Source organism: Scyliorhinus torazame, chromosome 28 (genome assembly GCF_047496885.1).
Source record: "Scyliorhinus torazame isolate Kashiwa2021f chromosome 28, sScyTor2.1, whole genome shotgun sequence".
Classification (NCBI taxonomy): Eukaryota; Metazoa; Chordata; class Chondrichthyes; order Carcharhiniformes; family Scyliorhinidae; genus Scyliorhinus; species Scyliorhinus torazame.
The window spans coordinates 27,568,696-27,690,591 of NC_092734.1; the positions used below are offsets into that span (position 1 = coordinate 27,568,696).

The 121,896-nt window shown below is 44.0% G+C and overlaps 1 protein-coding gene across 5 annotated transcripts; it reads right to left on the reverse strand.

Annotated features, from left to right (window-relative positions):
* Window positions 1–2,723: 2,723 nt before the first annotated feature.
* Window positions 2,724–121,282, reverse strand: mapk8a (mitogen-activated protein kinase 8a). Of its 5 annotated transcripts, none has more exons than XM_072491738.1 (12): window positions 121,161–121,282; window positions 47,230–47,407; window positions 36,079–36,208; window positions 31,444–31,502; window positions 30,461–30,599; window positions 25,408–25,573; window positions 22,584–22,655; window positions 20,899–21,081; window positions 18,590–18,714; window positions 14,505–14,568; window positions 11,026–11,103; window positions 2,724–6,266 (listed from the first exon to the last, which is right to left on the reverse strand). In XM_072491738.1, the coding sequence occupies exons 2-12, from the start codon at window positions 47,349–47,351 to the stop codon at window positions 6,121–6,123; spliced, it is 1,284 nt and encodes a 427-aa protein (XP_072347839.1). In that variant the 5' UTR covers window positions 47,352–47,407; window positions 121,161–121,282; the 3' UTR covers window positions 2,724–6,120. The 5 variants fall into 5 exon arrangements, with proteins under 5 accessions (XP_072347839.1, XP_072347843.1, XP_072347841.1 ...); XM_072491742.1 differs by having other exon boundaries at window positions 2,724–6,271; XM_072491740.1 differs by lacking the exon at window positions 22,584–22,655 and adding an exon at window positions 23,377–23,448.
* Window positions 121,283–121,896: the final 614 nt, after the last annotated feature.

A 121,896-nucleotide genomic window follows, 5' to 3' on the forward strand; every position in this document is an offset into this window, starting at 1 on the left:
GCATTCAAAAAAAAAAAGAAACAGAAAAATACAACTGTCCGGAAACCAATTAAAATTGCTTCGGAAGGAAAAGTGCAACTAAAGAAATCAGTATTTTTTTTTTTTTTTAATTTCGATTTGTATCTTTTCGTAAGCGAGACATTTAAAGAACGTCAAAGATACTGACAATCTGGCTATTGCACGATTAGATTTCCGCACAGTACTTTTAACAGCCAAATGTTATTCTACTTGTTGCTGTGCACTAAAATGCGAACGGAATGTCTGTTCGTAAGGAATGTGGTGGTCGGCGAGCTGGAACTCTGGGTTAGCGAGTCCTGAAGCTGCAAGGCGTGAACCGAAGGTGAGCAGCTTGCAGCATTTAATGTCCACCTCATCAGAAAGCCCCAAGGTTATAGGTTATTTGAATGCATTTACCAAACAGCAGCTCTTTATCATGCCAATTCCAGATTTTGCATTTAATTTAAAACGAGCTGTGGATGTCTCCCTACAAAAAGTCACTTCAAGTAATATTTCGGACCAAACTGATCATAGAAAGATAGAAAATAGGAGGCCATTCGGCCCTTCGAGCCTGCTCTGCCATTCAATACGATCACGGCTGATCATTCAACTCAATAGCCTAATCCCGCTTTCCCCCCATATCCTTTGATCCCCTTCGCTCCAAGTGCAATATTTATCGGTTTCTTGAAACCATACAATGTTTTGGACTCAATTACTTCCCGTGGTAACAAATTCCACAGGTCGATCATTTCTCATCGCTGTCCGAAATGGTTTATTCTGTATCCTCAGACTGTGACCCCTGGTTCTGGATACATCAGGAACATCCTTCCTGCATCTACCCAGTCTAGCCCTGTTAGAATTTTATAGGTTTCTATGAAATCCCCCCTCATTCTTCTGAACTCCAGCAAATAAAATCATAACCGATTCAATCTCTCCACATACATCAGTCCCGCCATCCCTGGAATCAGTCTGGTAAACCTTCGCTGCACTCCCTCGAGAGCAAGAACATCCTTCCTCAGATAAGGAGATCAAAACTGCACACAATAGTCCAGGTGTGGCCTCACCAAGGCCCTGTATAATTTCAGCAAACCGTCCCTGCTCCTGCACTCGAATCCCCTATTTTTTTTTTTTGTTATAGAGTACCCAATTCATTTTTTCCAATTAAGGGCAATTTAGTGTGGCCAATCCACCTACCCTGCACATCTTTGGGTTGGGGGGGCGAAACCCAAACACGGGGAGAATGTGCGAACTCCACACGGACAGTGACCCAGAGCCTTGATCGAACCTGGGACCTTGATGCGTGAGGCAGTAATGCTAACCACTGCGCCACCGTGCTGCTCTACTTGAACCTCTATGAAGGCAAACAAACCATTTGCCTTCTTTACCGCCTGCTGCACCTCCATGTTTACCTTCAGTGACTGGTGTACGAGGACATTGCACGTTCCACCCTCTTAATTTATGGCCTTTCAGATAATAATCGGTCTCCTCTTTTTTCCTACCAACGTTGAATGAGGTACGGCTAATGTGTAGCTACACCGGTAACACGATTCAGTAGACAACTTGGTGCGATAACCACTAATTGGGAACCTGAAGCTTTAGATGATTTACATCAAGGTGGTTTAAACAAATCCCACAACCCAAACAACTCTCAAATAAAATCCAACTGAAGTTGTCGATAGCAATTAACTGTTGAGCTATAGCAGGCCCTCTACGACAGAGCTGGCAACAGATCACCTTTCGAGTCCTGACACCTAGTGGAATCTGTAGCATGTCAATGAGGCCATCGTCAGATGTTGAAATGCTTATTCCACATGTAAATTAATTCTGCGGGCATCCGTGTCATTAATGTAGGAAAAGAATAGATGGGGTTAAAGCTGCTGTTAAAGGGCAGCTCGGTAGCACAAGTGATTAGCACTGTGGCTTCACAGCGCCAGGGTCCCAGGTTCGATTCCGACTTGGGTCACTGTCTGTGCGGAGTCTGCACGCTCTCCCCGTGTGTGCGTGGGTTTCCTCCCACAGTCCAAAGACGTGCAGGTTAGGTGGATTGGCCATGATAAATTGCCATTAGTGAGCAAAAAAGATTAGGAGGGGTTATTGGGATGGGGCTTAAGTGGGTCGGTGCAGGCTCGATGGGCCGAATGGCCTCCTTCTGCACGTTCTCCGCAGTTGATGGTTCGTCACGGTTAACACGAGCAGGTTGACAAGCAGCAATGGCGCATTAAAAGTGTTCTTCCCAGCATCCGCAGGCAAATTTATGTACTCGTGTGGTGAACTGACAATTCAACCCTGGGCTGTAACCAACACAAGCTCAAAGGTTGGAGGTTAATAAACCTTCATGAAATTTACCCTTTTGCCTGTTCGGTAAATTGTTATTTTTCAGCCATCCATTAATCTGCTCCATCAAGAGGCTACTGCTACTCTAATCTCATCAATGTCTTTATGGAAGAAAGCAAACATTAAAAAGTAACCCTGTGCCATGATTTATTTAATTTAAATGTGGCATTTTGTTGCAACATACATTCCCTTTTTTAAAATCAGGATTTCACCCACGAAGCAGTTAAATAGAAGGGCACGTTAACTGCATCTAGACAGCTCAGTCTGACTGGGTGCGGCCAACTTTAGCATAATTGGAATGGCATCATCACCTATTTGAAAAGAAATGGAATCACTTCATTTTCCCAAATTGACCACATCTTCCCCCTTTCTCCCCCCCCCCCCCCCCCCCATGACACTTCCAACATTTATTTTTCCATATTGGAAGATTGTGGGAGCATTGACAAAGCATGAGATACAAAGTCACAAAATGCAGCTTCACGTAAAATGTCTGAACATTCTCAGAGAGTCACTGCGGACATTAAGAAAAAATGGCTTACTGAAGGAACTAGCCCAGAAGAGAGGTTAATCTGCAAAGTTTGTGAAAGTTTTGTGAAAACGTTACAGATTCCGGAAGCTATTTCCAACCCCCCCCCCCAAACCCCCCTTACAAATTTGGCACCAACAACATAATTATCTGTGGGAAGCGGAGAAGGCATTGCGAAAACACAGACAGTTCGTAAAGTTAGTGGATCTTTCTGGGGAAGGAAACAAATAGAGCGCAAGCACTGTGAGATGGAGGGTAAGTGATGTTTTTTAAAAGAAAGCATAATTGAATAAAGTGAAACCGATTATTCAAATGACAACGTGAACAACAACAGTACAGCAGCAATTTTGGTATCCTGGTGGTTTAAGACATTAAAAGCAAGTTTTACAACTCAAGACAAAAATAAATAAATACTGCCAAATATGGAACTGGACTGTGAACATCGATAAAGAGAAAAGATAGGTTTCTATTTCTGATGCTATCACAAACCTTGGTCAGTTTCTCTTTCAGTCGCTGTTCTGAGCCATTGTAGATTTGCCAGCACTTTGTCAAAATTTCCAGCCTTGGTAATTTTTCCTTTTTAAAAAAAAATCTACAATCGTGTCGTGCTTTTGGTAGCAGTGGTTTTCTCACTGACCTGACAAGCCAAGGAGCGGACTACTGAATACTAACCGCGAGTTCAATTCCCACCGTGCAGTCGGGTGCTTTCAACTCAGTTCATTAAAAAACCTCGGAACAATGTTTCTTACAGAAATGCTGTGTAAAGAAAAAAATGGTGACCTGTGTAACTACCAAACTTTTGTCAACTTTCAGATGATTAACTGATGTCTTTTAAGGAATAAAAACCTACTGCACTTATCCAGTTTCCAGAACTTGATTCGGAATTCCAACCCCCACCCCCCTGGAATGGAAATGGCCTGGCAAACTTTTCAATCTTCGGCACTGGAAATGTAGGCTGGCCTTGCCAGTGACACACAGAATGGCAACAGGTGATTCTCTGCACCAGGACAGAGATGGGGAATGTGATGTGTTAAGCTACACATTGCCATAATGAAGTTCTAAAATCTATCTGAAAATGAGCTTCCATCCAATTGTTAAGCTGGTTCACTTTGTTTCACATGCAGTGAAACCTTCGGAAGTGGGGGGGGGGGGGGGGGGGGGATTCCAAAGATCTTTCACCTTGTAATTTAACTCCAACCGCTAATCCTACTGTAACCAGACTAATCAGACAGGCATTTACATCAAATTGTGGCTTAAAAAAAATCACCCAGCATGAAAGAGGATGATCCATTTCTGGCACAAAAGGATTAGTCCACGACGATGCTGACAGAGACTGAGAGAATTCTTAATAGGAGTAGCCATTACAGCAGCTGCTTACGATATCGTTTCAGAAAATCTGTAAGCCCCGTGCTTTGGGAGATTGTTGTTCACTCAACCCACTGTAACGTGAACATCACAAAATCCTACAGTGCAAACTCTTGGGTCAGCTCATTGCTGCACTCGCGGGATGTGAGAAAGTAAATGATTTTCATTCCATTTTTGTTACCGATAACGGACTAGAGATGGCTATTTTTGGGACAAAAATCGTCGATTGTGAAGATGAACACGATTCATTAAACACAAACCATTATCTCGGTTAATGTCTGTAATATGCAATTCACTGCATACATTCCTGCACCCCACACTGGATATAAACATTTAAGGGGTGGAAACCCAGTTAAGTATTCGGCACAAGTATACACTTAAAAAAATAAACCAACCCAAGGAACAGATGCAGGCACCATGCCCTCAACTACCTAACCGTGGCATTTATTACAATCTTACAATTCATTGTACACTAGTTTTTTTTTTTTGCTGAAGTAAAAATGGGGGAAAGAAAATACTACAATCCCTTCACATCCCCAGTGGCCTGCAAAGTATACCACAACACAGCTATCCCATCTTTACAATCAAATTCGTATCACGATTTGCAAATATTATTGGACATTAACTATGAGAAAACAAATATACAAATGCATTTAACATCTCTCTAACATACAAAGTACAGGTATAACAATATTTCCTTCTACACAATAGTTTCAAGCTGTGAATTTGGTTAACTCCTGGCGGGGGACCAGACACATTTATCAGCAGAAATAAATTAAAACTGTTACATTCCATACTGTGCTGAATGGTAGGGAAGTGGGCAGTCTGGTGGCCTTGAAATGGTACATTAATTGTGTGAGGTAGTTCATCAATTATCTTAAAAACCTCTTTTGATGCGTTAGTTCTGTAGTGTTCGCCTGAAGTATAACCGCACTCCAGCGATTCTTGTCGAGCTTGGCGTTTTGACAAGTCGTGTTCGGAAAGGCCAGCTTCAAATTAAACCATCGTTATTGCAGGGCACTATATTCTGGGGATTCCTAGTAAGAACGGAAAGGAATTAACCAAATCACTTGTAATCAGAAAGAGCAGCTTATTGGAGAGCGGGGGGGTGAGGGAGCAAGGTGATCGTATTAGAATAGGCTTAAAGCTGGCACTGACGCTAGAAATGAAACTCTTGTTTTGTGCAGTCTTCACGTGCGGTGCCTAATAGTTACGACACAACTCTTTCACTTCTCATTAGCTCTACTCTCCGTTAGCATAAACGACTGGAGATAATCCTTGCGGCACTGGTCTGAAGACTCCTAAACATTGCGCCCACCAGCCTTGCCCAAAAAATGGCTGCGTTAATATTTAAAACATGTTCCGCTCTGGATGTGTGATGTAAACAGGTAGGCCACATAATCGATCATGGACACTCTGCGCTCTACGCTCTGGAAAACATAACGACTTTGCGTCCGAGTCCACAGCTAGCAGTATAAGCTAGAGCCAACTGAGTAGAAAAGATCTTAGAATGTTTGAACGGTATATTAAACCACTTCATGCAAGAGAGAGGTATGTGTGTGAGAGGAGTAGCCAAACTGAGCTGTCTCTCCACCCACCGAGTCTGGAGCTTATTTGTATTTTGTGATCACCTCTCCGCCCAAAACAGACCCCCAAATGTAATGGTGTTAAATGTCAGTCCGTTACAAGTGTACAAGTCATGCTTCAGGGTTACTTGCCCCACACTAAAGGTTTGCTGTATTTAAGTTACTGTATGTAAATCCAACATAATTTCAAAGTCGTATTCTATGGCAAACTGATTCCAATAAAATTAAAACACAGTTGGAGCTTTTTAAAAGCTGGTCTACCCTCTCTATCATTTAGCGCAAACAATAAGAGCCCAGAGAGAGGGAGGCTAGTCATCTGCAGCAGCCCAGAGGTCCCGCCGACGTCTCTAGACTGCTGTCGGTGTCTGAGGCCAGTGTTGGGTCGGTTGACATGGAGGACACATCGTTGACAGATGAAGACGACGATGGGTGATGAGAACCATTGATCATTGCTGCACCTGTGCTATGAGAAATAAGGAAATAAGTCAGTAATATAGTATGCAGATCATCTCTCAGCGGTATTGCAATGGAGCAAGCAAGCCACATCAATAGAAAAGTAGCACATGCAACTCCAAAAGCAGAATGGTTCCAGGGACGAGGAACTTCAGTTGTAAGGATAGATTGGGACTGTTCTCCATGGAGAGAAGGCGGCTATGAAGCGATTTGATAGAGATGTTCAAAATCATAAGGGGGGTTGGACAGAGTAGACAGGGAGACACTTCTCCCGCGTAAAAGGATCAAGAGCGAAAGGGCACAGATTTGAAGTGATCTGCAAAAGAAGCAAATGTGACGTGAAAAAACCTCTCACAGCGAGTGGTTGGGTCCAGAAGGTGCCTCCTGGAAGTGTGGTAGAGGCAGGTTCAATCGAGGTATTCAAAAGGGCGTTAGATGATTATTTAAATAGAAACAATGTGCAGGGGTACGGAGAAAAGGCAGGGAAATGACACTGAGTCACAATGCTCTCGTTTGGAGAGCTGGTTCAGACACAATGGGCCAAATGGTCTCCTGTGCACCGTAACATTGCTGTGATACAGTGAGAGTGTGCTAAAGTATTGAAACCTGAAACTCCACTCTCATTCACATAGAAATGAATTCAGGCTGGCTTATATTCTGTCACCATGGCTGGGACAGCATGGTGTACACAGTTGAAGCAGCCATCTTATTCTTTATACAAGTTTCAATTTTACTGCTTCGTAATGAAAAGTAAACTGAATTTAAAGTGGGTTAAATTAGGGATTTGGTTTAAAATGATACCCATGCAGCACAGTGGTTAGCATTGTTGCTTCAGGGGCAGCACGGTGGCGTAGTGGTTAGCACTGCTGCCTCACGGCACCGAGGTCCAGGTTCGTTCCCGGCTCTGGGTCACTGTCCGTGTGCAGTTTGCACATTCTCCCAGTTGTCATGAGAATGTCGCTTTAAGAAATGTTTGGCTGCTCATGTTACTGCAGTGATGTCAGAGAGTGGGTGGAGCTGAGCTCTGGCTCTGTTTTTTAATTTCACTTTTGAAAAGCTTGTGCGTCTGTGTTTTTTGGTTTCATTTTCAGTGTTGGAGCTGAAGCCAGACAGAGCAGGTGTACTGCTGTTCTCTCTGCCATGAAAAGACTATCTCTTGATCATTTGGTGAATTCAGAATTAGAAATGCTCGCAGTAGTGAATGTAAACCTGATTTGCTTCTGTTAAAAGGTGCTTTTTAAGTCTTCTGGATGTTAAAAGGACAGCTTAAGGATTACGTAGTGTATTCTTTGGGGGTAGTATTTGAATTAATGGTTGCTAAGATGTTCGCTGTATGTTTTAAAAAGGTTAACTTGAGTTCATAGAATAAACATTGTTTTGCTTTAAAAAATACTTTTCCATTTCTGCTGTACCACACCTGTAGAGTGGGCCGTGTGCTCCCCATACCACAATCTATCAAAAGTTGTGGGTCAGGTGAACTTCATGATACACTTTGGGGTTCTCTAAACCCTGGCCCATAACACTGTTTGCGTGGGTTTTGCCCCCACAACCCAAAAGTTGTGCAGGATAGGTGGATTGGCCATGCTAAATTGCCCCTTAATTGGAAAAAAATGAATTGGGTACTCTGAATTTATTTTTAAAATAACCCAAAAAAAGCATTGTTGCTTCACAGCTCCAGGGTCCCAGGTTCGATTCCGGCTTGGGTCACTGTGGAGTCTGCATGGGTTTCGTCCGGGTGCTCGGGTTTCCTCCCACAAGTTCCGAAAACGTGCTGTTAGGTGAATTGGACATTCTGAATTCTCCCTTTGTGTACCCAAACAGGCGCCGGAGTGTGGCGACGAGGGGCTTTTCACAGTAACTTCATTGCAGTGTTAATATAAGCCTACTTGTGACAATAAAGATTACTAAATTAAATGATAATTCAGCTCTGATATTGACAACAGTGCCAGCAGGAAACGAGATCAAACCCCTACATCTCACCAATTCCAACAAGTTCGGCATTTATTAAGCACAGCACCGAGGTGGCAAAAATAGAACCAGGCAAAAGAATTTGAAAAGATAAAAAACAAAAACAGAAAATGCTGGACAATCTCAGCAGGTCGGACAGCATCTGTGGAGAGAACACGGAGCTGACGTTTTAAGTCTCTTTGTCAAAGCCTGGACAAAAAGAGGCATCCAGACTCGAAACGTTAGCTCCCTTCTCTCTCCACAGATGCTGCCAAACCTGCTGAGGTTGTCCAGCATTTTCTCTTTTTGTTTCAGACTCCAGCATCCGCAGTAATTTGCTTTTAAAAAGGACTAAAGTTTGGTCGAAAGTCCATATGCTTGGGGAACGAAGGTGAAAATGGATACATAGGCAGTTCACATTTCTTCGTTGTGATGTTTGAATAACTCCATTGTTCTACTACATGAGGCACTATTAGTGCAAACTGGCTGTCTGGGATACATCGGAATTGTTTTAATGCACACTTCATGTTTACAAACAAATTTAAGCTGTGTGTGCTTGAAAGCAGCAAGAGATGTTATGTTGGGGCATAAAGATCTCTTGATGTGTAGTTTTTCGGTTGTATACACAGATGTCACTTGCTCGCTGAAGCAAATCTTCTATGGAGCGCTCGAGTCTGGGGTGCAGTCTCCTGCAAGGATGCTCAGAAGGCTTCACTTAGGAGCTTTGATTATGACCGAGTCCTGGGAGAAGTTTGCCCAGAATCGCTTGCACTTGATGCAACCAATAAAAATGGACGGAGCGCCCTTCGAAAGCAAGCGCGTGCTCGGAGGCAGTGAGAAAACACAAGGAGAGGGAGTCTCGAGCCGGCAACTCATCCAAAGCTCAATTGTTTTCGGTATCCAGTCTACTTGCAGCAGAGACATCGGTTCGCAGATTTATCTTAGCGGCCTTCCACATGCTGACCAGAACTCGCCCAACACCCCAATTCATGGACATGGGCACTTTTACCTTGAAGGACAAGCAAGAGAGGACACAGATGTGTCATGTGTGAATTATTTTGTTTAGAAGTCGCTTCAGTCATAAGTAGGAGGAAAGGCCGCACTTCTTTTTGAAGTGTTTCAAAGTTCGCACTCTTCCTCTTCCGCTCTCAAATTAATTGCTGGTAAATGTATGCACAGATCACAAATTTATTTATGGGAACATTTTAGGTGAAAGCAAAAGCTCAAGACTGCGGGGGGGGGGGGGGGGGGGGGGGTGACCTGCTCCAACAACACTGGATTCATGGCTTTTGGTCACTCAGACTTCATCCAAGTACAGAACCGAGGATAAAAAACGCATAGGTTAGAAAACCCGCAAAAGAGGAAGAGAAACAAAGTGGAATCCCTGTCGACTCCGAATCATTCATTCACAGCAGTTCTGTTTGGAAAAATAACTATCCCATTTCTTGACGTTAAAGTGATTTCCTGTCCAGAATTAACGTTAGAGCAGGGGAGTGCGAACATTTACCGAAGGAAAAACAAATCCATTCATCCATGAAGATTTTCTTCAAAGAGAATAATTAATTCAGTTCTATGGTTCCTCCGTCTCAGTTCAGTCAGGTGGCCTGCCCCTGAACCATGTACTAGTCCATGTTTAGAGCTTTATATTTGGTTCTTTCGACTGAAGTATTGCTCCCTGTCTGCTTCCTTCAGCCCGTCTGCCATTTTGCCCCATTCAAACACTCTCTGAACAGCTACTGACATGTTTCTAGAGGAGTTGAGCTGGCCCAGGTACCAGCAGGAGCGGAGAAAGTCCCCCCTCCTCCACCCATCCGTCAAAGGAATTACTATATCAGTGTCATTTGAATCAAGTTCTTTTAAACTTTATTCCAAAATTGAAGAGGATGGCTTCTTTATACCCCCAGTGTAAGGAGGTTAACTTCAAAGATGGGTGGTTGATAAAGGTGCTTGCCAAGATTCATGCCGCAATACTACGACTTAGCAATAAATCATTTAAACACCAGGAGTTTCGAACGGTTGCAGAGCCAAATGAATTGACACCACCTTCTCCCCTACTCTCAGATACTCTGAGCCGAATCAATCATTTGAGCTAGGCTGTTATTTTTTTCCTTCGGATCCAAAGTTGGGACTTCAGCAGGCTTCACGGTAGGGTCAGGACCAGATCGGAGATCTTGCTAGCCTGCGGACAATTTCATTCCAGTGCCAGAATCAACCAGCTACAGACCTCAAGTTATCGATATCTAGTTGCCACATTCAAACAAAAAAGTTCTTGCGTCTATGAGAGAGAGAAGCAAAGAACATTGCTGCTGCACTGAGGTAGTGCTCCCAGCAGATGGCAGTGTTGGGCCATTTCTAATTTATCGAATAGCTTTGAATGGCGAACCAGTGCCACCTTGCACATACCTGTTCATTCCTCAGTTTTCAAAAGGCGGGTCATCTACACAGGATAACTAGTCTAAATCCCAGTTTTCGGGTTGCCAGTAAAAAAAGATCCACTTGCTCTGAAATTGAAGGGGCGTTTTTCAGTTGTACCTATAATTTAAGATTCAGTTCTAAACCGGGTTTTAAGCATCAAAAGCTTCCAGGTGCAAAACAGTTGCGGAAACTTTATTTGGAATCTGATCAAATCAATTAGTGAACAAGGGTTCAACTTTAGTCTCAATATCCACTCCTAACTATTTGAAAGCAATGTGCGTACAGGTGTGGAGGGTACAAAGGTTCAGTATCTGCCTCAGATCTCGGTAGATGACTGATATTTCCTTTTACCAAAAGGGGCTTTCTGAAGTTTGGTACCAAAGTATTCTTGCAATAACTAACCTAAAGAAGGTGGCTGTCCTCGTATAACGCCGTTCTTCATTCTCTCTTCCCACTCCAGCACTTCCTTGTATATCAACTCTGCAGACAACAAACCAGAATAATTGGCTTCTTAAAATACCAGGTTGATGTAAATCACCAGAATGCAAAAACAATTATATCTCTATTGTTTGAGGAGGAGGAATGATTTTGGTGCTCATCCCGAAAATACCCAGGCCCAGATGTCGGCAGGTTTGATTCATTCCACGTTGCAGGCGCTCTTGAATCAGTCTTTTTTTGTGAGAATCGAAACGGGGGGAAAATACATAACCCTAGGCTACTTTCCGGATTCATGGAGAAATGAAATATTCAGAGATTTGTACCTGTAACCAGTGTTTTGGGGTCAGTACTCTCAAAATCACTCCGAAGAGATTATTAAACAGTGGTCCCCTCCACACTGGGCAGGCTAAATACAGATTCCGCACTGCCTTGCAGAACTCCTCCAGTCAATTCCCTAACGGCCAGTCACTGGTCACTTCAATTCTTTGTTCCACACCCACTCAAACTCAGCCCCGCAAACCATTCCAATGAAGCTCACTGTTGTTTTCTTAACGAGCCGCTTTACAATCTTGCGGAAGCAATGCGGAGTTTGACGATTTCAAAGTATAACCTCTGCCCCATTGCCGTTTGGTTTTTGGACACAAGTTGTTCCCCATGATCCGAGGCAGCACGGTTTTCTGAAGGGGAGGTCGTGTCTCACTAACTTGATAGGGTTTTTCGAGGAGGTCACAAAGATGCAGGTAGAGCAGTGGATGAAGTCTATATGGACTTCAGTAAGGCCTTTGACAAGGTCCCTCATGGCAGACTGGTACAAAAGGTGAAGTCACACGGGATCAGAGGTGAGCTGGCAAGATGGATTCAGAACTGGCTAGGTCATAGAAGGCAGAGAGCAGCAATGGAAGGATGCTTTTCTGATTGGAGGGATGTGACTAGTGGTGTTCCGCAGGGATCAGTGCTGGGGCCTTTGCTGTTTGTAGTATATATAAATGATTTGGAGGAAAATGTAACTGGTCTGATTAGTAAGTTTGCGGACGACACAAAGGTTAGTGGAATTGCGGATAGCGATGAGGACTGTCAGAGGATACAGCAGGATTTAGATTGTTTGGAGACTTGGGCGGAGAGATGGCAGATGGAGTTTAATCCGGACAAATGTGAGGTAATGCATTTTGGAAGGTCTAATACAGGTAGGGAATATACGGTGAATGGTAGAACCCCAAAGAACAAAGAAATGTACAGCACAGGAACAGGCCCTTCGGCCCTCCAAGCCCGTGCCGACCATGATGCCCGACTAAACGACAATCTTCTACACTTCCTGGGTCCGTATCCCTCTATTCCCATCCTATTCATGTATTTGTCAAGATGCCCCTTAAATGTCACTAACGTCCCTGCTTCCACCACCACCTCCGGTGGCGAGTTCCAGGCACCCACTACCCTCTGTGTAAAAAAGCTTGCCTCGTATATCTACTCTAAACCTTGCCCCTCTCACCTTAAACCTATGCCCCCAAGTAATTGACCCCTCTACCCTGGGGAAAAGCCTCTGACTATCCACTCTGTCTATGCCCCTCATAATTTTGTAGACCTCTATCAGGTCGCCCCTCAACCTCCGTCGTTCCAGTGAGAACAAACCGAGTTTATTCAACCGCTCCTCATAGCTAATGCCCTCCATACCAGGCAACATTCTGGTAAAAGAGTACTAACAGTCAGGGAGATCTAGGTGTACAGGTCCATAGGTCACTGAAAGGGGCAACACAGGTGGAGAAGGTAGTCAAGAAGGCATACGGCATGCTTGCCTTCACTGAGTATACCAATTGGCAAGTCATGTTGCAGCTGTATAGAACCTTAGTTAGGCCACACTTGGAGTATAGTGTTCAATTCTGGTCGCCACACTACCAGAAAGATGTAGAGAGGGTGCAGAAGAGATTTACCAGGATGTTGCCTGGTATGGAGGGCATTAGCTATGAGGAGAGGTTGAACAAACTTGGTTTGTTCTCACTGGAACGAAGAAGGTTGAGGGGCGACCTGATAGAGGTCTACAAAATTATGAGGGGCATAGGCAGAGTAGTCAGAGACTTTTTTCCAGGGTAGAGGGGTCAATTACTGGGGGGGGGGGGGGGGCATAGGTTTAAGGTGCGAGGGGCAAGGTTTAGAGGTGATGTGCGAGGCAAGTTTTTTTTACACAGAGGGTAGTGGGTGCCTGGAACTCGCTGCCGGAGAAGGTGGTGGAAGCAGGGACGATAGTGACGTTTAAGGGGCATCTTGACAGATACATGAATAGGATGGGAGTAGAGGGATACGGACCCCGGGAACATTCTTTCTGAATCTACCCTGTCGAATCGTGTTAGTATTTTGTAAGTTTCTATGAGATCCCCCCTTCTCACTCTTCTAAACTCCAATGAATATAATCTTAACCGACTTAGTCTCCCCTCATATGACAGTCCCGCCATCCCTGGAATCAGCCTGGTAAACCTTCGCTGCACTCCCTCCATAGCAAGAACATCCTTCCTCAGATAAGGACACCAAAACTGCCCACAATACTCCAGGTGTGGCCTCACCAAGGCCCTATACAATTGCAGTAAAACACCCCTATTCCTACACTCAAATCCTCTCGTTATGAAGGCCAACATAACATTTGCCTTCTTTACTGCCTGCTGTACCTGCACGCTTACTTTCAGCAGCTGTTGCACGAGGACAGCAAGGTCTCGCTGAGTATCCACCTTGCTCAATTTACACCCATCCATCATCCGTGGTCATTTACTCTCTCCCATTTTTCACTCTAACATGCCCCCCCCCCCCCCCCCCCCGTTCTATCTTCTCCTCCCCTCCCCCCATCACTGCTTCTGTGCCCCTTTTAAACCTGGCAAACCTCTTACCAGCTTTTCCAGTTCCTGTGAAAGGCCATCGATCTTGAAAAGGTTAAGCCAGTTTCTCCTCCCGCAGATGCTGCCACACCTCTGGAACATTCCCAGCATTCTCTACTCTTGTTTCAGACTTCCTGCAGCTGCAGTTATTTTTGCTTTGGCCTTCGGTAAAACCAATCTTGAGATGTTCTGGCTAAGTGACGGACTTGGGGGGGGGGGGGGGGGGGGGGGGATCGTAGCAGGAAGAAAGACCTTATTCGGGGAGCTCAGGCCAGCACCAAGAATGACGTCTTCATTCGAAAAAGGGCAAACTTCTAATGCGAGCGTAGTATTGAAAAAAAAACACTTAGCGCCCCCCCTACACTTTCCTTCGTCTTTGATTGTAGCTAATGATTTTTTTTAGTTGCTGTGGAACAAGTATTTGAAAGCCAGTTTCTGCAGCTCCCTTTAAAATCAGCTCCCACTCTCGAAACCCAATGGTGTACACGCATTTTACCGTTTAAATCCAAGTGGAGTTCAGGTCATGAATATTTCAGCACTCAGCAGAGACAAAACATTGCAGGATTCAGAGAAGATCTCTTTTACCTTTCCACTCGTCTATAGTGTGATCCCGCTCATCTAACTGCTTGTCATATATCTTGGGTGGTGGCTGGAAATATAAATCGAGATGGTTAGAAAAACCCTTAGTCCACGGAGAAGCACACAAGATCACAAGAATCAGGACAAATCGGCTTTGGACGGTTGTTTGCTCATTTAGTGCTTCAAGAAATATGATCCAACTGAAGGCAGATTACATATCGGCGGTAAATCAGGTGCTCAGAACAGTCCGCAACATTCAAGTCTATAAATAGTTGGCAATAATTCAGCAGTGCTATAATCGTAGTTAAGGTGAATGTCAACACAATTAATTCTTACAGCCTCGCAACCAATATAGAATATAGCATTTTTCTTCTAGAATGACATGCCTATGGTAACCAAAATGCTCAATGATTGCCCAAGAGACAAGTATTCTGAGAGTTTAGATAAAAAGGCAATGTCCCAGTGCATTTATTAGATCAGAATGTAATCGGCATGCAGGGGACGAGATGGTGGTAGAGGGGTGACGGGGAGAGGCAAGTTTCCACTGACACTCCATGAACACTCATCACATGCAACAATATAATGTTCGCAGAGTTGTAAACAAAAAACCCTTTTAAAGCTTTGCTCTCCTTTGGCAAGGTTCGTCCTGGCGAGCCACACGGTGTGGTATTATAGTACATGAAGGCAATGCAAGGGTTAATGAAATGTATACAGACAGTGACTAGAGGGAGCTAGTCCTACGAGTATATAAGGGAGGATGCTAAGCCTTGTGGGACGGAAGGTTGGAGAAGGTGGTAGCAGAAAGAGTGAGGAGTTAGCTAGACAGACTGAAGATAGTGAGAGAGCAGCTAGTAGTTTAAACTGGTAGTGAGTTTTGATGTAGATGAGAGTAGTTTATGTGTCATTTATCAACCGTATGTTTCTGTGGGATAAGTGTCGAATCCCGTTAGTAGTGTTAAATAAAGTAGTTTGTTAACAAAGCTTGTTGTTCTTTGATCAACACGACGCATCAAAACCAAAAAGTAAAGCAGAAACCAACACACACGGTTTCCACAGACGCTCCCCTGGCTTCAGTAAGAACTGGCAATTCACCAAATTCAATACAGGCTGGTGCCACGGTTGGGGAGATAGAACCGTAAGTTCTGTAGGCGCAGCTTTGCTGTGAATAGGCAGCCTTAAAGTCTCTCTTGGATTGAGCCTGGATTTTAAGTTGCTATTGAAGATTATGTAGTGAAGCCAAACCTTGGATGGCTTGGTCCTTTACTCTATATCATTACAATAGGGAAGGAGAGGGACATTCTTGCATTCGGCATTCCGCCTCAAAATAATTTGTAAAACTCACATTTTATTTACAGCTATAAACAACACTTTGATTTACAGAAAAACAGATTAATACTTTGGAACAGGGTCCCCACCCTATCCACAACCCAATTCATTTAGCTTTGTTGATACTTCATAGAATCTTTGCCCTTCTAATCTTGACTTTATTGGCCAAAAGGTAATTCTCAAGACTGTAGCAAAATGGCTTCCACAAGATTAGGTCATCCACAACATTACTCACTGCAAATCAAATAAACAAGTATTTAGAATAATGGCCAGGAAAATGGCAGCTAGGTGGCGCAGTGGTTAGCACTGCTGCCTCACGGCGCCGAGGTCCCAGGTTCGATCCCGGCCCCGGGTCAGTGTCCATGTGGAGTTTGCACATTCTCCCCGTGTTAGCGTGGGTTTCGGGCCCACAACCCAAAGATGTGCAGGGTAGGTGGATTGGCCACGCTAAATTGCCCCTTAATTGGAATAAATGAATTGGTTACTCTAAAACTTTTTTTTTTAAAGTAGTAATAAGGGTCAGGAACAATAAACTATTTGCAAACAACATACTGCTCTGCTAGTGAAGGGGAAATTGCATTTAAGTAGTGCCTTTCATATCCTCAGTGAGTTTCAAAGTGCTTAGTAATCTCTGCTACTGGGAGCAATGGTTGGACCAAATGTCGGCATTTTAAGATCATCTGTTCCAGTTTGTGTTGAAATTAAATGTTTCTAGGGGCGCAGTAGTTAGCGGTGCTGCCTCACGCCGCTGAGGACCCGGGTACGATCCCGGCCCCGGGTCACTGGCCGTGTCGAGGTTGCACAGTCTCCCCGTGTTTGCGTGGGTTTCACCCCCACAAACCCAAAAAGATGTGCAGGCTAGGTGGATTGGCCACGCTAAATTGCCCCTTAAATTTAAAAAAACAAAAGAATTGGGTACTCAATTTAAAAAAAAAGAAGAAATTAAATGTTTCTTCCTACGGTAGCCTTGTGGATAGCACAATTGCTTCACAGCTCCAGGGTCCCAGGTTCGATTCCGGCTTGGGTCACTGTCTGTGCGGAGTCTGCACATCCTCCCCGTGTGTGCGTGGGTTTCCTCCGGATGCTCCGGTTTCCTCCCACAGTCCAAAGATGTGCAGGTTAGATGGATTGGCCATGATAAATTGCCCTTAGTGTCCAAAATTGCCCTTAGTGTTGGGTGGGGTTACTGGGTTATGGGGATAGGGTGGCGGTGTTGACCTTGGGTAGGGTGCTCTTTCCAAGAGCCGGTGCAGACTCGATGGGCCGAATGGCCTCCTTCTGCACTGTAAATTCTATGAGAAGGCCTGGTTTTACATTGCACCAGGGCAGGAGAGGAGCAACTGACTCCACAACACAAAACATAGCAACGGAATTATTGGATAGTAGACAAACGTGTTCAGGCATTCAGAATGGTTGTGAACCGCCCTTACACTCAAATTTAAAATCACTCAGCATTGTTTGTTCTTGCACAAACTATGAAGGAGTGCATGCGAGGGAATTACCTATTGGGAGTGGAAGAGACGAGGATTGACAACTGGGCGTTCCTATATTTTGGAAAGATTTAGGTAGGCAGGGAGACTAGCGAAACTGGGACTCCTTTCATGAGAGCAAAGGAGGTTAACAGGGGATCTGTCAGAGGTGCTCCAGATAGTGAGGTGTTCATGAAGTGAACTGAGAAAACCATTTCCACTGGCCAATAGGTTGGGCAGCACGGTAGCACCGTGGATAGCACTGTGGCTTCACAGCGCCAGGGTCCCAGGTTCGATTCCCCGCTGGGTCACTGTCTGTGCGGAGTCTGCACGTTCTCCCCATGTCTGCGTGGGTTTCCTCCGGGTGCTCCGATTTCCTCCCACGGTCCAAAGACGTGCAGGTTAGGTGGATTGGCCATGGTAAATTGCCCTTAGTGTCCAAAAGGTTAGGAGGGGTTATTGGGTTACGGGGATAGGGTGCAAGTGAGGGCTTAAGTGGGTCGCTGCAGACTCGATGGGTCGAATGGCCTCCTTCTGCACTGTATGTATGTATGTATGTATGTATGTAACTACAGGGAAGACATTTAAAGTTACTACCATTAGAACGAAAGGAGATGTTTGGAATTTTATCCAAGGATTATTAAAACATGGAATGCCCCAACAAGAACCAGTGCTGAATTCAGAATAGCTTTTCAAAGAGAAAAGTCTACGTACACATATTTGAAAAAGAAAGTTGTAAAAGGGCATGGGAAAAGGTTAAGGGGAATGGACCTATGTGGAAGGAACTGGTAACACTTTGGTGCGTCAAATGCGCCCTTAGGTGCTGTAAATGCCATTGTCGCCATGAGATCGGAGTCTACTATAAACAGTCAAGTTTAATATGCGCCTAGCAGCACAGAAATCTCTCCCACAGGGCTCAGCAATGGGAGAGTTAAATTTTGAGATTGACGGATTTTTGGTGACAAAGGAAACCCAGGGATCTGGAGACCGGACTGAAAAATCGAATGCAAGCACACATCAGCCAAGATTTTAGCGAATGGGAACACAGGCTCAACACTATTGGCCAAACTCATGAGCTTAGTCTTGCATTAAAGTGACATCTCGTCCGATTTCTACTACCCAAGGAAAATGATTTTTTTTTTTTTTAATTGTAGACCCACAAGGTTTTTAAAACTTGGGGTGGTGGTTTTGGTCATATTTCAGGAATGAATTTACAATTGGTGGGTTTGGGTTCAAGATATCAGCGTTACACAGTCGCGTTGACCAACAAACATGGGGGAAAAATTAAACACTTACAGCTTCTACTTCAGTAGGGTCATACCAAACGTTAATGTAAGGGTGCTGCAGAGCGTCGTCCACAGAAATCCTCTTTGACGCATCTATTACAAGCATTTTACACAACAAATCTCTAGCTTGACTTGCTGTAACACAGAAGGGAAACCTCCAGTTAAGTACTGGACAGATCATAAACTCGAGTATCTATAATCATAAAACACATCTTTCAACGAGCATTAAAAATGATTTCAGAGCGGAATTGTTTTGCTCGTTAGCAATCGGGCAGGCACCCAGGGGCGAAAAGAGGAATCTCCAAATCCCTCACCCGCGGCCACTGAACAGCAATCATTTTATATGTCCAACCACATGCATGAAACAAAGTTAGTGCTGTGCAACTTGAGTTCCTTCCATTAGAGGAACAAATAACCTTGCACTCATAAAGTGCCTTTCACTGCCTCAGGAAGTTGGTCAATGAAGTACTTTTTGAAATGTAGTGACTTTTATAATTTGGGAAAACCTGGCAGTCAGTTTGCAAGCAGCAAGGTATATAAAATCAGATAAAAGGCCATTTATAAAAAACTTTAAAATCAATTGAGGGATGAATATTGTCCAGTACACGGAGAGAATGTCACCAGCGCCACCTGATGGAGACGAAAAACATCGCACTCCCTCAGTACTCACCCATAGAACATAACAGCGCAGTACAGGCCCTTCGGCCCTCGATGTTGCGCCGACCTGTGAAACCACTCTAAAGCCCATCTACACTATTCCCTTATCGTCCATATGTCTATCCAATGACCATTTGAATACCCTTAGTGTTGGCGAGTCCACTACTGTTGCAGGCAGTGCATTCCACACCCATACTACTCTCCGGAGTGTGAGCCTGGACTATGTGCTCATCTCCCTGGGATGGAGCCTGAACGCATGACCTTTCGACTCAAGAGCTGCAGCGCAAGAATTTTTCCCAGCTCCTCTCAACATGCTGAATTGATACATCTTTGAACATCAGCTACATGGACTTTGCACATGCTGAAAGAGGAGAGTGGGACCAAGAAGTGGATTGGTTTTCAAAGAGTCACACGGGTTCAAAGGCCTACCCCCCCATTGTGATGCGATATGTTAGAAATGTCCAGCGCCATTTGGAGCTTCTGCAGCAGTAGCTGCCCCTGGTCAAGCTACTATGTTTAGACAAGGGCTGCCCTGCACGATGGACTTTTCTTAAAACCGGGCACCAAAGTAAAGCGTTTTTTTTTCCTGAATCTATTCAGGGAGATTACTTGGCCACTAGAATCATCACCCAAAGGACCAACTTTGAAAATATTTTACCTGATGTGTTACCAGTGACAGAATAAATGGCACCCTCCCGGAAGTGTAAAGGAAAGACGACATAACAACAACAGCAATTTAGCAGCCCAGTATCTGAAATGTTACATGTTGCAGTTTATTTATTTACTTGTTCACGGTATGTGGGTGTCGCTGGCTGAGCCAGCATTTATTGCCCATCCCCGAGGGCATTCCAGAGTCAACCACATTGCTTTGGTCTGGAGCCACATGTAGGCCAGACCAGGTAAGGATGGCAGATTTCCTTCCCTAAAGGACATTAGTGAACCAGGTGGGTTATTACGACAATCGGCAATGGTTTCATGTTCGTCATTAGACTTTTAATTCCAGATTTTTATTGAATTCAAATTTCGCCATCTGCCCTGGTGGGATTCGAACCCGGGTCCCCAGAGCATGACCCTCGGTCTCTGGATTGCTAGTCCAGCGACAATACAACACTGCCTCCCAGTTGGTGGTGGAAGCATTCCAGTAGCTCAATAATTAAAACGCTCAACTTGCAAGCGATCTACATTTTAATTCTCGGCCATTATACGAAGAGATTGGAACTTGGGATGGGTTTGTTCACTTCTAAGCCAATATTGGACAATTAGAAATGCAGGATTTCAACTCCAAGGAGGACTGCCAGTCAGAGTTATAGTAAGACGTCTTACAACAGCAGGTTAAAGTCCAACAGGTTTGTTTTGAATCACTAGCTTTCAGAGCACAGCTCCTTCCTCAGGGTTATGGTGGAGACTACAGCACAAAATAGTCTGATAATTTGTCCGCTGGGGCACTTGCCAAAGAGTCTTTGAGAGGAGCAAACCAAAATCTGAAACGCACTTTCAGTTCAACAGAATCAATTGGAGCACAAGTACACTTGGGCGACCGATAGGGGATATAGTAGAACCCCTCTCTCCAAACAGTGCACTTTTATTTTGGGGAACAGCATGGTAAATACATAAACATAGGGAGAAAAGCCACGAGACTATAAGAATACACAGGTCCATTACCTTTCAGTTTGTTGTGTTCAGAGTCAGCAGGAAAGAGGACATCTGGAAAGAGTTTCTCAAAACTGTAGCCCGTGTACTTGGGTCTGTTCTCAACGTAAGTCCGAACTGTAGGCTGCAACTTCTTCATGAACTCAGAGGCTGGCGTTCCTAATTGCTCAATCACTTTGTTCCATTGATCAATATCTAGAGTTAGGTAGCTGAGAAAAATACTGCAGGCGAGGGACACAGAAAAACAGCCGAACGGTTTCAACAGCTTCAGCATTCTCATACTCGCCCACGTACAACTCTAATTTGAAACCATAAAATTGAAGTGTTGAAACACAGGATGGGATTGAATGAAATACGTCCTTTCTAAAACAGTCTTTTTTTTTCTTGGCTATGAGTGGAATTTCCAAGGTCCTTAAAATGGATGAATAAAATGCAAATTGCTGGGAATTAAAATATAAACTTACTGTGAGCCAGATTGAATGTTGCAAAGTCATTTTAAGCAGCTACACAAACAAGCTGGAAATTTCCAGCCGTTTTATCATTTGAAGTTTATTGTTAGCACCTCGGAAAGCTACGAGCAGGGTGGTACGCTGAGTGCAGAACCTTCAAATAGAATCAGTCAACAAAAAGACTTTAAATGTGGCTTTGGAGTAGGTCCCAACTGCACTTAAAACAGACAAGTCAGGGGTCTGGCTAAAGAACTCAAAGACAGGAGAGTGAATGAATTTGGAAGGACGATTCAATGCAGGGACATACAAATGAAAAGAGGCAGGTTTAATATTAATATGGTCACCTTAAATTCAGAGACTGCCTCTTTAAACTGTTAATGTCAACATGCTAATACCAACCATCGTTATTTTAGTGCATCGAATAGTAACGACATTTTAAAAACATGGAACTATATTCCTAAGAATACTTTTCTCAGTTAATCTGAGAACATGATTTGATATTATCATGTCATTCTGATTAAGCACAACGGTCAGTTCCCTGGCTTCTAAATTCCTTCTCGCGGAGCCCATTTAGACACATTCAACATACATTTAACTGCTGGCGTCAAGTAGATTAAGTACCAACTAAAATAAATTCACCAGCTACACAGGTTCCCTGATGGTGCAGCGAGGTTACGAGGAATATGTAAAAGCAGAAAAGGTCTCGGGTTCGATTCCTAGCTTGTTGCACAGTTCACACTGACCTTTGGGGACAGATTAAACCAGATTTCATTTTTCAATTTTTTTTTAAATAAACGCCTTGCACTCTCAAAATCTTTGAGATGCTCTACAATTGGTCAACTGATGTTGCCCCAAAAAAGCCACAAGGGGAATGGCTTTGATGCCACTTACATTGCCCGACGGCAACATGGCTGAGATCAGAACACACTCGGGCAAAAAGTGGAGATCAGGAGCACGGGGTCTGTACCGAGCCATTCCGTAAAACCGTGTACTGGAATTTCAATGCTAAACCTGAATTTTAAATCCACTTCATCGTATTGACAGAAATGCAAGATGAGTTAATGACACATGCAAAGGAAAATTAGATAATGCTCTAAAAAGGCTTGATGTGCTTATAAAACTGCTTCATCCATGCAACATCCTAACACAGGAAGCAAGAAACAAGTACAATGACTTGCAAACACATGGGATTCTGGACTGCTAAACAGAACTTTTGAACACTATGCTCAAGGTTAAAGGGAAGGATACGATCTGTACCAGGGAACAACACACCACCTCTGATCATTTCGCCCATGATGCACCCCACTGACCAGATATCAACTGAAATTAAAATGCAATGACATGAAATTAACATGCAGAAATCGGATTCGAACGAAAAAGCTAAAACAGACACACAAGGACAATTTATGATATGACTGATACATTTCGAAGAATGCTGGCGATGATGGCTGTTTGTGTCTGACGCCTGAACAGCAATCTGGAATTGCAAAATGCTTCACTCAAATCCTGTTCAAAAAGGTCAACCTTGCGTGTGTCTCCATGCATTAGCTATTTCTTACCAGCAAGGAGAGAATGTTTTTGAACGCATGGTTGAGCAGTAACCTGCAACGATTTCCATCAGCAAGCGGATCTCAAGGCTAGGAACCACAAGGTAACTATGGATTTTACAATAAAATTCTTTATTGCAACACCAATATTCGGTCACTAGATTCTGCAAAGCTGTACGGGGCCAGACACAAACATACCAGCAATGTAGGGCCACAGTAAAATGGTCACAACAGATTTAGCATAGATGGTCAGTACATATAAACTTGGAAACATTGCCAAAGTAACCAGCAGAAACTGTATGTCCCATCGCCAGATGCAGTCTCTCCGAAAGAGAGATTTGCTACAGGTCCTACCTGAATAATTTGAAATCAAGGAAGGGAGAGCAATTTAAACTCTTAAAAGTTATTGAAAAAATTACATCGATTGTCATGGGCTTCAAATGGTAAAATGCAAGTTGCCTTTCCACAAGCACTGCAGGCAGCATTAAGGATACAGTCCCTTCCTGGAAAGAGGATTTTATGACGAACCATTTCTCCCATTATGCACCCAACAGACCATAAATCCACTACAAGTTTGTGGCATAAGAGAAGGGAAAATTAATCTTGTTGAAGCAGGTTTGAATTAAAATTGTTTGCAATCAAAACACGACAAGTCTTACATGTACTGAGTGTGCTGGACACCCAGAAACATTACACACATCCGGCAATCATTTGGATGATGGTGTAGCAATTCAGCTCAACACCCCGCCCCCCCCCCCCCCCCCCCCCCCCACTTTGTAACTTACAGCAAATGCAGTCATGACGTTATGCAATGGAGCACATTTAAATTACAGCAGCACATACAGATGGGTTAAGAAGAAGAACATGTCTACGCTGAGCATGTCAAATTCAATCTTACCATTACGTCTGTATTAATTTTATATATTGTATCCCTCAGTCCACGTGCTCTGGCAGACTTTCCTTTACTACCCATTTTCATTAAGAATTAAGAACCTCTTCAGCATTTACTGAAAATGATTTCAAGGGTTTCACAAAATATATTTTAGCACAGAAACAGCATATTAGCAAAATACAGCACTGCAGGAATGTCGGTTAGTTATCAGCAAGCAGGGTAGCACGGTAGCGCAGTGGTTAGCACTGCTGCCTCATGAAATGAAAATCGCTCATTGTCACAAGTGGGCTTCAAATGAAGTTACTGTGAAAAGCCCCTAGTCGCCACATTCCGGCGCCTGTTCGGGGAGGCTGGTACGGGAATTGAACCCGCCCTGCTGGCCTGCCTTGGTCTGCTTTCAAAGCCAGCGATTTAGCCCTGTGCTAAACCAGCCCCTGTGCTAAACCAGCCATGACGCCGGGGTCCCAGGTTCGATCCCGGCTCTGGGTCACTGTCCGTGTGGAGTTTGCACATTCTCCCAGTGTTTGCGTGGGTTTCACCCCCACAACCCAAAGATATGCAGGGTAGGTGGAATGGCCACGCTAAATTGCCCCTTAATTGGAAAAATGAATTGGGTACTCTAAATTTAAAACAAAAGTTATCAGCCAGCAGCTTCTGCTGATGTTTCTGACATTTTCTGCATATAAATTGCAGAGTATGAAATATACTTTACTATGGATGACACCAGAATATTGAAATGCACAGAACGCTGATGTTAATCTGCCTAACTTTTAAGGAGCAGGCAAGTGAAATCTGTTTTAACTGCTGCTGTATTTTTTTTTAATAGAATGTAACACTTCCGCATTTCAATTGAGCTGGCCCCAAACATGCATTTGTAGATTTTTATCACGTTGGTCTGTAATGAATTTAAACTAAAACAATGCAAAGGTGAAAGGCTCACAGACTTAGAAACCCCTGCCGGTCTCTAGATTAACAAAACATCACCACTAACGAGAGTTGCTACATGGAGCAATCCAGGACCACGTAGCGTCAGTGCCAATTTCGTGGTTAAAAAAAAAAGTGATTGTAAGCTCCAGCTTTTTAAGAAGTTGCTGTTTTGCTTCAGCCTGTATGGGATGAAATAGGGCAAGAGGAGTCTGACCATGGATGCATTCAAAATTAAATCTAACAAAAAAACAGAATAAACTTACAAAATTACTTGGTTACAGACCGAGGTCGTCCAAAAGTAAATTTTATTTAGCTGCACAATTCAATTAAGGATTTCTTATACTAGAAATAAATAACTTTTACTGAAGTTCACAGCCCCACAGAACCTCACGAACAAGAATAGTCTTGCAGCAAGTCGATGTTATCGGATACCCAAATACTCCAGATACATCAAAAATCTATCTCCCCTCCACTCACTAATTTCCATTATTAAATAGATTGATAATAGAAATTATTCAAAATAAGAACAGATGGAAAGACTAGATGAGATTAAAACCCCTATTTTGAATTTACAGGCAAATGTAACTGCAGCAGTTTTATCCAGAAGGGGGTCAATAGGATGAGGCCAATACCGACCCATTTGGTCCAATTAAACAAGCTCGTCTTCTGTCCCTCTACTTATGCACATACTTTAGCACACACTAACCATTTTCTTTATATCCCATTCCTAGAATGACCTCTGGAGCACGATAGTATCGTGTAACCACATAAGGCGTCATCAGGAAACTAGTTCCTGCTGTTCTTGCTAGTCCAAAATCTAAGATCTTCAGCGTGCAGTCTGCTTTCACTACTATGTTACTTGGCTTCAGGTCCTAAAAGTTAGAAACAAAATCAAGTTTTTATTTGGTTGCGGGGGCATAAATTCTAGCCCATTCTTAACAGCAAAGTACAAGCGAGCACAAGGAATTGAGACCAGAACAAACGGCAGAAGCTAATAAAAAGTGAAAACTATAATCGCATAGGTACAGCATAATGGGGTTTGGCTGACATACTATAAAAAGGTAGATAGGAGGTGGTACCTGCTGTTAGATCAGAATTGTACACGTCACTGCCTGCCTGGCAATGTAGGTGCTCTGTGAATTCATGTAAACGCACAAATGCAGAACTCTGCTCATCATCCTGTTAGATGTCAAGGTCAGGACTCTGGACTCCCGCCTAATACTAGATGAAGTTTGGTTCAAGAAGTATCCAAACGGTGCATAAGACCTGGCTTCCAGTTGTGCTGCATCCAATCAGAACCTTAAGCAGTGAAAAGGCTACCTACTGGGGGATGATCTCTCATCTTGCGGCAATAGAGGTGCCCTGGGGGTCGAGATTGAAGACCCAACTCCAGAGTTGTACAACTGCGTTCACACTGCTAAATATCCAAACCCATTTGACACTCAACATAGCAACGCAGAATAGTCCTTGTGTTTAAGTATTCTAATCATTTCTGCTTCATAGGAAATGCTCTTTATTTGTTGCACTACTTGCATCGGGTTACCGAATTGCTCATCAATTACTCCAATCGACTCCAAGTGGATGTTACATGTGTCCTGTTGCGATGCAGTTATTCTATTATTGACTGGGAAAAATATAAAAATCATACAGCTAATAAGTTTCTTTAATATTCACCAAAGCCAAAATCACATTTTCTTCTCACTGTTGTCCAAACACTATTTAATTTACAAAACACAGATGATTTATCTCAGTGGGAAGGGTCAGAGTAAGTATTGAGCTGCATTGTAATTAACTCCCTTTCTACTAGAGAAAAAGCAAATGCATCAGGAAGGAAAAGTGTGTGGAACGACTCAAACAATCGCAAGGACAGACTCTACAGGGTGCACGATGAAGACCGTGTGTCGTTTCACCTTTCCTTCTGCAACAGGGACTCTGTCAGAGAAGTGGACGTTACCTCATGAACTCCCTGAACAGTCTGAATCTGGGATGAGATTTGTGTGGAACGTTTCAGTTTCACCAAATGACCCCTCTCCTGTGTTGTAGATTCCATGTATAGACCATCCTTGATCCGTACAGATCAAGATAGGACCCAAGTTCAGGCCCTGGTCTATGATAAATTAACCGTTCTCCCACAAGGAGTGCCAGAGTAGACAGGATCGGCTTCAGCTATAACTCAGATCCCATACGTGGGAGGGGTTCACATTTTAATAAAGGCTATATTGCTTTGAGGGCAACCTCTGCCTATCGGACTCCACATCAGAAGGTGGGAGAAAACCTTTTTAAAAAAAGGAGAAAACACAACTCACAGGATGGATCACCATATCCCTTCAGGATTAACATATCAGATTTGCGATCAACATATCTGGCTCAAACAGCCCTTGTGAAGAGTTGGCAGCTCTACCAAGGGATCCTCCATCTGAATCTAGCGAGTGAACGTTGTTGGAGGTGAATGCAGCACAGCCTATCGCAGTCTGGCGATAAACAATTACAGTAAGGACCAGTAGATGACAATTAGGATAGGAAGCCAGAGCAGCATTTCGTTTTCAAGCTGAGGACTGGCCCAAAGTGCCTCCAACATTGTTCTAAAATGCCTCCATACTCACGTGGGGCTTAGTATCGTGTGATGTTGTTACTTAATAAATAGAGGAGAGCTCTCTCTCCCCGAATGGTACATTCCCAGAAAACTGGGATCAACAGATAAAGACTATTTTCCGCTTTCAGTATGTTAGTATTTTGGCAGCCATTTAGCAGTCAGGACACTATCTTAATGGACCCTTTTGCTGTGATGTCTACTTGTTCAGGGCTTAATGCAATGTCTACGCTTACTTGTTCAGGAATCTTTCAGCTCCACTCTTTGAGGTAAGACTTTGGAGAAATAGTTGCGTCGATTTTTTTTTTTAATGCAAAAAATAGACTGCAACCACAGCTACTGCACTTACTGAGCCTTGAATAAACGTTTGTGCGGAAAAATGTTAGTTTTATTCAAGTTTGCTAGAGTACTTTAATGTAACATTTAATTCATGCTCAAAGAGGACTTTCTTCAGGAAAGGAATTCACTACCACAGAAAATAGTTGAGGCCAAAATGTTGTGATTTCAAGAAGGAATCAGATATGGGTCTTGGGGCTAAAGGGATTTTGGGGGGGGGGGGGGGGGGGGGGGGGGATCAGGGTTTCGAACTTGATGATCAGCCATGATCGTAATGAATGGCGGAGCTGCTCGACAGGCCGAATGGCCTCCTCCTGGTTTTAGTTTTTATGTATCTTAATAATCAGCTGCTGGAGACAGTGTGAGGAGTTAGGCCAACAACAAAGAATCTGACATCTTCTAATACAGTAAATAACTGGGCAGAAATAATGCATGGATTCAAAACATAAACACTGCTGACAGTCTAGCATATCCTCGGGGAGCAGGCGTGAAGAGGGGCAACTAAGAGAGGCAGGACAAATTCACCTGTCTCAACAGTCTTGGTCTTCAACGTGTGTGAAATATCAATTGCATTGATGTATTACACACACCCTAAAATTGTGTGAATAAGATGTTTGGTTTCAAAATCAGTTTGCAAAAGATAACAGGATTGTGGGAATCACATTCGTTCCGACTGGATAAATTTAATTTAACTGTTGACTATCATCCATTGTAATATGGGAATACCGGCTGAAGTGTGGTTTGGGCATCACAGTGCAATGGTTCCTGTTGTCTGACTCCCAGGTTGGTGCGTAAACTGAGGTCCATCCCAGCAATCTCCAAGCTGGACCAGAGGTGAAACTCTCAGGAGCTGGGGTTTCCATGACTGAACAATAGATCCTAGACTGCCGCAGAGTTGGGATCAAAGGTCACAGCTGAAACTTTGCTGACAGGACAGGTTAAAACAAATTTCAGTATTCAATTTTCTCTCAGAGGGTCGGTGCAGGCCCGAGGGGCCGAATGGTGGCCTCCTTCTGCACGGTAGGAATTCTATGGTTCTGTCTCAGGTAAGATCAATCATCATTCACTTGGTGAGCCACCAGGGCACCTGATCATTCAATGGATGAGTCGGTGCTCGGTGAAGCAAACAAAAGCAGACCATGCAATGTCATTCCTCAATTTTAAAACAACAATTTAGGACCTCCGTTCCAACTTCAAGAGGATGGTAGTCTCCAGTAGCTGATATATCCAATAATAACTCTGGGTTAAATAGATTGTTACATTGCACAGTGCATAACAATTGAAGAGCTTCCACTCCGCAAAAGTAACATTTCTGCCAAAGGTCTGAGATAGTTTGTAAAATAACTGCAAACTGAAAACACCATGGACGCTGCCACATTACACAATCAATGCCTTTAAGCATTCAAGTTTTTCCAACAGAACGACTCACTTCATTTCCGATCAACCCGCTACATCACAAAGAAAAAAATGCTTTCCAGGCTATTTTTCCACATCATTAGCAAATCTTAAGTTTCCCTTGAGCCATTACTGATGTGTACTTCAACGAAAAGCCAGTCAGCACACCACTAAAAGACGACGCTCGGGCACCCGTTGTCCTTCAACTTTGAAAGACTTATCTTTGCTTCTCCGCTGTCAGACCTGCATCATTTGTTTTATCCCGCATGGACCCCCTCATACTGACTGAACCGCAGAGCAAAGATTGTGCTTCAAACAACGGTATGCACGGCCCACTTTCCATTTTAGAACTCTCGCTCTCCTAGCTTCTTTGAACACATGCACTACAAAAAGACCTGCTTTACTGAGAAAACTTATCGATTTAAAAATCAGAGAATGCTGCCGGCTCCAATAAAATCATCCCAGCGCAAAAAAAAGACTACTTTATATATTTTTTTTAAATCTGAATTTCAGACTGTTGCTGTCGAGAGGGAGAACCGTTTTATTTGGATCAAGTTCAAGGCTAAATTAACCATGTGATATTACAATTAAATCTACAGCACCATTTTCCGCAAATGCGCGATCTACACGGGAAGCTTGTTTTTAAAATTACGACGGCAAATCAACGTTACATTAAATCAGCCTTCGCAACTGGAAACCAATCTGGCTCATTATGGAATGTACAACTAAACCCTCAGTGCCCCCCCCCCCCCCCCCCTCCCCCACCACCCACCGCCCCTTCATTTCAGCTTCTCTGCACTGTACATTTTGTCTTGCAAGAAAAAGCAAGGGTCAGAAGTGAATGTATTATTGCACGTCTGTATTTCAACAATCCCATAACAAGCAGAAACAGTGACTGACCCCTTCCCACCTTCCAAATAAGGACACTACTGTTGGCACAATTAATTCAATATATGCTACCACTGAAAAGGAAGAACCAATCAAACAGTAAATGAGCTCCAAACCGCAGGGAATTGCTTTCGATAACCCTAAAAAGTCATCCAGTAACCCGAAAAAGTCATCCGTTTCTATAGGAAAGCACTTCTTTGGTTTCCTCTTCCCTTCAGCTCTGCATTGCAGCGGTTAATTGTTCCGAGATCTCTTGCAATATTATTGACAACTCAGTACGAGAGGGTCTCCAGTTGACAAATAGTTCTTCCCTCCCATCCCCACTGTGGGGAGGGATTCCACTTCCCTCCCATCCATCTTGGGGAAACGAATCAATGCGGGAAAAAGAACCTGGCACCTTTAAAATATGCCTTCACAACACACCATCCAAAATATCACTGCTGCGCAAGTTATTTTGCCAGTGGAAAGTTTTCAGGTGATCAACGAGGTAAATAAAGATTGAGCACGACACAACATTTTGAAGACTTATTTAACAGTAGGCATGACTGACCCGGTGTATAATGCCAGCTGAATGAAGGTGCTTGATGCCGCACAGCATCTGATAGAGTAGATAAGACATTCTCTCGTGGTCCAGCTCCATCTGAATCACCTGACAGAGATTAGCATCCATGAGCTCCATCACTATGTAACTGTCGGCACAAAACCATTCGGGGAAGAAAAAAAAAACACAGTGCATCATTGACGGACAAGAATAAGGGTGCAGCAGAAAACATAATCGTACTGCCAAAAATACAAGTCGCGGAATGCTTCAGGACATTTCAGAAAAGAGTGACTAAGATATCATACAAGTTTTCTTCCAGGAAGGCAAATGGTATGTTGGCCTTCATTGAAAGAGGATTTGAGTACAGGAGCAAGGATGTATTATTGCAGCTGTACAGGGCCTTGGTGAGACCACATCTGGGAGTACTGTTTTGGTCTCCTTACTCGAAAAGGATATGCTTGGCTGAGGGGGAGTGCATCAAAGGTTCACCAGGCTGATTCCTGAGATGACAGAATTGTCATAGTCGAAGAAATTGGTTCGACTAGGCCTATGTTCACTGGAGTTTGGCAGACTGAGAGGGGATCTCATTAAAATGGATAAAATCGGACAGTCTGGATACAATGATGATGTTGGGATGGGGGAGTGGGTTATGCAAGGGTCTCTAGAACAAGGGGTCACAGCAGGATACTGGGTAGGCCATTTAGGGCTGAAATGCGGAGAAAGCTTTTCTCGGGGGGTGGTAAACATGTGGGCTTCTCTACCTCACAATGCTGGGGAAGCCAATTCAATGACTGTATTTAAGAAATAAATAAAGGGGTTTCTGGACACTAAAGGAGTCAAGGGGTATGGTGAGAGAGCGGGAGTATGGCGCAGAGATAGAGGATCAGCTGTGATCACATTGAATGGCAGACCAGGTTCGATGGGCTGAATGGCCGATTCCTTCTCCTATTTTCTATGTTTCTTTATACTGCACTGTCAAACAAAATACTTACACATCTTGAAATTCCTCTAGTGATTTCTGTGGGGTAAATACATTCAGCAAACCAATTATCTGAAAGAAATAGATTATATATTTAATGAAACAAACATTTAGTCTGTGATAATTTAAAGTCTACTGCTGTTCCAAAGACTATAATAAGTGCGGTTAAATTTCATTGCTGTATGCATTCAAATTTAATTGCTAATAGTCATTAAGAAAACTGGCAAGCAGGAAGTATCGCACAAAAAAAAAATGAAGCTTCTCAAATTAAACACTAATTAGTTGGAAAGATTAATTCCGATTAAGGCAGTTGAGGTAGATGGAGAACCACACTATCTACCAAAGTTCAGCCAAGCGCAAGAAAAAGAGAGGGAACATAAACAGGCCAATCAAGCTGTTTGCTATACTGTTATCTTTTTTTTCTGCAGATGGGAAGTATTTCACTGTTTGATTACTAAAGCTATGCAAGGCTTTGTGCTAAAAAAGCTTAATGATCATGGGACAAAGAGGACTTTAATCTGGTAGCTAATCAATGGGCTTTGTGCAACCGGCAGAATGTCTTTTCAAGTGGTTTTAAAGGTGATTTAATTTAACAGCTGATGCAAATTTATTTTCAAAAGCCAGTGGGAGTATGCATTCATAACCGGAGAGAAAAATGCTCTGCATCTGATCTGCTGCTTCTATCACAGGAGCTGTCAGTGCAGTATTTGCTGCTCTGCTATTTCCAAACCTCGAGGAACTAGTCAAAAATGGTGATTGATGACTGGAGTAGGGGGCTAGCCTCTGTTGGTCTCTATAAGAAAGTGTTCAAAAATAAAACTGGAAACCATGGACCTCTTATTTTCAGGGACTGAAATGGTTATGAAGGGATGCACACCTAAGAGACGTCCATTTCTAACCTGTATCCCAGTGGTATAAAGCCAAATGTTCTTTAACATATAAATATTTTGCTTTTTTCATTGATCTTCTGAAGTGCCCTCCAGCATGTGTGCAATATGGATTACATTTTACAACCCTTCCTGAAAATGCATGCCCCTTACTGGGTTTGGTTTGAGTGTCTAGAGCTATTCAGTGCCTCACCTCATTAAGTGTGAAAGTAAATCATGATGTCAAACAGAACTGTGGGGCCCACCGCTACTGGGCCAGATTCTGTTCTTGCTTGATGCTTGTGCGCGTGGACCTTTGGGCAGGGGTTGCGTTTAGGAGGAAGGACTCTTGACTAGCTTTTCAGTTCCCTATCCAGGAAAGCCAAGGCCTGGGTGCTATCCGAGTTGAGCTAAATTAGTACAGACCGGGAACCAAACACGTGACCACCATATCAGTATATCCTAGCATGACAGCACAGGCAGCGTTCCTCCCACAAGGTCAAAATGTAATAACTTTGAGAATTGGCCCCACCAGTTAACTTATAAAGCATAACCATTTATTAAAACTATAAACATTTCTTTACATAGCGCCCAGCTGCCAGGACAAATCCCAACACATCCCAGTGAAATCCCAATTCCCTCCCTGATTGACGAGCAGGTCACATGACTTCTCCCTCAAGAACGGCCCTTACAACAGAAGGTTGCTTGTGTTTACCATTTTTCCATTTTATCATCAGCACTAATGAATCAGTGCCTTGGAGGAAAAAACAGAAAATCAAAATCAACATTTTCCAGAAAATTTGCAAATTTGACTTCTCGTTTTTCAATTGTGAAACCAACAGGTAAATAGAATTGTGCATTTACGCACCAGGATATTATAAGGTATCAGATTTTTGACAACGATTCACTGTTCCTTCAGGCACAGCAAAGACGTAATTCAGACTGAACTTTAGCCTTTTGGTTAACTGTGAGTAGACATGAGAATCCCTACAGTGCAGGAGGCAATTCGGCCCATCGAGTCTGCATTAGGCCCCAACCCTAAACTTCAGGACACTATTTATGGAATGCCACTTCCTGCATTTAATTCACCATTTCTGTTGCAGTAATTTTGTAGAATGTTACAAATTGCCAGCACTGGATTTAAAAAGATATAACTTTTAAGCAGAAAATATTGATTCCAAAACTTGTGTTTTCCCCCAGATTCTTTTTGACTATACAGTCGATTATCCAGCACTCAAAACATTCGGTGGATGGCAATTTTTAATTTTTTAAATAATTGAATCCAAAAATGATCTGTAGGTCTGGAGTTTTCTCCTTCCACTGGAAGTGAATCACTTCTGTTCCTACCTGGCTAATACATATGCTGGGCAGTCTCCCAGTGATATCCTTGTTGTCAAGGGAAAGTTGCAAAGCGGCACGTGGTCAGGATGTGGGTTATGGTCGCAGGGTAAAAAAAACGTTAAAGACCTGTTTCCCCTACCTGATGGGTCAATTACCAGTGGGCACAGATTTAAGGTGATGGGTAGAAGGATTAGAGGGGGCAGGGGGAAAAATCCATTCACCAAAGTGTGGTTAACATCTGGAATTCACTGCTTGAATCAGTGGCTGGGGTTGAAACGTGACCTCATTTAAATTGCATCAAGTGCTGTCGCCTGCCAGGCTCGGGACCAGGTGCTGGGATGAGGGATTAAAATGAGTGGCTCTCTTTTGTTTGGCCAGTGCTGACATGAGGGGCTCAATGGCTTCTTCTGTGCCCTAATTTGTCCATGGTTCTCTGGTGCCTATATTTCTGGACTAATAATCCAGAGGCCTGGACTCAATAATCAAGACATGAGAGGTTAAATCCCACTATGGCAGTTTGAGAATTTGAATCCAATTAAAATAAAATTGAAAAACAAAAAAGCTGGTATCTGAATAGTAGAGTATAACTGATTGTTGGTGAAGGAAAATATCCTTTTTATTTTAATTTAGAGTACCCAATTCATTTTTTCCAATTAAGGGGCAATTTAGCGTGGCCAATCCACCTACCCTGCACATTTTTGGATTGTGGGGCCGAAACCCACGCAAACACGGGGAGAATGTGCAAACTCCACACAGACAGTGACCCAGGGCCGGGATCAAACCTGGGACCTCGGTGCCGTGAGGTAGCAATGCTAACCACTGCGCCACCGTGCTGCCCCAAAGGAAAATACCTTACACAGTTGGGAGCACATGCAATTCTAGTCCCACATCAAAGTGGTTGCCATTTGAAGTGGTCCCGCATGCTTCATAGTTAAAGAAGTCCCACCACCACCTTCCTACGGAAGAGCAATAAATGCCCTGCATCCTGTAAATGACTGTATCCTGTGAATAAACTTTTTAAAAGAGGGGCCAACCATTAATGGGGACGCAAGTTCCCATAATAATGTTGACAGAGAATTCAGGCAGGAGCTTCGAAGCAGCCAAGAATCGGTATTTGAGCAATTTACATGGGATGACAGACTGTGAGGTGGCCGCTGCTAGCCTTTAGCCAACTTCCGTGTTCCGCCATCATAATAGCAGTCCTTCCCCCCTAACCCATACACCCACTTCTGGTCTTGTCATGCACCGCTGGTTCAGGGTAGAGGGGGATGGAAATTGGGAGGTTTCTGGAGGAAGGTACAGGCCAGGGCATTTACTGTAACATACAATTAGGCTAAATTTGCCCTAATGGCATTGGTGTATTTTTTTTTCTGGCGTTAGATGAATCTGAATCAGGGCTCAAGATCATCATTGGAACTAAGCTAACCCAGAAGATGCAAGGCAATTCGGTGCTTTGGTCCAGAATATCTCCGAATAGAGCATGTTCCATTAATGTGCGGATAGGATGTGGTGCAAGTTGCTGATTTCCTCAAGTGTGTCTGCGTGGGTCTCACCCCCACAACCCATGTGCAGGGTATGTGGACTGGCCATGCTAAATTGCCCCTTAATTAGAAAAACCTTTGAAACCATCAACCAATGTGCACCATTGACATTAAGGAGGAATTGGGAGTCGTCAAATTAGCATCTAGTCAACTAAAGCACCCCGAATTATCTTAGTTAGATGGATTTTTGATTGAGAAAGGGCTCAATGATTATGGGGTCAGACAGGAATGTAGAAGTTGAGACAATAAACAGATCAACTTTGATCTTATCGAAAGGTTTCATAGAGAATTTACAGTGCAGAAGGAGGCCATTGGGCTCATCGAGACTGCACCGGCCCTTACAAAGAGCACCCTACTGAAGCCCATGTATCTACCCTATTCCCGTAACCCAGTAACCCCCACTTAACATGTTTTGGACACTAAGGGCAATTTAGCATGGCCAATCCACCTAACCTGCACATCTTTGGACTGTGGGAGGAAACCGGAGCACCCGGAGGAAGCCCACGCAGACACGGGGAGAACGTGCAGACGCCGCACAGACAGTGACCCAGCCGGGACTTGAACCTGGGACCCTGGAGCAGTGAAGCAACTGTGCTAACCATTATGCTACCGTGCTGCCCACGAATGGTGGAGTAGCTTGAAGGGCTGTGCGGCCTACTCGCGCTTCCAAGTCTTATGTTCTGATGAATTAAGATCAGTTTATGTTAGGGTACCTACTATTTGCATAGTCAAAGAGCTGTGGCATATAAATAGTCAAGAAACAGGGAAACAAATATTAAATTCAGTCATGAGCTTCCTTTTTTTTTTGTAGAGAGACAGAGACTCCAATAGCAGGACTCGTCGGGCAACACGTTGGTGGAAAGACTTTGCAGGACAAAGGAACACATCGGAGCAGCTTACATTTTTATGGTTGACACATTTCATGAGGACTAACTCTCTGTATGCCCTTTTTGCATGAGTCTGGTTTTGAAAGGGTCGGCTGAGTTTCTTGATAGCTACATTCCTGTCCAGAATCGCGTCATAGGCTGCACTGTAATGGGAACAAGAAGATGCCCAAGGAACATTGCATCAGAAATGGCAACACACAGAGAAACGTATTCATACCTGAACATTTTCAAACAATGCATGTACTAACCCTGAATGTTATGGTGGTGTAAAAGAATACCAAATTACCTCAGTACAATGAAGAGAAAACTGATTGTTGCAACATGAAACTGCCACAGTTTCATACAGTTCTTCAACTAGAACTTTTGCATTCATACACAGCACTACACAGTGATGTACCATGACTCAGTTATCAGCATTGCTGCCCTGTTTTTGTCATAGAACATAAGAACTAGGAGCAGGAGTAGGCCATCTGGCCCCTCGAGCCTGCTCCACCATTCAATGAGATCATGGCTGATCTTTTGTGGACTCAGCTCCACTTTCCAGCCCGAACACCATAACCCTTAATCCCTTTATTCTTCAAAAAACTATCTATCTTTATCTTAAAAACATTTAATGAAGGAGCCTCTACTGCGTCACTGGGCAAGGAATTCCATAGATTCACAACCCTTTGGGTGAAGAAGTTCCTCTTAAACTCAGTCCTAAATCTACTTCCCCTTATTTTAAGGCTATGCCCCCTAGTTCTGCTTTCACCCGCCAGTGGAAACAACCTGCCCGCATCTATCCTATCTATTCCCTTCATAATCTTATATGTTTCTATAAGATCCCCCCTCATCCTTCTAAATTCCAACGAGTACAGTCCCAGTCTACTCAACCTCTCCTCATAATCCAACCCCTTCAGCTCTGGGATTAACCTAGTGCATCTCCTCTGCACACCCTCCAGTGCCAGTACCTCCTTTCTCAAGTAAGGAGACCAAAACTGAACACAATACTCCAGGTGTGGCCTCACTAACACCTTATACAATTGCAGCAGAACCTCCCTAGTCTTAAACTCCATCCCTCTAGCAATGAAGTACAAAATTCCATTTGCCTTCTTAATCACCTGTTGCACCTGTAAACCAACTTTTTGCGACTAGCACACCCAGGTCTCTCTGCACAGCAGCATGTTTTAATATTTTATCATTTAAATATCATTTTGCTGTTATTCCTACCAAAATGGATCACCTCACATTTGTCAACATTGTATTCCATCTGCCAGACCCTAGCCCATTCACTTTGCCTATCCAAATCCCTCTGCAGACTTCCAGTATCCTCTGCACTTTTTACTTTAACACTTATCTTAGTGTCGTCTGCAAACTTGGACACATTGCCCTTGGTCCCCAACTCCAAATCATCTATGTAAATTGTGAACAGTTGTGGGCCCAACACTAATCCCTGAGGGACACCACTAGCTACTGATTGCCAACCAGAGAAACACCCATTAATCCCCACTCTTTGCTTTCTATTAATTAACCAATCCTCTATCCATGCTCCTACTTTCCCCTTAATGCCATGCATCTTTATCTTATGCAACAACCTTTTGTGTGGCACCTTGTCAAAGGCTTTCTGGAAATCCAGATATACCACATCCATTGGCTCCCGGTTATCTACCGCACTGTTAATGTCCTCAAAAAATTCCACTAAATTAGTTAGGCACGACCTGCCTTTTATGAACCCATGCTGCGTCTGCCCAATGGGACAATTTCCATCCAGATGCCTCGCTATTTCTTCCTTGATGCTAGATTCCAGCATCTTCCCTGCTACCGAAGTTAAGCTCACTGGCCTATAATTACCCGCTTTCTGCCTACCTCCTTTTTTAAACAGTGGTGTCACGTTTGCTAATTTCCAATCCGCCGGGATCACCCCAGAGTCTAGTGAATTTTGGTAAATTATCACTAGTGCATTTGCAATTTCCCTTGCCATCTCTTTTAGCACTCTGGGATGCATTCCATCAGGTCCAGGAGACTTGTCTACCTTTAGCCCCATTAGCTTGCCCATCACTACCTCCTTGGTGATAACAATCCTCTCAGGGTCCTCACCTGTCATAGCCTTATTTCCATCAGTCACTGGCATGTTATTTGTGTCTTCCACTGTGAAGACCGACCCCCAAAAAACCTGTTCAGTTCCTCAGCCATTTCCTCATCTCCCATTATTAAATCTCCCGTCTCATCCTCCAAAGGACCAATATTTACCTTAGCCACTCTTTTTTGTTTTATGTATTTGTAGAAAGTTTTACTATCTGTTTTTATATTCTGAGCAAGTTTACTCTCATAATCTATCTTACTCTTTATAGCTTTTTTAGTAGTTTTCTGTTGCCCCCTAAAGATTTCCCAGTCCTCTAGTCTCCCACTGATCTTTGCTACTTTGTATGTTTTTTCCTTCAATTTGATACTCTCCCTTATTTCCTTAGATATCCACTGTCGATTTTCCCTCCTTTTACCGTCCTTCCTTTTTGTTGATATAAACCTTTGCTGAGCACTGTGAAAAATCACTTGGAAGGTTCTCCACTGTTCCTCAACTGTTTCACTATAAAGTATTTTCTCCCAGTCTACCTTAGCTAGTTCTTCTCTCATCCCATTGTAATCTCCTTTGTTTAAGCACAAAACACTAGTGCTTGATTTTACCTTCTCACCCTCCATCTGTATTTTAAATTCCACCATATTGTGAGCGCTCCTTCAGAGAAACTCTTACTGGACCAAAATATTGCAAAATGTACCAGTTAGCTGTATTCTTGATTAATTTATTTGTTTATAGGAGGAAAGACCATACAGGGATACCTTCTGGAGATAGACACTGCTATCAGAGGGAAATGACCCTTCAGTCGTAGATTGTTTGTAAATTAATCAATCAAATTATTTATTTCAATGCTGTGGCTTGAAAGAACAACATGCATGCATTTGAAACTGTTGTTCTTTCTCCTCAAAGGAACCACTCACCAGATGATCTTGCAATGGGCTTTTTGGGGGTTTTGGACCATGGTCAGGTAAATGACCCAGCCTAGGTGCTGCCACTTACATCTCATCCATTCGAATGGTAGAACATTTGGATGCCAGAAATAACTTGGTAGGTATTCAGCCTCTCAGGAGTTAATGCAGATCGCCATCGAAGTGTGTTTGCTTGTTTTCACCTTGTAGTAGTGGGAGGAACTCTGTGGAGCTGACATGTCTAAATTACAGTCATTCAAGTTCAGTTGGATGATTCGGAAAGGTCACTATAACATATATTGGACCTTTTGTTGATTTCGATATAACTTATTTTACAGTTCAAGTATTTTATAGCTGCTTATGCTGTTTTGTTTGATCATATCCCCGGTCTATAAATTATACTATTTTGGGCTGAATATTCAGGTCCGACTGCATGGTGTATCCGTCCTTTCAAAGTGAGCATCTCTTGTGCGGAATACTCCAATGAAAGGGTCATTGTTAGACACATGGCACAAAGTCACAAATCTCAGGTGGTGGATGTGGGTTTAGCCATGGAATCTTCCTGCTGCGAAAGCAGTTGGTTGAAAAGATTTGCTGGAGCAAATGATGTTAAGTAATGGGTTAAGAGACAATGCAATTAGTTGTCTCATTTATTTTAAGTATCCATTAATTGACACTGATATGTAAAGGGGCTTCAGGTGGCCTCTGGCAGGTGGTGTGTTGTTAAGAGTTTTGTGCAGAGGCTGTGGAAGTGAAATAAATGGTGTTTGGTGAAAGGGAACAGGACTATTGACGCTTCACACAACGGTAACTAAAACGTATAACAATGGTAGCAGAGGATGGTTGCTGTGCAAATGTGAAAGTTTGAAAGATACAACTTTTACTGATCAAACCAAGGAGTGAGTGAGAAGGGGAAAAAAAGATACATGGCTGGACCCAGGATAAAGATGGCTGGATATGACTACCTCCCTTATTTTCTGAAAGGGAATCGTACGACCAATGGAGAAGTGCAGTAGTTATGTGGACTAAAGTAACTGCTTTGGGAAAGAGAAAACAAGGTATGGCATTGGCTCTTTCTCTACCATATGGCAGTAAAATCCGAAACAAAGTGCTTTCTGAGCTGGAATTGGAAGAGTTAGACTCAGAAGAAGGTCTGGAGACTTTATTACATTATATGGATAAGATTTATAAGAAAGATGACTTGTTAAGTGCGTATGAAGCATGGTCGGATTTTGATAAGTTCTGGAAAATGGAGGATATATCCATGGAAGACTATATAATGGAATTTGGCAGACTATATAAAAGGCTGCAGAAACACAATTTGGAATTTCCACAGTCTGTGTTGGCCTTTAAATTACTTGACTGTGCTAGAGTGAGCAACATGGATAAGCTCCTGGTTTTGACAGGAGTTTAGTTTACTGATAAGGATGCCTTATTCGAACAGATGACAAAAGCTTTACAAAAGTTTCTGGGGAAACATTCGATTCCGATGGCTCTGATGACCCAAATAGGTCAGCCTGCAATAAGGCAGAATATGGAAGATACACTAGTAACAGGATGGCGAAATCGTATGGCTACGAACAAGGCTCAAGACTATAGACGGAGACCGAGACAAGGAAATTATGAAGACAGAAACCCAGTTAGAACCTACAATAGGAAGATGAACCCCAGAAATGCACGGGGCATGATAAATCAATGTTTTCGATGTGACTCTCAATACCATTATGCTTTCAACTGTCCAACTCGTTATGATAGAGTGTTTGAAGCGACACATGACACGGAAGAGTCAGAGGAGGAAAAAGATAGTGACCAGAAAGAAGGCATTGTCCTATTGACAAGCAGTTTTACGCCGGTAATGAGGGTGTTGGTTGCAGAATCCTTCAACTGTGCTGTATTGGACAGTGGCTGCACATCCACTGTGTGGAATTGACTGGTTAAAATGTTACCTGGACTCTTTGAAGCTGAAAATCGTATAAAGGTTAAGGAATTTGAAAGTTCCACAAGTTTCAGGTTTGGGGATGATAATACTCTGAAGTCGCTGAAAAGAGTGGTGATCCCTTGCAATATTACCGGGGTGAATCATTTCATTAGCACGGATGTTGTATCAAGTGAGATACCTTTGCTTCTGAGCAGACCATCGATGAAGAAAGCACACATGAAACTGGATATGAAACAGGATAAGGCAACAGTTTTTGGAAAGACTGTGGACTTATAATTTACACAGTCGGGACACTATTGTATTCCATTACTGACAAATATTTTTTCAAGTAGAGTGGTTAAGGATGTGTTAATGGCAATTGAAAATGGGACTTTAGCTGATAAGAAGCTTGTGGTATTAAAACTGCATCGGCAATTTGCACATCCATCTCCTCAGAGGCTGAAAAATTTATTAAAGGATGCAGGGGTAAGGGATGACGACTATACTAAACTGATAGAACAGGTTAGTGACCGCTGTGAAGTTTGTAGGAAGTACAGAAGGACACCAGCACGACCGATAGTAACCCTACCTTTGGCCAGGGATTTTAATGACATTGTGGCCATGGACCTTAAGATCTGGGATAAAGCAAATAATATATTTATTTTGCATTCTGTAGATTTAGCAACCAGATTTAGTCAATCAACGATTGTACGAAGTAAAGAAAAGAGAGTAATTCTGGATCAAATAGTGGAAAAATGGATAGGGACAGGAATGGGTCCACCGGCAAAATTCCTTACGGATAATGGGGGAGAATTTGCTAATGATGAATTTAGGGATGTGTGTGAAAACATGAATATCAGAGTTATGAATACGGCTGCAGAAAGCCCATTTAGTAATGGTGTCTGTGAAAGGAATCATACTGTCATCGACGACAAGCTTCGGAAAATTTTGGCAGATCGGCCAAATTGCAGGCTAAATTCAGCTTTAGCATGGGCAGTACATGCAAAGAATTCATTGCAGATGTTTGGGGGCTATAGTCCTCATCAATTAGTGTTTGGTAGAAATCCTAAAATTCCGTCCATTTTGGATGACCAGCCTCCAGCTTGGGAGGGACTACAATTAGCTCTGGTTTTGCTGAACATTTAAATGCATTACATAGCAGTAGAAAAGCTTTTTTGGAAGAAGTCTCTGAAAGAATTCGCAGAGCTTTAAGACATAACGTACGGCCATCAGATGCCGTTTTTCAGCAAGGAGACATGGTATACTATAAGAGAGACAATTCTAATGAATGGAAAGGCCCAGGGAAGATCATAGGCATAGATGGCAAAACAATTATTTTGCAACATGGTAATCAAACTGTTAGGGTCCATTCATCAAGGATAATGGTTACAGATTACATTTTCAAATTTAGACAGAGCAGACAGACATGACGAGGAACCAGAGTCATCTGGTACACGTGTTACAGAACTACGAGGACCAATTAACTGATATAGACAGGGTTTCTGTGGAGGAAATCAACACTTCTGGTGAATTGAAACAGGCCATTTTTCCGAAAGGGCAACTGCCAAAAGTTGGTACAAAAGTGACATACTTGCCTGAAGTGTCTAGTCAATGGAAGGATGCAACTGTTATTAGTAGAGCAGGGAAGGCCACTGGAAAGTATAAACATTGGTTGAATGTACAGCATTCAGGGGAAGGAGTCAAGACAATGGATTGGGAAAACAAAGTTCAAAAATGGAGGGCACAGAAACGCAGTGCCAGTTCAGATAGTACATCAGATAGTGAACAGGTCCGCAGGAAATGGTCGAGAACTATTGAAAGGACATCCCACAGCAGAAGGGAAAGATCAAGCAGTAGCAGTACAGAACGAGATACCAGCCGGGAGAGGGGACGTAGTTTGTCAAGATCTCGGAACATGAGTAAGACTACGAATATTAATAGGAGTCGAAGCCCACATGCACGTGAGATTTTGGTGGCTTCAAATAAATTAGATGAAAAAGTTATTAAAGAAGCTAAACAGCAAGAATTGCATAGTTGGAGTGAATTTGGGGTATACACGGAAGTACCGGATAGGAGACAAAGAGCTCTATCCCACAGATGGATTTGCACGGAAAAGGTTCTTCTGGATGGAACTTATAAGGCAAAGGCCAGGCTCGTGGCAAGGGGATTTGAAGAAAACCTAGAAGATCAGGATTTAAGGGTAGATTCACCTACAGCAGGAAAGGTTATTTTAAATATCCTTTTGGCTCTATTAGCCACAAAGGCATGGGAATGCAAATCTATAGATATAAAAGCTGCCTTTTTGCAGGGGCATCAGCTCCAGAGAGACATTTTTCTCCGTCCTCCTAAAGAAGCAGCTAACACAGAAGGGGTACTCTGGAAGTTGAACAAATGTGTATATGGATTAAATGATGCATCTAGAGTCTGGTATTTTTCAGTAAGGCCAGTTTTGTTAAAGTTAGGCTGTTGCCAGTTGAAAGCAAATCCTGTAATGTTTTACCGGCACTATGAAGGAAATCTTTCTGGCATTTTTATGATGCATGTCGATGATTTTTTTGTGGGGTGGGACTAGTGATTTTGAAGCTATTGTAATATCTGGTTTGAGGAAAGAATTCAGGGTTGGAAGTCAGGCTTCCGGTGCATTTAAATATATTGGACTGGAAATTGGACAGACTAAGTTAGGGGCAACTTTACGTCAGCAATCTTATTTGGAAAGCATCACCCCGAGAGCAATTAGTCGTGGCTGAGTTTCACAAAAAGACGCAATGATTTCAAAGATAGAAAAAGAGCAACCGCAAAGTTTAATTGGGCAACTGAACTGGTTAGGTAGACAGACTAGACCGGACGTGAGTTTTGATGACTTAAGAGTTGAGTACAAAAATGAATGATCTCAAAGTGGAAGACATAATAAGAGCAAATAAAGCGTTAGCCAAACTAAAAATGCAGGAGTGTGTTTTGAAGTTCCCGGTTTTAGGTGACCGTAAGCACTTGAAACTCATAGTTTATGGTGATGCGTCCTACGCAAATTTATGTGATGGGGTTTCAAGCGCAGGAGGTTTTATAATTTTCCTTTTGGGGAACAATGGTAAATGTTGCCCACTTGTGTGGGAAACAAAGAAAATAAGGAGTGGTAAAAAGCACTTTGGCTGCTGAGACGTTAAGCCTTGTAGAGGCGGTGGATATGGCTTTTTATATAAGAGATATTGTCAGAAATTAGGGTATTTGGGTAATATACCTATTGACTGTCACATTGACAATAAATCCCTGTGGGAAAATGTGCACTCTACAAAAAGTGTCAATGAAAAGAGGTTGTGGATAGACATCGCAAGTTTGAAGCAGATGTTGGATAGAGGGGAAATAACAAAAATTAAATGTGTCGACAGGAGCGATCAACTGGCAGACTGTTTTACGAAAGGAGGGGCGAGTTCACGGAAACTTTTGGATATTGTTAATGAATGGTGCTTGTTTCTGTGACTGTTTTTTTTCTTTCTCGTCCAAACAAAAAAAAAGGGGGGGGACATCATGTGTGTGTTTATGAGTTTCTTGAAATTTTGTTTTCACCTAATTATTTTTCTTCTCCAAGGGGAGACTGTTAAGTAATGGGTTAAGAGACATTGCAATTAGTTGTCTCATTTATGTTAAGTATCCATTAATTGACACTGATATGTAAAGGAGCTTCAGGTGGCCTCTGGCAGGTGGTGTGTTGTTAAGAGTTTTGTGCAGAGGCTGTGGAGAAGTGAAATAAATGGTGTTTGGTGAAAAGGAACAAGAACTTTAGACTCTTCATTTCACAGCAACTAAAACGTCTAACAAATGAATCTCGGGCAAAAAAACTATCAATTTGCCACACCAGTCGAGTGTTCTTGCTGTGAAACACCTATTGGACTTCCACTCATTGGACTTTGTTTGTCCCAAATGTTGCGATTGTTCCCGGGGATCGGGCATTAGTATGTAGATGGCTGCTACATTATTATGCAGATGGCCGCTGGTATCAATGCTGTCTGGGCTTTTGCAGAGTTTAATACACAGTAAACCTGCACCTGCTGGTTTCTGCCTGTGTTGGCTGAATTTCCCTTCAGCCTTTGCTGTTCTCCATTTTAAATCGGGAGTTGGCCAACTTAGGGAGCTACACTACCAGAATTCAAATTTAATGAAATATAGTTAGGGTTAGGCCAATATGGTATGCCGCATATACATTTACTGTTCCATGACTGTAATGTGCGAATCCTTCTAGAAATGTATTAACATTAACTGCAGAATGTTTACAATTCAGTAATTTTCTTGTACCTGGATATATCTTTCAACTCTCAGCAATTGAAATTACTCCCAAGTCCTTTAAAACCCCAGAATGCCGCTTCAATATCTTTAGAGTGGTTTCACAGGTCGGCGCAACATCGAGGGCTGAAGGGCCAGTACTGCGCTGTAATGTTCTATGTTCTATCACAGAACTAATTCCAAATTATAGACCCTGTTGGTTGTCTTTTTCTCTGCCCTGTCAACACCACTGGGCTTGGGATTTGCTCCAAGCTCCTTTCCCTTTCTACCTCTGACAACTGTCCAAAGCTGAACAAATGATTCCCAACCTTCGCGCTGATCTAGAGATGAGTTTCTGACTACATATCTGCACTAATACCACCCGTCCCCACCATTAAACTTTGACTTTGTGTTGACTTATTTGCTATTGGTACCCTCAGCCAGGTCTCTGTTACCACTAAACATAACTATTCCAATGCTCACCTGCTCGGCCTCCCAAGTTCCTACTTACATTTATGCTCTTCCAAAGTTCTGCTGCCCGTATCTTGCCTCGCGCCAAATTTTATTCACCACTCATCCATGTTTACCTACCTTCACTGGTTGCCCCAAGTGACCACATGTCAAATGTTAAAATTTTGATCTTTGTTTTCAAATCCCTCCATCTGGTCTCTTGCGCATCGCTGATTTTAATTGCTCCACCACTGGCGGCCTTGCTTTCAGCCACGTTGCTCTGGTCTCTGGGATTCTCTCCCGAAACCTGGCCACTTCTCAAACCTTCTTCCCCCTCTTTTAGGATTCTTCTGAAAACCTACTTTTGATCAAATTTGTGGTTCCCTTTCCTCCCATGGCTCAGTTTTAAAAACATCTTTTGTGAAAGCACGCTTGAGGCAACTTACTACGTTAAATGCACCATCAGAATGTTGTTGCTGTAATGTGGGACCACACATTAGGAAAAGGATGAGCCTGTGCAATAACAATTGTAGGTTCACTTGGATATTTATTCTTTCTTCCTACTTGTCTCAGAACCAGAATCACAGAAAAGACAGTGATGAGACCCTTCGGCCCATCGAGTCTGCCCCAACACGTGAAAAACACCTGACCTGCCTACCTAATCCCGTTTGCCAGCACTTGGCCCATAGCCTTTAATGTTAAGACGTGCCAAATGCTCATCCAGGTACGTTTTAAAAGGATGTGAGGCAACCTGTCTCTCCCACCCTCCCAGGCAGTGCACTCCAGACCGTCACCACCCTCTGGGTAAAAACATTTTTCCTCCAATTCCCCCCTAAACCTTCTGCCCCTCACTTTGAACTTGTGACCCCTCGTAACAAACCCTTCAACTAAGGGGAACAGTTGCTCCCTCTCCACCCTGTTCATGCCCCGCAATCTTGTTCACCTCGATCAGGTCGTCCCTCAGTCTTCTCTGCTCCAGCAAAAACAACCCAAACCTATCCAACCTATCTTCATAACTTAAATGTTCCATCCCAGGCAACATCCTGGTGAATCGCCTCGGCACCCCTTCCAGCGCAATCACATCCTTCCTATAATGTGGTGACCAGGATTACACACCGTACTCCAGCCGTGGCCTCACCAATGTTCTATGCAACTCCAACATGACCTCCCTGCTTTTGTAATCCATGCCTCGATTAATAAAGGCAAGTGTCCCATAGGCCTTTTTCACCATCCTATTAACCTGCCCTCCTGTCTTTAGAGATCTATGGACAAATGGAGGTAATTGCTGCTTTCCTGCTCTGTACATCAGCTCAATGACGGTTGCCCTGAGATCAGCATTAATTCATGCTTTCAATGTCGGCTGCATAATTTCCAAGTTGATAATTACTATTTTTTGCTATAGAATGAAGGACACCACAGGAGCAAAACATTGTTCACTCTAAAACAAAATAAGGAATGAATGAAGAGAAAGAGCATAATCCCATTCGGAAACTGCAGGTCTGTAAAAACACTAAAGCAGTGTTATCTCGAGCATTCTTGCCTCGCTGTGGTTGAACGTGGATGCCAAAGCTGCCAACTCACCACACAATCCCCTGTGCGCCCGAACCAATGGGCTTCAAGTTCTGATAGCGCTTCAGGACGGTGAAGGTTGAATCCCCAACCTCTACGCTGTAGAACTGGATGTCGCGCTTGTTTCGGTTCATGATGCCTGAATTGGTTTGACAATGTGCATTCACATGTAACTGCTTCCCTCCACAACCTGCAGGGATTAAAGCAAAAGAAAAGCTCAAAATGGCACAGGGGAACAGCTTAAAGTGAAGAAAATAATGTAAACTGATCGGGTATCACACTTGATATGGGCCTCCTGTGAAGCCCAAGGCAAGTTTACAATAATCAGTACACAGCAACTGAAGTGACTTGACATACAAGATTAGACTAACTCTCGCAAAGGCTCAGCAGGTTCACAGCAAGCAGCTTATGCCATACACACCTGCTGCGTTCAACATCCCCCGACTAATGTCAGAAATAAAGTGAATTCTGTGCCTTTAAAGTTAGGAAAAGCAATTGGGAAATATAACTTAACATTATAAAGCTCTCAGCTGTGTATGCCTGCCCACAAAAGTTCACTTCTAGGTTTATTGCTGTGTGCTTGTCACATGTTTGACTCAACTTTTTCCATTATAAATTCCTATATCACCATGAAATTGGGTGCTTTCTACAGAGGGTGGCAAACGGGCAGAGATTCAGGAGCAGCTCTGCAAATATTTCCTGACTGTTCGAGCAAAGCAAGTGCAACATTGCGCTCAGCAGTAGGTGGCAGGCGGGGTGGGATAGTTTAAAAATGATTTAAAAATTAAAGTCTAATTAGTAACAGCAGTAATAATAAAAGGTGTATAGTAATTGAACTATTTCTCCCAAAGGGTTATGAATCTGTGGAATTCACAACCCCAGAGTGAAGTGGATGCTGGCACAGTGAGTAAACTTGAGGAGTTAGACAAATTTTTAATTGGTAATGGGTTGAAGGGTTATGGAGAACGGGCAGGATGGTGGAGTAAGGCCAGGATGAGATCAGCCATGATCGAATGGCAGAGCAGACTCGCTGGGCCAAATAACCCAATTCTGCTCCAATATCTTATGAACTAATTGCACCCTCTCACCAGTGGTGGCAATCTAACATTTGCTTTGCATGAGATGGGTCGGCACAGTGGCTAGCACAGCTGCCTCACAGCTCCAGGGACCCGGGTTCAATTCCGATCTCGGGTGACTATCTGTGTCAAACAATTCCGATCGGGTGACTGACTGTGTCAAGTTTGCACTTTCTCCCAGTATCTGCGCGGGGTTCCTCCGGGTGCTCCGGTTTCCTCTCTCAGTCCAAAGATGTGCCGGTTAGGTGGATTGGCCGTGCTAAATTGCCTTGGAGGGTTGGGTTGGAGGCGTGGGCTTAAGTAGTGTGCTCTTTCCAAGGACCGGTGCAGACTCTATAGGCCGAATGGTCTCTTTCTGCGGTGTAAATTCTATGATTCTATGATCCAGTCCCTCAGGCCGTCCAGTCCCTCAGGCCGAATGACAGAGAAACCCCCAGGTTCTAATCACTTTCCTGCATCCCAAACTGAAGTAAATTCTGCTCTTTCAGTATAAACACAAACTCAAACTACTTAAAAAACAAAACAAGATAATACTGTAACTGTAAAATCTGAACTGAATTACATATGTGCCCCCAAATCCAAAAAGGGTCGTCTCCATTCGACCCCGACTCCCCCATGTGGAACACTTCAGGACACTGTAGTAACACAACTAATGCATGTATTTATTTTGTATCCCATGATAAAATAAGCGATCGACAACATTCAAATAAGCAAGACTAGATTGGTGAGCAAGTGCGCACAGGTGGCTAACAGGCACCTCAAAAACTTTGAATTCGTTGAATGCGAAGCTAACGTGGACATGGATGAAAATCAGTCTGAATATCCATCCTGAATGTCACAAACTAAAGATCATCTCCCTCTGCTAATCGCCAAATCCTGCTCTAGGGTCATTCTGGAGAGCAATCGCCCCAAATTCTTCTCAACCACTTCATTTATGCTCCCGTCCGTACCCACACATTCCTCAACTTTGCCATCCGCAAAGCATCTGGATGTTATTTCCGAAATGGAGACTAGCGACTCAGTTGCCCTGGTCTCCTTTGGTCTCAGGACGGGCACACTGCAGGTCCAAAGACACATAAATATTGACTGCTGATGTCTGACTGATACTAAAGCTTTATGAATCAGAAAAATGAGCACATTATAAAGATTCCTGTACACTGCACTACACAAATAGAACAAGCTGCTTTAAAAGGCCGTATTTGTAGAAGACAATATTCAGCTCTTTGCAACAGTTTTCATAACAATTTTAATAAGTCAAAAGGAAATACGGCTTCATATTCAAAACCAGCTTATGGTGGTACATTGCTAACAGTGTTACAGGATAAACTACTACAAAATCTAGGAATACCATGAAAAGGTTTCCAAAAAAAATCATTTTTAAAATAAATTTAGAGTACCCAATCAATTTTTTCCAATTAAGGGGCAATTTAGCGAGGCCAATCCACCTAACCTGCACATCTTTGGGTTGGGGGGGTGAAACCCACGCAAACACGGGGAGAATGTGCAAATTCCACATGGACAGTGACCCAGAGCCGGGATCGAACCTGGGACCTTCGCGCCATGAGGCAACAGGGCTAACCCACTGCACCACCATGCTGCCACTCCAAAGAATCTTAAGGCCCGTGGGTGATACCACTTGAATCTACAGCAACTTTTGCAAATAAGCTGTACAATGACGGATAGTTGTCACCATAAAAAGCAGGACATCATTGTTCAGCAATCAGAATCTTTGTGAATGATGGTGAATAATTTAAGTCATAAAGTGCAAAGACTCACAGACAAAAGCCATTCAAGCCCTTTACATGCACTTTAGAGGAATTGAAAATCAAAACTACCCCGCTCTTCCCCATTAATTGTTTTTCTCAGTTTCAGATAGGTATCCTAAAGGAAGCAATGGTCTTTGCCAACAGCTCAGAAACCTGAAGTTACTCGTTCTCGCAACAGGAACTACTTACATGTATTTGGAGGTTCAATTCATAAAGTGAGTGAGCGTGATCGCCTTATGAAAAACAGAGTCCATGCAGGAGAAATGGATTTTGTTAACTTACTGAATCTTGACACTATTCACTGAAAAGAGTTCAGCTTTTGAAAAACCCTGTAAACCACAGGGTTTCTCAGTTGCCATTGCTACTCTACCACAGGTCACAGGACCAATTCAAACTAGACTGCCTACTCCAAATGGCATGATTATATTCTTAAAATTCTCGTTTACAAGGTCACCTCAATGAAAATTAAACAGTCAACTGGAACAGCGTCACCACTGTAGACTCGCCCAATGGGTTTATTGCCAAGCCGTCAAGTGAATTTAGCCAAATGCAGAAGCTGTTCTGTATTTGACGTTCTACTTACATTAGCATATTTTCGTTAAATAGTTTATTGACAATGGCGAATCCACAGCTGAATGATGGCCAAAATGGCAGAATAACACAAGATGGAATGTTAGCCAAAACTGCGCTGAGGAAACCATGGCAACACCGCAAAACAAGAGGAGAAAGAAACCTGGCTGGCTGCAATTTGCGCAAATCAAGCTGGTGTAACTAAAACATTGCAATCCCTTCCCAAACCCCCCAAGCCTAGAATGTTCATACAGGCCAATCCAACAAATAAATACAAACATAGCTGAATTTTAAGTTGCCTGGGCTTCGAGGGCATATTGCTCGCGCAGAGGGTGCCACTGCTGACCTGTTCCAGCTCCAGTTCTAATAGGCAAGATGAAGTAGCATTTGAATAGTAAGAAAGTGTAGCGGATTTAAGAGAAAGATCGTGTTATACAAATCCAAACAATGAAGGACATAAGAGGTGGACAATGCAATGTCCGCGACCCAGTTTACAGTAAACCCAATCAACAAAGCCGATCAGAATTGAAACCCGAAGGAAAGCTGCTTCGCCTAGCCCCAATGCACAAAATCTTATGAAACGAAAATGTCTTCCTCACAAGCTGGAACAGAATTTAGTAGTTCTCTCCTCGAATGGTTTTCTGACAACTGCCCAAGTCACAAGTACAATGGAAATTGAAGCTTCCACTTTATGAATTTGATAAGATAGAATTCACACTGTGCACCATTTGTGTGGGTTGAACTCCAGCTATTGATGGCCACCTACAGGAGGCCGACTGATCCTTTGTCAGCTTCCTGTAAGTGGCCATTGCCATGGAATTACGCCATGCATTATCACTATCTGCACACAAGTACCTCTCCATAACTCCCACTTCAGCCCACTGCAGGATTCAGCTAGATTGTTACTCATGTTGGTCATCCTTTTTTTAAAAAATAAATGAAATTGAAAACCCATTTAGGCAAAACACCTAGAGATTGGGTCTGTTTGGCGTGTAAATCCCTTGAATGTCTCAGTTTATTTGCTGGCTCATAGCTTCGACACACATTTTCCTACTTCAAACCTAATTTCGTCAGGGAAAGGTTTTTTTATTAGGATTTTCCATTTTTATAAATAACGCAACAAACCCTCAAAACTAGTACAGTATAGTATAAATGCTTCTATGTACAGGAATATGGAGAAAGGCAGTAGGACAAGGTTGGTTCAGCTTAATCATTAAACTTTTTGCTTCCATTTATAAAAGGAAACAGATAAGCTCGAGAATGGGGAGAGAGGATAATGCCTTGTTAAACAGGGTAAAATGGTGCCCACTTACACGTGTAGTAATTGTTCATGCAGCTAAAGAAACTGAAGTATTAAATTTTCACGTCCCGTTCAGGCTGCACTCAAACATACCTCCCTCCAAATATAACAAAGGCACCAATGACACATCATAATGTCTTATTCTCAGATATGAGACCTGTCTGTACCTTTACAGGAGCCATTTTAACGATTCAATTTGCAAACAAAAAATTTGCAAAGACATTAGTTCTAAGTGGGCATTTTATATTTAACCACAGGATGCAACAAATCTAGTAGTGCAGGGAGGTTATTATTCCACATACAGAGAAGACCAGCAGATATTCATACAATTGGTTCAGGTTACCAATCACGGTCGGCGCTGTAGTCGGCATCTCCTTTCATACAGAAAATGAAAGGATAAAAGGATGCCAAAAAGAGGATTATCTCAGGATAACGGGATAAAGCCATGAACACATGGCACCATGGTGTACATCCTCCTCCACAGGACAAGAACAGAGCTAGACAATATTGGGGATCCCTTTTAGAGCAAAATACAACCAACAGGGATGTAACTCAGCATCCCAAGATCTCCAAAAAATAAAAGGATACCCCAGAAAAAGGGGAACAATAGGAAACCACCATCGGTGCTTGGCAGTGTATACTCTCATGTACAGGAGCCAGTTAGCCAAGGATTAGTACACCAAAGCCAAGATATGCAACACACAGACCTCACTCAGCTCCAGCCAAATCAAAGGCACCGTTAAAGGGCCCACCATCAGAGGTAAATTGAAACCATTTTCCACCAAGGAAAACCCATCGATAGGGGGAGGGGGAAGAGGAATCATCAAGGCACCCATCAACAGGATATCTCAGAGAGGTACAATTCTCCTCCTCCTGACGAGGGAAATCCTCTAGAATTAAATATAACAAATCAGAGCCTGTATCAGCACCTCCCGTACCCAGATAAAGAAAGGAAACCCCAGAGAGAAAGGAACGCCAGGATTAGACATGGTCAAGCAATGTACACTTTCGCAAAAAGGATACCAAGAACAGAACAGCATAACCTCATAAGAAACAGGATACTGATCCCCAGGGGAGTCCAAGCTTCAAGGAGGGGGACAGTCTTGAAGTCCCTATACAAAGCCACTTGGAGGAGGGTGACCTACTCCTCCATCCAGCACAACCTCCAATCAAAGAAAGACTAACAACACTGAACTGAAGCACTCAGACTCACACTCAGGCCCCACAGGGCTAGTTAGAGGCTGGTTTAGCACTGGGCTAAATGGCTGGCTTTTAAAGCAGACCAAAGCAGGCCAGCAGCATGGTTCGATTCCCGTACCAGCCTCCCCAAACAGGCGCCAGAATGTGGCGACTAGGGGCTTTTCACAGTAACTTCATTTGAAGCCTACTTGTGACAATAAGCGATTTTCATTTTTCACAGCAAACAGGATACTGCATCCCTAGGGGAACCAAATCTCAAGGAGAGTAGTCCAGAAGACCCTAAAGGGGAGACATCTCGGGGAGGGGGAGCTACTCCCCCACCCTTCCACCTGACCTGGTAAACAGTTACTCAGTCCTAACTCTCAATCGAGCTAATCTAGGATCAAAGACCCATTAGAATCGGGGTCAAAAGGCCAAGGATACCCACATCACTCTTTCACATTGAACAAAGCAAACCACCTTCGTCTCGAAGTGTCCCAGAGGCACCATGTAGGCCCTGCCATCAACGTGATTCTACCCATTTCTCCTCAAAGTAACCCTAACAACAGGATGATGTACCCACCGGGCATTCCATGAGCCAAGTAATCAAATAACCACTGTCACTACCCGCGCAGCCAAATAAATATAGATGGCCAACCCTAGAAAGACCAGATAGCCAAGGAATAATAACCCACCACACCCAGTACATATTTCCCCTCATTCCAACAACAGGAAACAAAAGGAACCCAGTCTTTTCCATGATACATGATCTGTCTGTACCTTAGTAGGACCTCTACACTAAACTACCTCCCACCACCCATCTATGGTGCTCATCTATAAAGTCAAGGGTACCAAGAAATGTACTCCCTCAGTATAAAAGCAAGGATTACAGTACAAAAAGGAGGTAAATACTGCACAACCCTGGTGTCATACAACCAACTCAGCATGATTTCCTCAGGATAACAGGCAACAAGCACCTCTATGCTCATATATCACGCACCCATATCAGGATAAAAGGCAACAACAGAACTGATATAATCACAAGGAAATGAAGTTCCAGATTAACGATGAAGCACAGGATAATATAACCATCCATGGAGCTTGAAAAGGACAAAACAATGACAGGACCATCAAGCAACGTTCAGAATCCATTCAGAGTTTCTAGGCCCTGGAGTGTGGCGAAGATCCTTCGCGTCCGGCCGCCTCCAACCCTTCTCGACGAACTTCGAGGACAAGGCAACATAAGACCAGCCATCGGAATCCGTGACCTCCCCCAAGCTTCGAAGACTGGATACAATGCACGCTCCATCGAACTCGAAACACCCAGCCTTCAAATCAAGATTGTGAAAGCGTAGCAAAGAGTTCTCAAATTCAGCCGGGAATTCATCCTTAGCTCCCTTGGGAAACCAGGCGCAAGGACACTCCCTCTCCAGCCCCATCTCCCCGAATCGACCAGGGTGTTCAACATACTGTGCAGCAGGAATTCTGAGGGCTGAAGGTGGGTCCCCAACCAAGGAACCTGCTCTATCGACTGGCAGGATTCTCTTCTCCGCTTCACCCATTCTCTCGAGGAAATTTCCAGTTCTTAAGTGTGAGTATCAGCAAACTGCTGGGGAGCAGAGACCATCGTCCATGACTTCAGCACAATGGCAGCCATCATCTCAACACCAACAGCATCGCCAAAGCGTAGGCCTGCTGACCAGCGGAATCGCCACTGCGAACTGGACACCACCCGCACCGTCTCCAATTAAATAAAGATTTTCTTGAATCGGCTCCCCATTGCCAAAATTTAGCCAGGATCGTCCAGGAACATAACGCAGATTATACAAGATCAAATAATTATGGGTTGTGCATCAGGATTTTAAAAAAAGATTAAGAGATGAGTCGCGCCAGAGCTCACGAAAAAGCAGCCGCTCCCACACTTACATCACATGGCCCCCCACAGGGAAACTGTTTCGATTGGAACAAGAGTTTTTCTCAACATAAGCAGTGTGCAGTGTCGATTTCGCATGAATTTTTCTTGGCTCAGTGAGATTTTGCTCTATTTTCTGAAAATTCAAAGTCCAGCAAGAGATGCACAGAATTATAATAAAGACCACAGGGAAGCCAGGATAGCATAGGGACTGGAATAAAAATAGTTGGTCAAAAATGAGGAGCAAGGTACTTGTGAGAAGTGCAAAATCAGATTGGCGAGAGAGAGCAGAGTATAACTTGGGGATTGGATCGCTCTGTTTCTACTCTACGTTAAAGGATTAGATATGAAAATCAAATATCAAATTTACCAAAAACACACAAGAGGAAGTGCTGTAAAGATTTACAGAAAGTTTGTTATATCAGAATTACTGCATTTTTATTTACATCCAACATGCAAAGCAACTACAAAATGAGCAGTAAATTGGCAGAGGGAAGCTTAGAAAAGGACTCTGGGAGCGACATTACACTTCAGTATCTCGGCAATGTAGAAAAGCAACAGAGGGTTCCTTAGGCAGCACCTTCCAAACCCACAACCATATAGAAGAACGAGAGCAGCAGATACATGGGAACCCCACCACCTAGAAGTTCCCCTCCAAGTCACTCACCATCCTGACTTGGAAATATATCGCCGCTCCTTCACTGTCGCTGGGTCAAAATCCTGGAACAGCCTCCCTAATAGCACAGTGGGTGTACCTACACCACAAGGACAGCAGCGGTTCAAGGCATCAGCTCACCACCACCTTCAAGGGCATTAGGGATGGGCCGGTGGCACAGTGGTTAGCACTGCTGTCTCACGGCGCCGAGGGTTCAATCCCAGCCCCGGGTCACTTTCCGTATGGAGTTTGCACATTCCCCCCGTGTCTGCGTGGGTCGCACCCCCAAAACTTCAAGATGTGCAGGTTAGGTGGATTGGCCATGCTAAATGGCCTCTTGGTTGGAAAAGTTTTTATTAAAAGGGATGGGCAACAAATGCTGGCCTAGCCAGTGACACCCACAGCCCGTAAAACTGAATTTCAAAAACATCAATAGAATGCTAGGAGGTCTGGTGTCAAACTCCAGAGGACTTCCGGTTGTGACCATGGAGTGGACTTCCAGTTGTGAACATGGGGTGAGTGGTCACATACAGGGCTGTTCCTGCTTAAAGTCACAGAAAAGGGCTCTTTTCACACAGATCCGGGTGGAATTTTGATGAAAAGACGAAGGTGAATGTTAGAGGAGTAGTTTACCCCTGGAATGGTATGTATCCTGATTGCCAGACCCAACAGTGAGAAATTTGGCTGGAAAGTTGAAACAGTCTGGTGCTGCAGCAACAGCCTCTTCCAGCATGCAGGCAAGGGAGGGGCAAGTTGGAAAGCCCCAGATTCAGGAACTGATGACTTTTATCAAGGAGGAATTCCATAAGCAGAGGAAAGAAATGCATGCGGATCATGCAAAGGCCATTGCAGAAGCTGTGGCACCCCTGAAGAGTACTTTGGAGCGGATGGAGAGCTGTTTGGAGGTGCAGGGGTCACAGATTCGGGAGATTTGAGGGGTGATCTTGGACCACAGCGATCGTGTGGTGGCTCTGGAGGTGGGGCTCCTAGGAGACCTTTGTACGGCGTTGAGGGCAAAGGTTGAGGAGCAGGAAAAAACCTCAAGAAGACAGAACCTGCGAATAGTGGGCCTGCCTGAAGAAGTGGAAGGTGTGAGTGCCACGAGGTACGTCTCGAGGATGCTGGCGGCAGAAGGGTATAAGGCAACTGAAGTGGACCGAGCGCATAGGTCTCTGAGGCAGAAGCCGCAGGCGGTGATCGTGAGGCTCCATAAATTTGTGGAGAAAGAGAAAATTCTACGGTGGGCCAGGGAGAAGCGTAGTTGCGACTGGGAGGGAAATAACGTCCGGATTTATCAGGACTTTGGTTCGAGTTGGCAAAACGGCGGGCAGGTTTCAACAAGGCCAAGGCGGTGCTGTACCGGCAGCAGGTCAGGTTTGGGGTGCTCTACCCGGCGAATTTATGGGAGACGTTCGGAGGCCGGGAATATTATTTCTTGACCCCAGAGGCGGCCGAAGACTTCATTAAGGAGCATAAACTGGGGGAGAACTGAGTGGACAATGCTTGGGGACCGGGTTGCTTGCACTATGTAATGGTCGGGAGCATGTTTGAAGTGGGTGTAGGGATTGGGGGATTATCGCCTTTTTTTGTGGGGGGAGCGGTTTCTGTTCAATGTTGAGATTGTAAGGAGTTGTAGGGGTGAAAAGTTTAAGTGGGGTGGATGTTCCCATCCCCCTCCTGTTTTATGGGACTGTTTGTGTTTAACATCTGTTTGTTTGCTTTTGGAGAAGTCCTTGTTTGGGTAGGAGAGGGTATGGGATCTGGAATGGGCTAGGTACAGAGTGGAATTAAAGGGGCAGGAGTTAAGTGGGGAAGATGACGGACGGTAGAGGGGATTGGTGGCGCAAGCCTCCGTTAAGGGTGGAACGTCCGGGGGACTGAATGGGCCGGATAAAAGGTCGCAGGTGTTCGCGCACCTCAGGAACCTGAAAGCGGGGGTGGTCTTTTTGCAGGAGACTCACTTCCGTGTGAAGGACCAGGTTAGGTTAAGGAAGGGGTGGGTTGGGCAGGTTTTTCACTCGGGGTTTGATTCAAAATCGAGGGGTGTGGCGATTTTAATGAGCAAAAAAATGGGATTAGTGAGTGCGAAGGAGGTGAGGGATCCAGGTGGGAGATATGTGATTGTGAGTGGGGTATTGGAAGGGGCACCGGTAGTGTTGGTAAATGTTGTATGCCCCAAATTGGGATGATGTGGGTTTTATGATGGGGTTGCTGGCAGCAATCCCAGATTTGGCCACGTACCAGTTGATCATGGGAGGAGATTTTAACTGTGTCCTGGAGCCAAGGGTGGATAGATTGAGCCCCAGGTCGATGGGTAGCGTAGGAATGGCAAGGGAGCTGGAGGGGTTTATGGATAGGATGGGTATGGTGAATCCATGGCGCTTTCAGAACCCAGGGAGAAGTGAGTATTCCTTCTTTTCACATGTCTATAAGGTGTATTCGAGGATTGATTATTTTGTAGTGAGTCGGGAGATTTTGGTTGGGATGGAGGGGGCAGAGTATGCGGGGATAGTTGTCTCGGACCATGCACCCCACTGGCTGGATAGCCAGTTCAGTACGGGACGAGAGCAAAGGCCGGGGCGGAGGTTTGATTCGGAGCTGTTGGTGGATGGAGGTTTTTGTGATAAAGGTGTGGTTGGCGATTAGGGATTATGTGGAGTTCAATCAGAATGGGGAGGTGTCGGCGGGCATTTTTTGGGAAGCACTGAAGGCAGTGGTACAGGGAGAAATTCTCATTTACGGTTCGTGCAAATAAGGAAAGGAGGGCTGAACATGACCGTCTAGTGAGCAAGATAGTGGAGGTGGACAGGGAATATTCGAGGGTGCCCACCGTGGAGGGACTGGCGAGGAGGAAAAAGTTGCAGGGGCAATTTGACAGGTTGACAACGGAAAGGGCGGTAGGGCAACTGCGTAGGGCAAGAGGGGTGCAATAAGAGTATAGGGAGAAGGCGAGCCGCATGCTGGCGCACCAGCTGCGGAGGCAGGCTGCGTCCAGGGAAATATTGAAGATCCGGACTGGGGCTGCGGATGTGGTGTCAGAGCCAGGGAAGATAAATGAGGCATTTAGAGAGTATTACCAGGGACTTTATGAGGCAGACCCAGGAGGTGAGGAGGGGGGACATGGGGCGGTTTCTGGACGAGCTGGAATTTCCCCAGGTGGAGGAAGCAAAGAGGCAGGCGTTGGAGGAGCCCCTGGGGCTGAGGGAGGTGCTGGATAGTATCAGGGGTATTTAGTCGGGGAAGGCCCCTGGGCCGGATGGGTACCCGGCAGAATTTTATAAGGAATTTGCAGCGGACCTGGCACCACATTTGTTGCTTCATTAATATTGGGCGGCGAATGTGGACAAGGTGCGGCGATGGTGGGAAGGAGATGGGGTAGAGTGGGTTAGGATGGAGGAGGAATCTTGTAAGGGGTCTAGTTTGAGGGCTATAGTGACGGCAGTATTGCCAATGGCTCCGAGTAGGTATTCAGGGAGCCCAGTTGTGCACTCCACGGTGAAGATATGGAATTAGCTGAGGAGACATTTTAGGGTGGAAGGGATGTTGGTGCTAACGCCGCTGTGCGAGAATCATGGGTTTGAGCAGGGGGGCTGGATAGTGTATACAGGAGGTGGAGGGAAGTGGGGCTGGTCAAGGTGAGGGATTTGTATTTGGAGAAAGGGTTCGCCAGTCTGGAGGAGCTAAGGGAGAGGGTAGAGCTGCCAAGGGATAGTGAGTTCAGGTATCTACAGGTTAGGGACTTTGCACGAAAGGTCTGGAAGGGGTTCCCTAGATTGCCGGTATACACCCTGCAGGAGCGACGGCTGCTTCCGGATGTGGGAGGGGAGGGAAGAATTAGGGATATATATATATATATAAGTGGCATGGGGAGCAGGGAGGCGAGCGGGTGATGAAGATCAAGAAGAAATGGGAAGCGGAGTTGGGAATGGAGAGCAATTGGGGAGTATGGAGTGAGGCACTGCGAAGGGTAAACGGGACCGTCTCTTGTGCAAGGATGAGCCTGATATAGTTCAAGGTGGTGCACAGGGTGCATATGACTCGGGCGAGAATGAGTGGGTTCTTTCAGGGGGTAGCAGATGAGTGTGAAAGGTGTGGGCATGTGGGTTGTGAAAAATTGGGAAGATTCTGGGTGGGAGTGTTCGCGGTCTTAGACAGGATAGTGGAGGAGGGAGTGGACCCGGACCCAAACTGTATAGTTGATTCTTGGAAAGAATGTTTCTCGGGGTGTTTATTTGCTGTAACCTACTTTGATACAAGTTTGAATAAAATGCGTGAAAGTCTCCTGAGAAAGCCCTGTCTTGGGCTTTACAACATCAGGATCAGACCACATCTATACTACATACTGTCATATCAGGGGTGAGAATAATTAATACAGTTTTACCAAGCCTGACCAGCATTTTTAGGTATTTTCAGGCTTTGTTGCTCCTATCAACACTCCAAACGACCAACCTTGTAATGTCTTTGCAATGCTGTGACAGGGAATGTTTCAAACCTTACAGAACCGGCTATAAACTGTTAATTTTAATCCATCAAGTCACAGCACCATAAAAAGTACATGGATGTACAGAAAGCACAAGACAGGTCCAAGCTGAAAAGGAAGTATGGGAGGAAGATTAAAGGAATTCAAGTTGCACAATTAAAATAGGTGGCAGTGAAGGTGAACACAGCAAGCTACACAAAATCATAAATAGCAGGCAAAACCAGGGTATTACCTCCAACTAAAATAGATTATAGCTCGTTATGTTTCATCAACATTTCAACTTTAGCTACAAAGCTTCACAATATTTGGATGCAGCTAGAAGGGGTACCAAGGGGTAGCTCATCGATTATCTTCAAGTCTTCTATCTTACAGTCAGTGGAGACACCGCATGCGTGTTTGCACAGGATTGTACGGCTATTTGTCGTTTACTCCCATCATTTACCCAAACAAAGTGGCCTTGATTTCGTCGGTCTTCATTACTGTCCCAAACGTTCCATTGGAAAGAATAAAATTCAGGCACAGTCATCATACCCACATTAAATGAGCAAACTCTATGGCATTGTCTATCTGACAGTTGTTTATGTGGAGTCAGACCTTTTGAACAGTACAACATGCAAACTCTTTCCAGGAAGCTTCTGTTCCCCCGAAAGCCATTTAGAAATAGGCACCAGGGTTCTGAAAATCGTTAATTCGTCTTCAAACTTATCGTGTGACTATTTGCAAGGTCAATTGTTTTGAATGGCACAGAGCATTGTCCAAGATATTTACTTGTCAGGCTACAGAATACTCCCTAGTTAGTTATGTTGGGGCACTGCAAATTCGATGTTCCCTTAGCAATGGTTCCAAGATTAATGGCCCCATGTGAGCATATCTCAAATACTTTGACTGCTCTTTAAGGACCAGAAGTTACACTCCCACCCCCGCGGGATGGGTAGGATTGCAAGGCATGGAAGTGTGTGAAACTGCAGGGAGGAGAATCCCTCCAGGATCCCGCCCGCCTTGCTGCGTTGACGATTTAATGATAGGGCAGGTAGGGCCTCTGAGGAGAGCCCGCCCTTATCCCAACTGTGGCCCAAGGGGCTCTTGCTGCCTAGCCTCAAATCCTTGGGGGGGGGCGGGTTGGATGGAAGCAGGAGGGAGTGGAAGCACCCCGCGCTCGGGATCCATACCACTTACCTGTCTTCCGGTTCCTGGAACTTAGTTACAGGTAGCTCCCTGCAGTGCCTCTTCCAGCCATTGCAGCGCTGTGCCAGGAGGAACTTGAGTGCTGACGACCATGTGATTGGCTGGCAGCTCTCCAAAATGGGACATCTTCCCCAGTGAGGATGGAGGTCCTGCCTATGCCAATCAACTCCCGTTCGGAGTGCAAAATGTCATCGGGGCTGCTGCAGTCGATGGGGAGGTGTCCCAAGCCCCCGCCATCCTGAGAAGCTAACTGCATGTATGACAGAGACCGAATGACTAGTTAAGAATCGCTGTGCACGTTTTCAACCATGCAGGATAAAATAGCTATTCACAGCTGTATACATATATTTAATTTTGGATAAAGGCAAATTACTGCGGATGCTGGAATCTGAAAAGAGAAAATGCTGGAAAGTCTCAGCAGATCTGGCAGCATCTGTAGGGAGAGAAAAAGAGCTGACGCTTTGAGTCCAGATGACCCTTTGTCAAAGCTATATTTAATTTTGATGGCGGCACGATAGCGCAGTGGTTAGCATTGCTGCCTCACGGCACCAAAGACCCGGGTTTGATCCCGGTCCACTGTCCGTGTGGAGTTTGCACATTCTCCCCATGTTGGAATGGGTCTCACCCCCACAACCGAAAAAGATGTGCAGACTAGGTGGATTGGCCACACAAAATTGCCCCTTATTAGGGAAAAGAAATTGGGCATTCTACTTTTAATTTTTTTAATTTAATTTTGATGAAATGGGTTTTAAATCACAAATATGCAGCTATAATTTAAGGTGGTCCAGATAATGACAACAAATTACATTTTAAAATTAAACTTTTCAGGGCCGTACTGTGGCGCACTGGTTAGCACTGCTACCTCACGGCTCCGATGACTCGGGTTCGACCCAGGCCTCAGGTCACTGTCCGTGTGGAGTTTGTACATTTTCCATGTCTACGTGGGTCTCACCTCCGCAACCCAAAAAGATGTGCCGGGTTGGTGGATTGGCCACGCTAAATTGCCCCTTAATTGGAAAATAAACTTAAAATTAAACTTTTCGCGCATGTCTTTATTTTGTTCCAAACGTCACGAGGATGCAAAGCATACGACTAATCTCTTGACATGACTATTTCAAAATTTCACCCCATGTTATCAAAACTATAACACATTATGCTTCAGAAAATATTTGTGTTATAAAGCTGTAACAACGCTCTTCCTGATCTGATCTAATTTTATTGGTCTGCAAAGCCAATCACTGTCAGCCCATAACTGGGCATGCAAATTATAGACCAATACGTTCCACTGTTCAGTGAGATCTTCCACGATGTAATAGAGACAAAAAATATACTATTTATCCTGATTTCCCTGTGTGTCTCCAACATAGTCCAGAATCTGTTTTGCATGCTGCTCTTTTCCAGTATATTCATCTTCCTAATGTCTGACCATAGTACAGCACAGATGTTAAAGAGAAAAAGTAGCATTTTTAATGACCAAGCTAATATCATACTTAATGAATTAGGTCTCCAATCTCCACATAATGGACCAGATCTCAGAAAATTATTACTGAATGACCTCCATTGGTTTGTTAAAGCAATTAACACAACTTACAGACAATAAACCCAGACTGAAGCTTATACTTAAGCAGTTAATGAAGTGAGCAAAGCATTAAGCAGCTGCCCCAAACCAAAATGATTTCACAAAACATAATCATCCAAGGTTATTCTGGCTTGCGAGCTACTATACTATCTATACTCAGCTTAGAGACAGCAATTCAGAGCCTCCAATGAGTTTCATACGAAGATTAGTATCGCTTTTATTAATCTGGATAGCGTGCCATTCAAACAGCAGGTCCATCGGCTGGTGCTGCACAGCTTCAGCAGCAACTACTGGGCTCTGCAATCTGATCAGGGTAAGCATCAGACCTGCATATACGAATGCCAAGCCTTCCAGTAACATTTCACAGTTGCCCTAGGCTTCAGGATTTCTTAGTCATCTATATGATGAACAGCCATCTTCATGTGGTGTGAGGGGCAAGGAACTTGAGAATGGTCCAAATGAAAAACAGAAGTCCATCTACTTCGTCTTCTACCAGTCTAATGGTCACACGGGTTGTTGACGTTATCACTTAGTCTAAAACAAAGGTGGAGCTTTGGGAACCACAGGTTAAAAGTCAGCTGCTCCTGAGGTACTGGAACAATTTGGACTAGGAGCGAGATCCACCGCCTGGGTGAAGTTCCTGTACAACGCTCCCAAAGTGAGTGTCCGAACTAACACCACCAGCTCCGAATACTTCCAGTTGCAGAGAGGAAGACAGGGCTGCCCCCTGTCCCCACTCTTGTTCGCATTAGCGATCAAACCCCTGGCGATAGCCCTGTGGCATACGAAAAGCTGGAAGAGAATCCGGAGAGGAGACAGAGAGCACAGAGTTTCACTCTATGCAGATGACCTGCTCCTCTATATCTCGAAGCCACAGGAGGGGCTGAAGGCAATACTGCAGACGCTGAAGAGTTTGGAACCTTTTTGGGCTACAAATTAACCTGGGCAAAAGTGGGGCATTCCCAGTGAACTCAAATGGGGGAGTGCAGAGCTGGAGGTGCTCCCGTTTGAAACGACCCAGAACAGATTCCTTTTCCTGGGGATCCAGATAGCCAGAGGCTTGACACAGATGCACAAGTGGAACCTGACCAGCTTGGTGGGGGAAGTAAAAAAAGGACCTACAAAAGGTGGGGCTCACTCCCACTCTCCCTGGCAGGGAGAGTGCAGACGATCAAGATGAACGTACTGCCGAGGTTCCTCTTCCTGTTTAGATCCATCCCGATCTTCATCCCGAAGGCCTTTTTCCAGAATGTAGACGGTCTAATCATGGCATTTGTGATATCATGGAGGAGAAGAAAGGTACCCTGATGATGATGAATCTGAGGTGACATTTGAAGCAAATCTCAAGGTCAAACAAATCTCTGAGGCCACTTAATACTGGTTCACAACAGTAAACAGATAGGAAGGGGAGTGGATCAGGATTAATGCCATGTTTAGACAACTGCCAAGTGACTGACTCAGTGTTAAGCTGGAGAACGTTCTGACTCAAATCTGCTGATGAACACCCAGCTTTAACTCTTCCCTATTCTTGACATATCTAAAATTGTCCACTATAGTTAACATCACCAAGAGTCAGCTTATAAACAAAGGGTGGGAGGTGGCTTGTATTGAATATCAGTGCATGCCAGAGATGTGCAGGCATAAGAGGTGAACCCTTTCCAGGCAGTTGGCTGGCTATTTTGGGAAAAATAGAGACAGAACCATGATGTGGTGTGCCACAAGGAGCAGCACTTTGCACTGCAGGCAATTTAAATAGCGGTAAACCCCAATTGATGAAAGCGAACTGCAGTCCAAGTGCAGAGGTTAGCCGATAATTTTATTAACTGAACCGGTTAGAGCGCTGAGGACCTGGGTTTGATCCCAGCCCCGGGTCAACGTCGGGGTGCAGTTTGCACATTCTCCCTGTGTCTGCGTGGGTCTCACCCCCACAACCCAAAGATGTGCAGGATAGGTGGATTGGTCACGCTAAATTGCCCATTATTTTTTTGAATTAACTGAACCAGCATGTACTCTAATCTAGCTGTCAGATGGCCGGCAATATGCAGCCTTCATAGGTTCCTGCTCACTGACATTCACCATGAATTATGGTCCATTGATAATGCTGGTAGTGCGGGATGCAAATTGGTTTTGAAATTTATTCACGAGAACTGCTCGGGACTCTTGGCCCTGTTTCCTGATGCAAAATTAAATACAGGATTCAACATTACTACAAAACAAATATATTCATAACCAGTCAATGCAAACATATTACCACATCCATGAAATGACTCTCTTTCAGCATCATTTACTTTAAAATAAATTAATGACTCTTGCTAGAAAAGAAGACAGTTTCAGACAAATATTTCAAGAGTCCATGCACAGGTATAAATTGGAGGCAGCAGCAGTAACACATTCTTCTCCTATGTTCAACATTTTTGGTAAACTTTTGATGTTCCTCAGAGATAAGGTATGTCAATGATGTCTGCCTGAAGTATTCCGAGGTCATGTACAACACTGCTCCGTTATCCAATTCCAATAAAGTACTTCAAGGCCACCTATTGACCCTAGGAGCTGCACACACCAGTCTATTGGTATTTATGTTTTTCTTTCGGACTATTCTTCCTGAGGTCGCGGTGAGGGTGAAAAATCCTAAATAAGAACACCAAGGATCTGTGTGTCAAAAACCTACAGTGCAGGCAAATTGATGGGAACATAGGACAGTTTTGATATTAGCGACACTGATGTCAATTTTTAAATGTGGTAGGAAGTGGGAATTTTCATCCCATCAAGACCGGATGCTCTCGGAACTGGATGTACCGGTCAGCATGCACTAACTAACCCTACACCTCAAGTTAAGAGAGCACACAAATTCTCCATGCTCTGTAACCTTTCTCACTTCTGTATGACTGACAACCAAGACATTTAGTTTAGTAGTTCCTCCAAACCATAGTAAGCAGATAGAATCATAGAATTTACAGTGCAGAAGGAGACCATTCGGCCCATCGTGTCTGCACTGGCCTTTGGAAAGAGCACCCTACTTACGCCCACGCCTCCACCCTCTCCCCATAATCCAGTAACCACACAACTTTTTGGACACTAAGGGGCAATTTAGCATGGACAATCCACCTAACCTGCACATCTTTGGACTGTAGGAGGAAACCAGAGCACCCGGAGGAAACTGACACAGACAGTTACCCGAGGCCGGAATTGAACCCGGGACCCTGGAGCTGTGAGGCAGCAGCTGTGAAGGCTGTGGGTAGGAATGTGTCTCGGTCAGTAGAGCGCATCATATTAAATTATATTGGATACAAGGGGACTGAGTATCAGGTACTTCATTTAACAGGTGTTATGGGAGAGGTGTTTTCAGAACCCCAAAATGTATCATGGAGTTCATCCAACTCCCACCTTTAATGGATTGTTGCTTTTCAAGCACACGGCTTGTTCCCCAGGTGTGGTATTACAATTATCGACACGTGGTTTTTAACACAAAACAATGTTTATTCCATGAACTCAACTTAACCCTTTAAATAAACATTGGATCACTTAACACCCCTTACTTCAAAGATAACCCCCGAAAATAATACAACACTAATCCTTCAAAATGTTCCTTTACACATCCAGAAGACTTCACCTTTAACAACAGACATGGGTTACATTCAATATACTTATAGTCTTTGGATTTGCAGACATCCACAGACCAGCTGTGTTTTTCTTCCTGCAACTCTTTTCAAAACACACAAACACTCCCAGCTTTCTCCTCAAATTGGCTTTCTCCTTTCAAGCAGCACACAGCCACTCCCAGCTTTATCCTCAAACTGGTTTTCTCCTTTCAAGCATCTCACGGCAAACCAACCAGGCACTTTTTAGCTGCTCTCTCCCAAAAACTGAAACTTCAAAATGGCTGAGCTAAAAGCCCAGCTCAACCCACACTCTGACATCACTGCATTTCTTAAAGGTACATAGCTTAAATATCCAATTCTTAAAGGCACTCTCACATGACACAGGAGACTGATCCAATACCATTTGGCACCACCACCAGGGACAAGAGGATACCCGGATCCCTAAAACACCAGAAGGAATTCCATGTACAATAAACTGCTATTGAGTCACAGCAAGATGGTGCCTCTCTCCCCCCCCCCCCCCCCACCCCCCCAATTGGAGGGAATAGCAATAGGGAGGGTAATCAATTTTCATACGGGGGGGGGGCGGGGGGGGGGGAGGAATGAGAATTTTAAAATGTAATCCTCTATATCCCATTCCATCAAAAAGAAAATTAGATTTATTCAGTAACCGTAAACCTGTGGCCTTGCCTATAATATTGAACTTTTCAAGAAAATGCCTCCTGCAGATTTTCAAACGATTTTCAGAAAGCTACAGAAGAAAAATCAATCTCACTGGAGGGAGTAAAATAGGATTGGAATTCTGCAGCTCGCTGAAACTGATGAATATCTTCACAGCAAATAGGATAATGTAGCCATGGCCAGACTTTTGTGTAAAAGAACATAATCTTCGACTCAATGGAGTCTTTCACCAGGAAAGTATCTTTAAACAAACAGGGAGTATTCACTGTTGAGAGCAGGAAATCAATATATTGATATTACAGTTTTTCCTCCTGGCATATTTCCGAACGTAATTTTCAGAACATCACTACCTCAGATCAATGCAGACACGGGGACAGGCTTGCCAAGATTAATGGAGTCATGCCCTGAAACCTAGTGCGAACACTGGATATTTATGCAAGCAATACAAATGCCATTTTGTTAATTATTTCATTACACCGATATTTTCAAAATATTGTGTGGGCACAAACTTCCCGTCCAACAACCTGGCATGATTTTTGCTCATTCCTGCATGTCAAAGTGTCAAGTAAGCAGAATAGAATTGCAGCAAGGCAGAAGTGGCCTTTAACAATGTGGTTGCAAATGCTGGCCAGGAGGGGGTGCTGGCAAGCTAGTTTCTGAAGTGCAAGGTTACTACGATTATGATGTTTTCAGACTATATATTTTGTTTTATATTATCATGGCTTGAAATTGTATCGTTAAATGTAGGTTAATTGAAAGGAATCACCTATGCTGGAATCTGCCTGACAGTAAAGCTGGGTAGTTAATTGAGAACAGTAAGAAGTCTTACAACACCAAGTTAAAATCCAACAGGTTTGTTTCAAATCACTAGCTTTCGGAGCACTACTCCTTCCTCAAGTGAAGAAATGTAAGACTTCTTACTCACCACAGTCCAACGCCGGCATCTCCACATCATAGTTAATTGAGAGACATTGTATTACTGAAAGGGAGGCAAATGATAACATCTGGGGACAATGATAACGGTTTTGAAATCCACAATGAGAAGACCCTAAGTCTCACCTAGAAAGGTGTTATTGGTATCGAGTCATAAATAGTTGTGCTGGAAACTCCCCTTTTGCTTGCTAGAGGAAAATCAATGTTAATTGAGATAACTGATTTGTCATTTCCACTGGGATACAAGGTTATTGTTCCTCCTGTTGCCATGAAGAAAGTAAGTAGTGAGCAGTGGTCTACAAAAGACCAATGGCATTTTTCTCCATGAGAGAGACAATTAGTCATTGTGTTACCCAGTGAGGAGTTAATCTAATAACTAGGGACCGCTGATCACATTCCTGAAGGACATTGAGCTCACTGGAAATAAACTGCAAGATGTGGTATATTTCCTGGGGTTTTGTACTATAACGCCACAACAGAACTTATTACATTTGGAGCAGGAGATGTACTAGGTGGTGGACCCATCATGTCCTATTATGTAGAATAGGACAAGAGAGAATAGGCGTGTACTACGGGCCATTCAGCAGAACGGGCCCAGCATATAAATCGATTAACAGTACAATACGATTGATTAAATCGAATTCCAGTGGCTGGGAAGAAAAGAGGATAAAAGGTTTATGACCATTCAAGGCAGGAGAACAGAAAGAGAGAGATAGCGCGAGAGAGAGAGGGGCCAACACTCCAGAAGACTGCCCAAAGTTGTGACTTTGAAGGAGTATACCTGTGCCAGGCCTGATTAACCGAAGGACAGACCAGTCATATCATATACATACAGTTTTTGTTTATATAATTGCAGTATTTCGTTAGTAAGTTGCTTTTAGTGTAATTAAACTGAAATGTGTGTCTCGGTGTTGTTACTCAAAACCACTGACAAGCGCTTGGGATATGCACAGGTCAATATTATACATAGTTTATGGTAAACAAAAGACATTTGGGGGTCCAGATCACTGGTTTCCCTATAAACCCCAAGATATCACGTACAGAAGGGGATCTGCAGTGTTTGGTGATCTGTAAATGACTGGGGGCATTGCGCAAAAAGATCGATGTCGGCCAGGCCTGCACCTTAAGCAGAGAAAATGCTGACTCGATCATTCACCATACGGAACGCGGGTGGGAGATCGCATCCAGTTTGAAAACCTAGCTTTTGGATTTAAATCAAAACTGGAGAGTTCGTCCAGCTGAAGTTTAAGGGAGAACCCCCCAAGGCAAACTCTCACTACAGAGCATTGCATTGGGGAGGAAAGAAAAACGGAAGTAAAACCCTTGGGAGCTGCCAAACACTTAGGATTGCTTAGAGGAGAAGTGAATGTCTATTTAAGAAACCAAGATACGTAACAAAATTGCTGTTTCCGTCATTGGCAAAAGTAGAAAATTCAATTTGGGTTGCTTAAAATATAAATCACCCATGAAAACCACGATTCAATCAATAGCGTTTTGGTCTTCAGTCATTGATACAGGAAAAATTATTTGAAAATATGAAATATTCACATGTCACCCTTATAAGTAATAAAATAATTGGAAGGTCAAATTTTTCTAAACTGTTATCAATCTCCAGAGATTGTAACAGAAGTGTCCCGCCTAGCTCTGGTTCCAAATTGTGCTGGTTTACACAGTGGGCTAAACAGCTGGCTTGTAATGCAGAACAAGGCTAACAGAGCGGGTTCAATTCCCATACCGGCCTCCCCAAACAGGCGCCGAATGTGGCGACTAGGGGCTTTTCAGAGTACCTTCATTGAAGCGTACCTGTGGCAATACGCGATTATTATTATGGATGTGCAGAAGATGATCCATGATGCAAGCATGGATTTGGGATTCAGTAGAGGTGGGAAAGAAGCAGTGGCAGAGATGGACAATGTTTTAGAGAGGCAAGATAGCATTGCAGCCGAGGAAACTCACCTCAAAAAGGGTTTCAGTAGCTCGCCAAGATCCCACACCAGACTCAACCTGTGGTGGTATGCTTACACTTGCCAAAACTTGATTCATTTCAAGGGAAACGGTGAAGATAGTTCAGACTTGAACATACCCCAGATGCCATATTGCTGCCAATTCATACACTGCAACTTTGGCTAGACTGCAAATAAAGTACTTCACCGACTCCATAGCGCTTTGAGACATTTGTCGAGCGTGGAAAGCTGTATATAAATGGATGTCCTTCCCTCGTTCTAGTGAGAAATAAATAACACAGGGACAACAACAAATAATGCTACAGCAGGTCAGCCAGTTCAATTTAATAAAAATCAATTGCCAGTTTAAAAGTATCATTTTGTATTTTTCTTTATTAATCTGATGAGATTGTGGGTTTGAAACACAGGCTGCCACAATGAGATAAACTAGACAGCAACTTAGCTTTTATACAATGCCTTCTCTTGGTGATGGATGCTAAATATTAGCATGATGGGATGCTAGCTGGGAACTCAATTAAAGTTTATGGGTGTTGGACTGGCTTTTGTGTGTGCCTCACTGCAGTGAAAGCTTTAGGATGAGTAATTCCAGCATACAAACTTTGATTCCAATATGAAAAAACAGATTTGGATAACAAATTACCAGTATGTCAAAGCCAGAATTTAGACACTTTCCTTAGCTATATAAATCATCTGGCACTGTGGTTATGTATTCTCTTCATTTTTAAAAAAAATTTAGAGTACCCAATTCATTTTTTTCCAATTAAGGGGCAATTTAGCATGGTCAATCCACCTAGCTTGCACATCTTTTGGGTTGTGGGGGCGAAACCCACGCAAACACGGGGAGAATGTATGTACTGCCATCATATTATGTAATATTCACGAAACCATAGAGGATTTATTTTACTGAAACTATTGCATTCAACTATTTGAGAAAACGTTGACAATTGTTGTGTTGACAGAAACGACTGCTGAAGGTGTACAATCATCACGATGCCAAAATCCTTTCCCTTCAAATTAAATACTTGGTGGCATTTTAAGAGTAGCGACCAAAATAATTCACAAATGGCACAAATACTCAAGAACAGGGGGGGGGAGGGGGATTTATGGAGCCTTTGCAGCGGATGTCATTACTCATTTTGCACAAGGATGCCAAATCAGGCGGATCGAAGTTTAGATTTAAGGTGGAGGTCTTCAAGCCTGAGGGCAGGTGAGTGAGAAAGATTGGCAATTGAAAGGGCACTCACTGACATTCAGAAAATGGGATTGATGTTCCCAAAATAAATAGTTTCACTTTGGTATGACTACAGCTTACCTGGTCAGCATCTGAAACCAGTCCAGATCTCACTTCTGAGCTGTTTGCGGTCTCTAGAGGTACAAGTGTGCAGGATGCTTCCTTTTGTGCACAAGGTTAAGTTTATTTTGAATCTCTAACGTGCAATTCATTTCAGAATGCAAAACCCCATTAGCTACAATAACATACAACATGGACAGGAGATGTCCTAGCAATGGGAACCAAGTGAGCTGGACTGCAAAGATTTGCCAGGAATTTCTACATATCAAGCCAAATGTTCCTCTTGCAGAGATACCCCATTCATTATTCAACCCTATCCATGAGCTTTGAACTGATCATATGTTCAGTTTTCAAGCATATTTAGGTGCCAAAGCAGGTTGCCAAAGCAGAGGGCATTCTTCCAGGCCTCCTCCCATCCACGTGCCATCCAGATACTGGCAAAGATCATCACAAGGAAAGTCTAGGGGAAAAAAAGCAACAGACTTGCTTGGGCGAGAAAGGATGCACTGCATTTTAAAGAGTCTTCCAGTCCACCACACACGGTCATTTTCATGTCATCCCACATGGGCTGATGAACAATGGAAGGAAAGAGAAAGAGAGAGAGAAGAGAGAAATAGGAGTAATCTCAGGTGTGTGGAAGGGAAGAGGGAATTAAATCAATTTAAATAAGGAATTAAATAATTTTAAAGCAACTTAATCAAATTTAGCAACAGATCCACAAGGGACCATAATTTCTTCAAAACATTGAAGATTTTTGTCATTTTGCCATGCAGTAGCATTACTCAAGAGTAAATCTTTTCACTATAGCAGGAAAAGAATTGAAAAGGTGCAAACACGATGGCTCTCACAGACTGTCATTCCTTCTAGCATCACCTCCAGTTCATTTAAACTCCCTCCAACAGTTTGTGATCTGAAAGTCACATATTTATTGCCAAATGAAATGAAACGCCTTCACACATAAGGGTACAATTTTCTTGTCACTCCAGGTTAGGCTTCACCAGAAGTGCAGCTGCTTCTCTGGGCGCTCCATTTTCAAATCAAATTGGTGTTAACAGGATTATCTCCGTTGTGCAACCCGTGAGATTTGAGAGGAAGCAAATGAGAAATTAAAGCAATGGCAGACTGCTCAAAGCTTAAAGAACAGCTGGTTGTATGTGGTAATTTGGTGTAGTTAGTTCAGTTTAGCTTTAGTGCAATGCTTTCCTACGAAAGCAAGACTATCTTCATTAGACACTGGTTTAAACTGACCCACTTTCACAATCAACCCCAAATGGGCAAAAAAGCTGGACTCCAGAAAGATTTTCAGAGGCATCTTAATTGACATGATATTCAGAGGCATCTTAATTGACATGAATTGTAGATTATTTGGCTACTGTCTTTTACTGCCATGATGCCTTTTGGGTAGAAGTGACAAATTGGAGAAAGGAAACGGGGAAGGGAAACGCCCCCTACTTCTCTCAGAAACATCTTTTAATCGGCACAGGAATTTTACACGAGAGCTCACTCAATATAATGCCTTGCATGCCTACCTCTGTAACATCAGAAACACTCAGCAAAATAACTATCCGTCGTTATGATTATTATAACCATGAGGTGGAGATGCTGGCGTTGAACTGGGGTGGGCACATTAAGAAGTCTTACAACACCAGGTTAAAGTCCAACAGGTTTGTTTTGAATCACTAGCTTTCGGAGCGCAACTCCTTTATCAGGTGAATTATAACTGGTCAGGAAAATCCCAGAATGGCTCAAAAGACTAACTTTTATCTTTTTTAATGAAACATGGAGGAACAGAGTCACAGAACTGCTCATTAGTTTCAACAACAAGAAACAAATAATGTATTAACGATTAAATCAGGCAGCACAGTTACATAGTGGTTAGCACTGCAGCCTCACGGCGCCGAGGTCCCAGGTTCGATCACGACTCTGGGTCACTGTTCTTGTGGAGTTTGCACATTCTCCCCGTGTTTGCATGGGTTTCGCCCCCACAACCCAATCATGTGCAGGGTTGGCTGGATTGGCCACACCAAATTGCCTATTAATTGGAAAAAATTAATTGTGTACTCTAAATTTAAAAAAATGGTGAAAAGTTGGATTATGATACAACACACCTTTACTCCCCCTTAGCTTAACAATTACAGACAGGTTTTACAATTAACACGGATCACAAAGTACATCTTAATCTACAATGTTCTCTTAACACAAAGTCCCTTTTAAGCACACAAGATGACTGTGGACAGGGGTGGCATGGTGGTTAGCACTGCTGCCTCATGTCGCCGAGGATCCGGGTTCGATCACGGCCGCCTGTCCGTGTATTCTCCCGTATCTGCGTGGGTCTCATCCCCACAACCCAAAGATGTGCAGGATAGGTGGATTAGCCAGGCTAAATTGCCCCTTAATTGGAATTTTTTTTTAAAAAAGAATCCTCCCGGATGATTGTCACATGGGAGTTTCCAAACTCCACCCCCAAAAACACACCATAAAATCATCTCTTATGATTATGCTTTCCCTTCGCGGTTCGCATTCCAAAATCCAGTCCAGGTTTTACAAGCTACACTTTTAAACAATGGTGCCTCTCTATTTTTAACAGCAAATCCAGTACAGGATTTTACACCACTCCCTTTTAGGTTTCCTTTGTTTTAACTGCGTTTACATAAACTCTGAGATTCAGCCACCAATTTCCTTAGTTCTTTCAACTCACATTCCACAGGCTGTAGTAAAATCTCACAAACCTGAAAATAACTTCAGATATCTTTCCGGTGTCTCAGCCTTCTTCTCAACTCTGTCTGGCTTTACTAAACAGTGCTCTAGTAATTTTAACCTCATTCTTGGAAATTGATCCTCATTTCTCTAATTCCCTTAACGAGCTGCTCTTCAGATCTCTGCACTTGTTTTCTTAACCATTACTGCATGGTGTGGCTTTTCTTCTAGCAAAGCTGAGAGCTGTTCCCTCTCCAGCCTTCTAAACCAACTGCTTCGAGCAGAGCTGCCTGGTCTCTCACGACCTAGCTCCATCTGCAATCAAACTAAAACTTAAAAGCTTCTCTATCTTACAAGGCCTCAGTTACTAAGCAACACCCACATTAATTATTCTTCTCACCACAGCACAATAGAAACACAATTGGAACTCAACTAACCCCCCACATATAGGAACACCTTTATCCAGCATGAATATAACTACAGGTTTTACCCAGACAGGCATAGAAACATTAAATTAAACCCACTTAGAACAATACCTTATTTCTAATGTTTACCAATACAAATATAAATACATTAAAACTACCTTTGTTTTCCTAACGCTGAAAAGGAATGCCCCATCAAAAATAAAGAATCTTTTATGGCACTGTCATTTTACAATTGTTCATCACCAGGAACCTACAGCAGTTTGAATACAGTACATTGAATCTTCAAATCCCCCAGTAGTAAAGTTGAAAAGCATCCCACTCCAGGTCACTGATATTCCTCACCTTCAACACAAGGGCCACCCAAAAACAAGATGCAAAAACCGAAAGCTTCTCCTTCACTTTGAATAAAAAAAGGAAAAATTGTTGTTATACCCGAGAGGTCTTGTGGCACCATGGGAAATGACCCTGCCTAGAGCCAGAAGCTCCGGGTTCGAGTTCCAAGTCTGGACTTGATGGCCAAGAAAGGTGCATTCTCAATGTGGCTAAAAGGGAGTGTCAACCTACAAAATCCTTCCAAAATGGCAGGCAGTAAGAGCAGGGGAAACTCCTGGTTAGCATGGCTTGATGTGGAGTGGTACTCCTCAAGCCATAAGCCTCTGGTGACAGGCTAATGACCTGTCCTGGGGAAAACACACTACGAGAAGAGATGAAAGTCTGCCTGGGGCAACACTATATGCGAGAAGAACAACAAACACTAACTTGCCATACTTATCTGCGATTTGTCTTTTTAGCTAATGATATTTAGCCATCACAGAAAAATCCGACAGTGACGTCAGAACCATGACAAATGTTCCTCAGAAAATCCAGCTCGTTGATCAACACGTCCCAAGAAATAGAAACCATGGACGGCATCAGCATAGACTTCTGTTTGAAACATGAATTTGAGTGGCAAAGGAATTAGAGAGGAAATTAGGAGAAATTTCTTACCACAGGTGGTTAAGACCTGGAATGTACTTTCCAAATGTGAGATGGAATCAGATTTCATAGTGAATTTCAAAAGATAATTAGACAACTTTAAGAGATCCAATTTGCACACGAGGCAAAAAAGATGGAGTATGGAATAAAATGAGACAGCTCTTTCAAAGAGCAGACACAGACACAATGGTCTGAATGGCCTTCTGTGCTGTAAGATTCAATAATTCTAGGATTTGTTTCACGTAAAGTGTGTACACCGATATGTTTGTGTAAGTGCCAGCCAGGTTTGGCTCATGTTAGCATTATGTACCAATGCCGCACTAGGAAATTGTATCAAATCACAAACATGAAGTTGAAGAAGCCTTTAAAACACTGAGCTTTAGAAATGGTGACTAAAGGGTTAAACTGCTGAAGCCGGTAGAAAGCAGTCTGCTTTTCAACTAGTGGAGTCATATTTATCTACACACAAGGTTAAATGGCTACAAATGAAGAATTTGAGACAAGCAATCTGGATAGGAGGCACTTAGTTTTCAACAGACACAGACTGAAATACTGCACTCAAAGCACTAAATGCAACAATTTGGAAAAATCAATGCAGTTACCCTTTAATTCCACTCTCCACAAGAATGTTGACAAGCCAAAATGCTGTAATGCATGAAACAGAGATAAAAGCGTTGCAGTAGTCAGCTAGGTTATAGCCTACTGCTTAATTTTGGAGGAAGTGCCATATTTTCTAAACCAATAGCAAGGATACATTGAGAAATGTTAATATTCACAGAGAACCATGTTTAACTTCAGACCGCCGCTGTTCTCATAGCATTGAGTGAGACTGAGGTACTGAGCCCTCTGCTGAGCATATAGAAGCAGAGACCAAAGCCCTTTCTCCATGCATCCTCAGTGTTACCCAACACCAGGCCTTGCCCCATTGGCCAGCACCTGCCTCCCCACCTCCCCCCCCCCCACAAAAACACCACTGTCTTTTCATCCATCCAAATCAAAGCCAATTCAGATCAAACAAAAGGTGATTTGCCCTTTCCTTGCTCAGTCATTGCTGATAAGCAGAGAATCTACTAATCAGCAGTGGGCCCTTCGGAATCTGAGCACGGGTGCAGATTTACTGAATTAGGGTGATTGGAGCTTACTCCAAATACGTTGTCATGTGAGTGTACCTTTAAGGAATGGGTGTATTTAAATGGGTGTGTATATAAATATCTGTAGTGAGAGTACCTTTAAGAAATGGGTGTTCATTACTGCAGTGATGTCAGAGATTGGGTGGAGCTGGGCTGTCTGTCAGCTTTTTACTTTCGCTTTCGGCTTTTTGTTGCAGGGTGGGTTTGGTTTCATTTTAGTTTTGGAGAAGCTGCAATCACAGCAGGATGTGTATGAATCTCTGGAAGTGCATGAGTGTCCATTTGCTGATTTCAATGTGGTAACAGTTCTCAGGAGTGAAGTTAAGCCTGATGTCTTTCTGTTAAAAGGTGTTTTTTAAGTCTTATGGATGTTTAAAGGAAAGTAAGGATTACTTAGTGTTGTATTCTTTGGGGGTTGTATTTGAATTAATGGTTGCTAAGATGTTCACTGTATGTTTTAAAAAGGTTAACTTGAGTTCATAGAATAAACATTGTTTTGCTTTAGAAAATACTTTTCCATTTCTGCTGTACCACACCTGTAGAGTGGGCCGTGTGCTCCCCATACCACAATCTATTAAAAGTTGTGGGTCAGGTGAACTCCATGACACACTTTGGGGTTCTTTAAACACTGGCCCATAACAACGTGGCTGCTAGGTAATTGAGGGACAAAATGTTGTAAACTGGGGAAATTCCAGTATATCTCAATAAATACTACAAAACAACCCCTCAGACACAATGTTTAATTTTACAAGTGTGGAATTTAATACCTTCAGAATTTACAGCTGGAGATATTGTTTTTTTTAAAAATTAACTTAAAAAAACAATTCTATTATCACGCTCTCAAGTCCAGTTCTTTCCAAATCTTTAATTTGCTTTCTGTACATGATTTAAATTTAATTTATACTTCCTAGTTTAGACTGTGTGGGCTCAGTCAGGATTCTTTATTCAGATTGGTTGGAAAGCCTTGCTGTTTGCTTGTCCAGCACACACATGCCAGAGATGCCCTGAAATTCCAAATGGTAGCAAGTCTCTGCTCAAAAGCCTGCAAATACTCTGGGCAGCTGCCTATGTTGAGCATGGAGGCACGGTGGCACAGTGGTTAGCACTGTTGTCTCACAGCGCCAGGGACCCGGGTTCAATTCCGACCTTGGATGACTGGGTGTGGAGTTTGCACCTTCTCCCAGTGTCTGCGTGGGTTTCCTCTGGGAGCTCCGGTTTCCTCCTATAGTCCAAAGATGTGCAGGTTAGGTGGATTGCCATGATTAATTGCCCAAGGGCAGCAAGGTGGAACAGTGGTTAGCACTGCTGCCTCACGGCACCATGGTCCCAGGTTAGATCCCGGCTCTGGGTCACTGTCCGTGTGGAGTTTGCACATTCTCACCGTGTTTGCATGGGTTTCGCCCCTCCAAAACCCGAAATTGTGCAGGCTAGGTCGATTGGCCACGTTAAATTGCCCCTTAATTGGAAAAAATGAATTGGGTACTCTAAATATTAAAAAATTATTAATTGCCGATGTGCAGGTTACAGTGTTATTGGGATAGGATGGGAAAATGGGATTGGGTGAAGTGTTCTTTTAGAAGGTTGGTACAGACTTGATCAGCCAAATGGCCTCCTTTTGCACTGTGGCATTCTATGGAGAGTTCCTTACATTTTTCTGCTGCGTTTTAAAGTAGATAATTTGGGAGTACAATCAGCAACTTAATGCCATTATATTGATTTCAATGGCAAGTTTGCTGGTTTGCACTGTTACTGCGCAACTTGTGGAACAGTGGGGTATGTGCAAGATCAATTTCTGGATTTCCATGTTTAAATGTACCTGTAAGGATTCTGAAAGGTTTTTTCAATTTACTTGTAATGGCCGTACACGCTGTTAGCTTCCCCTTTGTTATCAATGCAAGATTCATGCCACTGTTCTATCTAGAAGGAAAGTCATCGGGTGGAGGCTGGGTGACAAAGATTGGCTTCCAATAACGGAGTAGGAGTAGGCAAATTACTGCATACAGTGCTGGTAAAGATCACACAGATAGGGTGGAGCAAGGACTTGAAGGTAAAAAGTGATTGACAAGAACAGGAGAAGCGTGTCTTCTCGACCTTGCAATGAAAAGCATATAGATCACAGAATACTGGGCAAACAAACTTGTGTACAGCGAGAATGGGAAGGCCAGAAATAAGAGCCTGGTAATAATCTAACCCAAACTGCAGAATCAGTGCTTTGATTGTGTAGCTGGAGCTCGAAGCACATATACTATTGAGGGCTGACATGACTTCAGTTGATGTTGAACAGTGGAAAGTTAGCTGATGTAAACATTGATGTTGAATAGGCACCAAAAAAGTGAGCATCCAGAGTCTCACTGATTTATGAGATGTAGATTTGGACATCATTGATGGAAGGTATATATGGTGATACAATGTCATTTCACCAAAGTGCAGCATTCAGATGAGGAACAGATGGGGAATAAGGAAAGAATATTGGGGCTTAAGGGAGGTCTCGTAGGCTTGGGAGGAGAAAGTGTAGAGGGATAACTTTACAATAGTTAGGAGTGGAACCACAAAATCACTTGAACAAAGGTAGACCAATTAAGAACGACTGTGGAGAAAAATGAAATGACTGACTGTTGAAGATAGCATGGGAATTGAAGATAAGCAGTAGCTCTCAAACCTTTTTCCGAATGGATTAATCACAGACCTAAATTAGAGCACTAAATCCTTCATATGAAAGTGTTTTATGAATGCATTTCAGAAAAAAAAGTATTTTCTAATCGATATCACGAGAGATGAATATGCTTGCTCCTTATTGCAAAGTCTGTCGAGTGTTGGCAAGAGCACTGGCAGAGTGGGGGACACTGGGAGAGTATGGGGTTGCAGTGAGAGATCTAGAGTGGGTGGCCCAAAGACTACTATTAGGTTGCAAACAGAATGGGAGAACCTCAAATCAGGAAATGCTAAGGGCCAACAAAGAAGATCCAGAGAAGAGTAAACTTGTTCAACAGTCTTTTATTCAGTTAGCATTTTGATGCGTACGAGCGTCGGTCTTTCGCAAAGAAAATTGTTGGAGAAACAGTGTTATTACACCAGATAACTTTTCTCAGTTTTAGCATCACAAGGCGCTCCCATAAACAAGCCCCCCCCCCTCCACCCCATATGTATGTTTTGCAGCTTGCTCTAGAAACAAAGAAAAAATGCTGCTCATTGTACACTGGCCAGGTCACCTGCTGCATGTGGCTACCGCAACTTGGCATGTACTCTTCTACCATTAAACCATGGCTTGTCTGTAAATCTCATGGTCGATTGTTAAGGAAACAGACAAATGAACCAATTTTTAAAAACGAACAATAGAATAATAGTAATTACTCAAAACCGATTGCTGAAATCACACACTTAAACATTTTATTAACAATGTAGTTACTTCTCAACGAATACTCAATATCAAACTGAATGTGAAACCAGTTCCTCAACTATGGCAACTCAATGTCCCAAGACTGGAACTCTGGCCTACACCTATTTCTAATACACACACAGTGACTGAGCAATTCAGCGAAACATATTTTTAATATGGTGTCATTAAAGAAAAATGAGGGGGGTGACCTGATGGAGGTCTTTAAAGGTGAAAGGGTTTGGTAGGGCTGACGGCAAAAACATTAAACAAACCAGTGGACACTTACCTCCTCACCTGGATCAAAAAGATACAAGTCAGTCTATGGGAGAGAGAGGCAGGTAGCCAGCCCAACGTTGGCCTGCATACATCTCACCTACTGAGCCTGGTATTACCGAGTACTCTCCTATCCAAGTGCTGACCAAATCTAGAGCTGTTTAGATTGAGAGAGCAAACCGGAACAGGCATTATCAGAGTACCACAGAATGAGGACAAATTAAAACCAGAATAACAATGCTGTGAAAACAATGGACAATGCAGCAGCAACCAGAATCAGTTAGTCACTAAGCCTGTCAAAATAAGGCAACTACTTCAGTAGTAAGTCTCATCAATACCAATCAGGAAAATTGTTCAGGTTTCCTAAACTGTGACGCATCAATAAACAGTCTGAGCACACCTACTTTTCAGTTAACTCGACATATACCATCGCAAAAGAAGAAGATACATCAAAGGTGAAAAAAATGCTTCCATCTCAGAAGAGCCTCGAGATCTCGGCCTGAATAGCGAACGCTTAAATCGTTCTGAAAGTTTCCTCGCCCACTGCAGCTGGGGAGGGAAACTGAAACCTTGCATAAGCAAACATTGTTTATACTGAGAATCTGAAATTAAGCCCGGGTGCTTTAAAATACCCTCACCTCGTTTCATTTCTCACTGAACCGGCCTGCCAATTAACAAGTTTGCTGTGAAACCTCAACTGAATGAGATCAAAAATGTGAATTAAAAATAAAAAAGAACCCCTATACTGTATTCATTCAGACCATCACATTCTGGCAATTTGAGAAGCTGACAAACTTGATGGCGCCATCCTTCTTGCTCACGGCCTGGGTATATTAATATAGAATATCAATTGAGCCAGGCATTTGACAGTGGCCGAGGTCAGAGTAAAAATGTTGATAATTTATTGGAGATAACGTCTAATGACACGTTCAATGGGATTACTGCAAAAAAGGTCATTTTTTTCATCTTTGCCTTTCTAATTTCTTTTCAGCACTTTGCTGCAGTTAAATCCTTTAATTCACTGATAATGTTCATTGCAACTGTAGTTTTAAATTTGACGTTCTTTTCGGAATACAAAATTCTAGCCGTTTACAAGCGCAAAAGAAACTGCATATCCTAATTGCGACATCCATTCTCATAATATTGCTGGCAGATCTCCCATGGCACTGATCACAGCAAGATGCACCATTCGAAAGAGGAGTGCTATACTTGGTAATGACGCACAATTATACGGTAGCCCAAATAGAGTGGAATCTCTTTAAAATCTAACTGAAATAAACAAACCCGCAGCCATTGAGAGAGTAACAGTTTGATCTGGGAACTATCGTGTTGGTTGAGATCCCGAGATTAGACCTACAGCAGCATTTCAAGATGGTTTAGGACCTGTAATGTCGTATATGGTGATGTACTATCAGATCTCACACTACATTGCGCATAGCAGGTTGGACAAAACATTGCATTCCTTTCAACAAATATGAAACAATGACATATCTCCAGTTTGTTTTTTTAAATGCAGGACAGGGTGCACAACAAGATAGAACAGAATGTTCCACGTTGAAGGGAATGAGGAGATAATAACAATATTGGAATATTTTGACAGTGGTGGAAGACTTAATTTAGTCTGGGAGCAATAGGATAGATTGGTGGGATCTGGGTAACCAAGTTGAATCCAGTATGTGTTTATTGGGTTTTGGGTCAAGGAATGGTAGCCTGCAAACCAGAAGTTTTGGGGGAGTCCGCTGAGAGTGCGTGTGGGAAACTGGAAGCACCATAGAATTCCTACAGTGCAGGAGGCCATTCGCTCCATCGAGTCTGCACCGACCCTCTGAAAGAGCATCCCACCGAGGCCCACTCCCCTGCCCTATCCCCACCTAACCTGGACATCTTTGGACACAAAGTGGCAATTTAGCATGGCCAATCCTCTTAACCTGCACATCTTTGACGGAGAACTGGGTGGTGGGGTAGTTTGCAAACGGCTGTAAAGCCCAACAATAGTTGTCAAATGAGATGTCCTGCGAGGGGAGGTCTAGGACAATGTACATTCTGAAAAATCCAAGAGGTCGAGCTGAATGGGTGTTTCACGAGGAGCTGATAGCTGACTGAGCAGCTGATTTATTGGCAAGACCAGATGGCAGTGTACGATGATAGAAGAACTGCTCACATGTTGGCAGCCGTGACTCCTGCTGATCTCCCATTTCTACAAAAAGAATTCCCATGGATAACTGATGAATATAGAAAATGGTTGCTTGAAACCAGTTCCACTGCAGCTACTTCAATCAAAAAATATTCACAAGTACAATTAAATCTTCTATCCTTCAAAGTTAGGCTATTCCTTGATATATTTTGGGCAATGCCAAACTACTGAGAAGAGTAATCTGCCAGCTACGAGTCTCACATCACATGCGTCTGCTGCTTTGCCCCCTGAAGTCTCCACATCACACAATGCCACAAACCTCCTAACCTGGGGAAAAACCTCTTGGCTTAAGTTTGATTTCTCCTACCGGACAGAAGTTTCCAGACATCATCGCTGAGTGCCACCATCTGCCCTCCCCCTCCCCACCAAAGAAAACCTTGGATATTTATGCTCCACAAGTGCCCCCTTTGTCCCAAGTAAGTGTTTTATCAATCCACAAGATGCTAGATTCCAATCCAATTGTTCTCAAACACAGAGGAGAAATCTGAAGATCTCGAAGTGCTCACCATGTCTTCAGTCATATCTGTGCCCGAAAAGAGTCAATGACTTGCGTATTGGTATATTTATGCAGCAATTAAGAGATCCCACAGAAAGGTCTTTAACTAATGGAGCATCACAAAGCCAGTGGTGGTGCATCATTGGACAATCTCGGAAGAACAAATGAAGTTTAAATTTTGCCATTTCTGATGGAAGGTGACAGACTTGAAACACCAGCTGTTTCTCCCTCCACAGATGCCGCACGAGCTACTGAATTTTCCTACCATATTCATGTTTTAATTTTCAAATTTGTATTGCATATTTAGTTCCCATGAGAAGTAAAACAGCTTTGGATTGATGCTAACCCAGCAGTGTAAATGGATTCCAAATGGATTTTATAATATGGAATCATAGAATCCCAACAGTGCAGGAGGCCATTTGGTCCATCGAGTCTGAGCCCTCTGAAAGAGCACCCTACCTAGGCCCACTCCCCCACCCTATCCCCATAACCCCATCTAACCTTTTGGACACTGATGGGCAATTCAGCCTTATAATAAAGGTAATTTTCATGCTGTAACACTCCATCCATTATCCAGAGGCAGAACAGCAAACCCACAATAATTTACATTGTGATGATTTTGATCACTCCTTCACTGATGGCCATCATGTTGTGTACCACGACCAGCATGCTAAATCACTTCAGACAGATCTAGCAACTCAAAGCCGGCATTTATGAGACACCGAGGACCTTCAGCTATAGCAGATTGTACTCAAATGCAATCTGTAACCTCATGGCCTGGTATTTCCCCACTCTATCATTACCACCAAACCAGTGGGTCAACCCTGGTTCAATGAGAGTGTAGGAGGGTAGGCCAGGAGTAATACCAAAAAATAAGGTGTCAACCTGGTGAAGCTACAATACAGGATTATCTGCATGCCAATTAGCATACGCAGCAAGTAATAGATAAAAACCAAAAGAGATAATGCTGGAAAATCTCAGCAGGTCTGGCAGCATCTGTAGGGAGAGAAAAGAGCTAATGTTTCGAGTCCAGAGTAATAGACAGAGCTGAACAATTCCACACTAACGGATCAGAAGTAAGCTCTGTGATCCTAGCACATCCTGTCATGAAAGGTGGTGGACAATTAAACAACTCACTGGAGGAGGCGCCACAAATATCCCCATCCTCAAGTCATTCAATATGTACAGATGACAAACTGCTGTTACTTCTTTTGCTTCAATATAATTATGAATCTTAAATAAGTGGAATTTCAAGTTTTAGCCAGAACAACACGATTTTAATAGCATTATTCCTTCTCTCATATATAGAACTACACAATATAATTTCATGTTCAAAATAGTTCAGCAAAAAAAAGGTCAACAGTCATGACATTCTATTTCTATTCATGGTACACATAAAGGCATACGTTTCAGATCACAGATGAAGATCTGCCTATGGTAAAAGCATTTGGCTTGAGAACACAAAGAGGGTTGGCACAGAGCCAGAAATGTAACAGTGCCGAAGATAAAAATATTAAATGCAAAGTGCCGACAGTAACTTAGATGAACATTTTAAGGAAATGAAGAATATTTCTTTTTTATTTCAAATTCACCATCCGGAGGCAGGTTACTCATTTCAAAGAAAATATTATTTTCATCCATTGTAAGACCTGCCTCTGGTATTAAACTAACAATGCACAACGCAAACTGCATTGTAATCCGCAGCTGAAGCAGAAATCATCCTCCGTTTAAGCAGAGAATTCAAATATTTAAGGTGGTCCATTCCCATTGCTTCCGAGCATCACTATTGAACATTTGATCATGCTGCCCTGAACTCAGTCACACAGCCATGTGACATTATCCAATGCAGTGTTTCCGTTTTTAATATAAAGCAAGAAAATCAGGTGCAACTTAACAATTTTACAAATCAAATATGTTTTACTTGGTTGACTAACAACTGTAAGGAGATTCATTTTCCTCCCCATTTCTGGATTCCTACCAGAATATTAGCATAAATTGCACAAGGCTTTGACAAAGAATCATCCAGACTTAGAACGTTAGCTCCATTCTCTCTCCACAGATGCCGTCAGACCTGCTGAGATTGTCCAGCATTTTATTGTAAAAGGAGGTCTTGTTCAAGATTTTAATTAGTCTGCAGAATGTGTGTGTGGGGTTTTGGATACACCGGGTATATGGGGAGGCCACAAAGTGATGGAAAAAATGCAGTGAGCACTCAGCAGCCCTCTGCACCTCAAGCAATACGCTCTGAAGAGACGAGAAATTAACTCTTTATCCCACTGGAGCCGAAATAATTATGGGGTAACTTGATAGAGATCATGAAGTTGTCAAGAGGAGGTGGAAAGTCCGCAAAGGCACAGAGATAGATTAAATGAGTAAAAATGTGGCAGATGGAGAATAACGTGAGTAAATATCAACTTGTTCACTTGATAGGAAGAATGGAAAAGCAATATACTATTTAAAATGGAGAAAGATCGCAGAACTCAGTGGCGCAGAGGGATCTGGTGTCCTGGTACATGAATTACAAAGTTAGTATTAAGGTACAGCAAGTAATTAAGGAGACAAATGGAATATTGGTGTTTATTACAAGGGCAATGGAATAGAGAAGTGAGGATGTTTTCCTGCAGCTGTGCAGGGCCTTGGTGAGGCCACATCTGGAGTACAGTATGTAATTTAGGTCTCCTTATTTAAAGAAAGATATAATCGCTTTAGAAGCAGTTTAGGGAAGATTCAGTGGACTCATTCCTAGAGTGAAAGGGTTGTCTTATGAAGAAAAGCTTAATAGATCAGACCTACACCCATTGCAGTTTTGAAGAGTGAGAGGTGATCTTATGGAAACATACAAGATTCTGACAAGGCTTGATAGGGCGAATACCCAGATGATGTTTCCTCTTGTGGTAAGAGCCTAAAACTAGGAGACATAGTTTAAAAATGCCTACATAGATACATAGAAGATAGGAGCAGGAGGAAGCCTTTTGGCCCTTCAAGCCTGCTCCGCCATTCATGGCACGATCATGGCTGATCATCCAACTCAGTAACCTAATCCTGCTTTCTCCCCATAGCCTTTGATTCCATTCTCCCCAAGTGCTATATACAGCCACCTCTTGAATACATTCAAAGTTTTAGCATCAACTACTTCCTGTGGTAATGAATTCCACAGGCTCACCACTCTTAGGGTGAAGAAATGTCTCCTTATCTCTGTCCGAAATAGTTTACCCTGAATCCTCAGACTGAGACCCCTGGTTCTGGACACACCCATCATTGGCAACATCTTCCCTGCATCTACCCTGTCTAGTCCTGTTAGAATTTTATAAGTCTCTATGAGATCCCCCCCTCATTCTTCTGAACTCCAGCGAGAACAATCCCAACCTAGTCAATCTCTCCTCTTATGACAGTCCCGCCATCCCTGGAATCAGTCTGGTAAACCTTCGCTGCACTCCCTCGAGAGCAAGAACATCCTTCCTCAGGGAAGGAGACCAAAACTGCACACAATACTCCAAGTTGCTGTACAATTGCAGCAACACATCCCTGCTTCTACACTCGAAACCTCTTGCAATGAAGACCAACATACCATTAGCCTTTAATTTTGCACAATAATCTCTTATGCAGGACTTTGTCAAACGCCTCCTGAAAGTCCAAATATACCACATCAGCTGGCTCCCCCTTGTCCACTGTACCGGTTACATCTTCAAAGAATTCCAACACATTTGTCAAGCATGATTTTCCCTTCATAAATCCATGCTGACTCCGACTGATCCTGTCACTGCTTTCTAATTGTTCCGCTATAAATTCCTTGATAATGGATTCAAGCATTTTCCCCACTACCGATGTTAGGCTTACTGGTCTATAATTCCCTGTTTTCTCTCCCTCCCTTTTTGAATATCGGAGTGACGTGAGCTACCCTCCAATCTGCAGGGACAGTTCCAGAGTCTATAGAATCCTAGATGACCACCAATACATCCACTATTTCCAGAGCCACCACCTTAAGCACTCTGGGATGCAGATTCTCAGGCCCAGACTATCCGCCTTCAATCCTATCAGTTTTCCCAGCACCATTTCTCTACTAATGTTGATCTCCCTCAGTTCTTCCCTCTCACTAAACCTTTCATTCTCCAACATTTCTGGGTTCTGATTTGTGTCCTCATTTGTGAAGACAGAACCAAAGTATGTATTCAATTGCTCAGCCATTTCTTTGTCCCTTATTAAGCATTCCCCTGTTTCTGTCTGTAGGGGGCCTACATTTCTCGTTACCAATCTCTTTCTCTTCACATATCTGTAGAAACTCTTAGTGTCAGTCTTTATGTTCCCTGCAAGCTTCCTTTCGTACTGTACGTTCCCCTTCTTAATCAATCCCTTCGTCCTTCTTTGCTGAGTTCTAAACTGCTCCCAATCCTCAGTCCTATTATTTTTCTTGGCCAATCTGTATGCTTCTTCCTTGTACCGCATCAAAGGGTTGTTGGTGTGTGGAGTTATCTTCCCAGAGCTAGCCACTGGCCTAGCCACATTAAAACTGTGGCTACCAGAGCAGGTTAAAGGCTAGGAAATCCTACGGTGAATAACTCACCTCCTGACCCTCCAATACCCTGTCCAACATCTACAAGGCACAAGTCAAAAATGTAATGGAATACTCTCAACTTCCCTGGATGAGTGCAGCTCCAACAACATTCAAGAAGCTCGACACCATCCAGGACAAAGCAGCCCGCTTGATTGCTCCTCCTTCCACAAACATTCAAACCCTCCACCACCGACGAATAGTGGCAGTTGCGTTTACCATCTGCAAGATGCACCGCAGTAACTCATCAAGGTTCCTTAGACAACACCTTCCAAACCCACAACCATCTAGAAGGACAAGAGCAGCAGGTATCTGGAAACCCCACCACCTGGAGGTTCCCCTCCAAGTCACTCACCACCCTGTCTTGGAAATATACCACCGTTCCTTCACTATCGCTGGGGCAACATCCTGGAACTCCCTCCCCAACAGCAAAGTGGATGTACCAACACTTCAAGGACTGCAGCAGTTCAAGAAGGCAACTCACTACCACCTTCTGAAGGGCAACTACGGATGGGCAATAAATGCTGGCCCAACCAGTGATGCCCACATCTCGCAAATGAATTTTAAAAAAAGGAATGGAGTCAGTGTCTTCAAATTTACTCAAGGCAGAGTTGGACTGATTATCAGGCAAGGGAGTCAAGGGTTATAAAGGGCAGACAGGAAAGTGGAGCTGAGACCCAACAAGATTAGCCAGGATCCTATTCAATGATTGACCAGGCTCCAAGGACCAAATGGCCTATATGTGTTCCTATAAAAGGTTATTATAAATATTACAGGCCAAATGCATTTGCTTTCTTACTGCCCGTAATCAGTATGTTTTCTATGGAAAGAGCTGTGTATTCTTACCCTTGGGAGTGAGAATTGCAGTTACTTAATTCAGCAGCAAGCTATTGGGAGTTTAATATAATGGTTATTTAATCACCTGGCTAAGAGAGTAAGTAGTGTAGTGGATTAACTAATGGGCCTAGTTTTAGAAGTATCAGTGAGGGCAAATGAGAGATGGAAGATAGGTGAAAGGAGGTTGGAGAAGGCATGAGTGTTGACAGTTAACAAAGAAATGGTCGCCTCCCATGTGGGTAGAGTGTGGTGCATGGAAGGGGAGAAATTCCTGCAGTGAGTGCAGGAGAACGTTCGGGAACAGTACATTTCCAGTCCTACCAGGGATGAAGCTGTGCTGGATGAAATTAAATGAAAATCACTTATTGTCACAAGTAGGCTTCAAATGAAGTTACTGTGAAAAGCCCCTAGTCGACACATTCCGGCGCCTGTTCGGGGAGGCTGGTACGGGAATTGAACCCGTGCTGCTGGCCTTGTTCTGCTTTACAAGCTCGCTGTTTACACAGCCCACTTTGCTAAACCAACCCCACCGGATCTGGTCCTAGGATGGAGAACATCAGAGTGGGAGCGAAGTTGGGAAATAGCAATCATAATATAATGAGGTTTAATATTAAGATGGAAAAGGTGGGTAGCAGCACGGCGGCGTAGTGGTTAGCACTGCTGCCTCACGGCACCAAGGTCCCATGTTCAATCCCGGCTCTGGATCACTGTCCGTGTGGAGTTTTGCAAATTCTCCCCGTGTTTGCATGGGTTTTGCCCCATAACCCAAAGATGTGCAAAGTAGGTGGATTGGCCATGCTAAATTGCCCCTTAATAGGGAAAAATGAATTGGGTATCCTAATTTTAAAAAGAAATAAGATGGAAAAGGTGAAACTCAGTCATGGATTAAGATCCCAGACTGAAAAAGGGAAAATTTTCGGGGTCTCAATGTTGAACTAGAGCAGATTGATTGGAAAATTATTTTGGTGGATAAAACAGTGGATGAAAAATGGGAGAATTTCAAAGGAGAGATGAATAGGGTGCAATAGGTACATACCCATGAGAAATAAATACGGGGTATCCAAAGCTAGAGTACCCTGGATGACTAAGGATATTAATAAAATAAGAAAAAAAATAGGCATATAATACATGCCGGAATTATAATAGCAATAACAATCAGGAAGAGTAGGGTGGCACGGTGGTTCAAATGGTTAGCACTGCTGCCTCACGGAGCAGAAGATCCCGGTTCGATCCTGGCTCCAGGTTACTGTCCGTGTGGAGTTTGCACATTCTCCCAGTATCTGCGTGGGTCTCATCCCCACAATCCAAAAAGGTGTGCAGGGTAGGTGAATTGGCCACGCTAAGTTGCCCCTTAATTGGAAAAAAATTGAATTGGGTACTCTAAATTTAAATAAATAAAAAATAAGAAATCAGGAAGGGTATCTCAAATGCAGGAGGCGTAAAATCTCTAAATTTGCAGATGATACTAAGCTAGGGAGAATAATGAATTGTAAGGATGATGCTGAGTGACTTCAGAAAGACACTGAGAAGTTGGCCAATTCATCACCGAGCAGATGAATTTCAATGCGGAAAATGTGAAGTAACGCATTTTGGGAGAAGGAACATGGGGAGAAATATAGGCTCAATGAGGGGAATATAGGAGCAGAGGGACCTCGGGGTTGAAGTGCATAATTCTCTGAAGGTGGCCAGGCAAGTTGAAACAGTTGCAAGAAGACCTATAGGATCCTTGGATCTATAAATAGAGCATAGAGCTTACACCTCCACATACCATAGGTCAGACCACATTTGGAATATTCTGTTCAGTTCAGGGCACCTTATTTAGTGAAGGATGTTAAAGCCTGAGAGAGACCGCAGAAGAGATTTACTAGAATGTTACCAGTATTATGGGCCAGGGTTTAGAGAACCCCAAAGTGTATCATGGAGTTCACCTGACCCACAACTTTTAATAGATTGTGGTATGGGGAGCACACGGCCCACTCTACAAGTGTGGTAGAGCAGAAATGAAAAAGTAATTTTTAAAGCAAAACAATGTTTATTCTATGAACTCAAGTTAATCTTTTTGAAACATAGTGAACATCTTAGCAACCATCAATTCAAACACAACGCCCAAAGAATACAACACTAAGTAATCCTTAATAACTTCCCAAACAACATCCAGAAGATAGAAGAAACACCTTTTAACAGAAGCACATCAGAATTACATTCACTACTGAAAACATTTATAATTCTGAATTCACCAAATGATCAAGAGACAGTCTTTTCATGGCAGAGAGATCAACAGTACACCTGCTGTCTGGCTTCAGCTCCAACACTGAAAACTAAACTAAAACACGCCCTGCAGCAAACAGCCTAAAACAAAAGTAAAAAGCTGACAGACAGCCCAGATCCACCCACTCTCTGACATCACTGCAGTAGGAAACATCCATTTCCTAAAGGTACTCTCACTACAGATATTTATATACACACCCATTTATAAACACCCATTTCTTAAAGGTACTCTCACATGACACCAGGAATGAGGAATTTTAGATGCAAGGAAAGTTTAGAGAAACTGGGCTTGTTCTCCTTGCAAATATTTCATAAGTTATAGAAAAGGCTTAATCATTTACATTTCATACACACCAAATATTTCCTAAATTATACAAAAAGCTTAATCGTTTATATATTAATAGAACTATCAACTTCAAACCCAAAAAGCAAATTAAATATTTACACTTGATTGGGCGCAGAGGAAACGCACAACTCTTACAGCCAATGTTATGAGCAATCAACATGCACCTCACTTCCCCTTGTTTTACATGCAAATCACATTCAGTCATACCGGTAAGGAAAACAAATTCAGACAAATCAATGGAATATGATAACTCTGCGTGTGGGCAACGGTCCACAAAATGTCTTGTGGGCCGCACTGAGAACCTAGATTGGCTGCATGTGGCCCCCAGGTTGCCCACCATTGGTGTAAAGTCACGTGATTTGCAGCAGCCACCTTAACAGCCTGTTTGTGTCTAATGTTTAAAAGTATTGACTGAAAGTTCATAATATGACATGCCTGTACCAGCCAAGACATGAACTAAATACTGGCAGATCACTTCAAATGTTTAGCGGCATAGGAACATAGCGAGGAGGTACAAATTTAAGAATTAAAAAGGATGGTTAGAGAAGTTGTTTTATTACAGAGAGGAGTCAGTAGGTGGAATTCTCCTCCACAAGCCATAGTTCAATTGCATTTTTTTTTTTTAAATCAGAATTTGATGGTTGCTTTCAAGAGAAGATTATTAAACAGTATGGAGAGCAGGTGTGATCAAACTAAATGGTGTACAGAGAAAATCACTAGTGCAGAATTGTTAGGATAAATGATCTCTCGTCTGCGCCGCATCATTTTAGTGATTGCGCATTTCGAAGACCATTTCAACATTTAGGTCTTATACCATGCAAGGGACATTTTACAACCAACATACTGCAGTTATTAACACCAATAATTAGAATTTGTGTATCAAATTAGACTGCGGTTTGTAATGCAGAACAAGGCCAGCAGCGCAGGTTCAATTCCCGTACCTGCTTACCCGAACAGGCGCCAGAATGTGGCGACTAGGGGCTTTTCACAATAACTTTATACTTGTGGCAATAAAACATTATTATAAATTTCATGGTTTCCCCGCAACTAAAAATATTGAAACTGAAACGGTCAGAGTTTCAATTTGGTTACTGTACCACACAACCCATATCTTATTTATTATACTCATATAGTAATAACTCTCCTCCTCTAATCAGAAATACACGTAGACCATTTCGGTGCTTTCCCATTACAATTTCCTGTAGGAAGCCTCCTCCAAGGTCAGCACAATTAATCCCACAATACACACGGGGTTAGAAATGCAAATCAGACTACATGTACTCAAAAACAGAAAATCGCCTGTTCAAATAAATAAACAATATAACTAACAGTTTTTCATATCCAATGTCACATTAATACTGGCAGAGGAATTAACCGTACCGCACAATAAACCCTTGCACAGTGCAGATTTGAAGGAAGAGAAGTTCTGGATGTAATTCGAACACCATTTACCTACATTTTATACTTTGCTGATAGGGTGAGGGTGATTATTAAGAGGCAACCATTTCGCCTGGCACTGGGGTTACATGGCCAGACTGAGCCAGGTTTCAAGTTAAGGACAAATTAGTTGAGTTCTTTTATACTAATTCATGGTTATTTTTTCATATTAGGACAGATTTATTCAGGTAACTCAACCTCTGGGTTGCTAATGCACCACTAGACTTATTAAATCTGTTAAGTTGTAACACAGTTACACAAACCAAAAAGGCATATAGTCCAGACCTACATTAGTACAGAGTGTTGTTATACTTCAATCCAAATTTTATCACTACATTTAATTTGGGTTTCTCCAAATTGATTAATCGGGAGCATCAAGCATGGCCAATTCATCTAACCTGCATATCTTTGGACTGTGGAAGGAAACCCACGCAGACACGGGAAGAACGTGCAAACTCCACATAGACAGTCATCAGAGGCCGGAATTGAACCCGGGTCCCTGGTGCTGTGAGGCAGCAGTGCTAACCACTGTGCCACCGTGCCGCCAATCTTTTACCATCTATCCAGGTCCCCAGAGCATTACCCTGCGTCTCTGGATTATTAATCCAGTGACAATACCACAACACCACTGCCTCCCCTATCTACACATAATGGAATACTAAAACGTAATCCCAGATCAGTTAAGAATCTGCCTGTTCATCCTTGAGGCCAAGATGACTAATTTCATCACCTGGAGTGTTTGGTAGGTTCTGGTGGGTACTGCTATGGCTGATCTGCACTCGGAAGGTTCCACTACAAATAGCACAGGATACCACAGAAATGGGGGCTTTGGACAACTTGTTGAATTAGGATTTCCTCTCCTCGTGTCTTCTCTCTGCCTTTGTCATGCATTTGCTTTCGAAGGACACTGCACCATTTTTTATTTGGTTGTGTCAGGTGCAGCAATCCTGGGCAAACCTCTCAGGATTCACTCTCTTCAGAGTCTTGAGCGCACAGACCAATTCGCTTTGCTGAGTGAGTGTCAGGCATTCTGGCTATACGATCAGCCCAACTCAGTTGTGACTGCTTTAATATGGTCTGGATGCTTGACATGCCAACTCAGATGAGTACCTCGGGGTCTGGTATTCTTTCATCGTGACATCTGATCATCAGAAGCTTCTGAAGGCAGCTCAAATGAATGTAGTTCAGCATCATAGCGTGCTGTTGGAACCCAGTCCAAGACTTGCATGCATAGAGCAGAGTGGGCATGACTACTGCTCTATAGACTTTCAATTTGGTAGGCAGACTTATTCCTCTTCATCCCTAGAATGATACCCAAAGCCTGCTAAAGGCTACACTTGCTATTCCATGTGTCCCGGGCCTGACGGGATATATCCAAGGATTCTATGGGAAGCAAGAGATGAAATTGCAGAGCCGTTGGCAATGATCTTTTCGTCCTCACTGTTAACAGGGGTGGTACCAGTGGATTGGAGAGTGGCGACGGTCGTGCCCCTATTCAAAAAAGGGAATAGGGATAACCCTGGGAATTACAGGCCAGTTAGTCTTACTTCGGTGGTAGGCAAAGTCATGGAAAGGGTACTGAAGGATAGGAGTTCTGAGCATCTGGAAAGACACTGCTTGATTAGGGATAGTCAGCACGGAGTTGTGAGGGGTAGGTCTTGCCTTACAAATCTTATTGAATTCTTTGAGGAGTTGACCAAGCATGTGGATGAAGGTAAAGCGGTAGATGTAGTGTACATGGATTTTAGTAAGGCATTTGATAAGGTTCCCCATGGTAGGCTTCTGCAGAACGTAAGGAGGCATGGGATAGTGGGAAATTTGGCCAGTTGGATAACGAACTGGCTAACCGATAGAAGTCAGAGAGTGGTGGTGGATGGCAAATATTCAGCCTGGATCCCAGTTACCAGTGGCGTACCGCAGGGATCAGTTCTGGGTCCTCTGCTGTTTGTGATTTTCATTAATGACTTTGATGAGGGAGTTGAAGGGTGGGTCAGTAAATTTGCAGACGATACGAAGATTGGTGGAGTTGTGGATAGTGAGGAGGGCTGTTGTCGGCTGCAAAGAGACATAGATAGGATGCAGAGCAGGGCTGAGAAGTGGCAGATGGAGTTTAACCCTGAAAAGTGTGAGGTTGTCCATTTTGGAAGGACAAATATGAATGCGGAATACAGGGTTAACGGTAGAGTTCTTGGCAATGTGGAGGAGCAGAGAGATCTTGGGGTCTATGTTCATACATCTTTGAAAGTTGCCACTCAAGTGGATAGAGCTGTGAAGAAGGCCTACGGTGTGCTAGCGTTCATTAACAGAGGGATTGAATTTAAGAGCCGTGAGGTGATGATGCAGCTGTACAAAACTTTGGTAAGGCCACATGTGGAGTACTGTGTACAGTTCTGGTCGCCTCATTTTAGGAAGGATGTGGAAGCTTTGGAAGAGGTGCAAAGGAGATTTACCAGGATGTTGCCTGGAATGGAGAGTAGGTCTTACGAGGAAAGGTTGAGGGTGCTAGGCCTTTTCTCATTAGAACGGAGAAGGATGAGGGGCGACTTGATAGAGGTTTATAAGATAATCAGTGGAATAGATAGAGTAGACAGTCAGAGACTTTTTCCCAGGGTGGAACAAACCATTACAAGGGGACATAAATTTAAGGTGAATGGTGGAAGATATAGGGGGAATGTCAGAGGTAGGTTCTTTACCCAGAGAGTAGTGGGGGCATGGAATGCACTGCCTGTGGAAGTAGTTGAGTCGGAAACATTAGGGACCTTCAAGCAGCTATTGGATAGGTACATGGATTAGGGTAAAATGATATAGTGTAGATTTATTTGTTCTTAAGGGCAGCACAGTAGCACTGTGGATAGCACAATTGCTTCACAGCTCCAGGGTCCCAGGTTCGATTCCGGCTTGGGTCACTGTCTGTGCGGAGTCTGCACATCCTCCCCGTGTCTGCGTGGGTTTCCTCCGGGTGCTCCGGTTTCCTCCCACAGTCCAAAGATGTACAGGTTAGGTGGATTGGCCATGATAAATTGCCCTTAGTGTCCAAAATTGCCCTTCGTGTTGGGTGGAGGTGTTGACTCCAAGAGCCGGTGCAGACCCGATGGGCCGAATGGCCTCCTTCTGCACTGTAAATTCAATGATAATCTATGATTAATCTAGGACAAAGGTTCAGCACAACATCGTGGGCCGAAGGGCCTGTTCTGTGCTGTATTTTTCTATGTTCTATGTGTCTCATCGACAACATAGACAACTCGAGAGAATGTGCTGCAGAGGTAAGTGAACTAACTCAAGGGGCTGTTTAGCACATGGCTAAATCGCTGCCTTTGAAAGCAGACCATGGCAGGCCAGCAGCACGGTTCAATTCCCGTACCAGCCTCCCCGAACAGGCGCCGGAATGTGGCGACTAGGGGCTTTTCACAGTAACTTCATTTGAAGTCTACTTGTGACAATAAGCAATTTTCATTTTTCATTTCATTTCATTTTTCACTGCTGACAGGTTCTGGTCATGGGCTGAAACATTGAACTGGTGGAGGGCTTTCCTGGAGGTTAAATCATTACTGTGCGACTCAGAGGACAAACTATTCAAGCAGTTCCCAGTAGATTGTTATGGTGTCCTTTACAGGACTCCTTTATATTATCTGAATAGTTGATTTTATTGCTGCATGTATTATGCAGTTACAAGTTAGTCAATACAAGAATCAGTTTCCATCTCGTTCAAAAATTAGCTTCTCCCAGATTATTTTGTTGCATCATTTTTAATGAATTCACAACATGTCCCAATGCAACAATCTCCGTCCCACGTACATTATGACTAGTGCTAATTAATGATTGGTACCAATTTAAATAATTACAGTTCTGGAGAGTATTAAAAAAAATACAAGAGACAATGTACGTGAATAAAAAGAGACAGTCTGTTCAAGCACCCGAATTAAAAGGCAACAGCAAATATCCTCACTGCAGGAAACTAAAACTGGAGACCCGAAAAACACAGCATGTTGATTTATTTGTAGGAAGCTCGTGGCACCATGTAAGCATGCCAAAAGATATACTCAAAACGACAATGAACAAATGAAGAGGGTAGATACAAAAGCAAAATAAAAGATGCTGGAAATCAGAAATAAAAACAAAAATCATAGAAGCATTCAACATGTGCGCCAGCATCTGAGGATCGAGAAACAGTGTCAATGTTTCAAGTCAGTGTCCTGTCAAGAGACTTCTTACAATTCTGACAAAAGATTATCGATCCAAATCATTAACTCGGTTTCTCTCTCCATGGATGCTGCCTGACCTTCTGAGTATTCCCAGCATTTTCTATTTTGAAAAAGGCAAACATTGCTTGGCCCCTGACCAGGTGAATAAGGATTGATGAGAGACTTTCGATTTTAGTTTTCTTTTATCTAATAAGAACGCCTAACTGCTCCATGGTTTTGTTGAATAACTATACTAATAAATATTACCAGCCTAGTTTCCTTTGCCTCCCATTTTCTAGGTGGAAGCAATTAAAAAAAAAAAAAAAATCCCAGCTGAAACACAATTCGACAACCTGCTTTTCCACTAATGGAGTTTGAGTTTAAGATGTTGCAAAGGTTGAATAACTATACTAATAAATATTACCAGCCTAGTTTCCTTTGCCTCCCATTTTCTAGGTGGAAGCAATTAAAAAAAAAAATCCCAGCTGAAACACAATTCGACAACCTGCTTTTCCACTAATGGAGTTTGAGTTTAAGATGTTGCAAAGGGGAAAATCTTCATTCAGAATTTGCTGCATCAACTACTCAAGAACTGGTATTGAACAGGTTACCTTGCCTGTGTGTTGCTGGCTTGGGTCAGGATTCATCACTAAGTTAGCGTTGTGATGTAGCTTGACATTCATACCAACCTTCATGAGTACAAGCCAAATTTAGATCTGTTAAAAATTTTTTTAGAGTACCCATATTTCTAATTAAGGGGCAATTTAGCGTGGCAAATCCAACTACCCTGCACATCTTCGGGCTGTGGGGGTGAGACCCACGCAGACACGGGGAGAATGTGCAAACTCTACACGGGCTGGGATTGAACCCAGGTCCTTGGTGCTGTGATGCAGCAGAGCTAACCACTGCGCCACCGTGCCGCCTCAAATTTAGATCCTGATGGGACTGAAGACTTATTCCATTACTGTGATTGACAAGTACAGTAAACATCAGGAAAACTTGGAATTCCACTGGACAAGAGTCATTAGCTGCCTATGGTTATAAACTGCAGCTCAATTTGTGAATTAATAATATTACTGAATACAGGTATCAGTTTCTATTGAATGCACCTACTGCACAGGTCTATAACACCAATTCTCCACTGGTGATATTTAGCTCAACATGCTTTTTCTTGATAAAATGCTTCCGTTTTTCACAGATCACAAGGGTCCGTCCATGCTTATAGAATAGTACAGCACACAGGCCTTTCAGCTCTATATGTTTATGCCAGCTCTTTCAAAGAGCAATCCAGTTACTTTCACCCCCTTACTCTTTCCCAAATCCACCCAACCCCTAACTCAAGCAATTATCTAATTTGCTTTTAAAGATTGCTATTGAATCTATCAGGGGTAGCACATTCTGAATCTAAACCACTTGTAGTATAAAAATAATTCTCTTCGTGGAACCTGGGTTGTTTTGCCAATCACCTCAAATTTGTATCCTCTGCTTGTCAACATTGCAGCAGCTTTTTACGCAATAAATGGTCCGAATTTGGAATGCACTGCCCAATAGGGTTGTGGATACAGAGTTAACAATAATATTAAAAGAAAAGTAATATTTTAATGCACTGCTGCCTCATGGTGTCAAGGACCCGGGTTCGATCCCAGTCCCGGGTCACTGTCCGTGTGGAGTTTGCACATTCTTCCCCATGTCTGCTTGGGTCCCACCCCCACAAACCCAGTGATGTGCAAGGTAGGGTGATTGGCCACAATAAATTGCCCTTTAATTGGGAAACAAAAAATTGGGTATTCTATAAAAAAATTTAAAGAAACAAAAGAAAATTAGGGAAATACTTGGAGGAGGAAAAACTTCAAGGGTTTGGAGGTGGAGGCGGAGAGTAGACTAAACAGATTGCTCGTTGAAAGAACTGCCACAGAAATAATGGGCCAAATGGCCTTGTTTCATGCTGCACTATCTATAACTAACATTTTAATGCTAGTTCACAAAACGTTTTACGATAGCAGTGGCAGAGTATAAACTACATCTAACACAATAACTGCATGAATGTCTTCAAGGCTCAAATCAATGGGGCCAATTGGAACTTATCAACCTTTTAAAATATAAACCAGTCAATTCAAAAAGGATCTATTGCCAGCAGTCGTAAACTCAGACCACAGAAACTGCTCGTGTATCACAAGATATTATCTGTGTACCTCAGCATTGTGGGTTCCCATGTGGGGAATACCTGCATGAACAGAATTTGTTAAACACTTTACTGGCATCATACATTCAATACTGCCAATAATGTGACACAAAATGTCTAACAGAAGGCAGTGCTGCTCCATACATTTCCGACTAGAATCTGGCCATATTACAACTAAGCTTGAGGGGCATTTGCTGCATCAGAACGTTATAGCCATAGTAGCAGGCGCTGTCCAGCTTGTGCCACTAATAAAGTATTCTATTCATACTTCAGAAATTTGGACATTGTTTCAGTACTAACTATTAATATTATTCTGTTTAACTCAATGGAAATGGATTGCCAGCCCAAAAGCTGTTCTGATGCATCGTACACATCCCATCCCACTGCTTCCTTCTAAGTTTATTTCACAACTTGATACAATGATAGGAGGCCATTCGGCCCATGGAGTCTGCACTAAACCTCTGAAAGAGCTCCCTATTTAGGCCCACACCCCGCTCAATCCCTGTAATCCTGGGCACTAAGGGGCATTTTTAACATGGCCAAACCAATCCACCTAACCGGCACATATTTGGACTGTGGGTCCTCAGTGCCGTGAGGCAGCAGTGATAACCACTGTGCCGCCGTGCCAAAATATTTATATAACCTTTAATTAACCCAGACTGCAGTAACTTTGAACAAACCTCACTGTCCATTAATGCAGTCCTACTGCAGTCTGAAAAATCCAGGTGAGAGCCGACCTATATAAATATGTTCAATCAAAAGAATTCCCTCAGCTCGATATGCTCTCAGCTACACTGTACATTTCAGGGATTCAGGCTGGTCATACTGAAGACGTTTGAATAGTGAATGGGGGTCTGAAAGAGTGCCACATAAATCAGCTGTGGAAGTTAAATCTTCTAGTTTGCCACTTGTTTTTAAATGAATGATTATTGCAGAATTCCACACTAAAATTTGTTCAAGACAGAAATAAATCTTGGTGCAGGCACTTACAAAAATTACATTTGGAGAAATCAGAGAGAAATATTTTGCAATGTACTGTAATTATTTCTATGCTGAAATTATCATAATTGTGCAATCCTTTTATTTCTCACTATTTTAATATTCTTTTTAAGCATATGCAGTAATCACCAAGCCAGAGTTAACTTCCTGAGTGGCAACATGGAGCTCTCGGGGGTCCTCCGCTGAATTTCATCAGGGGGCAGTTTTCTTTTTTTTTTTAAATATAAATTTAGAGTACCCAATTCGTTTTTTCCAATTAAGGGGCAATTTAGCGTGGCCAATCCACCTATCCTGCACAGCTTTTGGGTTGTGGGGGCGAAACCCACGCAAACACAGGGAGAATGTGCAAACTCCACACGGACAGTGACCCAGAGCCGGGATCGAACCTGGGACCTCGGCGCCATGAGGCAGCAGGGCTCACCCTCTGTGCCACCGTGCTGCTCAGGGGGCAGTTTTCAATGATGTGAGTCATTAATTGTGGTGCACCATGGCTGCAATCTGTGTTTCCCTGCAAGGCCCCACACAAAGGCCTTGGCCGGTGCAGAAACGGTTGAGGGGTGCCCAATATTGGCGTGCCAGGTTGAAGCCAGACAGCAGGCTGTGGGATCTGTGATGGGGAAATGGTTTCTAGTGGTGGTGTTGGTTCCATTCCTGCTGCCACGGGGCTTCTGCAGTTATTCCTTGGAACGGTGGTATTAGCCATACAGGCTGACGTGATGGGAGATGAGTAGCAGGTGGATTGGCAAGGTCCTTGTGTAGTTACAATTTTAATAATTGCTCATACCTATGTCATGAGATGATTATTTGTTTTACTTGGATTGTCATCAGAGTTGAGCACTTGCTGCCATGATGATTTCTCAATAAACCAATTATCGATGCATTTACTCAACTCTCAAGTTGCTAAATCATTGGTTTTAGCAAGCCTTCTGGCACTGGCCAGTGGAACCATTCCTTTCCTTAATGTTCTGCACTACATTCACTGTGCAGTACCAAGAAATTACTTTAAAAATTAAAACAGCCTTGCTTGCAAAAGGTTTGCAGAAGTCTGCTAAAAACAATGCTTGCAGGCAAAATAGTTACCAGCGCATCAGCGCAAATGCGGTTGCTAAAAACTGAACTGACCGATCTATCCACCCACAGAGACAAAGCAGAACTGTGCAACAAATACATCAACTCTCTTGATCAGCAGAAGATTACAATCAGAAGAATGTGTGAAGGAGTAAGAGAGAGATGACAAAGCAACAATTCCACTTTTTAAAAAGATATGCAGTTTTATTGCGAATCTGTGGATAAAAACAACCACTTTTTTTTTTTTAAATGCTCTTGGTGTTTTTTTGGTGGCTAAAAACATTTGGATATGACAGTTCGCGTTTAACGGAGCGCAAATAATCTCTCGCGGCACTCTGATGCACTTTTCGAGAAGCAATAAGCACCGCCATTCATTTTCCAAATAACATTTAAAATGAAGATGCAATACACACTATCCCACAGGCATTTGTGGAGCCAGATGGGACATTTCTGCAGCAATGCTCGGTGAGAAATTAACAAGTACCAGTCATTGATGTAGAAAAAGACGGGGATAATAACTCAAAACGAGGAGTTTATTTCCATTCAATTACGTGTTTTTATCAGATCGATGATAGAAATAGCTTCTCCACTCTTGGTGAGGGACAACAAACATTGCAGAACAATGAACTTTTCTCATCCATTACAATGAGGTGCTCTGCTGTTGTAAGATACCATAATCAAGAACAGTCATCACTGAAATGCAGAGCCTCCCAATCATAACGGTTATATTGTCTTATCAATAAACCCAATGGTATTAAGATTTGAAATCATAGAATTTACAGTGCAGAAGGAGGCCATCGAGTCTGCACCAGCTCTTGGAAAGAGCACCCTACCCAAGTCCACACCTCCACCCTGTCCCCATAACCCAGCAACCCCACCCAACACTAAGGACAATTTAGCTTGGCCAATCCACCTAACCTGCACATCTTTGGACTTTGGGAGGAAACCAGAGCTAATCACTGTGCTACCCATGTGGTATCAAAATCCAAAGTCGAAGTTGGATAAAGAATTTAAAGCAACTTTCAAACGTACAACGTTGACTTATTCTTCAGTAAAGTGACCACCAACACTTGCCGCCAGTACTTTAAATGAATTGACTTATACCTCTCTTTTCCTAAACAGAGCTTGTACAAATCTGACAATTTACAGGTGTCGCAGGAAAGAACTTTCTGCATGACCAAAAGAAAACTACGGAAGAACTCAGGAACCACGGATACGAATAACAGAGTTCCAAAGAGGTGGTGGGTTGGAGGCTGAAAATAAATCAGCATTTGATAGTGGGGAAGAGTGTGTAGGAGAGATACAATAACCTGGAATCGGAAGAATAGAATGTAAAGTCAACCAGGTGGTTGGAAAAGATTATCAAATTGGGTTAGGTGGGACAGCAGCAACAGACCTATGAAGAGTGCATTAAATAAAGCTCATCCTCCCATTAAGAAATGTGCACGGATGGGGCAGCACGGTGGCGCAGTGGTTAGCACTGCTGCCTACGCCGCTGAGGATGCGGGTTCGAGCCCGGCCCCAGGTCACTGTTCGTGTGGAGTTTGCACATTCTCCCCGTGTCTGCATGGGTCTCGCTCCCATAACCCAAAGATGTTCAGGTTAGGTGGATTGGCCACGCTATAATGCCCATTAATAATTGGGTACATTAAATTTTTTTTTTAAAGAAATGTGTAAGGACTACAGCGATGGCACATGCGGAAGAGGAATTAGGAATGTATCAGTGGTGTAAGACACAGCCTCAATGATAACCCAATCATGAGGCAGAAGATAAAATTATTAAATAAACTGAGGTGGCAGCAAGGTTGGTGCATGCAGGCAGTGGGGAGACCTGCATATCCTGTTTTACTGTTGAGCTGTGGAAGATGTTCACTAGTTCCAGTTCAGATGTACCAGTGATAACTCATTTAGACCGATCTAACACGAACGTAATTTTTGCACGGTAAGATCTCACACCTCGCATTTTTATTCAATCTAAAGAAGGGGGTCATTCCTGTAAATTTCTTTAACACAGTGGATGGCACATTCCAAACAATGCTACAACTTGTGTCAGACTGTAAGACCTAATCTTCATTTTGCTTGCAAAACTGTGCACTGAAGTACCGGGAGAAATCAGCACTGCCAATGACAAAATTGTTTCTAGATATCTATTTACACAAATAGCAAAACAATTCACAGAAACCCGAAGTGCATGATTCATGGTGATAACGCTAATAGATTATGCCAATTTAATCAAGCTCCTGTATACTAATTATCATAATTAAACATTAGCCTAACCATACAATTAAAAACTACAAGTCCTGTGGCTATTAACACAATTGTGAATTTTGAAATACCATGCTATAAACCTCTCATCTTTGCTCTTTGAAATGCTAATTTGTAGTCTTCCATAAATTCTGAGAATTCATTAATGAAAATATCTTTATATATAGCAACAAAACTGCTTGTATGTAGCTCACTTCAACATCCTCAAGACAACCCAAAGTGCTTCACAACCGACACTTGTACAGTCCCTGCATTCATTTTTTTAAAATTTAGAGTACCCAATTCTTTTTTTTCCAATTAAGGAGAAATTTAGCATGGCCAATCCACCTACCCTGCACATCTTTGGGTTGTGGGGCTGAGACGCACGCAGGCATGGGAAGAATGTGCAAACTCCACATGGCCAGTGACTCGGGGCCGGGATCAAACCCGGGTCCTCGGGGCAGTGATGCAGCTAACAACTGCGCAACCGTGCCGCTCCTGTACCTGTATTCATGTAGGCAAATGTGGCAACTCGTGTGTTTAAACAACAAAGCACAACCTATAAATGAACTGGCCAGATAACCTTTCTTTTGTTGGTCTTAGTTAACTGAGGGATGACACAGTGGTTAGCACTGTTGCTTCACAGCACCAGGGATGTGTGTTTGATCCCCGGCTTGGGTCACTGTCTGTGCGGAGTCTGCACGTTCTCCCCGTGTCTGCGCGGGTTTTCTCCGGGTGCTCCGGTTTCCTCCCACAAGTCCCGAAAGACGTGCGTGTTAGGTTAATTGGACATTCTGAATTCTCCCTCAGTGTACCCGAACAGATGCCGGAATGTGGCTACTGGGGGATTTTCACAGCAACTTCATTGCAGTATTAATGTAAGCCTACTTATGACACTAATAAAGATTAGTATTGATCGAACCACAGAAAATAGCCCATATCCTAAGCGCACATATAGATGGAAAAAGTCTACAATGCAAAGGGATTCCTGCACACTGGTAACCTACACCTTACCTCACAGTTCAAAGCTCTTGAACAAAATATGCAAAGTGATCAACCATTACTGCAGGATACATGCGGCTGCATAGCTCGAAAATGGTCGCAGACTACAAAACTATTCTGCAAAAAAAAAAAATCATTGTGCATTTTGCTTGCTAACCCGTTTAAGTAAATTTGAAACTTAGTGTGGCCAATCCACCTAGCCTGCTCATCTTCGGGTTGTGGATGTGAAACCCACGCAAACACGGGGAGAATGTGCAAACTCCACACGGAGTGACCCAGAGCCAGGATTGAACCTGGGACCTCGGCGCCATAAGGCGACAGGGCTAACCACTGCAACACCGCACTGCCCTTGCTCTAAAGTTTATAAACAGCAATTATCAAATCCGATGATGAATTTGCTTCAAAGTAAAACTTGCAAGTGTATTCCTAGTAGTTAAGAGGACATAAAAGAAAGTGGCACTTTCCCTAGAGTAAAGATATCCAACATTTAACTTTAATTTCATAACGAAAAGCTGCCGTTTCAAACTAAAGTGTTGTAAATGAATTAATTTTGAAATTTCACGCACAAAACCTATTAGTGTAACATGAAATTTTGAGGATTTATTCTTAGCAAGTCATCATCACTTCATGCTGTCGTGCAAAATTATAAACATCACCCTTGCCACAACAAAGATTAAGGCAGACCAATTTGGGGTCCAAGCAAAAGCATACATGCCTAAACAAGCCTAGCTCAAATAGAGGAACAAATTATTTGCATCACTGAAATTAGGAGCGCGGCACGGTGGCGCAGTGGTTAGAAATGCTGCCTCACGACACCGAGAACCCGGGTTCGATTCTGGCCCCGGGTCATTGCCCGTGTGGAGTTTGCACATTCTCCCCGTGTATGGGTGGCTCACACTCCCACAAACCAAAAGATGTGCAGGGTAAGTGGATTGGCCACGCTAAATTGCCCTTTAATTGGAAAGAAGAATTGGGCACTTTAAATTTATAGAGAAAACAAATCACTGAAATTAGGTGCAAAAAGAAGCATAAAAATAAAATATGTGTAGGCGTGATGATGCTCGCATCTTGAAAATCCTTTGAATGAAGTGACTGTGAAACATAAACTATTTTAACACCCACCAGCAAATCTTAAAATCACAGGATCCGTTCCTACATGTTGGAAGAACTGCAAGCACAATAAAGGCACTCGCTTAGGGGTTGTGCCGCACTTAACTGAAGCTACCCAAGCAGATTGGAACTTCCAGCTACTTTTAGATTGTCCCTTGCTACTCGTTCGATCTTCCAAGAACTATATCAGGAAATCACAGGTAGTTTTAAGGGATTATATGTGTTGTTGAATAGTAGAAATAATGCTTAGAGAGGGTCATAGCATAAAAAGTAAACAAGCTGACAAAAGCATAAATCCCTTGGTTAGCAACCGGGGCACCTTTATGGTAGGAAGGCTTTTTCAGTTGTTTCTGGCTGTATATGTTGCAGTTGAAGATAAGAAGTCAGAGAGTGAACATGTCTCAACTCTGCCAGAAGGTCAGGACAAGGGTGCTGCAAAAAGGCAGACTTCCCAAAGCACCACATAAAGTCCAGACAACATGGGAATTGAGGCAAAAAGAATGTTTAAGGAAGACTTAAGGGAACAGAAACCAAGCAGTTGAACAAGGTACTGTTCAGTAGAATTCAAGGGGAAAGCAGATAAAGTGTTCAGAGGTAAAGCGACAGCTTCAGTAACCAGATTTAAAGTGGGAAAGCAAACTTCAGAGGGAAATCAAACGTTCGGTGGCATCTTAATACAGTCCAGGAATCAACAGTTAATAGAGTTTGTGAAACAGTCAAGACAATAAAATCTGGAAGCGAAACCTGATGGAAGCAGCCGAGGGAAAGCAATATTAAAAAGATTTGAAAAGGTGTCTTTTTGAAGACATAGTTTGAAAATACTTTGTGTGGAAGCCGGAGTTCAGTGAGGTGGCTCACGGTATAAGAATCATCTGGGGGAATTTTGAGGTGAAACCCACAGAAATTCACTTGGCTTCAGAGTTCAGTGCCTGACTACAGCCACACTGTGTGTTTATAGGGACTGTATGCTCCTGAGACCATTACAGCTTAAGATATATTCTGTAACTCGCGTTAACCTTAAAATCTGTGTATATTTGTAAAGTTAAGGGGGAGTAAGGAATTATTGGATCATAATCAACTTTTCATGTATAATAAAAAAACTTTCCCTGATGTTAGAACTGATTAGTGATCCTGTTACTCTTTTGTTTTTAGAAAACATGCAGGAACAAAGTAAAATGTACTGTCTTTTGAACCGGGGTTCCATTCTGGGATCTTTCTGTCCAGTGACAACATCAACTGGGACCGTAACAACTGTTAAGTTGATCTCTAGGTTTCCTCCAGCTCTGAGAGTGGACCAAGAAGCCAGTATTTTTACTATGCCACTACAATATAAACTTAGCATACATTTGTGAAAGCGGGCTAGTGATTTATTGGTGGTTATACACAAATCCTGTCAAGGATTGAAGATGCTTTGCTGTTTTAAAGAAATGCAGCTCATCCTTCCACTCAAAAGTATGTGCTCCTAACCCATGGTAATACTCGTAAATTGGGTTACTTTTCTCTGTTTAAGCCAGCTGGCCAAAATTCCTGGGGCCTTTGTTGTCAATTCATTCACTTCTTTTCGTGCTTTACAGTTATTTGGTTCGCTAGATACTAAGGTAGAAAGGCCAGGTTGGGAGGAACTGTAGATTGTTTGCAATTACCACTTCTCACAGGTTCATTAATTCCACTCATGCAAATAAAGAGCACTCTATACCTGTTGTCACCAGTATCTTTCTCATCAAAGTCAAAGGTGTAAAGAGAAACAGGAGTTCAAAGGTCTGTGAAGTTACTTAACCAACCTGCAATAAATACACTCTCCATTTCTGACAAAAAAATCCATCGTTCAGCCCCCCTCGCAGCCCCCCCATTCTTCCCGGTTTACATCACAATTTATTACAATGAATGCAAAACATTCACCCGCTAAGTAGCAGTACAACTGCATATAGTCCAAATCCATAGTCCAACTTCAATGTATGAAGTTTAAATAGTAACTCTTCTACATATTCCAATTATCTGTCAAAACCACAATATTTCCCAAATAATGTACATTATGCATATACAATTTATTAGTTAAAGGAATAAAAGATTGAAATCAAGATGGCACGGCGATACAAGAATACATTCTAGAAAACTGACGCAAAAGAAACCGCAAATTAGGTAGGCAGCTCCGCTAAAAGTTTCATTATATTCTGATAGTAAATATTTTTGTTGGTTTTAGTGGTCACAATTAAGTACACAACAAAGCTAGTGCATGAATACAGAATAATTACAGTACTCCTGTGATGCCAAGTTCCTGGGTAGTGGGACAACTAGTGCCATTAGAGTGAGACGGAAAAGTGTCAATGTTCCAAGAACAAAAAGGTCCCGTTGGATTAGAAATAGACTGGTAGACAGAACAGGCACGAAGTGAAAGTTGAGAAACTTAACTGAAAATATTTTGACACTCGCACAGTTGCTGGCATCAGATTGTGTTCCTATACTAAAAAATATCTCCAATATACTTCAATTAATGCAATAAAAATTGAAGGTACTGTGGGGCCAAGTGCTATCTAAATCTCTTTCCTTCATAAGAAATCTAGCTCCTAATCACACTGTCTGCTCTATAAAATAGAATATTGATCTGGTCTGAGGAGGTTTGCCAGTGAAAGACAAAACCGGCAAACTTAAAAACACTGAAGTAGATTTTGGTACAGGAGGAACGTGTGGTAACACATGGGGTTCACAACTACAACATGGTCCATCTGATTTCAGCTGCCCCAACTGGGCGAGGTCCTGTGCTGAACACGGCAGTGAGAAGAAAAATCCACAAAAGTCAAAATGCATCAGTCACACAGGAAAAGACACAAAAATGGCAAACGCTTAGTTCGCAGTGTGGTTATAAAACGTGCGAGGTGCTGGGGCAGAACCCAAAAGTGGAGGCCAATTTTTTTTTTTTTTTTTAAATGGAAAAACTATTTTTAATAAATCAAAATGGTGTCCCTTCTGAAACAGCACCAAACTTTCCTGTATGTAGTCAAAATATATCAAGATTAAGTGATTGTGTTAGTGCAAGAGTGAAATGATGTTGCACACCAAAAGTGAACACATTGCCAGTCATAGAATAGTTAAGACCATAAGACACAGGAGCAGAATTAGGCCACTAGGCCCATCGAGCCTGCTCCGCCATTCAATCATGGCTGATATTTTCTCATCCCCATTCTCCTGCCTTCTCCCCATAACCCCTAATCCCCTTATTAATCAAGAACCTATCTAACTCTGACTTAAAGATACTCAGTAATTTGGCCTCCACAGCTTTCTGCAGCAAAGAGTTCCACAGATTCACCACCCTCTGGCTTAAGAAATTCCTCATCTCAGTTTTAAAGGATCGTCCCTTTAGTCTGAAAGATGGTGTCCTCTGGTTCTCGTTTTTCCTACAAGTGGAAACATCCTCTCCTCGTTCACTCTATCCAGGCCAAGCAGTATCCTGTAAGTTTCAAGAAAATCCCCCCTCATTCTTCTAAACTCCAACATCTACAGACCCAGAGTCCTCAACCATTCCTCATACGACAAGTTCTTCATTCCAGGGATCATTCTTGTGAACGTCCTCTGGACCCTTTCCAATTATTGTGGAAATCAGACAACAGCTTTGCTTAACTAAACATGGAAGAATAAATCTCAAGTACTAAGTAAAGGTGGGTCTGTAACTGAACTTGTAACACTTGATACATTTTTTGCCGCATCAGTATTTTGAACTATAACTTTAACGGCGAAGAACACATTCGGAAGAAAAACCGGACATCCCAACGTTGATACGGCTAGTTGTCAGAATAATGCTTGACAGACTAACTAAAGCAAGTCTGGCTTGAACTGTGCCATAAGATAGTTGTACGTGGTTCAAGGGTGTGCCTTTTATCTATTAACATAATAAAGAAATGAACAAAATAGATCTTTTAACCCATCAGGCTTCCAGGTTTACCCCATGGAGCAACCAACCCCATCTATTCAACCAATTGAGGGACAAGTGCAACATAAATATTCCCTATTCCTTGCAGTAATGAAGCAAAGGTTTAGAACTCTCATATAGCTCCACATCAGTATTATTCAATAAGTTAAAAGCAAAGTACCATGGATGCTGGGGACCTGAAATAAAATCAAAGTGCTGGACAAACACAGCGGGTCAGGCAGCATCTATGGAGAGAGAAACAGAGTTAATGTGAGTTCTTGGAATGCACTTCCTGCCAGACCTTCTGAGTTCAAGATTATTAAATCTTGGCTTCCGTGCATGGCTTCCCTTTTCCAAATACCAATGCATTTGATAATTCGAGGTTCTCTTGATCTGATACCCTACAACCTCCATTCCAAACCAGATTTTTCTCAGTACTTTAAAAAAATATTTGAAGCTGTTCAACACAGGACCAACGGCGCTTGCTGGGATCCATTTTACAATTCCACTCTTTATGCCTTGGAGGCACACGGCAGAGAAGAATGAAGAAAGTCGCCATGGTCCAAAAGGACCATAGGCTGCTCTCCCCTTTGAGAGAGAGCTGACTGATGATTTTACCAGAGGGTCGCCACACCTCAGGCAAGGGGCAAGGTCGAGAAGGTGGGGCCTTCATGGTAACCTCAGCCGGCACAGGTACTGAACGCTCGCTGTTGCCGTCGCTCCACATCATGAACCAGCTGCCCTAGTTACTAATCTTTAGTCTTGATTCAAGGTTCTGAACATTAATCCTAGAACCACAGCATAGCCAACAGTATTATGTCCATTTTAGCCGAACGGCACTTCAAATTCTCCAAATCACTTCTTTCTTCCCCACTGTTAGTCATTGCTCCAATGTTTGCAACAGCAAGAGACCCAAATTGCATATCCATGGAAATCCACAAATCACTGCAGCCAGGTAGAGCATTAGTCCCATTCATTAACACTTTCAGTGCCCCAATGCCAAACCTTTTTCAACCTAGTTCACTAATTAATTCCACAAGTGCAACTTTCATTAAGTGTCTTCTGTAAATTAAATTCAACGGCTAGCAAAGATCCACTGGTTCAGTTGCTGTCACAAAAGAATTCTAGCAGATTACAGAAGCTTCGCTCGCCGCTTCTAAATCCATGCTGACTGCACCATATGGTCTCCCTGTCTTTTAACTGGGAACTGATAATATCCTACATAATGCAATTAAGTATTTTCCCCATGACAGAAATTAAGCTCACTAGCTCCATAATTGCCAGGTTCATGCCTCACGCTGCCTCACATCGGAAGCTTATTAAAGTAGGTTTCAGTGCTTTCCAAATTTATGTAATAACTTCCCAACTTTATGGTTACAGCAGAGCAGTAAATACAAAGAATTTCCTAGACATTTACAGCACAGACACAGGCCATTTTAGCTTGGTATGTTCATTTCAGTGTTTATATGCCATACAAGCCTCATAACCTTCAAAGTTTTCTCCCTCTTAGGAACAAAGAAAATAGAAGCAGGAGGCCATTCATTATGATCATCAAGTTCAGTACCCTGATCCCGCCTTCCCCCCCATATCCCTTGATCCCTTTATCCCCAAGAGCCATATCTAGTTCCTTCATGAAATTACACAACATGAACCTATACAGTTTTCTCTTAAACGCATTGCCTCAGGCATTCGGCGTAGTAGTGAATTCCACATTCCCACCATTCTGAGTGAAGAAGTTGCTCTTGAATTCCTTATTGAATTTATTGGAGATTATCTTGTATTTATAGCCCCATAATTTGGACTTGCCCACAAGTGGAAATATCTTCTCTCTGTCAATCTGCTAATGATATGCAAACAATATCTACCGTACGTGCTTTCTGGAACACATTGACTCCGCTGTCGAGGTTCTGGAGCATTGGGATTTGGCGTCAAATCGGCGATTGCCACAATTTTAGCGTTGGAAACGACTCTCCACCAATAGCCTTTCCGGATTTCGGCACGGCTGATGGAGAATCCCATCCACTATCTATCCCCTGGCACCATACATTCGGTGTGGTACCTCAGTGAAAGCCTTTTGAAAATCCACAGATATTACATTCCTTGCACTCGCCTTTGCAACATCTGCAAATAATTTAATAACGTTGGTCAAAGCAGAACTTTTCCTTTTGAAATCCATGCTGACCATTCTTAATTATACTTCACTTTCTCGATGTTTACTTTTGCATTTTTTGAGTTAAGATTGCAGCATTGTTTCTTCGTCTGACATGTTAAATAGTCTAGAGTTCCTTGAATGCGTCATATCTTAAATATAAAAAAACGTTATCTGCCTGCCAATCCTCTGGTACTCTTCCCATTTCATATGTGAAATTGCCTGGCTCATCAATGGTCTTCTTTCGAACAACAGAAAATTCAGCACAAGAACAGGCCCTTCGGCCCTCCAAGCCTGCGCTGACCATGCTGCCCGTCTAAACTAAAATCTTCTACACTTCCGGGGTCCGTATCGCTCTACTCCCATCCTATTCATGTATCTGTCAAGATGGCCCTTAAACATCACTATCATCCCTGCTTCCACCACCTCCTCCGGCAGCGAGTTTCAGGCACCCACTACCCTCTGTGTAAAAAAACTTGCCTCCCACATCTCCTCTAAACCTTGCTCGTCGCACCTTAAATCTATGCCCCCTAGTAATTGACCCCTCTACCCTGGGAAAAAGTCTCTGACTATCCACTCTGTCTATGCCCCTCATAATTTTGTAGGCCTCTATCAGGTCACCCCTCAACCTTTTTCGTTCCAGTGAGGAAAAAAAACAAGTTTATTCAACCTCTCCTCATAGCTAATGCCCTCCATACCAGGCAACATCCTGGTAAATCTCTTTTGCACCCTCTCTAAAGCCTCCACATCCTTCTGGTAGTGTGGCGACCAGAATTGAACACTATACTCCAAGTGTGGCCTAACTAAGGTTCTATACAGCTGCAACATGACTTGCCAAGTTTTATACTCAATGCCCCGGCCAATGAAGGCAAGCTTGCCGTATGCCTTCTTGTCCCCTTTCTATCTAAATGTTTGAATCATTTTTGAACTCTACTGAAAATGTCATATCCAATTGGTTAAAAACTGAGGCAAAGTAACTGTTCAGTATTGTCATTTTCCTATCAGTGTGTGAATTTATTTTGAGCATTCCATAGTGGTCCATTCCTAATCTTAATTTTCCTTTTGTCATTTGTGTCTCGGGAATGGCTTTGCTGATCCTATTTGCATTCCTTGATAATTTCATTTTTTAATTCCCGTTCGCCTTTTTTTTTAAAAACCTAGTTCCAAACCGCTTCACAATCCCCTTTTCATCCTCTCCTTTATTGTCTGTGTAACCTAAGCAGTTTGTCCTAGTTTATAATTTGCCCATATCTTTACTCACCGTGAGCCTTGTTATTGACTAATTTGTTTTTTTAAGCAGAATATATATTTCTCCTGGACTCCACTATCATGTTTCTAAAATATTTCTTACTACTGTTCTGTCAATGTTTTTATTCCAGTTTACCTTCCCTCGTTCCACCTTCAACCTTGCAGCTTTTTCCAAATCTGCACATGATCTTCAGTTTATAATAATAATAATAATAATAATAATAATAATAATAATAATAATAATAATCGCTTATTGTCACAAGTAGGCTCCAATGAAGTTACTGTGAAAAGCCGCTAGTCGCCACATTCTGGCGCCTGCTCAGTGAGGCCGGTATGGGAATTGAACCCGCGCTGCTGGCCTTGTTTTCATTACAAGTCAGCTGTTTAGCCCACTATGCTAAATCAGCCCCTCTTATCCCGTATTATTTTCAGTTTACTCCCTCAGTACAACACTGAAGTGTCACCCTAGACTTGTGCTCAGGTCCTGTGTGACTTGAACCCACAATCACAGGTTGAACCCCCCCTCAACCCAAAAGTAAATAAGATCGTAAGCATACTTTTTACAAAGACACATAGTTACCTGGTCCATTGTCTGTGCTGGCTGGATAAGTTATCCAGCTTCAACCGGCTTTGCAGCTCCTGGCTCACTGTCTTGCAGATTGCCGCACTTCCAAGTGTCCACCTAAATGCTTTTTAAATATGCTGAGGGATTCTGTCTCTACTACCCTTTCAGGCAATAAGTTCCAGATACCCACCACCCTCTGGATGAAAACATTTCCTCTCAACTTCCCTCTAACAATTACTTCTGTCAGTTATGACTCTGCATTAATAATCTCGCTGATAAGAAAATAAGTCCTTCTTAACCACCCCATCTCAACCTCTCATAATTGTACACATCTCAATTAAATCTCCCCACAACCTCTTTTATTCCAAAGTAAGCAGCAGCCTGTTCATCAATCTTTCCTTGCAGCTAAACATTTCCAGCCCTGGCAACATCATATTGCGTGATGTACAATCAAATCGTTCCTGTAATGAGGTGAGCATAACTGGAGTAAATGCTCAACCTCATCACTTATCTCATTTGCCAAATTTCTGCCCACCTGACCACAAAGCTTCCTGCAGTCAACAGCTTTCTTCCTCAGTCAACCACAGTGTCGATGGGCCAATACTGTTATATCGTCTGCAATGCTTGCCAACTGGTTAGGGTATACTGTTAACAACCTAGAAGCAATGTTGTGCCGACACAACGCCACACAATTCAAACAGTTAAATAATATAGAATAGTCCATGTTCAGGGGCTGTTAAACCATACTAAACTCAATTCAAATACAAAAATATTTGAATCACCTGGTCAACATGTTTTCAAGTCCAACAGAATTGATTGATTGGTTGATGCTACTAACGCAATATACAGCAGGAAGTAGGCTATCATTAAGTGTTCAAATTGAATTAGGAATGGCTTAAATATTAAATGATTGGACATTTTTTGTTGAATACCAAAGCTATAAATCAAGGGCAAAAACAAAATAAACGCACAAGCTATATCATTAATATGAAAGTCAATGTAATATGAGTCAGGAACACAATTTCTTCCCAAACACGCATATCCTTACCCATCATTACTCAAATTACAATCGAGACAGAGATTAAGATGGGGTTCCCTTCTAAATACACCAACATATATGAGCTCACTCCAGGTCAAAGGCAGCCCAAATCCAGGCAAGCCATTTCTCCAACAATTTTATTCATACATGTCACACTTATAGATGCAGACAGCAAAACTCCTACTCCACCACATTTTTGTACTTTGTTTGCTCATAAAGTTTAATGGCCCACAGTTTCAACAAAAAAAAAATGAAAGCAAAGTGGGTTGCAAAGTAGCTAGCCCTGCATCCTCGAAAGATACATTTTGAAAATGTGTGGTTTAGGAGGCCTTAATATTTATGAGCTTCTTGACATGCAGCCCTTAAATATAGGGGTGGCACAGTGGCACATTGCTTCACAGTGCCAGGAATCCGGGGTCAATTCCAGCTTTGGGTGACTGTGTAGAATTTGCATGTTCTCACCATGTCTTTGTGGGTTTCCTCCCACAGTCCAAAATGTCCCCTTATTGTCCAAACAAAACTGGGTTACAGGTATATGGTGCTGGCATGGGCCGAGTAGGGTGCTCCTTCAGAAGGTTGGTGCAGACATGATGGGCCGAATGCATCTTTCTGCACTGTAGGGATTCTATAATGAATATAAACTGAAAGCGGACACATCAGGGCCATTTTCCTACATTCATTTATCAATCTTTAAAGTTATCAACCCTTTTCCTTTTAAAAGCTGTAGTCCTGCATCGTTGTTGATTTATGGAACAAATGTAAACATTCCACACCATCTCAAAAATGTTACACCCCACCCATTCATGGACCTGTCGGTTAAGAAATCTGCTCCTCTTGAAAAATTTAAGGCAAATAGTTTCTGAGCACCTCAAGTCGCCGCAATCTCTTACCTCCAGTGATCATTAATACATGAATGTTTCAAAAACATTCAGGGAAAGCAATATTTTGAAATTTGAACATGCTGTGTACCTTTCTGCTATCCTAACGAAAGTGAAATCAAACCGTAGAGAAATAAAACACATCCACTGGAGGAGCAGAGGCAAGCAGCGTGTGATAAAAATCCTTCTGTACCAAACATTGACTGCAGTGTGTTAATCTTTAAAATGGATCCTCTTCCCGCACACCCCAAAAGGCCTCAAATTGGATTGATTTTGGTAACTGCTCCAGCAGTCAGCACTATCAAACGATCCTCAAATCAGGCTTTGTTTACAAGTGCGAAAGCAATTTCCCTGCAGTGGGCATGCACCCAGACACTGGTGGTGCAGCCTGCAATCCCCACCCCGCCTCAAAAAAACAAACAAAAGCTGTATTAAGAGCACTTGACAACACCTAGAAACACGCTTTTGAGAAGAGCCAGATGGTGCTTGGAACGTGCTGCTGAATTCAGGAAATATTCACTGCACAAATATTTCTCACAGAGGCTGTTGCAAGCGCCTTCTTGCACATGGGAGGACGTGACAAAGCTGTGTGGGTTTGTGGTCAATACAGATTTGCAGAAAACTGCTTAAACCAAAATCAAATCTGACCGGGGAGAGGAGGATTTACTGATTTACATTTTATTTCAGGGAAAATATCATAACCATCACCATTATCATGGATATTTAAGAGCTACACGTTTTAATGTTAAAAGTCTCCGAGTTCCCAGAACAGGGATAACACTACATGCAGAAAATTGAAGTCAGCAGCCAAATTGTATTTGCCTAACAACAAGGTAACATTAAACTTTAAGACCATTGTTTCTTTTAAACAAACAGCTGAAAGTGGCACAGAATTTTAATTCGATTCAAAGGCAAAAACGGAATATTTTCCACCAGCTAAACATCTTTTTATCAATTCTGCCTCAACACATCGCATGCAACCCCTCGAACCCCTCCCGCAAACAAAGGAACGGGGCAGAGAGACTCCTGAGTGGCAAATACGATACCTCCACCGTGCAATGTTTAATTCAAGAGGCTGCAGGACCTCGATCAATTATAGTTTTCCATTCAATGGATCACAAATAAAATCCGCCGTCTGTTGCAGGGGTGAAGGGCAGGTGAAATATCTGCATGCTAGAGAAAGAGATAGAGAACCCACGATTTTCTCTGCAGTTATGGACACAACCAGGCGTCAATTCAAACGCTTCTACAATAGGGCTTCTCATTTGAGTCGGGGGTCGACGTCGGAGAATGACACTGGTTTTGTATCCAGGCGAGCATAAACTTCTAAAAAAATATGTTTGGGTTGGAGCGAGACGGCTGAAATTCGACGTCTTATTTCACCCACCCCATTAGATGGCAGATGACAAGAGTGTTTCAAACCAGACAGAATAACATCTCAGAAATGATGGGGCCAGAACAGGAGGAATATGGAGGAACAATAGCCAGAGGACGGGGAGTCAGAATACAGATCAGGCAGAATACAACACTCCCAGCGAGATGGCAACAGCAAATAAGCTCGATAAATCCTGAGTTTTAACAATGGTTTATAAAAAAGAAACGATACATGATATGGTCACTGTGCAAAACAGAGCGGGGGAGGGAGGGGGGCGGCGGGGGGGGGAGAGAGGGGGGGGCGGGGGGAGGGAGGGGGGGCGGGGGAGGGAGGAGGGGCGGGGGGAGGGAGGGGGGGCGTGGGGGCGGGGGAGGGAGGGGGGGAGGGAGGGGGGCGTGGGGGCGGGGGAGGGAGGGGGGCGGGGGAGGGAGGGGGCGGGGGAGGGAGGGGGGCGGGGGAGGGAGGGGGGCAGGGGGAGGGGGAGGCGGGAGGGGGCGGGGGGAGGCGGGAGAGGGGCGGGGGGAGGCGGGAGGGGGGCGGGGGGAGGCGGGAGGGGGGCGGGGGGAGGCGGGGGAGGCGGGAGGGGGGGCGGGGGGAGGCAGGAGGGGGGGCGGGGGGAGGCAGGAGGGGGGGCGGGGGGAGGCGGGAGGGGGGGCGGGGGAGGCGGGAGGGGGGGCGGGGGAGGCGGGAGGGGGCGGGGGGAGGCGGGAGGGGGGCGGGGAGGCTGGAGGCGGGGCGGGGGGAGGCGGGAGGGGGGGGCGGGGGGGAGGCGGGAGGGGGGCGGGGGGAGGCGGGAGGGGGGCGGGGGGAGGCGGGAGGGGGGGCGGGGGGAGGCGGGAGGGGGGGCGGGGGGAGGCGGGAGGGGGGCGGGGGGAGGCGGGAGGGGGGCGGGGGGAGGCGGGAGGGGGGGCGGGGGGAGGCGGGAGGGGGGGCGGGGGGGCGGGTGGTGGGACGGGGGGGGGGAGGTGGGAGTGGTGGCGGGGGGAGGGAGGGGGAGGTGGGGAGGGAGAGGCGGGAAGGGGGAGGGGGAAAGGGTGTAGGAGGGGAGAGGAGGGGGAAAAAAATAAAACAACCGGGGAAGGAAATTAACAACCGGGGGAGGAAAATAAACAACCAGGGCAGCACAGTAGCACAAGTGGATAGCACTGTGGCTTCACAGCGCCAGTGTCCAAGGTTTGATTCCCCGCTGCGTCACTGTCTGTGCGGAGTCTGCATGCTCTCCCCGTGTCTGTGTGGGTTTCCTCCGGGTGCTCCGGTTTCCTCCCACAGTCCAAAAACATGCAGGTTAGGTGGATTGGCCATGATTAATTGCCCTTAGTGACCAAAAAGGTTAGGGATGGTTATTGGGTTATGAGGATAGGGTGGAAGTGAGGGTTAAGTGGGTTGGTGCGGACTCGATGGGCCAAATGGTCTTCCTCTGCACTGTATGTTCTGTGTAACCAGTGAAGGGAAATAAGCAACCGGGGAAGGGAAATAAGCAACCAGGGATGGGAAACAAACAACCGGGGAAGAGGGGTTTAATACCCAGGGTGTTATTGCCCAAGGGTGTTAATACTCGGGGTAGGGGCAATACTCAGGGAGTAGGGGGCAAAACTCAAGGGGAGAGGGGACAATACTCAGGGGAGAGGGGACAAAACTCAGGGGGGGAAGGGACAATACGCGTGGGGGGCAATCAATGCACGGTGGGGGGGCAATCAATACACAGTGGGGGGCAACCAATACACGGTGGGGGGGGCAATCAATACACGGGGACGGGGCAATCAATACACGGGGACGGGGCAATCAATACACGGGGGGGGGCAATCAATACACGGGGGGGGGCAATCAATACACAGGGGGGGGGCAATCAATACACGGGGGGGGGGGGGGGGCAATCAATACACGGGGGGGCAATCAATACACGGGGGGGGGCAATCAATACACGGGGGGCAATCAATCCACGGGGGGGAATCAATACCCGGGGGGGCAATCAATACCGGGGGGGGGCAATCAATACCCGGGGGGGGGGCAATCAATACCCGGGGGGGGGGCAATCAATACCCGGGGGGGGCAATCAATACCCGGGGGGGGCAATCAATACCCGGGGGGGGCAATCAATACCCGGGGGGGGCAATCAATACCCGGGGGGGGCAATCAATACCCGGGGGGGGCAATCAATACCCGGGGGGGGCAATCAATACCCGGGGGGGGCAATCAATACCCGGGGGGGGGCAATCAATACCCGGGGGGGGCAATCAATACCCGGGGGGGGGCAATCAATACCCGGGGGGGGGCAATCAATACCCGGGGGGGGGCAATCAATACCCGGGGGGGGGCAATCAATACCCGGGGGGATGGGCAATCAATACCCGGGGGGATGGGCAATCAATACACGGGGGGATGGGCAATCAATACACGGGGGGGGGGTCAATCAATACCCGGGGGGGGGGGGGGGAGACAATCAATACCCGGGGGGGGGGGGGGGGGGGAGACAATCAATACCCGGGGGGGAGACAATCAATACCCGGGGGGGGGAGACAATCAATACCCGGGGGGGGAGACAATCAATACCCGGGGGGGGGGGGGGGTGACAATCGATACCCGGGGGGGTGGGGGGGGCGACAATCAATATCCGGTAGGGAGGGGCAGTACCCGGGAGGGAGCAATACCCGGGAGAGAAGGGGCAAATACCCGGGAGGGAAGGGACAAATACCGGGGGGGGGGGGGAAACGACAAATACCGGGGGGGGGGGAAAGAGGGGGCAAATACCGGGGGGGGGGGCACATACCCAGGGGGGCGGGGGCACATACCCAGGGGGCGGGGGCACATACCCAGGGGGCGGGGGCACATACCCAGGGGGAGGGGGCACATACCCAGGGGGAGGGGGCACATACCCAGGGGGAGGGGGGCACATACCCAGGGAGAGGGGGGCACATACCCAGGGGGAGGGGGAACATACCCAGGGGGAGGGGGCACATACCCAGGGGGAGGGGGCACATACCCAGGGGGAGGGGGCTCATACCCAGGGGGGAGGGGGCACATACCCAGGGGGGAGGGGGCACATACCCAGGGGGGAGGGGGCACATACCCAGGGGGGAGGGGGCACATACCCAGGGGGGAGGGGGCACATACCCAGGGGGAGGGGGCACATACCCAGGGGGAGGGGGCACATACCCAGGGGGAGGGGGCACATACCCAGGGGGAGGGGGCACATACCCAGGGGGAGGGGGCACATACCCAGGGGGAGGGGGCACATACCCAGGGGAGGGGGCACATACCCAGGGGAGGGGGCAAATACCCGCGGGGAGGGGGCAATACCTGGGGGGAGTGGGCAATACCCGGGGAAAGGTGGCAATAACCTGGGAGGAGGGGGCAAATACCCAGGGGAGGAACAAATATCTGGCGGAAGAGCAAATACCTGTGGGGGGGGGGGGAAGAGGGTGCAATACCCAGAGGGAGGGGGCAATCAATACACGGGGGGAGGGGGCAATCAAAACCCACAGCAGGGACAATACCCAGGAAGGGGGCAATACTCGGGGGACGGGCAATACTCCGTGGGGGGGGGGAAATCGGGCAATACTCGAGGAGGGGGAAGCGGGCAATACTCGGGGGGAGCGTGCATTACTCGGGGGGTGCGGGCAATACTCGGGGGGGTGCGGGCAATACTCGGGGGGGAGCGGGCTATACTCGGGGGGAGCGGGCAATACTCGGGGGGAGCGGGCAATACTCGGGGGGGAGCGGGCAATACTCGGGGGGGATCGGGCAATACTCGGGGGGGGGAGCGGGCAATACTCGGGGGGGGAGCGGGCAATACTCGGGGGGGAGCGGGCAATACCCAGGGGGAGCGGGCAATACCCAGGGGGAGCGGGCAATACCCAGGGGGAGCGGGCAATACCCAGGGGGAGCGGGCAATACCCAGGGGGAGCGGGCAATACCCAGGGGGAGCGGGCAATACCCAGGGGGAGCGGGCAATACCCAGGGGGAGCGGGCAATACCCAGGGGGAGCGGGCAATACCCAGGGGGAGCGGGCAATACCCAGGGGGAGCGGGCAATACACAGGGGTGCGGGCAATACCCAGGGGGAGCGGGCAATACCCAGGGGGAGCGGGCAATACCCAGGGGGAGCGGGCAATACCCAGGGGGAGCGGGCAATACCCAGGGGGAGCGGGCAATACCCAGGGGAAGCGGGCAATACCCAGGGGGAGCGGGCAATACCCAGGGGGAGCGGGCAATACCCAGGGGGAGCGGGCAATACCCAGGGGGAGCGGGCAATACCCAGGGGGAGCGGGCAATACCCAGGGGGAGCGGGCAATACCCAGGGGGAGCGGGCAATACCCAGGGGGAGCGGGCAATACCCAGGGGGAGCGGGCAATACCCAGGGGGAGCGGGCAATACCCAGGGGGAGCGGGCAATACCCAGGGGGAGCGGGCAAAACCCAGCGGGAGCGGGCAATACCCAGGGGGGAGGGGCAATATGCAGAGGGGTGGGACAATACCAAAGGGCAATACCCAGGGAGCAATACCGGGGGGGGGGGGGGGGGGGAGTGCAATACCCAGGGGGGTAATAGCCGAGGGAGGGGGCGATACCCTGGGGTAATACACAGAGGGGGCAATCCCTGGGGGGGGGGTGGGGGAGAGGGAGGGGGCAATACCGGGGGGGGGGGAGCAATACCCGGGGGGGGGGGGGGGGAGGGGGGCAATACCGGGGAGAGGGGGAGCAATACCCGGGGGTGGGGGGGGGAGAGGCTCTCTCCCTTCCCCGTCCCGGTCTCCAGCTGTAAACACAGCCGCCTCGGTGAGCGGGAGCATCTCACTCACTCACTATTTCCCTCCTCACTCACTCACTCACCCTCTCCTCGGCCCGAGCTGGCGGGCGGGGCCCGGGTTCACTGCGGTAAACAAGCGCACACAGCCGGCCGCCGATCCACCGACAGCGGCCCGCGCTCAGCAACTGCGCAAAACACCGCAGCGTCAACCCCTCTGCGTGCCTGCGTGCGCGCCCCCGGGCCGGGGAGCCCGCGTGCGCGCTCCCCTGCGCCGGAGCGGAGCGCGCCTCGCCCACCGGGGGGCGCGCCTGCGCCTCGCACCCTCCAACCCCTCACTGATCTCAATTCACAGCAGGTTGAGGGATGGTGAGGGAGGCAAATTAATTATCTTTCCCTCCTAAATATTGATGTGGAGATGCCGGCCTTGGACTGGGGTGAGCACAGTACGAAGTCTTACAACACCAGGTTAAAGTCCAACAGGTTTGTTTCAAATCACTAGCTTTCGGAGCGCTGCTCCTTCCTAAGGTGAATGAAGAGGTAGGCCACCTTTCAGGACGCGCGGCAACGCAGAACCGCCGAACAGAAACTGATCACCAAGTTCCGCACACATGAGTACGGCCTCAACCGGGACCTTGGATTCATGTCGCATTACATTCACCCCCCACCATCTGGCTGGGGCTTGCGAAATCCTACCAACTGTCCTGGCTTGAGACAATTCACACCTCTTTAACCTGGGATTACTCTTCTCTGGATCTGTAAATGCTTAATTACCTGCAAATGCTTGCATTCAAAGTGTTGCATCTTTGACTTTGTCTACAT

Excerpts from the sequence above, each read along its gene's own strand:
- mapk8a (XM_072491738.1), bottom strand. The coding sequence starts at position 47,351 with ATGAACCGAAACAAGCGCGACATCCAGTTCTACAGCGTAGAGGTTGGG. Across the intron at positions 14,569-18,589 it reads ACCCTACTGAAGTAGAAGCT|CCACCACCCAAGATATATGA; the intron begins GTAAGTGTTTAA and ends TTATATTTCCAG. Across the intron at positions 6,267-11,025 it reads AGGACAGCCACCTTCTTTAG|GTGCAGCAATGATCAATGGT; the intron begins GTTAGTTATTGC and ends CTCATAGCACAG.